Below are 135,819 nucleotides of genomic sequence, written 5' to 3' on the forward strand. Positions count from 1 at the left end.
CAGCCGGTGCTCCAAGGCAGCCGGTGAGTGCTGAGGAGGGCCTGGAGCAGGGGCCGGCAGGGGGCCAGGGCCGGGCAAGTGCCCAGCACAGTGGAGGGGCCCTGGCGCCACAGCCCAGGCTGGGCAGCCAGCCAGGCCCTTGGCCAGTGTGCTGCAGACCCAGGGGCCTGAGGAGGCCTCTGGAAAAACAGGCCCACGGACTCACGTCCAGGCCCTGAAGCCATTAAGGTGGGGCCTGGGGCCCTGCGTCGCAGGTGCAGCGCCCCCCTCCCCCATGCTGCCCCTGGCTGAAGCACCCTGGGCTCCGCAGGGCACAGCTCCGGAGCTGCCTGGACAGGAGTTCCTGGAGATTCAAGGCATCAGAAGGCTTGAAGTTGGTCAAAGGGCCCAGGGAAGCTCCGGTCCAGGCCTGGGGGGCCATAGCCTCCCTCCCCAATCCAGCGCATCTCAGACCAGGGTACAAGCAGCGGCAGGAAGACCACACACACTCCACCCGGTTGAATCACTGCATTTTACTAAGTGCACGGGTCCACTGGGCACCCACTCAGCCCCATGGCAGCAGAACTTTCCAGAACTGTCCACACATGTCCTTCTGAGAGATTCTGCACCGGAAGCCCCCGGCCCCCGCCTGACCACACCAGCCTGTTTGCGTGGCACGAACGTGTCCGTGTTGTTTGGTTCTATCCCGGCGAACCCATTAGAAGACTAGCGTCCGTTCCCTGGGCGTCCGACGGTGGTGCGCAGAGTGGAGATGTCAGCGTCCAGGGCCGCACGTTGCCGAGAAGAAAAGGCTGGTGCGGCGCCCGAGGCCACCTACGAAATGGTTAGGGTGCAGTCGTACAAAGGCAGTATGAAGTATTCTTTGGAGCATGAACGAAAGTGCAAAGACAGCCAAAGGCAACCGCAGAGATGGGGAAGCTGCACGCGGCCAGGGGCGGGCAGGACGGCAGTAGGCGGCGCGGGGCGCGCTGCTGCCTGGCGCCCTCGGGCCGGAGCGGGCGTGGCTTTGAGCCCAGGTGCCCCACCAGGGCTGCAGCCCCTGCTGGCACTTGTGTCTGGCTGGACCTGTGGACTCTCACGGCCCGGCCTGGAGGGGCCCAGGGGCACCAGGCAGCCTGGGGATCGCTGTCAACATGCGTTAAGGCAACAACTTTGTCAAACCCAATCTGAGTCGGCTGTGCGGTGCTTAGCGATGTGTGCTCCTGCCCCAGAGACCCGGGAACACGAGGCCTGGGGGGGCTGGGACCCCATCCTCCAGTGACAGTCCGATGCCAGGGGAGTCTTGGGGTGGGTCAGAGACCAGACCCAGCGTCCTCGGCCAGCTAGGGGCACCGGAGCAAGCGTACAGGACAGAGCTGGCCCGCCCCCTTGGGTGGATTGGGGGGTTTCCCTTCACTCTACTTGGCTCCCCGCAGCCCCCTCCTGAGGCCTGCTGTCAGCCCCACCAGGACGGCACAATCCAGTGATCCTGACCCGTCCTTCTCGCTCCGGGGGCGTGGCAGAGGCCTGGCGCAGGCATCCCCAGGACAGGACCAGGGTCCTACCCACGCCCTCTCTTCACAAAGCCCCCATGCTACCTCTTCTTAGCTCCTCGGGAGCCCCAAAGGGGGCTGGGACGGCAACCCTGGGGAAGTGACCAGCCGTGCGTGCGATTGCCCTGTCCTGCCCTCTGACCACACCCCGCAGCCTGTGTGCACCGGAGAGGGCCGCAAGGTTCACAGGGGGCAGGGGCAGGCCTGGCTTCCTGTGGCTGAGGGCACTGGGCAGCATGTCGGGGGCTGATCACAGCTCTGCGTGCTGGGGGCCCACAAGGGCCAGGCAGGAGCCCCTGCTCAGAACCCAGCCCTGCTGCACAGTGCAAAGCAGCCCCTCGGCCCCTCGTGGTGGCCTTGCCGTCCAACCGCCCCTACCAGGTCTGTTTCTAGGGGTTGTGATCTATGAGGTGGCTAATGTGTCCCCCGCTGACCTCACAGCCTGAGGCCGGGGCGGGCGTGGTGGCCTCCGCCACTTGCAGCCGGGCCAGGTGACACTAACATTCCCATGTCTCCAAAAAGAACCACCCCTGGCCTCTGGGCAGGCTGGGGAAGGGACTGGAAATACCTGGGGACCAAGCTTCCACAGAGAACAGGGCTGCTCTTCCCAGCCCCTCTCAGTAGAAGACATGGAGCGGCCCGGCCGTGGCTGGGCTCCGCGGAGACTCTGGGCTGACCGGGTCCACGGCGGGGCTCTCCAGAGAGCTGTCCGCAGCGCCAGGCCACTTTGCAGCCTCGGAGCGGGGATAGGAGGCAGGCACGCCCTGCGGGCCCGGCTCTGCCTCCTGCGCGGCTCAGACCACAGGTGAGGGGCTCTCCAGACGGCCAGCCTGACACACAGGGGCTGCACCTGAAGAGGACGCAAAGGGAGATGCTAGGCTAGAAAATGCCCGTGCTCAATAGGCAACGCCAGCCCGGCGCGGGGCCTGGCCCCTCCCAGGAGGGCACCGGGAGTCAGCCAGCACGAATGCCGGCCTGGCCTTCCATGGTCCTGGACCTCCCTGGCTCCAACCTCGGCTTCTCCTGTTACTTGGCAGTCCTCGGGCTCCGGGCGGGGGCCGCGGGCGGCAGCAGGCCGGGGGCCCTGCGTGGCACTGGCAGCCCCTCTCCCACTGCTCCCCGGAGCCCAGGTGGCTGGACCCCACGTAGGCTTCAGCGGCAGTCTCGACCCATCTGCCCAACGCCACGAGTTCCGCGGAGCTCCCTCTCCAGACGTCGATCGAGAAGAGCCAGAGGGAAAGAATGGCCACAGTAGGCAGCCCGTGCAGGGCGCCTGTGTGTGCGCACACGCGTGTACACGCAGCTCGGGTTGTACCTCTGTGCACACGTTTGTGTGCCATGCGTGTACACGTGCATGGAGCTGTGCGTGTGTGCATGTTTGAGCTGGCACACACTTGCCAGGGTGTGCGCGTGCACTTGTGTGTGCCTGCGTGAAACTGTATCTGACATATGGTCTGTGTGTGCATGCATCAGAGTACGCCTGTGGCCACCAGGTGTGGCCGATGTATGTGTGCACCTGTGTGAGCTGATGTGAGTGTGTGCGTGTGCAGACCTTGTGTGTGTTAGGTGTAGCCATGTAGTGTGAAAGAATGCTGTTTCCACATGTGTTTACTTGTGTGCCCACGTGACTGCGCCTGTGTGCGTGAATGGAAGTGTGGCCTTTCTGTAGGCATGCGTGTACGCGCAGTGCAGGGAGGTGCTAGCAGGTGTGTGGGAGCGTGTGCTAGCAGGTGTGCGGGAACGTGTGTGCTAGCAGGTGTGCGGGAACGTGTGTGCTAGCAGGTGTGTGGGAGCGTGTGCTAGCAGGTGTGTGGGAGTGTGTGTGCTAGCAGGTGTGCGGGAGCGTGTGTGCTAGCAGGTGTGGAGACTTCCCTGCGGGGCGGTCGCTGCCCCTCACACTCACACTTGTGTTCACACTCGGGTGGGCAGTGGGCAGCTGTGCAGCTCTGGCCAGGTCTGGGGGCCCCGGAGAGGGGTTTCCACCCCCTCATCTCCGGGACCAGGCCCCCTGCCACCCGATGGGGCCCCTCGCCCTCCAGGCCCCGCCAAAGCTTCTCTTGCTGTGGGGCAGGCAGGCCCTGGCCGGCTCCCTCTGGCTGTAACCCAGCGTCCCCTGCGGTCCGGCCGGCTGACCAGTGCTCAGCTGCAGAACTTGGGCCAGGTCAGCCCAGTGCTCTCCGGGACAAGACTGGAGGCTGCCTGTCTGAGTCAGGACACACCAACCCCCTGAGCACAGGCCAGGATCTGGGGGGGCGGGGGGCTCCTGTAGCCCCTGGGTCCAAGCAGCGCAGGCCTTGGAGGGGTGGGCGGGCTGATGATGTCAAGGCGCACACCCCCCTCCGCCCGGGAGCCCCCCTCCTGTCCCCCCATCCCAGAGGGCAGAGGGGCCTCTGAGGCCGGCCAGAGGCCTGAGGGCCCCAAGCACCCCATCCCAGACAGCGTCCACGCTTCACCACCACGGACGTGGTCTCCCACGCTGAGCCACGCGCGACAGGACTCCCGGCCCGCGGCCTGGCAGAGGCCCTGGAGGTGTCGGCAGGTGGAGCCACCCCCGAGGGGCGGGCATAGCTCCCGAGGCCTCACACACAGACACCGACAGCCAGGCCCAGCCACGTTTTCCCAGTGGGCAGCGGGGTGGGGCTGGCTCACCTCAAGGCCCTAGACCGGCTATCGTTCCGGTCCACACCAACCTCCAACAAGGGCACGAGACTTGGGCCCCTGGCCTTTCCGTGTCCCTCTTTCAGGGGTGCCCCAGCTGGCCAGCCCAGCCCCGGCACACATGGGCTGCTGCAGAGCCTGGGCCCCCCCCACTGTGCCCAGCCTACAAACACAGATGTCTCTGGCCTGGGTCCCACGGGCCCAGCCCGGGCTTCCACCCTGCTTCTAGTGCTGAGCTCACGCTCCCCAAACTGGCTGCCCAGTGGACCCTGGGCCCCCGGGGAACAGGAAGTCTCCCACGCTCCAAACACCAAGAGACGGCAGCCGTGGGACCAGCGTGTGGCAGCAAGGCTCCCGGGGTGCCCCCCCCCGCCCCAGTGGGCCCTCTGCCAGGCACCAAGCGGCTCCCGTGGGAGGAACCCTCTGCCAGGCCCCCGTTTGATATGGGGCGCAGGGGCTGCGTGGAAAGGCTTCGTAGCCCACCACCGTGCAGCCCACCCCGCTGGGGGCCGCAGGGTGTGGGAGCGTGGGGGGGCCCTGGCCCCGCCCCCAGGCTGGCGTCTCCCACTGCTAACCGTGGCCTAGAGACAGGCACTGACCTGGTGCTGAGGAGAGGAGAGAACAGGGGTCTGACCTCAGACCTCCTCAACTGGGGTGCTGGGGCTCTCGTGCACCCCAGGGCCGCTGGAGACCCCAAGGAGCAAGGCTGTGATCAGGAGGGCCCGAGGGGCTCTCTAGGGAGCCGGGTTGGTCCCTGAGGCCTCGTTCCTCCCTCTCCCCCGAGGCTTCTGCCTGGCAGCGGCTCCATGGGGAGGAGGACAGGGAGGACGCAGCCCCTGAGGTACCCAGGGGCCAGGGCACTGCCCAGCTGTGTGCACACAGACCGCTGGCCAGGCTTCCCGCAGCCTCCTGAGCGGCCAGTCCAAGGCCGGCCAGGGCCAGGTCTGCCCTTCACCGCCTCCCAGCAGGGCCCTACCACAAGCGCATGCCCCAGCCATGCCCGCCATCGCTCCAGCCCTCCGCGCGTGCAGGTGGTCTGTCCCCAAACAGAGCAGAGGGGCTCCAGGGCCCCGACCCAGCCCCCCTCCGCCGCTGGTTGGAAAGGAACTTTTGTAAAATGTCACCTTGTGAGCCCAGGAGCCCGACCTGCCCACCACCCAACGCGGGCCTGAGCGCGGACCCCACGGGGCCTCCGCCGCCCTCATGATGCGGTCACTCAATGAAAAGGCCCCGGGGCCCCAGCCCAAGCCGGGCGGGGCAGGACGTGGCAGGCGGGGCCCGTGGCCCACAGTGGCCTCACTTCCGGGGCCCGGCCCAGCCCACGTCGCCGAAGGGGCCCTCGCCCGTGGCGGAGCGCGGCGGCGGCCCGCAGGGCGTGCAGAGGTCCGAGTCCGTGTCTGACTCGCCCTCGGCGATGTAGGGCCTGACTTTGGCGCACGGCGCCACGGCCGCGTAGCAGCTGCTGAGGGCGTCCAGGTTCTCCCGGGACTGGGAGATGCTGAAGCCGCTGAAGGACCGCTCCAGCTCCTCGTGGTCCACGGACGGAATGGAGATGGACGTGTCACTGTCCCGCAGCGCCTCGTGCGGCCGGCTGGCCGGGGCGTCCTCCAGCCTCAGGAACTCGGTGCTCGCCCGGTGGCCGCCGCTGTACGCAGACAGGGACCGCTCGTGCGCGGGGGGCGGTGGGATGCGCACCAGGGAACCGTGGTCCCTGACCGGGGAGGCGCCGTGCCGCTGGTGGCCCTGCTGCTGCCACGAGGTGGACGGGGGGCACTGGGCGGGGGGCGCGGCCGGGGGCGCGGCGTAGTTCCTCTGGCCGGTGGAGCTGGTGGAGCGCACGATCTTGATGATGCAGCCGTGCTTGTCTGCGTGCTCTCGGCTGTCCTCGGGGCTGTGGTAGGGGGGCGCCGGCTCCGGCTCCTTGGCCCCAAAGTAGGCCTCCGTCTCAGCCGCGGGGATGCCCATGCGCTGAGTGTAGATGCTCACCAGGAAGTCCAGCTTCTTCTCCATGGACAAGACCTGCAAGACAGGGCTGCTGCTGGGCGGGCTGCTGGGACGGGGGCCCGAGGCGGGGGGGGGCGGGATTTGGGGTACTCCAGACCCCGAGCCACACCACACCGGATGCCGGGCAGCTCAGCTTCTCACCCCGCCATCCACATGTGGGCCTGGCGCAGGCCTGCTCCAGAGCCAGCCCCGGGGCGGCCGTGCCCACGTGTGGTGACGTCTGGGGCGGGGGTAAGGAGGGCGGAGAGGATGACTCTGGCAAGCCCCGCAGCACATGACCCCTGCCGAGGGACCCCACTGCCAGCCGTGCCCCCCAGCCCCCCAGCCCCCCAGCCCGGATGTGGGGAGAGCAGATCTTAGGCCCCAGGAGGACCTCCTCCCGGGACGAGGAGGCGCGGCTGGGGCACACATTGCCCCGGGGGGGGCGGGGGGCCAAAGGCCGGCCCCTTCCACAGCACCCCACAGCCCCTCAGTCTCGCCCACCTGCTTCTCCACCTTCCCGAGCCGTCCCATCATGCTGGGGTCCTCGGGCAGGTCCACCTCCGCCGGGCCCTTGGCACGGTCCTTGTCGGTTATCGCCGGGCCCCGCCCCACGATCTGGTCCACTCTGCCGGGAACAGAGACCCGGCCCCTGAGTGTGAGTTGAGCATCGTGGGGCCAGGCCCTGCCCCCTCCTCCTGGGACATCCCACAGCCCCCCAGATCTGGGCTCTACGACCATCTCAGAGCCGACCGGGGGGGCAGCAGGCGCCAGGACAGACGGACAGCGGTGCTCGTGTGCTGGCGCTGCCTCCTTGCGCTCCGGCCCGGTCCCTGCTCCGTCCGTTTCATGGGACATTACTGAGGAGTAAAGTGAGCCCCGCCCCGCCTGCGGCCCCACACCCATCAACCTCGTGCCCTGCCCATCGCCACCCATGTCTCCCTTCTCCTCCCTGGCTTGGGCTTGCTGGTCCTACAGCAAACCCAGGCCCCGGGATCCATGACAGCTGGTGAGCATCTAGCCGGGGCTCCGAGCACAAGGCCAGTAGGGTCCCCTCCGCTCCCCTCCCCTCCCCTGAGCTTTACTCCTGTGTAATGCACCATGGAGGCCTCCACGCTGACAGGTACGACACAGACAACGCTAACGTCTCCAGCACGGACGACAGAAGCAGGAGGTTGAGAGCTGTTGCTCCATGCTCCAGGACAAGGGAGGGGACAGGGCTGCACGGGAAACGGCAATGCACAACCAGAGGCGAGGCGAGGAGCCGCAGCCAACCAGAGCTCTGAGTGCGCGGCGTGTGCCTGTGCTGCATGTGCATGCATGTAAACTGCGCGTGTGTCTTGCAATGGGAGTGCATGTGCTTGTGTGTGCAGGACGCAGAACTCAGTCGAGCTGATCTGTCAAGGCCGAAGGTTGAGGTTGCCGGGAAGGAAGGTGGCTGTGTGCCCTTGGGGGCGGGGGGAGACTCCCATTTGTTTAACATAGCACCGGAGACCCTCAGCAGATCTGTGGGGAGCAAAGGCCTGGCCATGCTGGGGCTGCAGGAAATACCAGCCTCCCAGCACGTTCCCTCACAGAGTCCATTCAGCAAGCCGTGCTCTGCACAGGGCATGCTGAGCAGGGCCACTCCAGGCCGGCCACACAGCTGCGGCCCTGAGCACAAAGCACGTCCTGGGGCCCCTGGGCCCAGCAGCCCCGCGCAGTCCTCAGCCTGCAGGGCCCCCCATACACTTCAGGGGGTGCCGGCCGACAGGGCTGGGGGAGGGGCAGGCTCATGCTCCACTAGCTCCCTGCGGGGTGCATGCACCAGGGTCAGGGGAGGCAGGGGTCCCTCCAGCTCCAAGCAACGCCAGTGGCCACGGCGAAGCCCCATGTCCACACAGTCCAGGCAGATGCACAGCCCCTTCACCCTGCCACATGACGGGCCACCTGTCTGGGAAGTCCCAAAGGGAGCCTTGGCTCAGGGCTGGGCCTGGGGCCGCCTGCGGCCTCCTCTGGCTTCGGCCTGGGATTCGTGCTGGAGTGCTCAGCCCGTCCCGGGCTCTTCCTGGTGTGAACCTGCGTGAGGAAGGCTGGGGGACTCCCAGCCCCGGCCCAGAACCCCCAACGCCACGCCCACAGCATGCCTCGGACGGCAGCGGAGCGCCCTCTGCTGGACACACTCGGGACGCACAAACACAACCCTGTCCCACCCCTGAGAGCCTTCTCTCAGGGCAAGGCTGCGGGTTGGCGCTCAGTGAATCCTTAGCCTCCTCGCAGCCGAGGCAGTGATGGGAGGGGGTGCGGGCTGGTCTGAGCTCCCCCTGTGCCGGTCACCTGGCTGCTCCTAAGCTGCCCGACAGAGCTGCACTGCCCACTTGCCCTGCCCCTGCCCTGGCCGGTCCCACGGGCGGGAGGGAGCAGGCCCCAGGGAAGCCAGCAGGCCCCTGAATCTGAACTAACAATGCAGGGGCCTGCTCTTGCCAGCGGGCTGTGCCCTGAACTCCACCTCCCGTAGTCATGGGTACTGCCCGCGAGGCGGCCGAGGTTGAGGTGCTCAGTGCCCCCACAGCCAGCCTCGGCTGCCGTCACTCTGGGCAGTAGCTTGGGAGGCAGGTGCTGCTGCCATCTGCACCTCAAGTCCAAGGAGGGGCACGGGGAGGCAGTCCCCGCCCCCCCACTGGGACCAGGAGGCCGTGAGCCCGGGGCCAGACACACACATGGGCCTGAGTCTTGCCCAGGAGGCCACGAAGGCTGTGGCCTGAGCAAGGGCAGGACACAGCTTCCTGGCCATTAAATGCTCTCTGCTCCCATCCAGAGCAGGCCCTGCTGATGGGAGTGCTCCCTGCGGGGAGCACCGTCAAGGAGGCTCTGCGCCGCCCGCCCGGGGCTGAGGAGGGCCGACCTTCTTCCTTCCGTGCGTTTTTAGGGAGATGTGTCCCGCTGTTCCAGGGAGAGGGTGCAAGGGGCTGCAGTCATGTGGCCTGGGGCGAAGGGGCTGGCCATTCACAAAGACAGGCCAGGAAGAGGTGCTGGTCCTAACCTAGGTGAGTACTGGGGTGACTCTCTCGAAGGGGCCGTGGGTCCTTTGGTGGGGTACTTCTTATGCCGGGGAGTTGAAGGGGGTGGGGGGCCCACAATCATATCTATCCTGGCAGTGTAAACAAGAAGAGAGACACCAGCACAATGCATCATCGAGCAACTCCAGGCAGAGCTGCTGGAAATGCAAGGAAACAGCCAGGCCGCGGTGATCCTTCTGCAATGCATGCCACTCCACCCTGGCAGCACCGTGTCTGCAGACCGCCCTGGGCTCCCAGCACAGCACTACACGCAGGAGCTGGGCCTCGGGGAGCCTGGCCCCATCGCCGAGCAGAAGACGCGGGATAGACGTCCTCCGGACGCCAAGGCCCGGAGAGGGGGCTGCCCACAGGCCCCGAGAGGGGGCTGCCCACAGGCAAGGTGAGCTCCATGTGTCTGCTTTCCAGACAGAAGGGGAAGGAAGGGGAAATGTCGGATTGGAAAGCTGTAGAGAGCCATGGAGACACAGCACAGGTCAAAGGCTAGGGGTTCCCACTCACCAAAACACAGCACAAGTCCGGCCGCTGCTCTGGGGTCCCAGAGAGGCCCCAGCCTGAGCTTACTGGGGCTGTGACAGGGCCCCACCTGTAGGAGCAGCTAAAGGCCTGAAGACTGCTCCTTGTCACCTGTGACAAGTGGGTGGGCACAGGGCAAGGGGAGGCTGGTCGTGGTGGCCAGCTGTAGACCCAGGCCGCCCACCCTGTCCACCTTCAGGGGTGACAGTCCCCAGGCCGCCCACCCTCAGGGGTGACAGACCCCAGGCCGCCCACCCCGCCCACCCTCAGACGTGACAGTCCCCAGGCTGCTCACCCTGTCCACCCTCAGGGGTGACAGACCTAAGCACCACCTTCAAGTCTGAAAAAGTGCCCAGCCCTGCAGGCCTGATAGTGGGGGTCTGATGGCAGGGGTCTGTTGGCAGGGGTCTGATGGCGGGGGTCTGTTGGTGTGGGTCTGATGGAGGAGTTCTGTTGGCAGGGGTCTGATGGCGGAGGTCTGATGGCAGGGGTCTGATGGCGGAGGTCTGATGGCAGGGGTCTGATGGCAGGGGTCTGATGGCAGGGGTCTGATGGCGGAGTTCTGTTGGCAGGGGTCTGATGGCAGGGGTCTGACGCACCTCAGAAGGGCTGGCAGACCCGGGGCTCCTTGCTGTGCTCCGTGTGTGCTTATTGTGTGTCGTGTGTGGCTTAGGGTGGAGCCCTGAAGGCTACCGGCTCCTAGTGTGGGGCACAGGGGCCCTCGCCGTGCCCACAAACCGCAGCTCATGTGACTCAAGTTCTCACACCCAGATGAGCCAGCAGGTGCCCGCTACAAGCCACACACACCTGACTCACTGCTGCCCGTCACCAACACGACTACACCCGTGTGCATAGACACACACACATAGCACACGCCTGTGCCACACACATGCACAGGCACACATACACACATGTGTGCGGGCTCCCGTGTGTACATCTGCACGCACGTGTACACATCCATGCAGTGAGCATGTGCACCACACAGCTACACAGCACGGTACGGTGAGTCAGGGGGGCGGGGAAAGACAAAAGAAACACTCGGAACAGACACACCGCGTGAAGACTTGCGGAAAGCAACAAGAAGCGGACGTGGGGGCGAAGGCCCCCGTGCTGGGCACTGGCCCTGCCCTGGACACATCCCACACCAGCCCTACGTGTCTCCCACCCCATGCCTGGCTTTGGCCACAGGGCCCAGCCCTTGCCAGCCTGGACAGCGGGGCCCTTGCCTGGACTGCAGGCTCTTGATGCGGGACAGCATGTCCAGGTGTCCAGCCGAGTACTGCTCGATGACATCCATCACGTCGTATGGCCGGAGGCTCTCCTTGAACTTGCGCTTGGACACCAGGAACCGCATGACACTGCAGGGTGGGGGGAGGGGACTGTGAGCTCTGGCAGGTGCCATCTGGGCCAACCCCATAGCTGGGCCGGCCCCAGGTCCAGGCCAGCCCCAGGTCCAAGCCAGCCCCAGGTCCAGGCCAGCCCCAGGTCCAAGCCAGCCCCAGGTCCAGGCCAGCCCCAGGTCCAGGCCAGCCCCCCGGCCAGGCAGCCTCACATCCAGTCCAACCCCACGGCCAGGCCAGCCTCACATCCAGGCCGTCCCCACAGCCAGGCCAACCCCACGGCCAGGCCAGCCCCACGGCCAGGCCGGCCCCACATCCAGGCCAGCCCCACGGCCAGTCCAACCCCACGGCCAGGCCAGCCCCACGGCCAGGCCAGCCCCACGGCCAGGCCAGCCCCACGGACAGTCCAACCCCACGGCCAGGCCAGCCCCACGGACAGTCCAACCCCACGGCCAGGCCAGCCCCACATCCAGGCCAGCCCCACGGCCAGGCCAGCTCCACATCCAGGCCAGCCCCACGGCCAGTCCAACCCCACGGCCAGGCCAGCCCCACGGCCAGGCCAGCCCCACGGACAGTCCAACCCCACGGCCAGGCCAGCCCCACGGACAGTCCAACCCCACGGCCAGGCCAGCCCCACGGCCAGGCCAGCCCCACGGCCAGGCCAGCTCCACATCCAGGCCAGCCCCACGGCCAGTCCAACCCCATAGCCAGGCCAGCCCCATGGCCAGGCCAGCCCCACGGACAGTCCAACCCCACGGCCAGGCCAGCCCCACGGCCAGGCCAGCTCCACATCCAGGCCAGCCCCACGGACAGTCCAACCCCACGGCCAGGCCAGCCCCACGGCCAGGCCAGCTCCACATCCAGGCCAGCCCCACGGACAGTCCAACCCCACGGCCAGGCCAGCTCCATGGCCAGGCCAGCCCCACGGACAGTCCAACCCCACGGCCAGTCCAACCCCATAGCCAGGCCAGCCCCACGGCCAGTCCAACCCCATGGCCAGGCTAGCCTCACGGCCAGTCCAAACCCACGGCCAGGCCAGCCTCACATCCAGGCCGGCCCCACAGCCAGGCCAGCACCACGTCCATCTGCCTGTCACCCTCCCAGCCTCTCTAAGTCTACGGTCAGACACAGGCGCCAGGAGCAGGGAATTGAAAGGGGTGAGGGTGAAGCTCCCTCGGGGCAGGGCCGCAGGCCCACCCGTGGCCTCTCCTCTCTGCCTGGCCCAGGAGGGCCAGCAGCAGTTGGCACCGAGAGGGAGGCTCCTCCACCCTGCGCGCAGCCCCGGGCACCCCCCAGCAGCCGGGCCTCACCACACAGCTCTGATGCTGACTTTGAGGCCCGGGGTCAGATCCTCCGTCACAAACTCGCAGTTGCAGCTTTTGTTGTCCTCCACGATGTCCTCCCCGGGGAGACTTGCTTCTAGTTGGAAGGAATGCAGACCATCAGAGGACCCCTCGGCCTGCGCGTGGGTCCCTGGAGTGTCCCCGGGGTGCCCTGCCTTCCCACAGGCCCTCTGGGACCCTCCTGGGTGTGGCCCTCCGGGAGTGGCTAGCGTGAGGGCTCGCGTGAGTGAGTGGATGGTGGCAGATTCAAAGCACACCTAGAAAGCAGCTCCGCTACAGAGGAGATGCTGACACGCCACACGGAGGAGCCCACACTGTGCCGGGTGAGAGTCCAGCCACAGTGTCCCTGCGCCCACGCTGCGGAGTGTCCCCACGTGACACGGCCGGGAGCGGGCACTCTGGCCAGGGCCGGGGAGGGGAGCGTGACCGGTGGCAGGGGCCTCCCAGCTCAGAGCGGCTTCCGCCCTGCTCTGTGTTTGAGGGCCACCTCCCCTCTGGGCAGCCCCCGGCCCCAGGGCCCGCCGTGGGACGGCCAGGCCACACCAGACCCACCTTCCGAGTTCTGGCGGGACGCCGCACCCTTGATGCGGAAGGCCTGCCGGGCCCGGCTGCGGTCGCCGAAGCTCCAGCTCTTGGGCACCTTGCTGGGGCTGTCGTCCAGGCTCTGGTCAGCACTGGGAGAGCGCCGTACCGTCTGGGCCTGGGGAGACCCCTTCCCTTTGGCAGCCACTCCCCGGGGGCTGGAGAAGACACGATCTTTCAAACTGACCTTCTGACTGCTCCCGGGAGAAGCGATGGCAGACAGACAGACGCACACACAGACACAGAAAAACAGCAAGAGAAGTCACTCTGGAAGGGACACAGGCTGTGTCTGTGCAGCCAGTGTCGACCCACAGGACAAGGGGGGATGCAGGTTGGAAGACCGGCCAGCCATCAAGGGCTGGGCAGCGGCGGGAGCACGGGGCGGGGGGAGAGGCTCTGTGGTGCCCAGGACACTGAGGCCAACAGGTGACCCTCGGGCGCCTCCAGACGCCCTGGCGCTGGGCCTTCCCAGAGGCTCTTGTCTGCAGGGGCCTGGCCACGAACATTCTCCACCGGCCCTTCGGCTGTCACCAAGAGTGGCCTCCCTGCCCTCAGCCTCTCCCTCTGGCTCCTGAGCAGAGGAGGTCATCATAGGCTGATGCCTGTCCATCCATACTCTGGCCTTTCCAAGGAGGCCTGGAGCCTCCTGGCCTCCGCCATGGGGCCACCACGTGGCATCTGCCGGGTGTCAGCAGTCCACCGCACCTGCGCTCATCCGGGCAACTGAACACGTCTGCTTCTGGAATGGTGGCAGGAACAAAGCCCCTCTGGGGCCAGGCCCCAGCCCTGGCCCCAGCCCTGGCCCCAGCCCCAGCCCTGGCCTCGGAGGCCGGGGAGGAGGTGGTGGCTACAGCGACAGGACAGTGGTCAGGCCCCACTGTATGTGTGTGTGTGCGTATGCGTTTCATTTATGGCAGTACTGGGATCTGAACCCAAGGCCTTGTGCTTGCTGGGCAGCTATTCTATCACTTGAGCCATGCTCCTGATCTTGTTTTTGCTTTAGTTATTTCTCAGGTAGAGTGTTGAGTTTTTGAGGGCAGGTCTTGAACTTGGAATCCTCTGATCTAGGGCCCTGTGTAGCTAGGATCGTGGTCTGCACCCCGTTTGACCTCCTGCAAAGTTCTTTTCAGTCTCTCAGCTACCTAAGACCCTGGGCCCCACCCCCATCACTGCTGTCCATGAGGACCGCGGGGTCCCCCCCATCACTGCTGTCCATGAGGACCGCGGGGTCTCCCCCATCACTGCTGTCTGTGAAGACCGCGGGGTCCCCCCATCACTGCTGTCCGTGAGGACCGCGGGGTCCCCCCATCACTGCTGTCCATGAGGACCGCGGGGTCCCCCCATCACTGCTGTCCGTGAGGACCGCGGGGTCCCCCCATCACTGCTGTCCGTGAGGACCGCGGGGTCCCCCCATCACTGCTGTCCGTGAGGACCGCGGGGTCCCCCCATCACTGCTGTCCATGAGGACCGCGGGGTCCCCCCATCACTGCTGTCCGTGAGGACCGCGGGGTCTCCCCCCATCACTGCTGTCCGTGAGGACCGCGGGGTCTCCCCCCATCACTGCTGTCCGTGAGGACCGCGGGGTCTGGGTTCACCCCCTCCAGGGGTCTCAGGCAGGCACAGCCTTCACCTCTCCGTCTGGGACATCTCAGGCACTGGTCCAGGCCTGCTGCTTGCTCCCCCCCTCTGGGGGCCCCCTATCATTCCCAAGGGAAACTGGCTCTGTGTGGGCCAGCCAGACTTCCCAGGTCAGCCCCAGCCCAAGGGTCAAGAGGACCCAACACGCAGTGACACCCACGGATGCCCGGATCCCTCTCCCAGCCCCTCCTGCCACGGCCCACAGGGACCCACAGACAGACACGTACAACCGAGTGCCAGGGTGACCACCACAGTGAGGAGTCAGCACCACACCCTGCACGGCCTGGACACCCCGACCGTGGCCTGCACGGCCTGGACACCCCGACCATGGCCTGCGCGGCCTGGACACCCCGACCGTGGCCTGCACAGCCTGGACACCCCGACCGTGGCCTGCGCGGCCTGGACACCCCGACCGTGGCCTGCACAGCCTGGACACCCCGACCGTGGCCTGCGCGGCCTGGACACCCCGACCGTGGCCTGCACGGCCTGGACACCCCGACCGTGGCCTGCACGGCCTGGACACCCCGACCGTGGCCTGCACGGCCTGGACACCCCGACCATGGCCTGCACGGCCTGGACACCCCGACCGTGGCCTGCACAGCCTGGACACCCTGGCCATGGCCTGCACAGCCTGGACACCCCGACCGTGGCCTGCACGGCCTGGACACCCCAACTGTGGCTGCACAGCCTGGACACCCCGACTATGGCCTGCGCGGCCTGGACACCCTGACCATGGCCTGCACGGCCTGGACACCCCGACCATGGCCTGCGCGGCCTGGACACCCCGACCATGGCCTGCGTGGCCTGGACACCCCGACCATGGCCTGCGCGGCCTGGACACCCCGACCATGGCCTGCACGGCCTGGACACCCCGACTATGGCCTGCACGGCCTGGACACCCCGACCATGGCCTGCACGGCCTGGACACCCTGACTATGGCCTGCACGGCCTGGACATCCCGACCATGGCCTGCACGGCCTGGACACCCCGACTATGGCCTGCGCAGCCTGGACACCCCAACCGTGGCCTGCATGGCCTGGACACCCCGACCGTGGCCTGCGCAGCCTGGACACCCCGACCGTGGCCTGCGCAGCCTGGACACCCCAACTATGGCCTGCGCAGCCTGGACACCCCGACTATGGCCTGCACGGCCTGGACACCCCGACTATGGCCTGCGCGGCCTGGACACCCCGGCCAGGGCCTGCGCAGCCTGGACACCCCGACCGTGGCCTGCACAGCCTGGACACCCTGACCATGGCCTGCGCGGCCTGGACACCCTGACTATGGCCTGCGCAGCCTGGACACCCCGGCCAGGGCCTGTGCAGCCTGGACACCCCGACCGTGGCCTGCACAGCCTGGACACCCTGACCATGGCCTGCGCGGCCTGGACACCCTGACCATGGCCTGCGCAGCCTGGACACCCCGACCGTGGCCAGTGCGGCCTGGACACCCCTACTATGGCCTGCGTGGCCTGGACACCCCAGCCATGGCCTGCGCGGCCTGGACACCCCGACCGTGGCCAGTGCCCTTCCCCACCCCGTCTTTAGGCAGTGGGAAACTTGGGAGACCATCTGTGTCTGCATATCAATACAGAGGAGGAAGAACAAGGCAGAAGCCACGGGGCCAGTGCTGGCCACGGGGCCACCTGGGAAGGGTGTGGTGACCGCCAGGCATCCTGTGAGCATCAAGGACCAGAGGCTCTGCTGGCCTCACGCCTACCTCCGTGCCCTGGCCCCACGGCCCCCTGGCCCCGGGCCTGGGCCTCCGTGCCCCTGGAGGCCAACCCTCCGGAGCCTGAGCTCCTCCGAGAGTCCGCGTGGCCTCCTGGTCTTGGCCTCAACAGAGAATCTGGCTGGCACAGGGAGCATTGAATGTTGACACTACCTGAAAACAGCTGAGGACTGTGGTAGTACTGGGGCCCACCTAGACTCATCCAGCTGAGGGAGACTCTGGCTTCTAGGACATTCCTCGCTACTCTCACAGACCCCTTCTCTAGCAGAGAGGCCACTGCAAACACAGGAAGGGAGGCCCCTCCGGGCCTCCCGGGGAGGACCTGGCCCTGGGAAGACCATCTTCCGCGGTCCCTCTGACTTGCACACACAAGGAAGGGAGACGTAAGCAGCCCGAGAGCAGCCCTGGCTCAGTCCCAGCTGCGAGGATGCTGGGCGGGCGTCGGTCCACCCTCCACCACGGCCAGCGTGTGGCCGCTGCGCTCAGCTCTCCCAGAAGCCTCTGCGCTGACAGTGGGCTACCAGGGAGCCAGACACGGAACCAGGCGCGTCTCCCACCACTCAGGGCCGAGTGGTGGCGGGTGGCATGGCCCCGGGGCTGCCTGGAGAGGGGCTGGGCAGTCTGTAGGACCCTCCGGGTGAGGAACCCCAAGGCCAACCCCATCTCCCTCCTGGTGGCACTTCCTCCGGGTCTCTAAGTGCCAGTACAGAGGCCTCTCCGAGGCCTCCAGCCGCATGCGTGACCGGGCCACGGCAGGGCCCCCCTCAGTCTCAGCTCTGTGTCCCCAGCTCTTAACCCTGCTCCCACCCAGGCCCAGAGGAGGCCCAAGAGGAGGCAGGGCACAATGACGGGCCTTGGGCCCATCAGCCTTCCTCACCCTGGAGCCGGGACACCAGCAAGGATGGGGGGGGCCTCCCTCACCTCACCACACAAACCAAGAACAAAGCAAACCCAAAGAGGGGCTCTCAGGGGCTTCCTCCACTTACTCAGCAAGAGCTTGCGGCCAGACCCGACCCGTGCACAGGAGCTGTGGGTCAGGGGTCACTCAGGAACGGCCGGCAGAGCTCTAGCCTTTCCCCACTAGCAGCCTCCCCAAGGCCCTGTGGGGGACGGCCCCCGCCTGGCCAGCACGCAGGCGCCCAGCTCAGCAGTGCAGGGGCTGGCATCCACAGGAAGCTGTCCAGCCTAACTGGGGACGGAGGACGCCCAGGAGAGCAAGGGGACTTTCCATGAGAATGCACACAGCAGAGCCCCAACACTTCCACACTCTTCTGGTCCCAAGCGGCCCGACCCCATCCCCTGTCCCAAGGCCCAGCCCAGGGCCAGGAGCCGCCGGACACAGGGGTAAGCAGGTAGCTTCAGCCAGGGCTCAAGCAAGCCGCCGCCCCCACTGGAAGCTTCAAGAGCCTCCCATGCATGCCCACTTCCGGGACACACGGAGAGCCAAGAGGCCCCCGGGCAGGGGGGACGATCCTGCAAGCCCCTCATCCAGGCGGGAAGGTCTGGAGCATGCACGGGTGCAGATGCACAAGCATGCTGCTCGTGCTGACCGGCCACATGCACACAATGGGGGCTCTTGCAGGTGGGCGCTGCAGCTGCCTGCTGCATTGGGCTGCACTGGCTGGGAAGGGGTGGACAGCACAGGGAAACAGGAGGCAGAGGCCCCGGAGCAAGCAGAACAGAGGCCCTCACACACAGACAGCAGACAGGGACAGGGACAGGAAAGGTGTGGTCAAGGTGCAAGGGACGGGGTGTCTCCGCCATCCTGTTTCCGGTCTGCCCTGAACCAAGCCTGCAAGTCACAAGTGGTAGCCATGGCTTCAGGCTTTTGGAGGGGTGGGGGGTGAAGAGCCCAGACCACAGGACGCAGCCTCTACAGTGAGGTAACCAGCTCAGGATCGGTCCTCAGTGCCTACTAGAGGCGCCAGACTGACCAGCCCAGGGCGGGGCCTCTCTGATGGGCATGGTCACGTCCACATCAGCGCCCTGGCCACGGCAGGGCTCCGTGTGGAGGAGGGAGGCCAGGCGCCCGGGTCTGCCCTGTGCTCTGGGCACCAGGGGAGTCAGAGCTGGGCCGGTGCTGCCGTGGCTCGTCCCAACCTCCAATAAGCAGGGAGGGCAGGGGCGTGCAGCGAGGCCGGTCCGTGCGAGCGTTGCGTGGTACCTAGAGTGTCCCGGGCAGCATCCACACAGGCACCCTTGGCACGGTCTGCCTTTACTGGAAATGAGGAGAGCACAGTTAGTCCCGGGGAGGGCGGGACCAGAGAGCGGGTACTGAGTCACGCAGCCCCGGCGGGGGGGGGGGGGGGGGGGGAGGGGAGGGACAAGGACAGTGAGGCGGGTGCGGAAATCTTCAGCAGCCTGGAAGAGAAAACAGTCACCTATTTTTGGAGAAAAAGAATCCCCGTGGTTTTCCTCCAAAAATACCTTTTCCTTCCAAAGCCAGAGTTTGGGTCATGTCTTAAAAGATGTATTACTATTATTATTTCAATTTTTTTTGTTGTATTCATGCCAACAACAAAAAAAAACCTGCATGAGGTAAGACTTTAAAGGGCGAGGCTCGTGGATAGACATGATCCCCGAAGTGGCCGCTCTGCAGCATGCGCATTTTACAAGGGGGGGAGATGTGCGGCTCAGCTTCACAAATCCACCAGCGAGGCTTCACCATGCCGGCCTGCGGCAGCCCAGTCCAAACACAGTGTACCCCTAATTCTAGGGAGCTCAGAAGAAGGGACATCTGGGTTCAAGAGATTTGCCCCAAGTCGACTTGCCTGAGGCCGCTCGGGGCCCTGAGCCTTGGACTGTGGTGAGTGGCAGCGTAAGGGCCTGTCAAGGCCTGGAAGGTGCTGCCTTCCCCAGAGCCCCACAGACCTCAGCGGTACACCCGCACTTCAAGAATAATCCTTCCTTTCCTTGAGGCTCCTCCCCGGCCCTTTCCAGCCAGCAGATAGCATCCAAGGAGCCCAGCGTGCATGGCAACGGTGTCTCACATCAGACACCACTGGGCCGGGGAAGAAGGCGCTCACGTCTGCTCTCCTCCCACATTCGTTTAATGTCAGCCGACAGTCCCCGTTACGCCCTGTCCACATGCATCTCTCCATCTGGGCCTGAAGGGTGCCGTCACCACCTCCGGTAAATGAACCTTCGGATGGCAAGACTCCTCAGAGTTCTCTGGTCTCTTCCCAAGCAAGGCCCTGAGCCTGCAAGCCCCGGCCCGCCAGTGAGCGCCAGTCTGCATCCCCTGCTAGGCCCAGTTTGCTAAAGACAAGCAGCTTGGGGTCACCTTGGGGTGCGGAGCTGAGGCCGCACTTGTGCATGGCCAGCCCACCACGTGATGGGGCCATTAGCAAAGCTCCTAGCCTGCCGGAGTTGGCCAGGGCAGCGGCACCTCCCACTTCCCCTCAGTGGTCCCCAGGCCTACCGCCCCTGAGCCCCTTCCCACCCCTAGGGAAGGAGGGGAGTCCTGTGGCCCAACCCAGCTCTGCAGAGGGGAGATGTCCGCGGCTGCGCTGTGGTGGCAGCCACCAGCCACGCAGGGCCACCGAGACAGGGCTGAGCTGTCTATTTGAATGAGCGTGGTAGCAGCTAGTGGCCCCTGCGTGGGACAGCAGGGCTAGCCACGGCGGGCGAGGAGGGGGCTGCTGGCAGCAGCCCTCCCGGGACACTTTCCCGCTCGGGCTACCATGATGTGGTCTATTCCCTCTGAGCTCTAGGCCCAGGCAGGGGCTGCCTGTGGAGGGCAGATACCCTCACAGATGCGGGCCAAGGCCAGGCGCGGGCAGGCACCAAACTATACAGAACGCCACCACCTGTGAAAAGAGAGGAGACCCACACAGACGGGAAGGCCAAAGCCAGGGCTCGAGGGCCTCCGCGTGGAGGCGGGAGGCAGAGGAAAGGCTGGGACCACACAGGGCGGGTCACAAGAGGCAGTCAGAGTAGCACAGCCTGAAGCCCAGCTCCCCAGGTCCCCACCCCAGGCCCCGCAGGGCTCTCCAAACAGCTCCATCCCAGCCCCCCAGGGGTGCTTAGAGCCGAGCGCCCCAGCCGGCCGGGGGCTCACCTCCGTGCGCGCGCTACGCAGGGCACAGGGCCTCCTCTGAGCAGCACCTATGCACTGGGTGCCAACCGGGGGGGCGTGCCGCACCGCGGGGGCAGAGACGCCAGCCCTGCCTCCTGGCGGCAGGTACACTCCCCCGGCACCCCGATCCCCTCCAGGTGCCTCACACCTGCCAGCCAGGTGTCCATGCTGAGGCCCTGGGAGCCCTCTCGGCTGAGCACGGTGGGGTCCCAGACCTGGTCGGTGGCAGTGGCCCTCGGGGAAGGGGACGGGAGGCACAGGCAGGCAGGGACCACCAACACGCGGGAAGGAGACGGAGGAGCGGCAAGGGGCGGAGCGGGGAGCCACGGAACATACCGGAGAGCCGGGCTCCCATGGTCCTCACCTGGAGTCCCACTTTCAGGGCCAGCACCTCATCCCAAAAGACAGAGCAGACGAGAAAGGGGCCGAGAAGGGCAGTGACAGTGATTAAAAGCACTTGGGGACAGCAAGATTTTCCAGATGGGGCAGGAGAGGGAGAGAGAGAGAGAGAGAGGCTGAGACAGAACAGCGCAGGGAGACTACAGCCGGAGCGGCAGCGCACAGGCCCCCTGGGGAGACCTGCAGCCGGGCGGCAGCGCACAGGCCCCCTGGGGAGACCTGCAGCCGGGCGGCAGCGCACAGGCCCCCTGGGGAGACCTGCAGCCGGGTGGCAGTGCACAGGCCCCGCGGCGGCTGCTCCCAGAAGGGCACGGGCCAGGCAGGCTGGCACAGAGATGGGTAGAGAGGCCTCCAGAGCCATCGCGTCGGGATCCATCTCTGCCCACCCGAGTCAGGGCTGTGGGCGGCTGTGGCCAAAGGGGCTGCTCCCCTCTCCCACCACCTGTCAGCTGGAGGTCACAGCAGGGCAGCCAGTGGGGGGGGGCTGGACCAGGGTCCCCTAACAGTGGCTGAGGAAGGAGAGCGGGCTGACCTCTGGGAAGCTGGACAACTTTCTCACTTCACCTGTGTGGGCCAGAAGGGGTTCTCATCCCTGCCATCGGGACAGGGGATAGCGCTAGGTCCCACGCCAGCCGGGGACAGCGCTAGGTCCCACGCCACCTGGAGGACAGCGCTAGGTCCCACGCCAGCCGGGGACAGCACTAGGTCCCACGCCAGCCGGGGACAGCGCTAGGTCCCACGCCAGCCGGGGACAGCGCTAGGTCCCACGCCAGCCGGGGACAGCGCTAGGTCCCACGCCAGCCGGGGACAGCGCTAGGTCCCACGCCAGCCAGGGACAGCGCTAGGTCCCACGCCAGCCGGGGACAGCGCTAGGTCCCACGCCAGCCGGGGACAGCGCTACTGGCTCCCCGCTCCCCAGCTAGCTTCCCTCGTGGCCTGATCACTGCCCACTGCTCACTGCCTTTTTTCTTCTTCTTTTTTTAAATGGATATTAGGTGATGACATAAATTTCACACACTTCACAGTATCCCACTGGTCACTAGTTACTCTCCTTTCCTGGGATTAAGAGAAGGTCATATCCAGCAGATAGAGACGATGGGTTAAGGCCAGATTCCACCTCGTCCCACAGAACATGCATGCCTGTCTGTCCTGCCATCTGGTCATCCTAAGGCCCAGGCAGGCGTGAGGGGGCAGGCAGGGCACATGAGACCCGGTCTGGGGCTAGCGTCCTGCAGCCCCGAGGATGGGCGGTGTGGGGAGGGGACACACTGTGGTCAGGCTGGCTTGCAGCCAGCAGAGACGCCCATGGGCTAGAGTTTTAGGCTGGGGCTTTGTGACCAGAGCTTGGCATGCTTCTCAATGCTAGGGAGGCAGGGGCCAGCTCCTGCCCCCTGGACCCAAGCAGAGCTGGCAGTGAGCTCCGCCTTAGTGGCCAGATGAGCAGCATGTGGGTCCCATCAGAAGCTAGACAGGAGGCCTGCGAGGTCTGGATGCCCATGGAGAGGCCCCCCGAGCACAGGCTGATCCCACACTCTCCCACTTGTCCCTGGCAAGGGCCTCCTCCACGTGTGCAGTGTTTGGGCTCTGCCTGTATGTGCACGGCCCTCCTTCCTGCCCATTTGGGAGATTTTCACTCTAGCTGAAAATTGGGCTACATGCCCACCGGAAGTACTTAAACAGAAATGTCTGCCTCCAGGCCCCTAGGGGTGGGGGGATCCCAGGAAGGCCCAGCTGGCGGACAGAGCCCGAGGAGAGGCCGTGGGTGAAAAGCAGAGACAGAGCCATGGCAGCCCAGCGGGCCCTGACGCGGGCACACGGAGAAGCGGGCACACGCGCGTGCGCACACGCACACACGCACACGCACGCACGCCGGGCAGCTGGAGGCGGGAGGGACTGACCTTGGTGATGGCTCTGGAGGAGGCTCCTTCCTGCAAGAAGACAAGAGGAGGGCGGTCACCACGCAGACGGCCCTGGGGCTGGTGGCCAAGGCCGCAGACCCCAGAGCCGCGGCCCCACCCGACCCACGCTCCACAGTGGAGCTGCCTGTGCGGGGTGCAGGGAGGAGCTGCCTGTCCCGGGCAGCGCGGGCGGGGCCGGAGCCCTGCCTCGAGGAGCCCTGCCTCGAGGAGCCCTGCCTCGAGGAGCCCTGCCTCGAGGAGCCCTGGCCTCGAGGAGCCCTGCCTCGAGGAGCCCTGCCTCGAGGAGCCCTGGCCTCGAGGAGCCCTCGGGCCTCGAGGAGCCCTGGCCTCGAGGAGCCCTGGCCTCGAGGAGCCCTGGCCTCGAGGAGCCCTGGCCTCGAGGAGCCCTGCCTCGACCCCCTCCCATGCAGCTGTGCTGGACACACGTCTCCACAGAAGGCCTGCCCGTCTCACGGAAAGGCTTGCTGAAGAGCACGCCGGAATTCGTGGAGTTTCTCTCCTCTGTATCATGGAGGGTGGACCAGCCAACCCTCCACTGCTGTCTGTTCCTCCCACCTCATTCTGCTAGTGAGGTTATTTTGGCCATTGCTTGTCTTATTTAGGGTTGACTATTTCTACTGTAATCATTATGAAAGTGATAAAAGATTGGTACCGGACCATACTTGGCTAAGCCACAAAAAAACAGGGAGTGATCTTGTTCAGGCCCCGGGGACGGTGGCTCCCTGGTCAGTCTCAGACCCTGGGGACGGTGGCTCCCTGGTCAGTCTCAGACTCTGGGGACGGTGGCTCCCTGGGTCTCCTGTGATACTCTGGTGCACTTTCAAGTACTGTGTGCAACAGGACCGAGTCACTGCGTCAGTACAGCAAATGACAGCAGAGGAAAGAGATATGGGCAGACTCCCTGCTTGGCCTAGAGCTCCAAGAATGAACCTAAGCCACCGGGCTCCATTTATTGCTTCAGGAGCAATGTGTCTCAGGGGGCCAGGCACACGTGAAGGCCACGCCTGTGCTCGGCTGTCCTGGTCTGGTCCCACAGCCGTCTGGCCAGCTGGCTGGGTGTCCAGAGCAGCCAGAGCAGCAAAGATGCTCACCGTGGCCCCATCTACCCCAGTGCGGTTCTGCAATCACCACAAACTTGGAAGATTTAACCTAAGAGGAATTTACTCTTTCTCTGTTCCAGAGGCCAGAAATCCGAATGGTCAAGGCCATTCTCCAGTTCACCAGGGAAAGTCCACCTGCCTCTCCAGCTCTGGGGGCTCCAGTCCCCTGTCCCTAGGGGACTCTCCTTTGCTGCCTGTGTCCTCAGAGAGACAGCGCAGTGTAGCTGTAGCTGGGACAGCCAGGATGCCCTCACCTCCACAAAAGCCCTTTTCCAAATAGGGTTGCATTCAAGGCTCCGTGTCAAAGGCTTGCTCCATAGACAAGTTCGTGGGCCACGCCGGGAGGCGGGGCCAGGTTGAGGAAGTGGATCCCTGTGGGTGTGGCTTGGGTGGGCAGGTCTTGCCACTGGCCGCCTCCAGTCTCTCCCTGCTTCCTGGCTGCCAGTAGATAATCAGCTTTCCTCTACCATGACGCTCTGCCTCACCACAGCCTAAAAGCAACGGAGCCCAGCTGACCAGGGACTGCAGCCTCTTAAACCGGCCAGCAACTGAACTGCCGTAACAAAACCCACAGTTGGCAGCTTAAACCAAGAATGTTACTCTCTTAGAGTCCTGAAAGCGGGGGGCCACAGGCCGAACTCCTTCCCCAGAGGAGGAAGGATCCCTCTTTGCGTTTTCCCAGTCGCATGGCTCTAGGTGTCTGTCCCTGGCATCTCCACCGAGACGTCTGCAAAGTGCCCTCTCACTGGGACGCCGTCACTTGACCCAGGGCCCCACGGGAAGTCCAGTGTGAAGCAGATGTGACGATCACGCTCAGTTCCAGGGTGCAATGTCCAGACTCTGCTGAAGGCAGCCTGCTCTGGCCGCTCCCCACGCCCATCTGCATGGGAGCCCAGGGAGGACCGCTGGTCTGTGGCCACAGCGTCTGCCCCAGCTGGGGTCACTACCAGCAGGGCCTCCTCTATCCATCAGCCCTGCACTCTGGAGACAGAAGTCTCCTCCCCGTCAGCAACAATGGATAGAGAACCATGCAAAGACCAGCGGCCAGTCCCATCCCAGGGCTCCCTGCCCTCTGGGGACAGTACCAAGGCTCTGCTGCTCACCGCAGGGACGTGGGCCCCTCATAAAGCCTGAGCTCTGATCCGCCCCAAAGCTCCAACCCCATCCTGGAACCACCGTGCTGACCTGAAGGTGAGGCCAGATTTGCTCTTGAGGTTTCTCAGCAGCTCCAGCTGGTTGAGGGGTGGGATAAGTCTGGGGCAAAAGAAGGAGAGGCAGGTCAGCCTCACACTGGAGGAGGGGGGAAATGTCAGGGGCCTGGGCCCCAGCCACGCCTCCCCACGAGGCCCCCAGGGCCTGGGGCCTGGGCTCAGACTCTGGCTCTGCCAGCTCCAGGGCGGCTCAACTCTGCTGCTCCGGAGGCTGAGGCCTTGGGCAGGGCCAGCATGCACAGCAGAATCCAGGCTGTCACCAGATCCTAGACCTCCAGGCTGTGGAAGAGGGCATCCCCTCCCCTGCCCTCCCCTCCTGAACATCCCCTCCCCTCCTCCTGAACATCCCCACCCCTCCTCTCTCCTCCTGAACATCCCCTCCCCTCCCCTCCTGAACATCCCCTCCCCTCCTCCTGAACATCCCCTCCCCTCCCCTCCTCCTGAACATCCCCTCCCCTCCTCTCTCCTCCTGAACATCCCCTCCCCTCCCCTCCTCCTGAACATCCCCTCCCCTCCTCTCTCCTCCTGAACATCCCCTCCTGAACATCACCTCCCCTCCTCCTGAACATCCCCTCCCCTCTCTCCTCCTGAACATCCCCTCCCCTCTCTCCTCCTGAACATCCTCTCCCCTCCCCTCCTAAACATCCCCTCCCCTCCCCTCCTAAACATCCCCTCCCCTCCCCTCCCCCCCTCCTGAACATCCCCTCCCCTCCCCCCCTCCTGAACATCCTCTCCCCTCCCCTCCTGAACATCCCCTCCCCTCCTCTCTCCACCTCCTGAACATCCCCTCCCCTCCCTCCCTCCTGAACATCCCCTCCCCTCCCCTCCCCTCCTCCTGAACATCCCCTCCCCTCCCCTCTCCACCTCCTGAACATCCCCTTCCCTCCCCACCCCAACATGGTCTGCCCCAGGCCCCCTCACTCCCACAGCCCCCCTTGCCACTACAGCCTGCCCCCGGCCCCCCTTACCCCCACGGCCTGCCCCCGGCCCCCCCCCCGCCATTACAGCCTCCATCAACTTTCCCTTCTTGTTTGGGGGGACAGCTGGAGGGTGGTGGACACCAAGTCCTAGCTGTCCCTCTCGTGACTCAGGCCCTACCCTGCTTTGTGAAGCCTCATGCGCTCTACTTGGCCCCCACCCGGACCCCAGCTGATTCAATCCAGGGCGGGGTGCGGGCCCCAGCCAGTTCTTCTCCGTCTCCATGCTGCCCGCCCTCCGGTGCAGGGCGCCCTGGCCTTCCGGGCCTGGGGTCCTGGGGAGCAGCCGGCCCCTCCCATCACCTGCTGCTTCAGCCAGCTCCTCTGGAACCTTCACCCAGACCCCCCTCAGCCAGGTCCAGCAGGCAGACCTCCAGAGGCCTTCCCATCCCTCACTCGAAGCCATGGCCCCAGTGCCTCTAAAACAAGAGGACCCTGAGCCCCCTGCCTCACCCATCTCCAGCCTCCCCCGTCTCCAGCCTCACCCATCTCCAGCCTCCCCCGTCTCCAGCCTCACCCCTCTCCAGCCTCTCCCCATCTCCAGCCTCTCCCCATCTCCAGCCTCACCCATCTCCAGCCTCTTCCCAGCTTCAGCCTCACCTCATCCGCAGCCTCACCCCATCTCCAGCCTCACCCATCTCCAGCCTCACCCCATCTCCAGCCTCACCCCCATCTCCAGCCTCACCCCCATCTCCAGCCTCACCCATCTCCAGCCTCACCCCATCTCCAGCCTCACCCCCATCTCCAGCCTCACCCCTCTCCAGCCTCTCCCCATCTCCAGCCTCACCCATCTCCAGCCTCACCCCCCATCTCCAGCCTCACCCCCCATCTCCAGCCTCACCCCCATCTCCAGCCTCACCCATCTCCAGCCTCACCCCATCTCCAGCCTCACCCCCATCTCCAGCCTCTCCCCATCTCTAGCCTCACCCCATCCGCAGCCTCACCCATCTCCAGCCTCACCTCCCATCTCCAGCCTCACCCCATCTCCAGCCTCAACCCATCTCCAGCCTCACCCCCATCTCCAGCCTCACCCCTCTCCAGCCTCTCCCCATCTCCAGCCTCACCCATCTCCAGCCTCTTCCCAGCTCCAGCCTCACCCCATCCGCAGCCTCACCCCATCTCCAGCCTCACCCATCTCCAGCCTCTTCCCAGCTTCAGCCTCACCCCTGCTCTTCCACCTGGGAAGGCCAACACACCCTCAGGGCCACAGCCAGCGCCACCCACAGCCCTGCAGTGGGGGTCCGCCGCATGGAGCCCAGGGTGTCTGGTGTCCTCCAGAGAAGGCAGCACAGACCGCAGGCGTGGCAGCCCTGGTCCCCCACTTGTGGAAGCCCAGCGGAGCCTGGCCCCGGGAGGGCTCCGCGGATGGCAGCAGAGAGAGGGCCCGTGCACTCTGCCCGCCTCTTCCTCCTCCCTCCCTCGCGCTCCTTCCCCAGCCCCCACGGTCCCAGACCAGCACTGACAGCACAGGCGCTCCTGCTATGGTGCAACAAAGCCCGGAGGCCAGCCAAGCCCTGGCAGCTGGCCCCCAGCCCATCCCGCCACTCCCCAACCCCCTCCTCACCCGCCCTCCCCACTGCCCTCCTCAGCCCGGAGCAAGACCCTAGGAACACCTCCCGCACGGGTCCCATGCACACAGGCCCAGGCTAGACTCAGCTCTGTCCAGACAGGACACATGCCACAGACGACACTCGGGGCAGGCCGTGTGCAGCCTGCCAGCACAGCAGCCACAGTGGCGAGGGTGCAGCGTGCCAATGGGGAGGTGGCAGGGAGCACCCAGGGCGGAGCACAGCCCGGCCCGGGGACGCAGCCAGCTGCAGGGACCGCGCTGGCCATGAGGCGGGGGCCGGGGACGCAGCCAGCTGCAGGGACCGCGCTGGCCGTGAGGCGGGGGCCGGGGACGCAGCCAGCTGCAGGGACCGCGCTGGCCGTGAGGCGGGGCCCGGGGACGCAGCCAGCTGCAGGGACCGCGCTGGCCGTGAGGCGGGGCCCGGGGACGCAGCCAGCTGCAGGGACCGCGCTGGCCGTGAGGCGGGGGCCCGGGGACGCAGCCAGCTGCAGGGACCGCGCTGGCCGTGAGGCGGGGCCCGGGGACGCAGCCAGCTGCAGGGACCGCGCTGGCCGTGAGGCGGGGCCCGGGGACGCAGCCAGCTGCAGGGACCGCGCTGGCCGTGAGGCGGGGAGGGACAGCCGCACTGCCTGTGCCGGGGACCTCTGATTTCTTTCTCCAGCTTGCCTGGCGAAGATGGGCAAAAGAAGCCCCCGCGTCTAGGAGGGCCTGTGAGGGCGCAGTGCCAACCCCACCCACAGGGAGCGGAGAGCCGTGGGACCTGGGAGGAAGACACTGCAGCTTGGCCTCCACCGTGGGGGGTCCAGGGAGGCACAGAACCCCAGGCCTGACCCACAGCTGCCCTTCGCCATCCTGGAGACGGCCGGAAGGGAGCCTCCTGCACTGGCCAGGGCTGACTGGGACGGGGCCGCCACTCCCTGAGCAGCTCAGCAGCCCCACCGAGCCAAGGGCTCCGCTTCCAATCTCCACGCCCTGGCCACCTGGGTGGGCACTCTAGAACAGGGAGGAAGGGCCACGCGAGCAGGCACATTACCCAGGACGGGGCGTGAAGCTGCTCTCGCTGCCCCTGAGGCCTGGATGGCTTCTAAGGCAACAGGCTGGGGGACGCAAGCCCGGAGAGAGACTCCAGAGGCAGGCCATCCAAGCAGGGCCTTCGTGAGGGCGGCCATGCTGGTCGGGGAATTCTCACCCAGGATCTTACTCCTGCCCTGGACGCAGGTCCCCCAGGACACGGCAAGCCCCGCAGCCAACAAACTGCTCCGTCGTTTGTGTGGCCAGGGGTTGGAAAGGAGGCAGGGTGAGGAGGCTTCAGCTCTAAGACAAGGCGGAAGCAGGCCAAGGAAAGCAGACAGACTGAGGACAGGGATCCGCAACAGGAAAGCAGAGCAGAGCAAGGGAGGGGAGCTCACACTGGGTCAGGGAGAGAAAGTGGGTTCATGGGCCCAGGCAGGGGGCGCAGGGTGCCCAGCATGAGGACCACAGGGTTGGTGCTTTGGAGCTGGTAGACCATGAGACTCCCAAGGCCTAGCCCTCCCAGCCCCACGGAAACAAGAACCACGCGCGCACGCGCGCGCACGCACACGCACGCACACACACATGGCTTTAGTCCCATGCATGTCCTACCTGGAGGCCCCGTAGGTTTGAGTTTGCGAGCTTTCAAGTGTTTTCACACACACACACACACAAAGAGAGAAGAACCAAAATGGTTTAAAGAACGGGATAAGAAAAATGAAAATGAAAGAGAAAATAGTCAAGGGAAGTGGGGGAAACAAAGAACAAAGAAAATTAGCACAAGGCTCCATCCTGGGCTGCAGCCTGGCTGGGGGCACGGCGCTGGGCTCCCTGGTGTGGGAGTGGACTAAGGGACAGCCAGGCACGGCGCTGGGCACACTGGTGTGGGAGTGTCCTGAGGGCCAGCAGGGCCAGGCACGGCGCTGGGGGGCAGTCTGCCCTCTGGTGGACGGGGAGGAAGCTTGGCCGTCTCAGCCTCTCGCTCACCTAGTGCAGGGACAGCCGTCAGGAGGTAGCCACCCAGAGGGGCTCTGTGCCCAGCACTCAGGCCTCAGTACCTAGTCTAAGCATAGTCCAGCATTCGCGGCTCGGTGAGCGCTGCCTCCTTTGCCCCGCTGGCCCACAGGGCCCATGGAGGCTGCCCTCCATGCCTAAGGAGGCTTTCTTCTTGCTGGTGTCCCAGGCTCTGTCCTAGAGTCCCTGAGGATCCCCAGACAGTGGCTGATCCTCGCTGGACAGTGGAGTTCTGGCCCTGGCTGACCCTTGCTGGACAGTGGGGTCCTGGTTCTGGCTGACCCTCTCTGGACAGTGGAGTTCTGGCCCTGGCTGACCCTTGCTGGACAAGGGGGTTCCTGGCCCTGGGCTGACCCTCTCTGGACAGTGGGGTTCTGGCCCTGGCTGACCCTCTCTGGACAGTGGGGTTCTGGTCCTGGGCTGACCCTCTCTGGACAGTGGGGTTCTGGTCCTGGGCTAACCCTCTCTGGACAGTGGGGTTCTGGTCCTGGGCTGACCCTCTCTGGACAGTGGGGTTCTGGTCCTGGGCTGACCCTCTCTGGACAGTGGAGTTCTGGCCCTGGCTGACCCTCTCTGGACAGTGGGGTTCTGGCCCTGGCTGACCCTCTCTGGACAGTGGGGTTCTGGCCCTGGCTGACCCTCTCTGGACAGTGGGGTTCTGGTCCTGGGCTGACCCTCTCTGGACAGTGGAGTTCTGGCCCTGGCTGACCCTCTCTGGACAGTGGGGTTCTGGCCCTGGCTGACCCTCTCTGGACAGTGGGGTTCTGGCCCTGGCTGACCCTTGCTGGACAGAGGGGTTCCTGGCCCTGGGATGACCCTCACTGGACAGAGAGGTTCCTGGCCCTGGCTGACCCTCTCTGCACAGCGGGGTTCTGGCCCTGGCTGACTGTCTCTGGACAGTGGAGTTCTGGCCCTGGCTGATCTTCACTGTGGCTAGCCTCACCCCTGGGCAGCCCCAGCCCCTGCTGAGGACAGGGCCTTCGGCCTCACACTGTGGGATACCTGCTCCTGCAGGGCACAGTGCCAGAAGGATCTAGTGCCCAGACCTAGGGCCCTCTGGGAGAGGCCTGCCTCCTGTCCCTCACAACACACACAGCAAAGGACAAGAAATGGGGGCGAGAAGCAAAAGCCACGTACTACAAATCAAAGAACAAAACCAATACTGTGAAAGAAACCACACTGAATACTTGTTTGAAAAAGACATACATTTTAACAAAAAAAATCAATCAACATAACAAAATGGAGTTTCACATCGAATTAAACAGTTGACAAAATTAAAAAGCAAAGCATGGGTGCCGGCGCGGGAGGTGGTACCTGTACATGGGGACGGTGACCGTGCGTTCGTAGTACTGCCACGTGGAGTGCAGGTCTGTGCGAGACAGGTTGGTGGCGTAGAACCTCCAGGCAGACTGCGGGGGGAGACAGGGCGGTCAGCATGGCTCAGCTGGACAAGGACCACCCCTCTCCGAGCCCTCACCCTACCCGTCAGGCAGCGGAGGCTCTAGGAAGCCTCAGTTTACCCTTAGAAGAACAAAGTACCACCAACACTGGTGTGAAGAGAGGGTCTCAGGGCTTGGGCCCGGCTCACAGTGGAGAGCATTCCCCACCTGACATTTGAGAGGCCTGAGCCCTCTCTAATCCTAGAGGCACACGGGGCAGGGAGGGGTGGGGCAGGGCAGGCGGTCCTGACCAGACAGGCCCGGAGCCTGACACTTAGCTGGTCTGGGCTTCTGTTGTCTACACACCACCTAAAACCATCATCGCAGCCATCACTGCAACCTGCGGGCTCGCAGGACCCCTGGGGCTGCCCCATGGGTCTGTCCTTCCTTGGGAATCGGAACCAGGTCACAGGCCCTCAGAAAACAGCTGGTTCCTATAACTGAAACTTCAGCACCCAGCCTTGCAGAAAGCTCAGCTCCTATCTGCTTCTCTCCCGCAGAGACTGCACCCCTACCTGCCCATCAGAGCCAGGCTAGAGATGCCCTTGATGCTCTGGGAACAGCCCCGGTGCCCAGCCTCAGTGGCACAGCTGGTCTCTAGACCTGCAGGCCTCTGGGTCAGCTCAGAGAGGAGGTTCATGGTTGCTATGCGGGGTTTCTCATTCCCTGCTTAAACCTTTAGCCACAAGCACTTACAGTCTTTTTTTTTTTTTTCCATTCTCAATAGCAGGGTGCGATTGCAAGTAGTTCTGTTCTTCATTCTCTTTCACAACTAGCGAACAACCATTTGGTGTTTGACGGTGAAAGAGAAATGTAGGCACCCAAGGCCAAAACCACAAGCATGACAACTTTTAAAAGAAAGCTGGTCCTGGACAACCAGAGAGCCTGGAGACAACTCTCGGCTCAAGGGGCCTCTGCACCTTCCTGCCTCTGAGCTGGAGCTGGCTGTCTGCACTCCGGCAGGATGGGGCAGTGACCACAGCTCAAGCTTGGGGCCACAGCAAGATCTCAGGTGCTACTCACTACTGGAGCAAAGACACGAACCTCAAACCCCACAGCTGTACAACAGGTGTGGAAGGGATCCACCTCCCAGGGTGCTGGGAGGCAGCCTGGGTGGCTGAACACCTGCTGGGGACAGGGCCACTCAGCACCACCACCACCTGGGGCATCTGTACTTCTTCTGCACTGACCTGCCTGTCCGTGACTAGGCCTGGACAAGCTCCTGCAGGGGAACAGGGCCCCAGCCCCAGCCAGGAAGAAACCTGGGGACGCCAGCCTCAGGCCAGGGCCGCGGCAGGCCCTGCTTCTGGGCGGGGTGGTGCTGCACGGTCATTTGGGCCCTGTGGGGCCATGACTGACCTGGATGAGGCCGGCCGCTGGGTTCCGCCGCTTCTCGAAGTGCTTCTGCCGGTGCTGCTCCTGGACTTTCAGGGCAAAGCCAGACCCCAGAATGCCCTGCAAGTCGTGAGGTGAGGCCAGGTCTAGGGAGCTGCTGTGTCCCCGGCATGCTGGTCCATACAATCCGGCTGTGTAAGCACTGCCTCCCACCCCCAGTCCCTCAGCACCAGGGACCAGGCCTGGGGAACCCAAGGGAGGCTCAGGCCAGCAGGAAGCATGGCAGTACCCACAATGAACCCAAGAGGGAGCCCCCTTCCCTGCTCTGCCACACGGCACCCAGGCCAGCCGCCAGATGCTGCTGTGGCCCACGTCCGCAGGCTTCCTCTCCCTCCGAGCAGCCTTGGTCTCAGGGCCCTGACAGAACTTCATCTGCTGGAGAGGCCGCTGGACCAAGGGGCGCCGGGGAAGCAGGGCCGCCGGGCCACGTCTGGGTGGCACTCTCCACTGAGGGTCATGAACTCCGTCCCAGGCCCCCACATCAGCGGGGTGAACCACGGAGCGCGTGTGAAACCCCGTCTCCCCCCAAGGCAAGATGAGGCCCTGGGCTTACGGCAGGCAGAGCGAAGAAAGAGACGCCAATGAGGGTGAAGGTCGCCGCCAGGAGCCGCCCGTTCCAGGTCTGAGGGTACTTGTCCCCGTAGCCAATGGTCGTCAGGGTGATCTGAGGGGCAGAGGGTGCAGGTCATCGGATACCCCGAGCTCCAGCAGCACCTCTCGCGGACCCGTGGGGCCTGGGCTGCACAGCCACAGACCTGCCTGCCTCTCCTACAACACCCCGACTAGGGCGAAGCAAGCTCAGGGTCTGCGCTGGCCGCTCTGGAAGGGCAGCCCCCAAATTCTCTGCTCCCCATTTTCTCCAGGAACGAGTTTTCCCCCGGTGCAGAGCACAGAGGCATCTATGCCCTGTAGGTGGCTGGCCCGTGGCCCTGGACTGCTCTGGGGCGGGGAGGCGGGCATAGGAAGCCCTGAGCAAGCCTGGTCAGAGCAGAGGAAGTGCGTGAGGAACCTGACACAGTTACGGCCGGCTGGGGCCGGCTAGAGGCTGCAGAGGCCAGAAAAGAGAGCGGCCAGGCCCAGTCCAGTGGTGGCTGCCAGGAGGTGAGCGACTCCACGAGAAGGTGCGAGAAGGGAAGGCTGGCCTGTGTCCTGGTATTTGGGTACATAATTTCCTCAAGGAGGGGCCACCAAGCCTCCTTGGGTGATCACAGAACCCTGCCTGAGGGAAGAGAAGGCGGGGGACACGCTAGAGTCTCTGCCACCGCCTGACCATGGTCTCCTGGCTGTGAGCAGGAAGTGGGCCCGGGAGCTTCCCGTGAGACGGTCTCGGGTGGCTGGGGATGGGCGGGTGCAAGCCGGGGCTGTGCACTCCCGTGCAGGCCGGGCCCGGGCTCCCGCTGGCTTTCAGTGGTCACAGGAAGTGCCCTTGAGGTGAGCCTTTGCGCTGGCCTCACCCCTGGCAGCCCACTCCATCCTCCGTCAGACCTCACGATGATTAACGGTCACCACAAACACACGGCACGGTGGCCTCCTCCCTGGGGAAGCCACCCATCTGCTTCTCGGTGGCTCCAGCTACACAGCGCCTGGCTGGCCAACCGCCATAGCACCTGGGCCAGCACGTTCAGGGCTGGGATCGGGGACCGGAGTACCCGGCAAGGGCCACTCAGAGTGCCCAGCCCCCAAGTGGAGTCCAGAAGAGGCCACAGGAGCAGGCCGCTGGCACACAGGCGAGCGATGCACAGGGTACGGGCGGCTGTGGCACGGGGCAGCAGGGAGGCCACCGAGAAGGCTCTGCCACGACGGACCGGGTCAGCCTCAAAGGCTGAGCCCAGAGTGTGGTGCCCCTTCAAAGGCTGAGCCCAGAGTGTGGTGCCCCTTCCTTCTCTCTCTCTCCTCTCTCACTGTGGTGGGCAGGACGGGTGGGAGCCAGGAGCAGGCAAGCCGAGACCTGAGGACCAGGACTCCAGAAACCACCACAAGGCCAGGAGAGTCTGGCCCCTTGAGGCTCGACTCCCAGCTTCCTCTTCCCACTGTGCTCAGCCTCCACCTCCTGCACTTTCTCCTCCCCTACCCGGGTGAGCCAGAGGGGTCCACAGGCCTCAGTGACGGGTGAGAAGATGCCAGCGTCCACCCACAGCAGGACATGATAGTGACAGGCCAGCAGCAGGCATCTCCAGGAGACAAGAGCCCCACAGCAGAGCAGCAGGAGGCAGGGGGTGGCTCTGGGTGAGTGGAGGGCCACAGAGCAGGACTTACCAGGCCCCACCAGAGTGCGTCTGCATAGGTGTCAAAGTGGTCATTCTCCCCCTTCTCTGCCAGGTACACCAGAAACGAGGCTAGGATGAGGCAAAGGAAGCCGATGTACCAGGCAGTCACCAGCTCCTGAAAGGCAGACGGGTCACCCTCAGCCTGGCCCGAGCAGCGGACAGCCCAGGAGCCGTCCCCAGGCCCGCCTCTCCAGGACTTAGCAGGGTAGATTCTCATGCAGCCGGGGTGGACCCTCATGGGACTGGTGGGAGGGCTAAGCCAGCAGGATCGGGGGCGCCGCGAGGACTACGAGCAGCCACAGTCCTTCACCTGTGCACCTCACAGCCGGACACCAGCGGCCCGAATCTGTGCCACACGTGGCCTGTCAGACGGCACCGGGTAAGATGAGGCCCAGGGGCCTCGTTCTCAGCACCAGCGCCACAGAGGCAGAGGAGAGGGTCTGGGCCCCAGGGAGCCGCGCTAGCTGACAAGGGCCTCATGGGAAGATGACTGGGGGGCGGGGGCACCACGGGTTCCACGCACCTCACCCTAACAGAACCGGTCTCTGCCACTGGGGCGCCTGGGACCCCCTGAACTCAGGTCAGGTGGCCACAACCGCCCCACGTGTCACATGGCCCGCAGCCACTGTAAACCACAGCTTAGACAGTCACGAGGCACTCAAAACCAGGGAAGGGGACACAAGCACCCAGCAAGTGGCTCCGAGGACAGCTGCGCAAGCTAACCTTGCAAAAACACTTTCTGGGGGCAAGTGACAAAGATGGGTTGAGTTGTACAAAGAAGGAAGGGGCTCGTTTGTCTCTGATCAGCCTCCTGACTCCAGTCAACTCACTGGCTGTCTCCACGCCCCCTGGACTCCTGGAGAAAGCCCACAGTGGTGGGGAACTTGGATGGGTGGATGGTAGCCCCCAGGGCCTGGGGTGGGAGGACAGCAGCCCCCAGGGCCCGGGATGGGTGGATGGCAGCCCCCAGGGCCCGGGGTGGGTGGACGGCAGCCCCCAGGGCCCGGGGGGGGCGGATGGTAGCTCCCAGGACCTGGGATGGGTGGACGGCAGCCCCCAGGACCCGGGGTGGATCAACAGCAGCCCCCAGGACCCGGGGTGGATCAATGGCAGTCCCCAGGACCCGGATGGGTCGATGGCAGCCCCCAGGACCTGAGGTAGGTGGACGGCAGCCCCCAGGATCCGGGATGGATGGACAGCAGCCCCCAGGGCCTGGGATGGGTGGATGGCAGCCCCCAGAGCCTGGGATGGGCGGATGGCAGCCCCCAGGACCCGGGATGGGTGGATGGCAGCCCCCAGGACCCGGGATGGGTGGATGGCAGCCCCCAGGACCCGGGATGGGTGGACGACAGCCCCCAGGACCCGGGATGGGTGGACAGCAGCCCCCAGGACCCGGGATGGATGGACAGCAGCCCCCAGGGCCCGGGGTGGGCGGATGGCAGCCCCCAGGACCCGGGATGGGTGGACGGCAGCCCCCAGGACCCGGGATGGGTGGACGACAGCCCCCAGGACCCGGGATGGATGGACAGCAGCCCCCAGGGCCTGGGATGGGTGGACGGCAGCCCCCAGGACCCAGGATGGATGGACGGCAGCCCCCAGGACCCGGGATGGGTGGACGGCAGCCCCCAGGACCCGGGATGGGTGGACGGCAGCCCCCAGGACCCGGGATGGGTGGACGGCAGCCCCCAGGGCCCGGGGTGGGTGGATGGCAGCCCCCAGGACCCGGGATGGGTGGGCGGACGGCAGCCCCCAGGACCCGGGATGGGCGGATGGCAGCCCCCAGGGTTCGGATGCGTCCTCAGGGCTCTGGACCACGCACCTTACTGTGCGCATAGACCACTGAGCCCAGCAGCTTCCAGGTGCCCCCCCTCCGGTCCATGCGGATCATACGCAGGATCTGCAGGAAGCGCAGGCTCCGGAGTGCAGAGGTGGCGAAGACATTCCCCTGGGAGCCAGCAGCCAGCACAGCGATGGAGGCAATGAGCACCATGATGTCTGCAGAGAAGGGGCAGGGCTTGTGAGGGGAAGGCACCCCCCTGCCCTGCAGAAGGGGTGGGATGGCCAGAGTTCCAGCAAGAGGGACGGGCCCGCCTGGCCAGGCCCGCAGCATGCTGCCCTACTAGATGGTCGCCTGCCCATAGGGTCCAGGACCAGCTGCTCAGCACTTGGTCCCTCCAACAGCTAGGCCACATTTGCCAGGGGAGAGGTGAGGTGAAACTTCCAGAAGGAGCAGGGACTTTCCCTCTCTCCCAACCATGGTGGCCTACACAAAGGCCAGCTCCTGCCCCCGCCCAGCAGCCACCCCCCCCAGACTCACCAATCACACAGAAGGGCTTTCTGGCAAACTTGAGCCTCCCCCTCCAGCCTCGGTACCGGCAACAGCAGCCAGCCGCCCAGATCCTCACAAAGTACTCCACACCAAACACCACAATGGTCACGATTTCCTACGGGGGTAGGGGGTGGGGAGGGCACAGCTGAGGCCTAGTGGGGTTCCCGTGTGGGGTTCCCAGCCCAGGGACAGAGCCTCGGGCCACAGGGCCCCCAGCTCCAGCCAGTGGAGCAGCAGGGGCCAGGCCTTCCCTGCAGAGACAGCCCTGGAACCTGGCCAAGTCATGGCCTGAACCACCCACCTCCCTGAACCTCCCTCTCTTGTGGTTCAGCCTGGTCTGAGAGTGGGAGTCTGCTTGACCAACTGGGGGAGGACTTCTCATTTGGAGAAGTCTGTCCTTTCTAACCCTGGGCAGGGGAGGGCTGAGGGTGGGACCTCTGCAGGGGAGGGGAGGGGAGGGGAGGGGAGGGGAGGGGAGGGCTGAGGATGGGAACTCTGCAGGGGAGGGGAGGGGAGGGCTGAGGATGGGAACTCTGCAGGGGAGGGGAGGGGAGGGGAGGGCTGAGGGTGGGAACTCTGCAGGGGAGGGGAGGGGAGGGGAGGGCTGAGGGTGGGACCTCTACAGGGGAGGGGAGGGGAGGGGAGGGGAGGGCTGAGGGTGGGAACTCTGCAGGGGAGGGGAGGGGAGGGGAGGGCTGAGGGTGGGACCTCTACAGGGGAGGGGAGGGGAGGGGAGGGGAGGGCTGAGGGTGGGAACTCTGCAGGGGAGGGGAGGGGAGGGGAGGGCTGAGGGTGGGACCTCTACAGGGGAGGGGAGGGGAGGGGAGGGCTGAGGGTGGGACCTCTACAGGGGAGGGGAGGGGAGGGGAGGGGAGGGCTGAGGGTGGGAACTCTGCAGGGGAGGGGAGGGGAGGGGAGGGCTGAGGGTGGGACCTCTACAGGGGAGGGGAGGGGAGGGGAGGGCTGAGGATGGGAACTCTGCAGGGGAGGGGAGGGGAGGGCTGAGGGTGGGAACTCTGCAGGGGAGGGGAGGGAGGGCTGAGGGTGGGAACTCTACAGGGGAGGGGAGGGGAGGGGAGGGGAGGGCTGAGGGTGGGACCTCTACAGGGGAGGGGAGGGGAGGGGAGGGGAGGGCTGAGGGTGGGAACTCTGCAGGGGAGGGGAGGGGAGGGCTGAGGGTGGGACCTCTACAGGGGAGGGGAGGGAAGGGGAGGGCTGAGGGTGGGACCTCTACAGGGGAGGGGAGGGGAGGGGAGGGCTGAGGGTGGGACCTCTACAGGGGAGGGGAGGGGAGGGGAGGGGAGGGCTGAGGGTGGGAACTCTGCAGGGGAGGGGAGGGGAGGGCTGAGGGTGGGAACTCTGCAGGGGAGGGGAGGGGAGGGGAGGGGAGGGCTGAGGGTGGGAACTCTGCAGGGGAGGGGAGGGAGGGCTGAGGGTGGGAACTCTGCAGGGGAGGGGAGGGGAGGGGAGGGGAGGGCTGAGGGTGGGAACTCTACAGGGGAGGGGAGGGGAGGGCTGAGGGTGGGACCTCTACAGGGGAGGGGAGGGGAGGGGAGGGCTGAGGGTGGGACCTCTACAGGGGAGGGGAGGGGAGGGCTGAGGGTGGGACCTCTGCAGGGGAGGGGAGGGGAGGGGAGGGGAGGGCTGAGGATGGGAACTCTGCAGGGGAGGGGAGGGGAGGGCTGAGGGTGGGACCTCTACAGGGGAGGGGAGGGGAGGGGAGGGCTGAGGGTGGGAACTCTGCAGGGGAGGGGAGGGGAGGGCTGAGGGTGGGAACTCTGCAGGGGAGGGGAGGGAGGGCTGAGGGTGGGACCTCTGCAGGGGAGGGGAGGGGAGGGGAGGGCTGAGGGTGGGACCTCTACAGGGGAGGGGAGGGGAGGGGAGGGGAGGGCTGAGGGTGGGAACTCTGCAGGGGAGGGGAGGGAGGGCTGAGGGTGGGACCTCTGCAGGGGAGGGGAGGGGAGGGGAGGGCTGAGGGTGGGACCTCTACAGGGGAGGGGAGGGAAGGGGAGGGCTGAGGGTGGGACCTCTACAGGGGAGGGGAGGGGAGGGGAGGGGAGGGCTGAGGGTGGGAACTCTGCAGGGGAGGGGAGGGGAGGGCTGAGGGTGGGAACTCTGCAGGGGAGGGGAGGGGAGGGCTGAGGGTGGGAACTCTACAGGGGAGGGGAGGGAAGGGGAGGGCTGAGGGTGGGACCTCTGCAGGGGAGGGGAGGGGAGGGGAGGGCTGAGGGTGGGACCTCTGCAGGGGAGGGGAGGGGAGGGGAGGGCTGAGGGTGGGACCTCTACAGGGGAGGGGAGGGAAGGGGAGGGCTGAGGGTGGGACCTCTACAGGGGAGGGGAGGGGAGGGGAGGGGAGGGCTGAGGGTGGGAACTCTGCAGGGGAGGGGAGGGGAGGGCTGAGGGTGGGAACTCTGCAGGGGAGGGGAGGGAGGGCTGAGGGTGGGAACTCTGCAGGGGAGGGGAGGGGAGGGGAGGGGAGGGCTGAGGATGGGAACTCTGCAGGGGAGGGGAGGGGAGGGCTGAGGGTGGGACCTCTACAGGGGAGGGGAGGGGAGGGGAGGGCTGAGGGTGGGAACTCTGCAGGGGAGGGGAGGGGAGGGCTGAGGGTGGGAACTCTGCAGGGGAGGGGAGGGAGGGCTGAGGGTGGGACCTCTGCAGGGGAGGGGAGGGGAGGGGAGGGCTGAGGGTGGGACCTCTGCAGGGGAGGGGAGGGGAGGGGAGGGGAGGGCTGAGGATGGGAACTCTGCAGGGGAGGGGAGGGGAGGGCTGAGGGTGGGACCTCTACAGGGGAGGGGAGGGGAGGGGAGGGCTGAGGGTGGGAACTCTGCAGGGGAGGGGAGGGGAGGGCTGAGGGTGGGAACTCTGCAGGGGAGGGGAGGGAGGGCTGAGGGTGGGACCTCTGCAGGGGAGGGGAGGGGAGGGGAGGGCTGAGGGTGGGACCTCTGCAGGGGAGGGGAGGGAGGGCTGAGGGTGGGACCTCTGCAGGGGAGGGGAGGGGAGGGGAGGGCTGAGGGTGGGACCTCTACAGGGGAGGGGAGGGAGGGCTGAGGGTGGGACCTCTGCAGGGGAGGGGAGGGGAGGGGAGGGCTGAGGGTGGGAACTCTGCAGGGGAGGGGAGGGGAGGGCTGAGGGTGGGAACTCTGCAGGGGAGGGGAGGGGAGGGCTGAGGGTGGGACCTCTACAGGGGAGGGGAGGGGAGGGGAGGGCTGAGGGTGGGAACTCTGCAGGGGAGGGGAGGGGAGGGCTGAGGGTGGGAACTCTGCAGGGGAGGGGAGGGAGGGCTGAGGGTGGGACCTCTGCAGGGGAGGGGAGGGGAGGGGAGGGCTGAGGGTGGGACCTCTGCAGGGGAGGGGAGGGAGGGCTGAGGGTGGGACCTCTGCAGGGGAGGGGAGGGGAGGGGAGGGGAGGGCTGAGGATGGGAACTCTGCAGGGGAGGGGAGGGGAGGGGAGGGCTGAGGGTGGGAACTCTGCAGGGGAGGGGAGGGGAGGGCTGAGGGTGGGAACTCTGCAGGGGAGGGGAGGGGAGGGCTGAGGGTGGGAACTCTGCAGGGGAGGGGAGGGAGGGCTGAGGGTGGGAACTCTGCAGGGGAGGGGAGGGGAGGGCTGAGGGTGGGACCTCTACAGGGGAGGGGAGGGGAGGGGAGGGCTGAGGGTGGGACCTCTGCAGGGGAGGGGAGGGGAGGGCTGAGGGTGGGACCTCTACAGGGGAGGGGAGGGGAGGGCTGAGGGTGGGACCTCTACAGGGGAGGGGAGGGGAGGGGAGGGCTAAGGGTGGGACCTCTACAGGGGAGGGGAGGGAGGGCTGAGGGTGGGACCTCTGCAGGGGAGGGGAGGGAGGGCTGAGGATGGGAACTCTGCAGGGGAGGGGAGGAGGGGGCGGGACCTCTGCAGGGGTGGAGTGAGCAGCTGTTGGGTGATTGCAGGGACCCGGCTCCGGCTCAGCTCTCTGGTAGCCCAGGCCGGGGGCAGGTGATGGAGTGTCTGGTGGGAATCCGTCTCCTTGGAGCCCCTCCCCACCCGGTTACCAATGACAACACAGAATCAATCATGGTGCTGTCACGGTGCCTACTCCTGCCCTGTCTGGGGGCGGGGGAGGGCATGGCTGCGCCCACGTCTGCCGGGGAGCGCCCCATGGCTCCAGGGCGAGCAGAGGAACAGCACAGTGGACTGGGGTCGCGGGGCTGTCAGACCCTGTGATGTCACTGGGGGACAGACCACGAGGTCCCGGAAGCCACCCACAGCACCGGGTAGAACAGCATCACCCATGTGAGGAGACCGAGGAGACCAGTGCCAGCCAACAGGGGTCCCCTGCCCTCCCCGTCTCTCCTCCCCTCCCGGTCTCCCCTCCCCTCCCGGTCTCCCCTCCCCTCTCCTGCTTTCCCCTCCCTCCCCCGGCCCCCCTCCCCTCCTCCGTGTGGGCTCACCAGGATGTACAGGGCACCCTCTGAGCTCTTCTCATACTCCTTGATGGTGGAAAACACTGAGAGAACAAGGCAGGAGAAGACCAGGAGGAACCTGGAAGACACAGGAGACAGATGGGCCACATCAGCCATGCAGCAGCTCCAGACACAGGCCTGGTCCTGCGCTCGAGCCAGCAGGGTCCGAGGGCCAGCGTGGGCCAAGTCCACAGAACCCCACGGAGGGTCTGGGACCAACACCTCCCGTCGCTGCCCCTCTGGAGCCCCGCCAGCCCATGCTGGGGAAGTCCTCCAAACTCTCCAGGGAAACAGGCTGGTGGGAAGATGAGGAAAGCAGAGGGCGGGCACAGAACACCCTTCCTCGGGGGAGGGAGCCCTGCCCCTCCCCCGCTGTGGGCATACCCACCCCTGACATCACCTGTTTTGTGGTCCCCAACCTGTCCGCCATCCTCTCCAGCAGAGAGGCAGGGAGGCCCACGGCCAATGCCCGGCATTTGGGCCTGGTGACCGGTGGACTCCCTCTGCCTTTGTTCTCTTGAGGAAAGGCCCATGTGGAGCATGAACCCTCCACACAAGTCATGGAGGCCCTGGCTTCACTTCACCCCCAGAGCCGACTCCATGTCCTGGGAGAAGACTCAGACCTGCACAACAACGGCACATAGCACGCAGGGACCCAGGGCCAGGCCTCCTGACTGCAATGCCCGGCTTTCCTCCAGAAGGCCCATTCTCCACATTCCCAGGCTGGAAGTGGGCCCCCAGGCCGGAAGTGGGCCCCCAGGCCGGAAGTGGATCCCCAGGGATGGAAGTGGCCCCCCAGGCCGGAAGTGGGCCCCCAAGGATGGAAGTGGGCCCCCAGGCTGGAAGTGAGTCCCCAGGGATGGAAGTGGGCCCCCAGGCCGGAAGTGGGTCCCCAGGCCGGAAGTGAGTCCCCAGGCCGGAAGTGGGTCCCCAGGCTGGAAGTGAGTCCCCAGGGATGGAAGTGGGCCCCCAGGGATGGAAGTGGGCCCCCAGGCCGGAAGTGGGCCCCCAAGGATGGAAGTGGGCCCCCAGGCTGGAAGTGAGTCCCCAGGGATGGAAGTGGGTCCCCAGGGATGGAAGTGGGCCCCCAGGGATGGAAGTGGGTCCCCAGGCTGGAAGCAGCCCCCAGGTCGGAAGTGGGTCCCCAGGCTGGAAGCGGCCCCCAGACTGGAAGTGAGCCCCCAGGCTGGAAGTGAGCCCCCAGGCCGGAAGCGGGTCCCCAGGCCAGAAGTGGGTCCCCAGGCCGGAAGCGGGTTCCCAGGCCAGAAGCGGGTCCCCAGGCCAGAAATGGGTTCCCAGGCCGGAAGTGAGCCCCCAGGCCGGAAGCAGCCCCCAGGCCGGAAGTGGGTCCCCAGGCCGGAAGCGGGTTCCCAGGCCGGAAGCAGGTCCCCAGGCCAGAAGTGGGTTCCCAGGCTGGAAGTGGGCCCCCAGGCTGGAAGTGGGTCCCCAGGCCGGAAGCGGCCCCCAGGCCGGAAGCAGCCCCCAGGCCAGAAGTGGGTCCCCAGGCCGGAAGCGGGTCCCCAGGCCGGAAGTGGGTCCCCAGGCCGGAAGCAGCCCCCAGGCCGGAAGTGGGTCCCCAGGCCGGAAGCAGCCCCCAGGCCTCGCTGTGCGCTCGGGCAGAGCACCGGCGGCCCCGGCGGCACTGGGCGCGTGTCTGGCCCACACGGGCAGCGCCTCCACCAGGCCACTTGATCTCACCTCACTCACAGGCGCGCGCCAACCTCTGTCCCTCTCCCCCTCCTCCCGTCCAGAAGGGACAGCCCACTGTGGCTGGACCTCTGCCTCCATCCCCCACCCTCTGACCCCCAGAAGGCCACCTGCCTTACTCAGAGCGGCTGACTGAGGTATGCATCGAACCCAGCGGCACTGAACATGTGCTGGTTACCGGGGCACCGGTGCTGCCACAGAAACTGACGGTCCAGGCCCATCCCGGGGGGGGGGGGGGACCGAGGCCTCAGACAGGGCCACTCAAGAGGCACAGTGCCTGAGCACACTGGAAAAGACGATGGCAGGTACTCCTGGTGAGGGCCGGTGCCCACACTGGCCTCAGAAGCACCTGCCCAGCACCCTAGCCACCTGTCTGCGTCCGTGCTGGGCCGTGGGGACAGGAGACTCCACACAGTACGGGAGGGACACCAGGACCCACAGGCCACTCACCATCAGGGGACAGGCCTATGCGGAAACACAGAGCAGACGCTCACACAGTGGACAGAAGCTGGACGGGATCCTGGGCACTGAGGACAAGCTACGGTCAGAGACAGCACCCCAGCCCCACTGGCTAGAAATCAAGACCACACATCTTCCCCAAGGAAGCCTGAGCCCTGCAGGGCTGGCCGTCAGTCCAGCCTGAGTCCTGCCATCTCCGTGGCGCGCGGAGCCAACCACCAGCACAGGAACTCACAGCTCCAGCTGTGCCAAGGCCCCGGCAAGGCCGGTGCCAATACCCTGAGCCACACGGTCCCCTGAAGCCCTTCCCTGAGGTCGCCTCCAGCCAGGTAGACCAGCCAAGACCTGGTTGGCAGGGCACTGTCCCTCATTTGTGACCCCTGCTAAATCCTAAAGACATCTCCTGATGTCCAGGCCCTCCAGGCTGCTCAGCTCCTGACAGACACAAGCAGTGGCAACAGAGGCTGCCGGCACAGACAGAACACACGAGAAGCCACAGCCATATTTCAAAACAGCAATTAATTTCCTTTGCTCATTAGCCAATTTATTCAATTATTGGAGTCATAAAAAAAAGAAACAGGAAAAAAGAAAAGGAAAATCACGTGAACATTTCATGCATCTCGTGAGCCTCCTACTGGTGATTCCATCTCCCTGATGGGATCTTTTACCAGCTCAGTGGGAAGGAACAGGAGGGAGGACAGGGGATCTGGAAGGAACAGGAGGGAGGACAGGAGATCTGGAAGGAACAGGAGGGAGGACAGGGGATCTGGAAGGAGCAGGAGGGAGGACAGGGGATCTGGAAGGAGCAGGAGGGAGGACAGGAGATCTGGAAGGAACAGGAGGGAGGACAGGGGATCTGGAAGGAACAGGAGGAAGGACAGGGGGATCTGGGAACAGGAGGGAGGACAGGGGATGTGGAAGGAGCAGGAGGGAGGACAGGGGATCTAGGAACAGGAGGGAGGACGGGAGGTGTAGGCGCCAGTCAGGACTTTTGGAGTCGGGCAGCAGGGCAGAGGGAGGCTCAGGAGGGCTGTGGGCCCAGGACCAGCCCAACCCAGCAGAGCAAGGCCCCTGCAGCTGCCCCACAGAGGTGTTTCCTAGGCCAACCGTGGAGAGCAAGGAGGAGCGGTCCTGGCATCGTGAGGAGCGTGGGCAGAAGCCCCGCGGTCTGAAGAGCAGGTGTGTGTGCGATCAGAAGGCCGGGGGCAGACCTGCAGACTCGGCACACTGCAGAGCATTCTTCCAAGATAAAACTGTAGGGCCGGGGCTGGGAAGGTGGCTCAGTGGTAGAGCGCTTGACTTGCATGCGTGAGGCCCCAGGTTCGATTCCTCAGCACCACATAAGCAAAAAGAAAAAAGCCGGAAGTGGCGCTGTGGCTCAGCGCCCAGGCCCAGAGTTCAAGCCCAATGACTGGACCCAAAAAAACAAAACAAAACAAAAAAATGTAGGGCCAACGGCTGAACAAATGCAGCAGCGGCACTCATTAGACACTATGTGGAAGATGAACTTTATACCTTGTAGGCGTGGTTGGGAGGGAAAATCTGGGAGAGAGCAAAGGGGTGACACTGCCAAGACAGGAAACTTATCCCTTTGTATGTCACCTTTATAATAACAATTAAAAATAAAATCATTTTTAAAAGGCGTAAGCCCAAGGTGCCAAGTGATCTGATCCTCTTGGGTCTGTTCCTAAGGGGCTCTGGCCAGGCATCTAGAACATTCTAGAAACACAGAAGACAGGCCACCACATATGGACCTGCAGCCTGCGTGACACCAGTGATTAACACGGGGAAGCGAGCCCAGAACCTGTAATGTGAGCAGAACAGTTTGGTCAGGGACAGGGGGGTCCCCTGCACTGGGCTCCAGGGTGGACCCCGACTGTGCAGCCCAGCTATCCCAGACGGCCACTCCACATTTTGTTTTTTAAGTTTTGGGAACAGACAGCACAGATGGCCCCATGCGCAAGGAGGGAGACTGAGGGAAGCCACCCACACTGTTCCTGGAAGCCGGAGAGAGGGGGCTTGGGCTGCAGCTGAGGGCTGCCCCAGGCTCCAAGCTCCCTGGAGGGAGGGGACCCGGCCCAGAGCGGAAGAGACACCCCCGGGTGCAGCAGGTCCTCTACCCACTGCGTGGATCAGGCCGGCTGAGTGGAGGCAGCCATTCCCAGCCCTTGTCCACCTGTGAGCACCCGGGTAGTCAACCAGGACCCGGCAGCACCAGACACAAGCCCCACGCCCACCTCACAACCAGGGAAACTGAGGCTGGGGAGACAGGCAGAGCCGGGCCACTCTGACTTCTATTCCTGGGAGGAGCAAGCCCTCCAGCCTCAGCTTCGGAGAGGCCCCGCTTTGGGGGGCCCCCGTGTGGAGAACAGACCCTTATCCTCAGACCCAGCCCACACCATAAGACCAGCCACCTCAAGACCAAGCCGGGGTCACTGGTCACTGGTGGGGACCTGTGCCCCAGGCCTGGGAGAGGCCACGTCCTGCCTGGTCTTCCCCCTCCTCCCTGCAGCACTGTTCTACTCACAGAAACCACAGCAGTGGACGGGGGATCCATCTCCTCTCTTTAGGAGAGGACAGAGACCTTGGGAGTCCTGGGTCCACAATGGCCTATGGTTGTGCTCAAAGGGGCCCGGGACCTTCCACAGGACAGGGACAGCCTGTGGGGAGACATGTGGACCTGGAGGTCAGCGTTCTGCTCACTGGGTGGGGCTGGGGAAACCTGGCCAGAGGCTCTGGGAGCTGCAGGCTGGAGACCACACTCTCAGCTTTGAGGACTGGCTGCATCCCCCTTCACCACCAACAAACCAAAGCAGGGAGCCAGCTGGGAGGAGGCCCTGTCTACCCTCCCACCTGGGGCCCACCCAGCCGCAGCCTCAGACAGGACCGGAGGACTGTGGTTTTTGTGCTGCCCAGATTACAACACAAGGAGTTTCAAGGGTAATTATGATAATAGATTCGACTCAAGATGCTGTCCGGGCAGCAGTTGCCAAGGAGACAAGCATCACAAGCGGCTGTCCCCAGCCCAACTCCTGGGCCAGGATAGGGCAGGCAGGGACCCCGTGAGCCGAGGCGGTCCTCGGGCATGTGAAGCGTGTTGCCAGGAACCTCCTGTGTCCCCACGCACATCCAGGCTCCAAAACACAAGAGGGCAAGAGAGTCATATGGGGGACTCAGCGGGGACAGACTGCCTTCACCAGCAGCTGGAGGAAACTCACTGGACGAGAGCAAGAGCCCGAGCCCTGGCAGAGGGGAGGTGCTGAGATGAACAGAGGGCAGAGGTGAGGGCACAGATGCCGGGCAGCACCTGGGGACAAGCCAACAGCCAGCTCCGGTAGGTTCTGAGGTGCAGAAGGGCGTGTGCAGGTGTGTGTGTGCATCTACGTGTGTGCATGTGTGCATGTGTATATGTGCGTGTGCATGTGTGTATATATAAGTGTGCGCGCATCTACGTGTGTGCATGTGTATATGTGCGTGTGCATGTGTGTATGTGTGTGCGCATCTACATGTGTGCATGTGTATATGTGCATTGCATGTGTGTATGTGTGTGCGCATCTACATGTGTGCATGTGTGCATGTGTATATGTGTGTATATATGAGTGCGCACATCTACGTGTGCATGTGTGCATGTGTATACGTGCATGTGCATGTGTGTATATATAAGTGTGTGCGCATCTACGTGTGTACATGTGTATATGTGCATTCCATGTGTGTATGTGTGTGCACGCATCTACCTGTGTGCATGTGTGCATGTGTATGTGTGTATGAGTGTGTGTGCACGCATCTGCATGTGTGCATGTGTATATGTGCATGTGCATGTGTGTATATGTGAGTGTGCACGCATCTACATGTGTGCATGTGTATATGTTGTGTGCGCATGTATATATATGAGTGTGCGCGCATCTACGTGTGCATGTGTGTATGTGTATATGTGTGTGCATGTGCATCTGTGTGTGCCTGTGTGCATGTGCATATGTGCGTGTGCATGTGTGTATATATGAGTGTGTGCGTGCATCTACGTGTGTTCATGTGTGTATGTATGTGCATGTGTGTGTGCACATCTGTGTGCATGTGTGTGTGCATGTGTGTATGCGTGTGTGCATGTGTATATGTGCATGTGTGTATATATGTGTGTGCGCACATCTACGTGTGTGCATGTGTATATAGTGCATATGTGCATATATGCGTGTGTGTGTGCGCGTGTGCGCATCTACGTGTGTGGTGTGTGCATGTGTATATGTGCATGTGCCTATGTGTGTGCATCTACGTGTGCATGTATGAGTGTGTGCGTGTGTGCGCATCTATGTGTGTGCATGTGTGCGTGTGTATATTTGTGTGTGCGTGTGTATGTATAAGTGCGTGTGCATGTGTGTATGAGTGTGTGCATGTGTATATGTGTGTTTGTGTATGAGTGTGTGCGTGCATCTACGTGTGTACATGTGTGCATGTGTATATGTGCGTGTGTATGTATGAGTGTGTGTGTGTATGAGTGTGTGTGTGCATGTGGGGGCGTGGATGCACACACTGGAGCCCTGCTCTCCGGGGAAGCCCCCACCCCCTTGGCTCCTCTGCTCCCACCTTTCCCCTCCCACCCCACCATCCTATTGCAGGGAATCTTTTTTCCCTGCTGCCTCATCCACTTCCTGTCCAATCTCCCTTCCCACACGGGGGCTCGGCTGCTGTCTGGAGGTTGGTGGACAGCTACGATGCTGGCAAACACCAGCAGACACTGGCAGATACCCACATGGGCTCGCAGACTCCGGTCAGCTCCAGCTCCAAAGACGGACTCCAGAGAGATGGGAGGGGTCCCAGCCCACTGTGTATATTTAGTGACAAAGACCCCAACATGTGAGCAGCCGGCACAGGCTTGTCACAACTCCCCATCAGCAGACCCCCATCCTCAGAGCGCTGGGGAAGCCAAGTGGGAGGGAACTGGGACACCAGCCAAACACGGAGCGCGCCGACTTCATGCAACAAGACAGCCATGTGCGCCCGCCCGCCCCACATGCCACAGACAGGAAAATGGAGGCGCTCAAGTAACTTGCTGTGGCTCAGGAAGGAATCCAGCTGGAGCAGGCTGGCTGGAGGAGGGGTGAGGGAGGGGGGACAGGGGAGGAGACATCAACGGGGGGGGGGGGGCAGGGAGGGGAATTGGCCTCAGAATCCTGCCCTGCATTCCCATGAGTCCCCTGCAGAAGCCACGCGCCCCTCCCAGGACAGGCACTGGGGGCCCAGGCGCTCAGCGGCCCTGGAAGAGGGGACAGCCAGGGAGAGAGGCCGGAGCAAGCTCCCGTGGTCCAGCTCACACCCAGCTCCCTGGGGACGGTCTGCGCATTAGGCCTCAGCCAGCCCCGTGGCCTGAAATCTAATTGTCCCCCTAATAAACTGCTCTGCCGCCAGACCCGCTGCCTCCTCCAATGTCGGGAGGGAGGGAAGAGTGCTGACGGCAGCTCCGGGTGCAGGCCTGACAGACGGGAGGCCGCGCTGCTCCACCTGGAGCCTGACGGACGGGTGCAGGCCTGAGGCCGCGCTGCTCCACCTGGAGCCTGACGGACGGGAGGCCGCGCTGCTCCACCTGGAGCCTGACGGACGGGAGGCCGCGCTGCTCCACCTGGAGCCTGGAGGCTGAGGCCGCGCTGCTCCACCTGGAGCCTGGAGGCTGAGGCCGCGCTGCTCCACCTGGAGCCTGACGGACGGGAGGCCGCGCTGCTCCACCTGGAGCCTGACAGACGGGAGGCCGCGCTGCTCCACCTGGAGCCTGACGGACGGGTGCAGGCCTGAGGCCGCGCTGCTCCACCTGGAGCCTGACGGACGGGAGGCCACACTGCTCCACCTGGAGCCTGGAGGCTGAGGCCGCACTGCTCCACCTGGAGCCTGACGGACAGAAGGCCGCGCTGCTCCACCTGGAGCCTGGAGGCTGAGGCCGCGCTGCTCCACCTGGAGCCTGACGGACGGGAGGCCACACTGCTCCACCTGGAGCCTGACGGACGGAGGCCGCGCTGCTCCACCTGGAGCCTGACGGACGGAAGGCCGCGCTGCTCCACCTGGAGCCTGACGGACGGAAGGCCGCGCTGCTCCACCTGGAGCCTGGAGGCTGAGGCCGCGCTGCTCCACCTGGAGCCTGGAGGCTGAGGCCGCGCTGCTCCACCTGGAGCCTGGCCGCGCTGCTCCACCTGGAGCCTGGAGGCTGAGGCCCCACTTGTCCAGGGCTCCTCGGGGTGTCCTGCGCCGGGGTCTACATGGGCCAGCACACCAGAGCCACCAGCCGGGAAACCCCCTCCAGAGCCTCAGGCCAAACACACCAGGTGCTCGGGAAATGCTGGAGACCCCACCATGCACACCCCGGGAGGCCCAGCCCAGAGACCTCCAGGACCTCTCATGGCATGAAGCACTCCCAAGGGACCCGGGTGCCACACTGCCCGGTGACGGTGCAGCCAGAAGGACCCTCTCTACAACAGGGGGGTTGCGAACGTCAGCACCCCCCATTACTCCCTAGCCACCCGACTCACTAGAACCCTAAGGCTCCTGAGGACCTCCCCCCAGTACTGCCACAGCAGCTGTGGGCTCCCTGGGAGGGGCTGGGTGGGAGCGTCATGCTTCGGAGGGTTCTGGAACCTCAGCAGGGAACCGCCAGCTCAGCAGTGGGGGAGAAGGCTCCTCCCAGGAGGGCACTGCATGGCACCTCCAGCCGCAGAGTCCCTCAAGGCCGCGTTCCACAGTTAATTACCCCCGTCAGTCACCACTGGGGCTGCACAAACACCCGGGGTCCCACACAGGACTACATACACACCCGGGGGTCCCACAAAACCGGGGAGTCCACACAGGGCTGCACAAGTACCCGGGGGTCCCACAAAACTGCAGAGTCCACACAGGGCTGCACAAGTACCCGGGGGTCCCACAAAACTGCAGAGTCCACACAGGGCTGCACAAACACCCGGGGTCCCACACAGGGCTGCTCCTGCTCAGGTCCACCCGGGCAGCCTGCCCTGCACACCAGCCCCTCCTGAGAGCCACAGCCCACCAGGGCACCCTGTGCTCCTAAGAGCTCATCCGGGCCCAGCTGTGCCCACTCCAGCTGCCTTCCACCCTACTGGGGCTGTGGGAAGCCCCTCTCATGGCCCCCCGGAAGCCGCCGGACTGCTGGCATGCATAAGCCCTGGGGACCCCCATACAACCCCACACAGGTACCCTGGCCTGGTCAGCCCTGGCGACCCCCACACGACCCCCACTCGGGTACCCTGGCCTGGTCAGCCCTGGCGACCCCCATAACCCCCACACACAGATGCCCTGGCCTCGTCAGGCTGGCGACCCCCACACGACCCCCACTCGGGTGCCCTGGCCTGGTCAGCCCTGGCGACCCCCACACGACCCCCACTCGGGTGCCCTGGCCTGGTCAGCCCTGGCGACCCCCACACGACCCCCACTCGGGTGCCCTGGCCTGGTCAGCCCTGGCGACCCCCACACGACACCCCCCAGACGCCCTGGCCTGGTCAGCCCTGGCGACCCCCACACGACCCCCCCAGACGCCCTGGCCTGGTCAGCCCTGGCGACCCCCCACACGACCCCCCCCAGACGCCCTGGCCTCGTCAGGCTGGCACTTGCTCTCTGCCCTCCCCTCCTGCTCTTTCTCAGCCTCCCCAGCCTCTCCCTGCCCCAGGATCTTTGACCATCTTCTTGCTACCCATAGTTCCTTCCTACAGCCTTGACCTCCAGGCCTCTAGCCCGGGTCCTGAGCCAGCCCCTCCTGAGACTGTGTGCTTCCTGTACCTAAGAGCAGGGCCTCATCCACTCTGCCGGTTCTGCCACCCAAGACCCACACACAGGGGCCACGACCTTGACGGGACCAGCTGCTGCTGAGCCGGCCCAGCTGGAGAGCAGAGGGCCAGGCCGCGGAGCACTGTCCACCCACTGCTGCCGCCTGCCACCCGGCCAAAGGCAGGACCCCGGGCCAAAGGCAGGACCCAGCACACAAAGGCCGCGGGGGATGACTCTGTGTGGGCCTGAGACCCACAGGCACACAGCCTGAGCCAGCAATGAGACCAACAGCTCAGGACAGAAAAGGCCGGGTCCCCAGAGAAGCCGTGAGTGCGCGTGTGTGTGAGCGCCAACACTTTGGTCAGAGCCGCTCACAGAAGCCTGACAGCAGACTCCAGAGGTCCATTAACAGATGCCCAGACAGCCAGGGTCCCAGGAGCCACCAGACAGTGTGAGGCTCCAGTGCACCGGCGGGGACTGGCGGGGACCGTGCTCAGAGGAAGGCAGGAATCCTGACTCCCAAACAGGCACGCACAGAGGCAGAGAGGCCAGAGACTGCGGGGCTGGGGGAGGGGCCTGCGGAGAGTGCGGGGGGGGGGGGGGGACACAGAGGTCTCCAGAGAGCACTGGCAGCTGCCCCCACGTGCACAAGCACCATCAGAACATTTTCACCTGTGTTGACCTGGGGCTTGAACTCAGGACCTGGGCACTGTCTCAGCTTCTTTGCTCAAGGCTGGTACTCTACCACTTGAGCCACAGCTCCACTTGCACATTATTCCCTTTTAAATGGTTAAGTGCACATTAAAGTTTCACTTCAATTTCCCAAGAACTGAAGCAAGCAGGGCCATCTTGTCCAGTATGGGATGCAGGGTTCTGGCAGGGAACTGCCACATCCGTGCTGCCCCAGGCTGACCCTGGTCCTCAAGGGCATCCTGCACAGAACAGACCCTAAGGAGGGCTGAATGCATGCTCCAGCCCACAGGTGTTGGGGTCCACAGGGCCATCTTACTGGGCAGTGAGCCCATCTGCTCTCTGGACAAGAATGGCCCCACACTGGGGCGTTTTCCAATACAGAGAGGGATGGCAAGGCCAGTGGACAGGGCAACTCTTCTTCCAGGACAGCTCCTCACAGGTGACTGGTTCTGTCCGTGGTCACCTGCAGTCCCCTGCCTCCCCACCCTCAGACGCCTCGGCCCGGGTGAGCTGCTGTGGGCCACATTTGGCACAGCCCAAGCCTTCAGCAGCCTTACTGCGTAGCAACCAAGCAGGGTCCAGATCCCTCCTGTCTCCAGGGCACGGACCCCTGAAGCATCCTGAAGCACCCTCCATGGCTCAGGATGCCATCTGGCCACACACAAACCCAACCCCCCGACAGGGGTCTCTGGCAGGCCTTCCCAACGCTGAGAGAAAGATTCCTGGAGTGGCCAGGACTCTGCCTTGAACCCAGGTCAGGCTCCAGGTTGCTCCCTGATGAGTCCTCTCCTAGTCATGTGTATACCTCCAGTGGTGGGCTGATCCCCGTCACATGCACACCTCCAGTGGTGGGCTGATCTCCGTCACATGCACACCTCCAGTGGTGGGCTGATCCCCGTCACATGCACACCTCCAGTGGTGGGCTGATCCCCGTCACATGCACACCTCCAGTGGTGGGCTGATCCCCGTCACATGCACACCTCCAGTGGTGGGCTGATCCCGGTCACATGCACACCTCCAGTGGTGAACTGATCCCGGTCACATGCACACCTCCAGTGGTGAACTGATCCTGGTCACATGCACACCTCCAGTGGTGAACTGATCCTGGTCACATGCACACCTCCAGTGGTAGGCTGATCCCGGTCACATGCACACCTCCAGTGGTGGACCGATCCTAGTATGTGCATACCTCCAGTGGTGGGCTGATCCCGGTCACATGCACATCTCCAGTGGTGAAAGGCTCCATCTACAGACAGGACCCAGATCCTCTCAAGTCAGCCTTGGCTCTCAGTCAGCTCATTAGCCTTTCTATTGTACTGACAGGCAGAGCAGGGGACAAGGACATCCGGCCACCTGCTCCTGTGGTAGGAGATATGGAGTACGTGGGAATGACCCACCTGGTCCACCTAGATAGGACACACCTGAGAACAGGTGTATCCCTGGATACGTGACAGGCTGCTTGTGGCTCTATGACGGAAACTTGAGCGCCCATGTCTCCATAGACTGGCCTGTCAGAGTGACAGAAGATGAGGGAAGAAGATGCACGGAGACATTCCAAGGCATACAAAGACACAACAGGCCACAGCACCACTGGCCCATGAGAATACCCCATTACAAGCCGTGAATAAAGGAAAAGCTAGGAGCCCAGCCCCTGGTTTGTTCAAAAGCTGTGCAAGAAGAATAAAGGCATGGAACTGGTCAGAAAGATCAATCACTCTCCTCATGTGTTCCAGACTTTTCCCAGTTGCTGCCAGTGCTGTGTATTGTTTTTGTAATAATAACTTTAAAAAGAAGTGATCAGCCCGATGCCAGTGACTCACACCTGTAATCCTAGCTATTCAGGAGCCTGAGGTCAAAGACAACCTGGGCAGAAAAGTCTGTGAGATCCTCTCCCTAAAATAACCAGCAAAAAGGCTGGAGGCATGGCTCAAGCGGCAGAGTGCCAGCCAAGCAAGCAAGTATGAGGCCTGAGTTTAAACCCTAGTGCTGACAAAATAATAATACTAAGGAACAGTGCCGCCAGGTGTTCTGCAGCGGACGAAGGAGCCGGCCCGGCGCGAGTCCCATAACCATCTCTCTCAGACACAGCACGCCTCCCTACTGCTGCGTCCACAGCCCCTCCGCGTGCCCTTCGTGTGGGAACCCCGGACTCAGGAAGCACAGAGCCGCCTCGGGTCTCCACCCCGCAGACAGGGCTTCCCTCAGCAGTGCCTCCCAAACACCGGCCCTTCCTGAAAGCTGGCAGCGAGGAGCCAGCCACCACCCTGAAGAGCTCCACCAAAGGAGTCCAGCATGCGGATGTCCACCCAAGGAGGCAGCGCTGCCGGTGCGTTTCAGGACCATGGCCAGCACCCCAGAGCGAGCCTCCCTCTGGGCTGCCCCAGCCGGCCTCCTGGCATGGAACTAACTCCCAGAAGAGGTGGGAGCGTGACCCTCGGCCCCTCCCCTGTCTCTGGCTGGCCGCCTCCCACAAACAGCACACACAGAGCTACTCAGCAACACTTGCTGTCTGGTTCAAGGGAAAACGTGATCGGAGATGAGAGCATTTTCAGAGTCCTTCCTCTAGGCATCTCGCCTACAGACACGGACTCTGCACGTGTTTGTGCAGACATCCGCTTGCAGGAGCCTCCCTGCAGTGCCTGGTGGAAGGGAAACCCTAGAACGGGCCTCCGTGAATGGGGAACCTGGCATAAGTGTATCCATGCACCTGGGCCACCGTCCCGGCCCTCACGGGGCAGGCAGCGCACGCAGTCATGACCTACACGGAGGTACATGCGCTGAACCACCAGCACGTGTGCCAAGAGCGTCTTGGAAGAAGCTCTGCTCTTTATTCTGCGACAGGTACTGAACTCAGTAGCTGACATTTTTGCTCACTGCCTGGCGCTCCACCTGAGCCATGCCTCCAACCCCTCACTAGACATTTTTAAATATGTCTCAGGGTTTTCCGCCACGCTTTGTTTTCCGTGTGTGTTCTTTGTGAAACTGACTATTCTGGAAGGAGATGAGAAGGGGCAGTAGTCTCCAGTCCACCAAGAGGCCTCCCAGGCTGGCTTGGGGCTAGGGAGGTCAGCTCCAGAAGCTGCTGACCGGCACCACCCACCACGGGGCCTGCCCCAAGCAGGGCTGTCCCTTGCAGAGGCTGGCCTGTTGGCTTTGCGCCCAGGAGCATATTTCTGCGCTCTGAGAGAGGCAGTCACGGAGACCTGCCCACAGCACAGCTCAGTGTCCCACACACTCACCGTGACTCCTTATCCACAAGCCCTGACCGGGCCTTCCAAATCCCTGCCTTGCCCTCAAAGCTCCTCGCGGCTCCTCACTACTGAACCCAAGGCACTTCGCCCTTCCCCCTACTCCCCGGAAACTGTCTTCCCAAGCCTAAACAGAAGCGTAAGGAACAGGACAAGGCAGGACCAGGAGGCCAAGGCAGACCCCGGCCACAAAGAGGGCGGGCAGACCCCCGGCCCGGGCCCCCACAGAGGGGGTTGAAGACAGCAGGACTCTTCCTGCCGCCCAGGCAGCCTGAGGCTCCTGGCATCACATGACACCCCAGAGCTCTGCAGATAACTGGTTCCAGCAACTCCTGTCAGAATGTGCTGGAACAATCACTTTTCTGGACAGTCACAAAATTATCCCCAGTAATGCAAGAGGAAACTGAAGACCTAATTTTGTTTGAGGCAAGGAGCCGGCAGAGCCGTGGCGAGAGGCTCTAGAACCGACCCGGCCTCAGGTCCCGGCCCAGAGAAGCCTCTGACACCAAGGCCTCGCTTTCTGTGCAGAGAAGCTGCTGCGGGAGCGGTGGGGCACTGGCCGGCAGCCCTTCCTGTGGGCCACTCGAGCACAACAGGCAGGGACAGCCAGGGGACATGGGTCTGAGGACGAAAGGCCCTGGGGGACAGCCCTGTCTCTCCGCGTCTCACTTCGTCTAACCATCCGCCTGCCCGGCCCTGGGAATGAAGTGGTAACGGGAACACCAAGAGCCCAGAAGACTCTTGCAGCCAAGCTGTGCGCCAGGGCTGCAGCCTGGCACGCCGGCTGCCTCTGCCATTATTCTCGGCCTGCTTGCAGAATTTCCTTTCTAAGATCCCACCTGGGAAACACAGACAGGAAGCCCTGCACCGGCTCACATCCCACAAGGGGATTCCCAGGGGAGACCTGGGACCGGTCAGCAGAGAGCCTGGGCCCACAGAGAACCCCGCTGGAGTCGGCGGTGGATGGCTGGGCAGCGGGGTGGCCGTGTGAGTCAGCTCCAGGCTGCTCCTCGGGGACAACCCCAGAGCAGCTTCCCCTCTGCCCTCCACGCTGGACCCAGCTGCACTGTGCCCGCTGTGGTTAGGCAGCTGGACAGGTGCCGCGTGGCCACCTCCTCCCAGCCTCAGCCTGGCGCGTCACCACAAGCCAGCAAGGCACCGTTTTAAGACGCCCCTGCTCAAGGAGCTGTCAGCGCATTGCTGTCTGAAAGCAGAGCTCAGCTCCAGCCCCTGAAGGGAGAGGGGCAGCGTCCCACACGTGGGAGCAGCACTCATGGAGAAGTGGGCCCAGCCTGGCTGACTGACTGCACCCCAGCCTGGCTGACTGCACCCCAGCAGACACAGCCACGGCTGCGTGAAACCGATGCCTGGGGCTTTCTTGAGGCTCCTCCTCAGCCTCAAGGGCTTGCCGGAACCTCCTTCCCGCTGAGGTGTTTTGCCAACCAAACAGTTCCTCTCCTCCGTGCTGACTCCCGAGGACGCCCAAGCAGGATGTCTCTGAACTCCTGCAGCCACAGAGCAAGAACTCTGTTCTAGGGAATGACCAGCTCCTGGGTGGGCTCACAGCAAACTCCCAACATCCGGAACCCAGAGCTCACACCCAGATGTGTGCTTCTCGTTACCTTGCAGCCCCAACCAACTCTCAAGGTCAAGGCACTGACGTACAGGCATGAGAATTTTCCAAGGGACTGGACGAGGGTCAGAAGCTGAAGGACACTGTCCAGGGCAGGCAGTGTCAGTCACCCCAGCCTCCACGCCTCCTTGTGATGTGGCCACATCTGGCAAGCCTGGCAGGTTGTAGGGACGGTGGCAGGCCTGAGCACCAAACAGCAGCACCAAGTGCTGTGCCACATGACTCATGTGAGTCACGTGACACGGGGCCCCGCCATACCCCAGGCTGTCACTCCCACTTCGTGACAAGGAATCTGGGGTCCTCAGCAGGGAGGCAGCGCCGGCGAGGGCGACAATCTCCCTCGTCTTTAAGTCCCAGGCCTCCAGCGGCCCATCACGCCACCGAGCCTCACACCAGCGGGGCAGGAAGAGGACGGGCCCTCTGGGGAGGTCTGAGGCTGCGTCTGTCCACAGCATACACGCTGACCAGCAATCTCATACTTTAGTTTCGTTACGTTTATGCCTAAGGTATCTCAAATGACCCACAGCAAGGTGGGCTGCTTTACCTGGACACCGTGAGGAACACAATGTGGGACACAGGGCAAAGTCCTACAGGCACGCCACAGGCACCACCACCACCATCCAGGACCCACTGAGCCTAACCATGGGGTGGTGGCACCAGCCTGGAGCAGCGGCCTTCCTCCCTAAGCAGGGCTGTCCCCGCCCCACCCTGTCCTGTCCAACCTCAAGGACAGAGAGCACAGCACAGACGTCCTTCTGCATGACCATCCAGCCCCCTCATGTTCAAACAGTCAGGCTGCGTGAGGCGTTCCCCCAAGAGTGCTCGGCCCTGACTCTTGTACATTTCCCCAGCCTCTGCCCCATCTTATACAGGAGTTTTGCCAAACAGACGGTGAGACCCCCAGGCCAGGCCCGCCCAGCCCCCAGCCCCCAGCCCCCAGCCCCCAGCCCCCAGCCGCCAGCCCCCAGCCTCCAGCCCCCAGCCCCCAGCCCAGCCCAGCTCCCAGCCCCCAGCCCCCAGCCCCCAGCCCCCAGCCCCCAGCCCCCAGCCCAGCCCCCAGCCCCCAGCCCCCAGCCCCCAGCCCAGCCCCCAGCCCCCAGCCCCCAGCCCCCTGCCCCCAGCCCCCAGCCCCCAGCCCCCCAGCCCCCAGCCCCCAGCCCCCAGCCCAGCCCCCAGCCCCCTGCCCCCAGCCCCCAGCCCCCAGCCCCCAGCCGGCAGCCCCCAGCCCCCAGCCCCCCAGCCCCCAGCCCCCCAGCCCCCAGCCTCCAGCTCCAGCCCCCAGCCCCCAGCCCCCAGCCTCCAGCCCCCAGCCCCCAGCCCCCAGCCCCCTGCCCCCAGCCCCCAGCCCCCAGCCCCCAGCCCCCAGCCGGCAGCCCCCAGCCCCCAGCCCCCAGCCCCCAGCCCCCAGCCCAGCCCCCAGCCCCCAGCCCCCAGCCCCCAGCCCCCAGCCCCCAGCCCCCAGCCCCCAGCCGGCAGCATGCTGACAAGCGGGTGCTCACCATGCCGCCCCCAGGCATGCTGCGTAGCCCACCAGGAGAATGGGGACTGAAGTCTGCAATTCATTTAATAACGAGAAGAGCTGGGGGCAGGCCTCCTCTGGACTCTGCCCATGCGCTGGACCCTCCTGCAGGCTCTTCCAGACCATGTGTGATTCAGAACTGGAGAAGCCTCTGACGGACGTGGTCCAGCATGGTCCACATCAAAAGTCTTCAGGCCTCTGACCACAGCCTGTGTCCTCCTGAAGCTGTGTATAGGCCAATTTGAATATCTGACTCACACAGATTTTTGTAGAACTACTGTAGTCTGAGACACTGCCCAGAAAGCCCCCTACCAGCCTGCTAATTAACTATGTGTTCCATTACCATACAGAAACAAGAATGTTTAGAAATGTACCCCCCATGAGTAACCAAGACAGACTGATTTAAAACAGTCCACCATTTCAGAGTAATCACTGTGAGGGTTAGGAATGCTACAGAGATTTGGAAGATGGACAAGCCCAGTTTCCCAGCAAACCCAGGTCTCCCTGGAAACCACCCTCTGAGGCATTTTCACTTTTGGGGAAATTTCCATACGATTCTCCGACCCCTCCGTCAATAGACATCTCCTCCTCAGGCGGGCTGAGACTGTGGGGAGAAGTTGAGAGCAGGCCACCGTTCGCAGATGTGGCCTCTCTCAGGCACAGAGTACCCAGCCGCAGAGGCCTGGCCCTGTCACAGGGCACTGAGGCTGTCCCCACCCAACCAGGGCCCTCTGAGGGCTCCTTTGAGCCTTAAAAGCGACCACAGGGATGAGAAGGGGTGATGAAGGGGCCCAGGGGCGGTGTGGGCTCCACCCCACTGGGTTGTCTGGGGAAGGACCACCAAAGAGCCTGGAGGGAAGCCTGGCCTGGGGCGGGTGGGCACGAGTCAGGCAGCCACACCAGCATGGCCCGGAGTTCCCAAGGCCTCCCAGAACAGAGGCACCAACTGTGAGGGAAGCACACGGGGTGGCCAACCCCAAGACTCAGCCGCGAGTATTCACTCAGTTTCCATTTAGGTGATGTTAAACACCATCTCCTCCTAGCCACCCTCCACCAGTGTTGGGAAGGGTATGCAGTCTGCGCCCCAGCGCCCTCCTCCGAGGCAGAGGCCCACCCACAGCTGACACAGGAAAGCCAACAGGACCCCGGCTTCCCTGCCCTGCCCACCTGGCAGGAGCAGTCCCATCGCCCTCCAGGTCCCATTCCCTCTGCAGCCCGAGTCACAGGAGGGCCAGGCCAGGCTCTCACCTGCAGCAACAAAACCTGACCCCTAGGCAGCTTCCTGGAGCCGCCCCCCCTCGATCACCCATGTCTGCCCAGTCGGGGCCTCTCCTGACTCGGTACTCAGACTGTCTGTGCAGCCCCAGGCTGGGTGAGGGACTCTGCCAGTTCCACAGGCCCTTCTAGAAATGCTCACAAGCAGCACAAAATGGCTACAGCTCTGCCAGAGGTGCACGGCAGGGCCCTGTGGCTGGCGGGCCTGAGTGATCCTGCCCACCAAGCCCTGGGCCCAGGGCAGTGGCCTCCTTCCCCACTCTGGGCAGCGGTGGCCAGCCAGGATTCTGTCAGGAATGGTCAAGCGGCTGGCACCGCTGGGGCTTTCACAACGCTCAGAAACCAGGCTCAGGTAGCCAAAGGCAAAAGAAAATGGCTCAGGAGAACCCAGCACTGACTAGACCTGGGGCTCCCTTCTACTGTGAGGGTCCTCTCCCACCAGGCTGCCCAACCCAAGAAGAGAAGGGACTCTACCCCATAATTAATCACTGAGCAGGCCAAAGGCCCATGCATCACGGCCAGTTCATGTGGCCTAGCAGGGGGACACACATGCTCCAGAACCCCGGGATTCCACGCCAGGGAGCCCGGGGGATGGGCCAAGAACAACCACCGCTTTCAGGGGACACGTCACCTGTCACTCCGCAGCCAGACCCAGAGTGGACACCCAGAGCACAGGAAACGGCTATCTCCCCTTTACTGACAAGGCTTCAGAGGTTCTGAGCCAAACCTGGCTGTCTGACTCAGGAAGTCAGGGCCCAAAGACCCTGCCGGGTCTGCACTGTCCTTCCTGCCTTCCTGCTCTCCACGGAGCACTCCTATCGGGAGCCTCGCCCCAGGTCTCACACTGGCCACACAGCTCTGGAGGCTGCCACTCAGGAAGTGGGCAGCAGGGACCCAGGGGCTGGCCAAATCCGGCCAAATTCTGATCTGCCAGCCAGAAGGACCACAACCAGTCCCCTGGACCCTTGAGTTTTGTCCTGTCTGCATCTCAGATGTCACCAGTGCCAGGCTGGCCAACCACAGCCAGCCTCCACAGAAGCCTCTGGCCCCAGTCAGGCAGAGAGGGAGGCAGCAGGTGCAGGTGGAAAACCTGCTCCACCTTGCTGGAGTTGGTGGCACAGGTGACCCGGGGCGGCACAGGCCCGCACAGGGCGGCCAGGGAAGCCCCACACTGGGCAGTCTCCAGACCTCCGGCAGAAGCCACAAAGGCTGTGGATACGCCAGGACACCTGCTCTGCACACAGCCTGGCATTTCCCTCTGTGGATCTACCTCCACCACCCCCCACGTCACATTCCAGAACAGACACTGAGCACAATCACTGCACACACCCTCGGGGCGGAAGACTTCCCCAGAACCTGCTCCTCACTTCCAGTCCAAAATACCTCTTTCACACAAAATGGCTGAGTCCTGCGCTCTTCTTGTGTCCCTGGTTAGCTGGAACAAGAGATCAAGCATCTCACACAGGGAGGCTGTGCACACTTGCCCAACTTGTAAATACCACAAACATCCATGAGTGCACAAACACCAGGGCCATGCCAGGAGCAGGGCGGAGGCAGACCCCGAGCCGGAGCCCCCAAGGGACACAGCCCACTCGGGGACCAGGGCTGAGGCCCCAGGACAGACAGCAGCCTGCTGCTCTTGGCTTCGGCTGCCAAGGGGGTCCAAAGCCCCGATGTGCAGGGGGCCTTCAGCAGCGGTGCAGGGGTCGGGTTGTGCTGAGGGCGGGGGAGGGGGATTGGGGGGGGACTCAAGCCTGGCCAGGAACAGGGCCGCAGGCAGCTACCAAAGGCTAAACCTGGGGTGATGCCGGGACCCCTCCCCATCTCTGCCACCGACAGCTGGGGGCGGGCGAGACCTCTCCCTCGGCCCCCACCCGCTGGGGGGCCCTGAGAAGGCCCAGGCCGCCCGCCCGGCCGCCTCGCTGGCCCTTTGTTCCGCGCCGTGGGCCCTGGGGAGGGGCCTCGGGGCCCGGGTCTGGGGCGCCGCGCCGCGCCGTGCCGGCACCCCGGCCCCTCCGCGAGCCAGCTGCGGGATGGCTCTCCATCGCGGCGCTCCGCTCTGAGCAGGGCCCGCAGTGCCGGGAGCGGACGCCAGGGCGGGCGGGCGCGCACGCACACGGAGACCCCGCGGCGCGGCGCGGCCCGCACCGGAGGCCCCGCCGCCCGCCGCCGCCGCCCGCACTCACACGTAGGCGTGGTAGATGAACGCCCAGCCGCGGGGCCGCTCCAGCACGTTGTAGAGGAAATTCTGCAGCTTGCGGTAGAAGGCGTTGCGCTTCGGGGGCTTCCCGGCCCCGGCGCCGCCCGCGCGCGGCTTGCTCAGGATGCTGCCGCGCTTGGGGGCCTCGGAGCCGGCGATGAGCAGCGCGCCGTCGCGGGTGGAGTCGGGCGCGCCGGGGTCCAGCCCCACGAAGCCCACCTTGAGCTTCTTCTCCCCGCTCGGGCCGGGGTACACGCCGCCGTTGCGCGACTTCTGCACCATGGTGCCGGGCGGGCGGCGCCCCGGCCGGGCGCGGGCTCAGCGCGGACGGCGCGCGGGGGGCGGCGCGGGCCCCAGCCCAGGCCCCGGGCCCGGGAGCCGCATGGCCGAGGCGGCGGCGGCGGCGGCGGCGGTGGCGGGCGGTCCTGCCGGGCCCGGCCGCGCGCGGGGACGCTGCGGGCACCTCGCTCCGCGCGCGCCTGGACGCCTGGCTCGGGGCCGCGCTGACTCCGCCCCGCGCCCGCCAGGCCACGCCCCGCGCCCGCCAGGCCACGCCCCGCGCCCGCCAGGCCACGCCCCGCCCAGCCCTGTGGTCACCCCTGACCCGGGCAGGCCGGCCTCCAGGTCGCACGCTGGCCCGGGCCCCTGTGGCCGGGAGGGTGCGGGCGCTGGCCGAGCTCTAGGGCAAGGTCCGCACGCAGACCACGTGTTCAGGCCCCAAGCCCCACATTGGGGTGCAGGGAGAGTCGGGGGGCTTTCTAGGACACGGGTGGGGGTGGGCCGGTGCAGGCTCGGGCAGGGGCGGCTCCCGGGATGAAATGGCTTCCCAGAGGCTAGGAAGCAAGAGGAGAGGCAGATGGAAGCAGTCGGAGGCGAGGCCAGACCCCAGACGGACCCCTGGGCGGAGGCCAGGGCAGCACGGAGGCCCACGGAGATGCCGGTCCAGGACTCACCTAGCGAGGGGAACACGTGCCGGGATCATAGGCGTCCTGCCCGGCACCTCTCCACACCCCCACCAGGGCCCCTCCTGCACACCTGGGCAGCATCAGCTACAGGTGTATCACCTGACCATATCCAGCCTCCTCCCCTCCACTCACCTCCACCAGCACCGCATGAGCTTGCTTTTCTTTAAAAAAAAAAAAAAAATGGCCAGGCGCCGGTGGCTCACGCCTGTCATCCTAGCCACTCAGGAGGCTGAGATCTGAGGATCATGGTTCAAAGCCAGCCTGGGCAGGAAAGTCCATGAGACTCTTATGGGGCTGTGGCTCCAGTGCGCTCGCCTTGAGCTGAAGAGCTGAGGGACAGCGCCCAGGCCCAGAGTTCAAGCCCCACGACCGACCAACCAAAAAAAAAAATGTTACTTGTATGATTATTTTAAGACAGAGTTTGGAGCCAGGTGGCTCATGCGGTAATCCTAGTAGCTATGTGGGAGGCTGAAAGCTAGAGGGTTTCAGAAGAGTTTGTGAGACTCCATCTCCAATTAATTAGCAACGCTTATCCTGCTAAGGAGAAGCCGGGGCTTGCTCCCTCCTGGGAGAGCAGCTTCTCAGGTTTGAGATCAGAGCAGAGTGGAACTGGAGGTCAGAGTTGGTTTCCAGGGACTTCTAGCAGGTGCCTTACACCAAGCTGAGGGGCAGGCTCAAGGCACTATGGAGTTTCCTGGCATCAGGAGGAACAACTGTCTTCATTTTGTCTTTTAGAAGAGAAGGAGAGCCAACAGAGACTCCACCATTTCCTGGGGGTTGTTGAACATGAAGCCCCCCCCCAAGCAGGGGGTGGGGTAGAAAGGGACCCGGCTTGGTGCTCAGGGGTCTGTAAACCCTCTGATCTCTTTCTCCTCCCTATTCACAGTGCTTGCGTTAGCAGCTTTGACACATCCCAGAAGGTTCCAGAAAGTGACTTCTGCATCAAGGATTAGAACCTGCTGCTTCCTCTTTAGAATGTCCTGTCTGTGAGCCACCTCATTAATCATTTATACTCTCGACATCGTGCCTCGCACACTGGTGGACAGGGCTGTCGGCAGCCTGGTCGCCCATACACCCACACACACACACCTGGCCCACACCTGGATGAAGTAGATCATGCAAACTCAGTGGTGAATTTCACACGGGCAACAGGAACTCCCTTTTACTTCAAAGTAGACGGGAAAAGCTTTCAGACCCAAGCCATCTTTGCCAAGACTGCAGCGACAGGATTCCAGAATTGGGGAGTGGAAAAGTTGCAATGCACATGAGAGCTCCAGCTGGGAAGAGCTCTGCTCCAGCAGTGGCTAGCTTTCCTCCAAGCCAGGAGCTGTCCCTCCAGCACCCCAGAACCTGCCTGCACAGCCAGGACCTCTGGCTGCTCCCCTGGGAAAGAAACCTAATGAGCGTCTTCCCACTGCTGAGCTTGAGTTCCTGCCCCGAAGCCCAGGTCCCATGCTCTGGAACTGTGGGGGATGGCGTCCATGCCCAGGCGCCTGGCCACCCTGGCTGTGAGGGCCAGTGGCCACAGAAGACAGCATACCTGGACCCTGGAAAGCAGGGTCTGATTTCTGCACCCCCTCCTGAGAGAGAAAGGAGACTCCTCCTGGGTGTGGCCCGCAGGAGCCCAGAGGAGAGAAACTCAGCCAGCCTAAAAACAAGACTTAATTTGGGGAAATGAGAGGAGACAGGTTCTCAATCACTCTAGTTGGGTCAGAGCCGCTGCTGTTTCAGTCCTGTAATTTGGACAACAGGAAATGCCTACCCAGGCAGAAAGGCCCAGCCACCCCCCCCCAAGGAATTTTCCATTATTAGGAGGAGACAGGGCTGTGTTTACCCAGCTCATGAAGAGCAGGGAAATAGGGGAAAGATTTAAGATATGAAACATTGATTTTTTTAGACATCTTACACTAACGCCTATTGGCTAAAGTCAATAGAAATTTAATTTATAGTTTTTTAAGAAGAACCAGAGCTCTCAACAAACGCCCTTGGGCTTTGGCGAATAGCTAACTGCGCGAGGAAATAGACTTACTCTTCCCAGACACATGCCTAGATACAGGTGACAGCCAGGAGAAAGCCTGGCAGGCGTGGCGCTGGGGGTGTCCAGAGGCCGACACCTGGCCCCCGGGGCCCTCCTTTGTCCACTTGGGCCCAGTCTCACAGTGACACTCCCATATTCCTTCCCACAGCTCCAGGCAAAATAGAGTCGCTTGACAACCATCTTTTTCTGGTGTGGGGGTGAGGACTACCAAGGCCTGGTCTGTGGCCTCACCACAAACGGCTCCATGCCCTCATTCCTCTCCAAATACTTCCCAACCCCAGCCCCTGCCTGAGAGCGGCCTTGACACTGGCTCTCAGCGCCTCGCAAGCTTTGTCTGAAACTCCCACCTGGCACAGGGCAGAATACGGTTTCCTGTTCCGGCATCAGTGTCCACTCGGCCTCTCCTCAGGGAGGTCCTGCCCGTGGGCGCTGCTGCTTGTCTGCCAGACGCTCGCCCACCCTGGGCCATGCATAAAGTTGGGAGCTGACGCCTCAAGCCCAGACCATCCACAGGAGAGCCGCATCAGCACTCACTAAGGAGCGAGCGGAGTGGTCACTCTGATCTAGGCCCTGGGAAGGTGTGGTCAATTAGATCTCAGGGCCGTGGAGATAGCTCCTGAAGGCAAGCGTTCAGTACCTGCTCATCGCAGGCTGTCAGCCGCTGATCCCTGGCTCCTGCCCGTTGTTAGACTGGGTGTGCTCGAGTGCCTCAAATGACCAGACATCCAGTAGGCCTTGGACCAAGCTAGCCAACCTGGGCTGTGGGAGTTACCAGCCTCAGCCCAGACAGGGTCAGCAAACCACACAGCAGGGGAAAGACGGGTCTCTAACAGGCCAGGGCACATCAGTCTAACCAAGGGCTCCACGGGCACCCTTGTCGGCAAGGATACACCCTTGTTGTATACCCCTCCTGGTATACAACAAGGCTGCACCCCCACACCCACAAAAGCTCCATCCTGCACGGCTACAGGAGGGGGAGTGGGGGCAGGGCTGGGTCTGAGCTGCGGAGAACAGCCCCCAGGTGGCACTGGGCGCCTCTCAGCTTGGCAACCTTGAGCAGACCTTGAGTCCAAACTGGACTCGGCATTTGTGTCTCTCATGTGTTGACATCCTAACGAACGCGCAGTAATGGTGTAAGAAGCAAGACCAATGCAGCCAGTGGGCTGTGGGCGTACAGCCCCACGGAGGGGGCCAAGCCCCTTCACGGAGAGACCAGAGGCCCAGACTTCCTCTCCACTCTGCCAGGTAAAGCCCAGGAAAGGGAATTCTCACGGAAAAGGGAGAAGAGCCGTGGCACAGAGAGTGCACCCCACCCGCCAAGGGCAGGAAGGGCTGTGAGCAGCCACTGCTTCAAGCAATGGCTGGGCCCCAGGTGCTCGGGTGGACCAGCAGCTGAGGTGCCCAGAGCACCCACAGTTCCCCTGCTGTTCAGCTCCAGCCTGCTGGGAAAATGGCGCTTTCACGCATCACAGAAGGAACACGTGTGCCCGTGCTGCACCGTTAGGAGCTTGGTTTACATCTGTGACTTGGGCACACGTGCACTCCCTGTACCTTGGTTTCTTCACCTGTTAAGTGAGGGGAAGACAGTAAATCCATGGCGGCTTGTTATGACTGTGGGATGGGGTTTGTGGAGCACTTAGAATGCTCCTTGCTCATCTAAAACAGTACAAAAAGGCAAAGGCGTTATGTAAGCACTGAGGTAAAAACAAGCAGGCTGGGTCCTGGCCGGCTGGGCATAGCTCGGCAGGCTCTGCCTCCCTGGGCCCTCCAGCCGACCAAGCAGGAGCGCATTGCCACTCCAGTGCAAGCAGCCTTGGCCTTCTGGGAAGAGCTGCCTGAGCCCCGCCAGCCCACGGCTCCTCCACACCGGGGCTCCCGTCTCTGCCAGAGCAGCTGGGGGAGACCTCCCTGAAATCCTCAAAGAGAGGGCCGGAGAATGCCACCTGCTCCCCCGACCATCCCAGGCCTGCCCTTGAAGCCCTGCCTGCTGCTGTACCCCTAGCTCCATCTTGCCGGTGAGATGCAGCAGCCCTTCCTCCATCCTCAGCTCTGCAGCAGCTCCAGGCCGGGATAGGGGCCTGCTGGCTGTTCACGGCCGGCTGTACCTCCAGCGAGAGTCCTGTCCCTAAACCCACGGGGGCGTGTGAGGGACGAGCTTCACCCTTCCTGACTTTCATATGTCTGCCCTGTCTCTGTGCTTTTGGGTCACCTTGGGCCACACAGCCCAAGCCTGGACCCTGGTTTGGTGAAGCTGAGCTGCCCGCCGTGCTGGCCAGGACCCTGGCCAACCCTACCGCAGGGTCCCTGTTGGCCCCACACCATTTTATCACCCTTGCTGCTCCTCTGACCTCTTCTTCCTCTCCCAACCAGCCCCAAAATGACACACCAAGAATGACGAATGGGGCTTGGTGGGAGAGTGCTCACCTGGCATGTAGTAGGAAGCCCTGGATTCGATTCCTCCGCACCACATACACAGAAAAAAAACCAGAAGTGGCGCTGTGACTCAAGTGATAGCTGCTAGCCTTGAGAAAAGCTCGGGGACAGTGCCCAGGCCCTGAGTTCAAGTCCCAGGACTAGCAAAAAATTAATTTTTTAAAAAGAATTACGAATGAAGCCAGAAATGAGCCAGAACCTCCCAGCTCCCAGCTCCCAGGGGACTTTCCTCCTGCCGGCAGCAGCCGCCTCCAGCCTGTTCACCTGCCAGTCCACCCACACCCCCGCTCCTCCTGGCTCAGCTCCCAGACAGGGACGGCTGTCACCATGTTCCTGAGCCCGGCACCCAGCAAGCACCTTCCAGGGACTCAGTCTCGACTCCAGGCAGCCAGCCACAGAGACAGAGCCAAAACACACAGACATGCATGTGTGAGTGCTTTCTGTGCACACCCTACATATCCACACGCATTCACGCACACACCATGTATGCACGTGTGCACTGCCCTGGCTTCTCAGGCTCCAAGATTCCTACCACAAGACACAGGTGAGGGGGGCAGGGGGCGGGGGGCAGGGAGCCCTAGGGCCATGTCCACACAGGAGCCCGGTGGAGGGTGGGGAGATGCCCTCTGACCGGGTTAAGGGAGGGTGCAGGGGCCCTAGGGAGACCTGAGGAAATGAGCTCAGCGGACTCCAGAGCCCGGCTCCAACGCCTCGTGAATCTTTCAGTCTCCCAAAATACTCATCAGACTGCCACGAAGGGTCCGAGTAGAGCCTGCTTTAAATTATCCCCCAACCCCTGGCGCTGGTCTCCCACCCCATAGCTGCATGCAGGACCTGTGCCAGGCCCCAGCTGCCTTGGGATGGCACTCCAGTACCTACCAGCAGCCGGCTACCCTAGATCCAGGACACCCAAATAGCAGTCCAAGCGCCCCGGCCCTGACAGCCCCCCTGCTAGGCCCCTTGGCTCTCGGGGTGCTGTCACCTGTCCCTGCCCCCCCCACCGTCTGTCCAGCTGTCTACTGGGCTCCCTAGGCTGATGCCCGGGGCATGTCCTGGGTCTGGCCCCACTGGACTTCCAGGGGTTGCCCTCTCCCCACCCGTTTGCAATGGCAAGGGCCACCACAAGCCCAGGCCTGACAGGGCCCCCAGTGTTCCCCTTCCTCTGGGCCTGGCTCAAGTAGCACAGAGGCGTCAGGTCAGGATGCAGTCACACTCCTCCCAACAGGAGGCCCACCTCAGCTACCTTGTCCCTCAGCTCTGGTGTGTGGTCAGCCGTGCCCAGTCCCCCAAAGCCCCTTCCCTGAGAGCTTCAGGAGCAAGTCAGAGCCCTGGGGCCACCGCTGCCATGGGGCCCAGGTTTTGACCTCTCCAGAGTCTGTGTTGGGTTGGACACAGGATCTGCAGAAGGCTTAGAGCCCTCCAGGCATCCAGCACAGAAACCCGGGTCTCCCTTACCCCACCCCAGAAGAGGACCCGCCTTCTAGACCACTGCAGCCAATGGACACTCATCTTACAAGGACTCCATTGGGAACCAGGAGGGCCCCACCCTGTCCTCAGCCTCCTGGGAGCTCACAAGGCCGTGTCTTTCTTCACCCAGAATGTGCCCGCCTGATGGTAGATAGTATGGCCCAGCAGGACACGGGCCAGCAGGACAGGCGAGCCTGGCAGCAGGCTGACCTGACTGGACCGCAGCTGGGGCTAACTAGGGCCTCCAGGGGGCCAGAGCTGGCAACGGAAGAGACAGGAGGGGGAGGGGCTCCGAGGCCCCTGGGGGTCTGACACGGGGCTTCCTCCAACTCCAGGCCAAGGACTGTTTCTCACTCCAGTCCTGTCTCAGGATAAGAAATTTCTTGTTTGAGCCCAAGTAGGCTAAGTGTGTAAGGACAACTTCCTTGGACCAATAGGTTCTGTGGAGTCACACTAGGTCCTCCTGCAACAAGGGTCCTGCACAGGCTAGCGGTCCAGGGAATGGTCCAGGAAATGACTGGTGTCCTTGAGCAGGAAACCCAGTCAAGTCAGATGAACAACTAATACCTTTTAGTGTAACTATGTCCCATATACATGCATATGTGTGTGTGTGTGCGCGTGCGCATGTGTACACGCTGTGCTAGTCATATATATTGCGCTGGTCCTAGCTCTTGAGCTCATGGCCTGGGACAGTCCCTGGGCTTTTTCACTGAAGGCAAGCTCTCTACCACGTGAGCCATGCCTCTGCTTTTATTTTTGGTAACTAAATGGAGAGAAGAGTCTCACAAATTTTTCTGCCCAGGGTGGTTTTAAACTGTGATCCTCAGATCTCAGTCTCCTGAGTAGCTAGGTGTGAGCCACTGGTACCTGGCTGTCCCAAATATTTTAGGCTAACAACGTAGGTGGTATGTATCTGAAGGTCAGGTTTGACTGGGCATCTTGTATCTTTGTCTGCTAACTCGCCCCCTCCCTGGGAGGCCTCTGATGTGTGGGGTCTGTGGGCAGCCACCGCTTCCTGTCTCCCTCCCTGTGCTACCTTCTTGAGGTGTTGAGGGTTGGTGGAGACAGCAGCAGTCCTTCTGAGGGCTCCCTGGACTGTGTGTCTCTGTGGCCGGCAGACCCTCACTCAGGCTGCACCGCTTCCGTCTGCCCAGTGTAGAGCACTAAAGAACACCTGGAACTTGTGATGACAACTCTGTGCAAGAAAGGATTCTGCGGATGCAAGTGGAGATTCTCCAGGACTCCAGGAGAGGCCTGACTGCAGTCACATGGGCCTTAGGGGGGAGATGTGACACACCCTCCAAAGAGGTGCAGCCACCTGACAGGGAGACGGGGGCAGGTGGGCTAGACACCAGGGCCTGGCCCCAGCTCCAGAGCGGGGAGGAAGGAGGCGCCCTGCCTGCAGTACCTTGCCTCCATGGTGCGGACTCTGAGCTGGACGGTCACTGTGACAGGGACCCGGGGGGACTAACGCACTGGGATCTGGGGGCCCCCTGTCTGCCGCGGTCCACACCCACCGCAGACAGGATGGGGGGAGGGGGGCCGAGAAGACTGCCTTGGACCCTGTGAGCAGGACCAGGGAAATCTGCCAACAACCAGCCTCCATCTGCAGCAGTAAGAGCAGGCCTGGCCAGAGGAAGCTTCGTGGAGCAGGGGTGAGTGGACAAAGAGCAGCCATGCTGACCAAGGGCAGGGCAGGGCCGGTTGGATGACCAAAGGGCCACAAGTAGGGCCGACGCCTACTAACAAGTCCTTCTAGGCCAGGAGTTCTGCCTCCCCGGGCGGGCGCTGGCCGGACCTGGACCTGGGGCTAGCTGGCCCACACTCGGGGAGGGGCGCCCTCTACTGCCCACAGGGCAGCCCGGGGCTGGGCTGGGGTGACCTCGGGGGTCAGAGGGCGGCTGGGCTGGGGTGACCTCGGGGGTCAGAGGGCGGCTGGGCTGGGTGACCTCGGCGGTCAGAGGGCGGCTGGAGGACGGCTGGGCTGGGTGACCTCGGGGGTCAGAGGACGGCTGGGCTGGCGGTGACCTGGGGGCCAGGGGCAGCAGCGTGGGGGCGGGCAGCAGCGCACACAGCCGTGGGATCGCTCAGTTTATTGGGGGGCACGGGCACTGAGCGGGGCGGGCGCGCGCGGAAGCCGGGGCGGGGCGCTTTTCCTCTTGAAGAACTTCCACTGGACCTTGATGGCGAGCATCCAGTCGCTGACGTAGAGCCTCTTACAAGCGGAGGTGCAGACATGCGCCTGGCGGGGGGGCGGGGCGGCGCCGCGGAGGGGGCGGGGCCGCGGGCGGGGGGCGGGGCCGCGGAGGGGGCGGGGCCGCGGGCGGGGGGCGGCGCCGCGGAGGGGGCGGGGCCGCGGGCGGGGCGCGGCGCCGCGGAGGGGGCGGGGCCGCGGGCGGGGGGCGGCGCCGCGGAGGGGGCGGGGCCGCGGGCAGGGGGCGGCGCCGCGGAGGGGGCGGGGCCGCGGGCGGGGGGCGGCGCCGCGGAGGGGGCGGGGCCGCGGGCGGGGCGCGGCGCCGCCGGGGAGGGCCGCGCCGCGGGCGCCCTTGCTTCACTTGCCGGCCTTCTGCGCCTTCTGCGCCGATTTGGTGACCTTGCCCGCCCCGCCACTCTTCTTCTCCACGTTCTTGATGACGCCCACCGCCACCGTCTGCCGCATGTCGCGGACGGCGAAGCGGCCTGTGGGGAGGGATGCGTGAGCGGCGGCTGAGATGCAGCGCGCGCGTGCGCACTGGCCCAGACGGCATCCCGGCCCGGCGGCCCGCGCGACGCAGGGGTCCGGCCCGGCCTGTGGCCTGCGGGCAGGGCCATCCTGCTGGGAGGCCACTCAGCAACTCTGGGCCTTGCGCAAGTCATGTAAGGGACGCCATCGCCGGTCTGCCCAGCCACCTGCACTCAGTCACCAAAGCCAAGGGTCTCTTGAAAGCCAAGGGCCCCCACCCACGGCGCACCCCCTCCCCAGGGGTCTCCACTCTCAACTGGGATGGGTGGCCGGCTCCAGGCTGCGAAGCCCTCAGCCCCCCCAGCTCATCTAGGAGTGGGTACCACCCTCAGCCCCCCCAGCTCATCTAGGGGTGGGTACCACGTTCAGCCCCCCCCAGCTCATCTAGGGGTGGGTACCACCCTCAGCCCCCCCAGCTCATCTAGGGGTGGGTACCACCCTCAGCCCCCCCAGCTCATCTAGGGGTGGGTACCACCCTCAGCCCCCCCAGCTCATCTAGGGGTGGGTACCACCCTCAGCCCCCCCAGCTCATCTAGGGGTGGGTACCACCCTCAGCCCCCCCAGCTCATCTAGGGGTGGGTACCACCCTCAGCCCCCCGGCTCACCGAGCGGTGGGTACTGTGAGAAGCTCTCCACACACATGGGCTTCCCGGGAACCATCTCCACGATGGCTGCATCACCAGACTTCAGGGACTTGGGGTTGTCCTCCAGCTTCTTGCCAGAACGCCGGTCGATCTTCTCCTTCAGCTCTGCAAACTTGCAGGCAATGTGGGCTGTGTGGCAGTCGATGACTGGTGAGTAACCAGCGCTGATCTGCCCAGGGTGGTTCAGTATGATGACCTGAGGACAGGGTTGCATGAGACCGTGAGGCATGCTGTGCGTGGCTGCCTGAGGAGGGGAGGGTCAACACTAGGTGGAGGCTCGGGCATGGGGGTGACGCCTGGACCCCACCCCCACCCCCAGCCTGTTGACTGGGGAGGAGGCTCACACCATGGGGACCCGCCTCCAGACCCAACTCCAATGAACTTGTTGAACTCCTGAGAAGCCACTAAACAACAGCTAGCTACACTATTTGAAACCCCTGTCCATGGACCAGAGAGAAGGTAAGTGAACCTCACATTTGTTACAACCTACTGAAGTCATTTTAGAAATTTTCCTTCCACAAAGAGATGATCAAAGAGGGTACAACTTAAAAGATAGAGAATCATCAAGTGTTGCAGACCGAGCTGGGCAGAGGCGGAACACTCCTCTAATCCCATCTACTCAGGTGGCTGAGATGTACAGGTATGGTTTGAGGCCAACCCAGGCATTCCCATTCCCAAACTAACCAGCAAAAAGTAGGGCTGGAGATGTGGCTCAAATGCTAAAGCACCAGCCAAGAAAAGCAAGCAAGCTAGCAAGTGGAAGGCCCTGACTTCGAACCACAGCACTGCAAAATAAACAACCAAACATGGATCTCGCAGAGGCTGCAGTGGCGGGGGGGGGGGGGGGGGGGGACTCGGCTGTCACTCTGCCTGCCCACCGGACGCCTCGAGTCTGGGTGGCCCCGTGCAGACATGGTGATTGTCATCCCAGCACCAGGTAAAGGGCTGCAGCCACCTCACCAGCAGGCCCTGTCCCGCTCTGGGAACGAATGCCCTCCGGCCACCACCCACCCCGGATGCCCACCTGGGAGGTGAACTGGGCGGCCTCCTGCGGCGGGTCGGACTTGCTGTCCCCACACACATTGCCCCGGCGGATGTCCTTGACAGACACATTCTTCACGTTGAAGCCCACGTTGTCCCCAGGCAGGGCCTCGCTCAGCGCCTCGTGGTGCATTTCTACCGACTTCACCTCCGTGGTGATGTTCACCGGAGCGAAGGTCACCACCATGCCCGGCCGAAGGATGCCAGTCTCCACTCGGCCTACGGGGACCGTGCCAATGCCTGGGCCCAGAGGAGGAAGGTGTGAGGGGCTTCGGGTGGGGATGTGGGGCGGGTCGTTTGGGCACAGAAGCAGAGGCCTCAGGAGCAGGGTGGGAGCGTGCTGCATGTCTGGGTAGGGCGGGGGTCCTGGAAGAGGAAGACGCTGAGATTCTGAGAGGTGGCGGTCCCCTGGTTCAATCAGGGGAGGAAAGGCCGGAGTTCCCAGAACCTCGAGGGCAGGAGACAGTGCCCTGTGGGGCAGGGTCCCCTCCAATGACTGCTCACAGCAAGGGGCGGCCTAGTTCACCCGGGGCCCCTGCGGTGGGCCCAAGGCCCTGCCCACCAGGGGCTCCCTGCGGCCCAGCACAGCCTCTGTCGTGGAAGGGCATCCACACCCCGCCCTTCCCACAGGTCTGCCCACAGCAGCCTGGGCGGCTGCCAAGATGACAGCCCGTCTTCCCAGTGAAGGGTTCTCTGAGGCCTGGGTCGCACAGTGGGAGGCAGACGCAGAAGCTGTGGCTGGGTGCTGGGGTCACACCTCGGGCTGGAGCCCCTGCAGGTCTTATCTGTGAGGGCCTATTGATCCTGTGACCTGTTTTTCTCATTTGTGGATGGGGACCTTTGGGGGGTGAAGTGTGAGTCGCCTCTGCTCCCACCTTCTGCCTCCACCTCCTGGCTCAGAGCTGAGTGCCTGGAGGGAGGAGAGTGGGTAGGGTGGACAGTGGAGAACCATGGATAGGGTGGACAGGTGGAGGACAGTGGGTGAGGTGAACAGATGGAGGACAGTGGGTAAGGTGGAGAGATGGACAGTGGGTAAGGTGGAGGGTGGGCAGATGGAGGACAGTGGGTAAGGTGGACAGATGGAGGACAGTGGGTAAGGTGGAGGGTGGGCAGATGGAGGACAGTGGGTGAGGTGGAGAGATGGAGGACAGTGGGTAAGGTGGGCAGATGGAGGACAGTGGGTAAGGTGGACAGATGGAGGACAGTGGGTGAGGTGAACAGATGGAGGACAGTGGGTGAGGTGGAGAGATGGAGGACAGTGGGTAAGGTAGAGGGTGGGCAGATGGAGGACAGTGGGTAAGGTGGGCAGATGGAGGACAGTGGGTAAGGTGGAGAGATGGAGGACAGTGGGTAAGGTGGAGGGTGGGCAGATGGAGGACAGTGGGTAAGGTGGGCAGATGGAGGACAGTGGGTAAGGTGGAGAGATGGAGGACAGTGGGTAAGGTGGAGGGTGGGCAGATGGAGGACAGTGGGTGAGGTGGACAGATGGAGGACAGTGGGTAAGGTGGACAGATGGAGGACAGTGGGTGAGGTGAACAGATGGAGGACAGTGGGTAAGGTGGAGGGTGGGCAGATGGAGGACAGTGGGTGAGGTGGAGAGATGGAGGACAGTGGGTAAGGTGGAGGGTGGGCAGATGGAGGACAGTGGGTAAGGTGGACAGATGGAGGACAGTGGGTAAGGTGGGCAGATGGAGGACAGTGGGTAAGGTGGGCAGATGGAGGACAGTGGGTAAGGTGGGCAGATGGAGGACAGTGGGTAAGGTGGGCAGATGGAGGACAGTGGGTAAGGTGGACAGATGGAGGACAGTGGGTAAGGTGGGCAGATGGAGGACAGTGGGTAAGGTGGGCAGATGGAGGACAGTGGGTAAGGTGGACAGATGGAGGACAGTGGGTAAGGTGGGCAGATGGAGGACAGTGGGTGAGGTGGAGGGTGGGCAGATGGAGGACAGTGGGTGAGGTGGAGAGATGGAGGACAGTGGGTGAGGTGGAGGGTGGGCAGATGGAGGACAGTGGGTAAGGTGGGCAGATGGAGGACAGTGGGTAAGGTGGAGAGATGGAGGACAGTGGGTAAGGTGGAGGGTGGGCAGATGGAGGACAGTGGGTGAGGTGGACAGATGGAGGACAGTGGGTAAGGTGGACAGATGGAGGACAGTGGGTGAGGTGAACAGATGGAGGACAGTGGGTAAGGTGGAGGGTGGGCAGATGGAGGACAGTGGGTGAGGTGGAGAGATGGAGGACAGTGGGTAAGGTGGAGGGTGGGCAGATGGAGGACAGTGGGTAAGGTGGACAGATGGAGGACAGTGGGTAAGGTGGGCAGATGGAGGACAGTGGGTAAGGTGGGCAGATGGAGGACAGTGGGTAAGGTGGGCAGATGGAGGACAGTGGGTAAGGTGGGCAGATGGAGGACAGTGGGTAAGGTGGGCAGATGGAGGACAGTGGGTAAGGTGGACAGATGGAGGACAGTGGGTAAGGTGGGCAGATGGAGGACAGTGGGTAAGGTGGGCAGATGGAGGACAGTGGGTAAGGTGGACAGATGGAGGACAGTGGGTAAGGTGGACAGATGGAGGACAGTGGGTAAGGTGGGCAGATGGAGGACAGTGGGTGAGGTGGAGGGTGGGCAGATGGAGGACAGTGGGTGAGGTGGAGAGATGGAGGACAGTGGGTGAGGTGGAGGGTGGGCAGATGGAGGACAGTGGGTGAGGTGAACAGATGGAGGACAGTGGGTAAGGTGGGCAGATGGAGGACAGTGGGTAAGGTGGGCAGATGGAGGACAGTGGGTAAGGTGGACAGATGGAGGACAGTGGGTAAGGTGGACAGATGGAGGACAGTGGGTAAGGTGGGCAGATGGAGGACAGTGGGTGAGGTGGAGGGTGGGCAGATGGAGGACAGTGGGTGAGGTGGAGAGATGGAGGACAGTGGGTGAGGTGGAGGGTGGGCAGATGGAGGACAGTGGGTGAGGTGAACAGATGGAGGACAGTGGGTAAGGTGGGCAGATGGAGGACAGTGGGTAAGGTGGACAGATGGAGGACAGTGGGTAAGGTGGGCAGATGGAGGACAGTGGGTGAGGTGGAGGGTGGACAGATGGAGGACAGTGGGTAAGGTGGGCAGATGGAGGACAGTGGGTGAGGTGGAGGGTGGGCAGATGGAGGACAGTGGGTAAGGTGGAGAGATGGAGGACAGTGGGTAAGGTGGAGGGTGGACAGATGGAGGACAGTGGGTAAGGTGGAGAGATGGAGGACAGTGGGTGAGGTGGACAGATGGAGGACAGTGGGTGAGGTGGAGGGTGGGCAGATGGAGGACAGTGGGTAAGGTGGAGGGTGGGCAGATGGAGGACAGTGGGTGAGGTGGGCAGATGGAGGACAGTGGGTAAGGTGGGCAGATGGAGGACAGTGGGTGAGGTGGGCAGATGGAGGACAGTGGGTGAGGTGGAGGGTGGGCAGATGGAGGACAGTGGGTGAGGTGGGCAGATGGAGGACAGTGGGTAAGGTGGAGGGTGGGCAGATGGAGGACAGTGGGTGAGGTGGGCAGATGGAGGACAGTGGGTAAGGTGGGCAGATGGAGGACAGTGGGTGAGGTGGGCAGATGGAGGACAGTGGGTGAGGTGGGCAGATGGAGGACAGTGGGTGAGGTGGGCAGATGGAGGACAGTGGGTGAGGTGGAGGGTGGGCAGATGGAGGACAGTGGATGAGGTGGAGGGTGGGAGAGTGGGCAGGTGTACTGAGGGGAACGGGTCGTCCCCTCCAGAGTGGGTGGTGTGAGGAAGCCAGGCTCCGAGCTGGGCCCTGGTGCAGGGAAGGCGGTGGGGCTGGCAGCGCGTGAGCATGCGCCCTCACTCACCGCCGATCTTGTACACGTCCTGCAGCGGCAGGCGCAGGGGCTTGTCTGTGGGGCGTGTCGGGGGCAGGATCGTGTCCAGGGCCTCCAGCAGGGACACGCCGCTCGCATTCCCTTCCTTGCGTTCCACTTTCCAGCCCTTGAACCACGGCATCTAGAGGGGGGACACCGACAGAGCACAGGCCTGCCGTGGCCTCCGGCCCCGGGGCCGCCTACGGGCCTGGCCCTCAAGAACGGGCGGCATCAGGCACTTGTCTCGGGGTTGCCCGGGAAGGGGGTACGGTGGCCCCTGGTGCCTGGTGCCTGACTTCTGGCTCATTTCAGGGGAGGGGTAATGGGGGTTTGGACCACTGGGCCTTGTACCTGCCAGGCGGGTGCTCTGCCTCTTGAGCCCTGCCCTCAGCCATTCTTTCTCTGGTTATTTTTGAAAAGTGTCCCTTCTTGCTCAGACCAGCTGGACTCAGACCCTCCCGTCTAATGACATGAGAATGGCAGGCCATGTCCCACTCTCAGCTTTGTTTTCTGTTTTATTCTGTTTGGAGAGCTGGGGGGGGAGGGAGAGGGAGTGTGTCTGTGTGTGTGTGATGGGTGTGTGTGTGTGTGGTGGGTGTGTGTGTGAGATGAGTGTGTATGTGATGGGTGTGTGTGTGATGGGTGTGTGTGTGTGTGTGTGATGGGTGTGTGATGGGTGTGTGTGATGGGTGTGATGGGTGTGTGTGTGATGGGTGTGTGTGATGGGTGTGTGTGTGTGATGGGTGTGTCTGTATGTGTGTGTGTGTGTGATGGGTGTGTGTGATGGGTGTGTGTGTGTGATGGGTGTGTCTGTATGTGTGTGTGATGGGTGTGTGTGTGTGATGGGTATGTGTGATGGGTGTGTGTGTGTGATGGATGGGTGTGTGATGGGTGTGTGTGATGGGTGTGTGTGTGTGATGGGTGTGTCTGTATGTGTGTGTGTGATGGGTGTGTGTGTGATGGGTGTGTGTGATGGGTGTGTGTGTGTGATGGGTGTGTGTGTGTGATGGGTGTGTGTGTGTGATGGGTGTGTGTGATGGATGGGTGTGTGATAGGTGTGTGTGTGTGATGGGTGTGTGTGTGTGTGTGTCTGTGTGTGTGTGATGGGTGTGTGTGTGTGTCTATGTGTGTGAGATGGGTGTCTCTGTGTGTGTGATGGGTGTGTGTGTCTGTGTGTGTGTGATGGGTGTCTGTGTGTGTCTGTGTGTGTGTGATGGGTGTCTGTGTGTGTCTGTGTGTGTGTGATGGGTGTGTGTGTGTGATGGGTGTGTGTGTCTGTGTGTGTGATGGGTGTGATGGGTGTGTGTGTCTGTGTGTGTGTCTGTGTGTGTGTCTGTGTGTGTGATGGGTGTGTGTGATGGGTGTCTGTGTGTGTGATGGGTGTGTGTGATGGGTGTCTGTGTGTGTGTGATGGGTGTGTGTCTGTGTGTGTGATGGGTGTGTGTGTGATGGGTGTGTGTGTATGTGTGTGTGTCTGTGTGTGTGATGGGTGTGTGTGTGATGGGTGTCTGTGTGTGTGTCGGTGTATGTGTGATGGGTGTGTGTGTGTCTGTGTGTGTGTCGGTGTGTGTGTGATGGGTGTGTGTGTCTGTGTGTGTGTGTGATGGGTGTGTGTGTGTCTGTGTGTATGATGGGTGTGTGTGTGATGGGTATCTGTGTGTGTGATGGGTGTGTGTGTGATGGGTGGGTGTGTGATGGGTGTGTGTGTGATGGGTGTGTGTGTGATGGGTGTGTGTGTGTCTGTGTGTGTGATCCTTGTCAGTACTCAGGGCTTACAGCTCTTGCTCAGCTTCCTCACTCATGGCTGGTGTTCTACCACTTGAACTCTGCCTCTGGTTTTGTTTTTTCTGTTTAATTGGAAATAAGTTTCTCAGATTTGTCTTCCCTGAGCTGGCTCTGTACCTTGATCCTCAGACCTCCACCTCCTAAGCAGCTAGGATTATAGCTGTGAACCAGAGGCCCCGAGCACTCTCCCAACGTTTTACTGGTTGAGATGAGGTCTTGAAAACTCTCTGCCAGGCGAGCCTAGAGCCACAGCCCTGCTAACCTGCATCCTCTGACTGCAGGCGTCAGCCGCCTTGCTCAGCCCTGGCTCAATGATTTTGTGCCTCTCCTGGCACCGGACAACTCACAACTCGCCTTTCTGCTCACGTCTTCAACCACAGGGACCCTGGGCCAACTCATCTTAAGGAAGAGCAAAGAGAAAAGGCCTTTGCCTCAGCCCAGACTTCTCTAGAGTGCATCTGACCCGTGAAGAATCCCAGCCCTGTCTGACTCCCGCAGCTCCCAAGCCTGTGGCCAGCAGGCTCCTGAACCAGACAAGAGCTGGGCAGAAACGGACAGAGTCCGGTGAGTGGCCTTGCCATGGACAGTGGCTAGCGATGCTCCAGTCCCAGAAGCTCTTCTGGATTCCACGGTGTCTCCAGGCTGGGCACTCCACCCTGGGCAGACAGTGAGTCCTCCCTGCATGGAGCTCCCCGGGGCCCTCCCATGGACAGGGACAGACAGGGGCCTTGTGCCTCCTGCCCTTGTCTTCACAGCAGATACCAACACCCCGGGTCCACCGTGGGCAGTCAGGCCCTGGCACTGGTCACAACAAACTCACAGCAAGTGCCAACAAGGGGTCCCTGCTGGTTAGGGGCTTCCTTGGGACGGTAGAGAGCCTGCCTGTCTGCTGCGACCTGTGTGAGGGTTGGTATGACCCGCGGGCAAGCAACACCTAGCAGAGCAACACGGAGGTGGGCTAGAGCACCCCTCACCCCGTGAGCAGTCTCTAGACTCTAAGCTGTGGGCTCTGTGCAGCTGGTCCAAAGCTCCTGACCGCCTCTAGCACTCCAATTCCATGCCACCTCCCTTGGTGGTTGCCTGACTTGGACCAGGGTCTCCTCTGAATGGACAGTTAGGAGCACCATCCCCGTCCCCATAAAAACGCCCCCCACCTCTGACCAGCCCTGGACTGCAGGCTGCTCAGCCTCAGGCCTCCCAGATTCCCCGCCAGAGCCAACCCTCCACCATCCTGTCCTTTTCAGAGTCCAGCCCACCCTCCACACTCTGGGGCAGGCAGCCCACGAGCCCCGGGGCCTGGCTGACCCTGCACAAAGTCCAGGGTCAAGACAATGCCTGCGAAAAGCCATCTTCCTTATCGTACGATTCTGGGGCCAAGACCCTCAATCCTGTGCCTGGCCACTGCTGCCCCTGGAGCCAACTCGGGGACCACACCTAGCAAGAGAAGAGCCCTTGGCTGCCCCCTCCCCGGCCGTGAAGGCCACACGGATGGACCTCCAGGACAGCCCCCCTACCAGACAGACACCCCCAGGCCAGTGTCTGACACAGCAAGGCTGTGGGTCAGCTGCGCCGACCCTGCTCAGCCCCGGGCCTCGCCCTGACTCGGCCTGGCCGGCGCTGGCCCCCGGCCGCCCCCGGCCGCCCCGGTACTCACGTTGGGTGAGGGCTCCAGCATGTTGTCGCCGTGCCAGCCCGAGATGGGCACAAAGGGCACGGTGGCGGGGTTGTAGCCGATCTTCTTGATGTAGGCGCTGACCTCCTTCACGATCTCATCGTAGCGCTTCTCGCTGTAGGCAGGCTCTGTGGAGTCCATCTTGTTGACGCCCACGATGAGCTGCTTCACACCCAGCGTGTAGGCCAGCAGAGCGTGCTCGCGGGTCTGCCCGTTCTTGGAGATGCCAGCCTCAAACTCGCCGACGCCTGCAGCCACGATCAGCACCGCGCAGTCCGCCTGCGCAGTGGGGGCCCAGTGAGCCTCCTCTGCCCTGCCCCCGCAGGCCCCCCCACAGGCTGTGCTGGCGTGGAGGACGGGGAAGCTCCCACCAAGGTTTGCATCGAGGGACCCAGATTTGGGAACCACTCTACCACCTGGGTGCTGCTGGATGAGTCTCTGTCCCTCTGTCCGTCTGTCCGTCCGTCCATGGGTGCCCCCAGGAACATCTGGTTGTGTAGTCTGACTGTCTGAGTTTCTCTATCCTGGCTTTGTATCTGTCTATGACGGGCACAGGGCATCCATATCTGCCCCCCCCCATGGTCCCAGCACATAGTGCTGGATGCAGGCTGAGGTCTGGCCCCTGACTCAGTTCTCAGGGACTCTGTGACAAATGCCCTGGTGGGAAGCACAGGAGACCCCAATGCTCTGGAGGAAGTACAGGGGTCCCCAGGTGCACCCCTCACGCTGCCCACCTGGGACGTGCCAGTGATCATGTTCTTGATGAAGTCCCGATGCCCCGGGGCGTCGATGATGGTGATGTAGTATTTGGTGGTCTCGAACTTCCAGAGGGAGATGTCGATAGTGATGCCACGCTCCCGCTCGGCCTTCAACTTGTCCAGCACCCAGGCATACTTGAAGGAGCCTTTCCCCATCTGGAGAGATAGGGGAGCCTCAGGGCAGGTTCTCAGGGCCCTGGCCTCCTGCTGGGCCGGCCCCAGGCCCCTGGACGCAGCGCATGAAAGGCGGCGGGGCCCTGAGACGCGGTCCCTGGCCTGCCTCGGTGCAGCCTCAGCCCACGGGATGCTGACAGGTCGTTGCCACCCAAGCCCACCAGCAGGTGGCGTGAGGGCCTAGAAGCTGACAGGCCCGGCTGACCCCCGCCGGGTGGAGAGCTCCCCTTTATCTGAAACGGGGTGCTCCTCACCCCTTCATCAACAAGAGGCAGTCACAGCATGGATTTGTGGCTGTCCAACAAAAGGCCATCTGTGTCATTTTTAATAACAAGAAGGAAAGGAAAAACTGGATGGGGTTTTGATGAGGCCTTGCTCTCCGCAGCGGGTAAAGATTCCCAACAGCTCAAAGGTACCCCTCCTCCCTCCACCCCCAGGATCAAAGCTGGCAGCCTTTCACAAACACTGGGTGCCTGGGAACTGTGGGACCCCACCCCTACCCCCACCCCCGGGCTGGGCAAGAACTGTGCTTCAGAACCTCCATGGACAGACACCTGCCCTTGGGGAGACTTCCAGAACCTCTGCCCTTGGGGAAGCTTCCAGAACCTCCATGGATAGACGTCTGCCCTTGGGGAAGCTGCTGGTCCCTGAGCACCCACTCAGACAGGCGCAGCCGCTTGCCCTACCCCCATGCCAAGGGTGGGGACGTGGCTCTCGGGCCAGATGCACAGGGTGGTGGACAGAGCACCCTGTCCATCACCATGGCAGGGCCTCAGGCCAAGGTGCTAGACAAAGTCCTCTCAAAGCCCAGGGATGGGGGCAGAGGATAGACCCTGATCTTGGCTCCTTCCCACTCACCAGCCTCAGCCAGGAGGGAGAGACAGAGACAGAGAAAGACAGACAGAGACAGAGAGACAGAGACAGACAGAGAGACAGAGAGAGACAGAGAGACAGAGAGAGACAGAGAGACAGAGACAGAAAAAGACAGAAAGAGACAGAGAGACAGACAGAGACAGGGACAGACAGAGAGACAGAGACAGAGAAAGACAGAGAAACAGAGACACAGAGACAGAGACAGAAAGACAGACAGAGAAAGACAGAAAGAGACAGAGAGACAGACAGACAGAGATAGAGAGACGGAGACAGAGACAGAGAAAGACAGAAAGAGAGACAGAGAGAGACAGAGAGACAGAGACAGACAGAGACAGACAGAGAGACACAGAGAGACAGAGAGAGAGGGATAGAGGGAGAGGGATGAAGGAGATGGAGGGAGGGAGGGAGGGAGGGAGGGGGGAGGGGGGAGGGAGGGGGAGGGAGCGCGCCAGCCCCCTCATCCTCAGAAGGCGCTGGAGCCCTGCTCTGGGCAGGCACGGGGATAAGCAGCCCTCCCCCAGCCTGAGGAGATGGATGTGCAGGCCAGCTGCCCGTCAATCGGCTATTAATAGCAGCCCTGAGCCCCAGCCTGGTCCTGGGATGAGAAAGGGCAGCACCAGGCCCAGCCCCAGCTTCAGGCCTCAGGGGCCTGCGAAGCTCTAGCCCTCCAAGGCCCGGCGGTGGGCCTGTGCAGAGCAGGGGCCTCACCTCTCTGGTCCAACCCCTCCCCCCCATCGTCCCCCCCTGCCATCTTCTCTGGTCTGGACCGGGGCACACAGGCCCCGTGCCCAGGAGGAGAGCCGTGTTCCAGGGGCCAGGGCTGGAGCCGGGGACCCCCCCTCACCTCAGCCGCCTCCTTCTCGAACTTCTCAATGGTCCTCTTGTCGATGCCCCCGCATTTGTAGATGAGGTGGCCGGTTGTGGTGGACTTGCCTGAGTCCACGTGACCAATGACCACAATGTTGATGTGCGTCTTCTCCTTGCCCATTGTGCCGGCCTGGGGAGAGGCTGGGGAGGCTAGCACACCAGGGGCTGCTGAGTGGGGGCCTCACCCTCACCCACCCGAGGCCGGGCCGGCTCTCCGCCCCTCTCCCTCCAGGCCTGGTCCCAGGCGAGCCAGGCGGGGGTGTCAATGCCCGGGGAGCCTCCTCCCCAGGGCACGGCGCGCGGCGCAGCAGCAGGACAGCGGCTCCCGGTGATGAGTCACCGCCGCTCCCGGGTGCCCTGTCCTGCGTGTCCTCGGGCTGCCACCAACCCCAGCCCCCACCCTCGGCAGCCGGCAGCCCGGGCAGACACCGCGCCCCACCCCCACCTGCTGCCACCCGGGAGAGGCGGCCAGCGCTCCAGCGCCCCTCCCCGGCGGACGGCGCCATCTTCCTCCCCTCCCGGCCTGCGGGCTGGCGTCGGGAGGCGGGCGGGCGGTGCCGGCCTCGAGCCCCTCAGGGCCGGGCAGAGGGCAGAGGGCAGAGCTGGGAGCTGAGGGTCCCCGTGCGGCCGAGGCCAGGCTGGGGTGCTAGCCGCCCAGTCGCTGCTGGGGGCCTCGGCCGCACCTTCCCCCTTAGCCCGGTGTGGCCGGCTCGCCCGGCTCGGCCCGCGCCCGGAGAGCCCAGGAGGGGCCGCGGCCTGGGGCGGCGTTCCCGGACGCCCAGCCCTCAGCCCCCTCCGCACCGCGGGCCCCAGGGCCTGCCCGCACCCCGCGCCCCGCAGCCCCGCGCCCCGCAGCCCCGTGCCCCGCAGCCCCGCGCCCCGCAGCCCCTCAGCCCCGCGCCCCGCGCCCCTCAGCCCCGCGCCCCGCGCCCCGCGGCCCCGCGCCCCGCGCCCCGCAGCCCCGCAGCCCCGCAGCCCCGCAGCCCCGCGCCCCGCAGCCCCGCGCCCCGCAGCCCCGCGCCCCGCGCCCCGCAGCCCCTCAGCCCCGCGCCCCGCGCCCCTCAGCCCCGCGCCCCGCGCCCCGCGGCCCCGCGCCCCGCGCCCCGCAGCCCCGCAGCCCCGCAGCCCCGCGCCCCGCAGCCCCGCGCCCCGCGCCCCGCGGGGCAGAGCCGCCAAGGTCACGGCGGGCGCCAGGCCCGGGAGGATGCGCGCGGGCTCCGGACCGCGGCGGCAGAGCGGCCGTCCTTACCGAGCGAGCGGGCGGGCGGCGGGCGGAGCGGGCGAGGTCCCGGCGGGCGGCGGCAGTGTCGGCGCGGCGGTTTTATCCCTGCAGGAGGGGTCCTCCTCCGTGCGGCGGGCGGTGCGGTGCGCGCGCCCTGCGCTAGGGCACTGCGGTACCGGGGAGGCGGGGCGGGCGGGGCGGGGGGAGGACGCGGCGGGGGGCGGGGGGGGACGATCTGCTAAGACGCTCCAATGAGCGGCGCGCGCAGACGGGAGGCGCGGGGCCGGGGCGCGGACACAGGCGGGGCCAGGCCGGGGTGCGGGGCCGGCGTGCGGGGCCGGGGCGCTGGCGGGGCTGGGGCATGGGGCTCAGGGCCGGGGCAAAAGCGGGGCCGGGGCGCAGGCGGGGCCAGGCCGAGGCGCAGGGCGCGGGGCCGGGGCGCGGGGCGGAGGCTGGGCCGGGGCCGGGCCGGGGCGCGGGGCGGAGGCTGGGCCGGGGCCGGGCTGGGGCGCGGGGCTGGGCCGGGGCCGGGCTGGGGCCGGGCTGGGGCGAGGGGCGCGGGGCGCGGGGCCGGGGCCGGGCTGGGGCCGGGGCTGTGCCGGGGCTGGGGCTGGGGCCGGGGCTGTGCCGGGGCGCTGGGCGCGGGGCGGAGGCGGGGCGCGGGGCTGGGGCCGGGGCCGGGGCCGGGGCTGGGCTGAGGCGCGGGGCGGAGGCGGGGCCGGGGCCGGGCTGGGGCGCGGGGCGCAGGCGGCGCCGGACTGCGCTCCGAGCCCCAGGACGCACCGAGCCTACGCCTCCCACATGAACAGGGTGCCCAGAAACCGCTCCGGCCGGGTTGGGGCGAGGAGGGGCCGTGTGTCCCACCGTGCCGAGACCGTGCCGGGGCGCACGCGGCCCGGGCCCGGGGCTCCCCGGGCTGCCCGCAGACCCAGCCCGCCGCCCCGCCCCAGCCCTCTCCTCCAGGCCCGCCATTGCCTCCTGGGCAGGTGGGTAGAGGTATCGGCCGGTGTCACGAAGCAGGTCGCCCACAGCCTCCCCACTGGGCCCCAGCTGGGTCCCTCCCGGGACCCTCCTGGTCACCCCACGCAGACGCCGGCCTTCTCCTGGCCCTACTCCACAGGGTCCTCACCCCTGCGGGGTCTGCAGGCAGGGTGGACAGCAGGGGCACAGGGGACACAAGAGAGGCGCCCGCCCCCCCCCCCAGCCTCCTGGCTGTGTGAGGAGGGGCACGGGCGAGGGTCTGGGCCCGCCTGGGGGCCCGGGCCTGCGCCCCAGCCAGGGCAGTGGGGCCTCTCAGATGGCCTGACACTTCCGAGGGCTGCTGACCATGTCCGTTGGGAGCCAGGAATTAAAAATAAACCCTCCAGCCCTGCCCCGCTGGCCGCTGCCCGCCACATTCGGTGCCTCCTTTTCTTGCCAGGTTGGGCCAGGATCGGGATTGGAGGCTGGCTGGCTGTAGGTGCCGTGATTGGCCAAGGCTGGGCAGGCAATGGTCAGATCCTGGGGACTTCCACCGGTAGGCAGGGCCCGGGCACCCCTAGCTCCAGGGTCTGCATCAGACACACTGCTTCCTGCACAGTCTGGCCACCGTCTCACCCCCGGACAGCAGTGAGCGGGCAAGGTCGGGACCAGGGCCTCGCACCTGGCCGGGGACTGTGCCACCCATACCACTGGCCACAGAGAGCCAGTGCTGTCCTCCCTGCGGGACTCTGCCCTGACCTGGGGCTCCCTGGCCGCCCTCCTGTGCCTACGTAAGGTAGCGATGCAGTGTGGTAAAAAGCTAGCCCTGCAGGGTAGCTCTCATGCTGTCAGTGCCAGGCGACAACCAACAACCCAAAGTACCGAATGATCGGGACAGTGCCGGGTGACAGCCCCATGCACCAAGTAACTGCAACTGTGCTAAGTGACAACAGTCCAACAGTCCAAGAATCCCTATCTACAAATTCTCCACCTGCTGGGTAGCTACTGTTGCCATCTGAATGAGCCCCTCGAGTCCTGTCAAAGGCTTAATCCCAGAGCTGGAGACCAGTGCCTGTCATCCTAGCTACTCAGGAAGCTGAACTCTGAGAATCCCCGTTCAAAGCCAGCCCAGGCAGAAAACTCTGTAAGACTCTTATCTTCAATTAACTACCAAAAAAGCCAGAAATGGAGGTGAGGCTCAAGTAGTAGAGTGCTAGCCTTGAACAGAAAGCTCAGGGACAGTACCCAGGACCAACACCAAAACTAAAAACGAAACAGAAAGAAACTTAATCCCAGGACAATAGTGCTGGTAGTTGGGGTCTTGGTGGGGGTGTCTGGGGGCCCACCTCAGCCGTGGGTTCGTGACCCCTTTCCCTCTGTGGGGGTGTCTGGGGGCCCACCTCAGCCGCGGGTTCATGACCCTGGAAAGGCTGTAGGAAGGGTCTCTCCTACTCTGCACCCCACCATGTCACACCTCAGCCAGCAGCCCTGACCACGAGTCCAGTGTTGATCTTGGACTTCTAGCCACCAAAACCACGAGGAGTAAAACTCTGTTCTTCATAACTTCCCCAGCTAATGGTCTCCTGTCAGGCCAAGTGGACTAGGATGGCCGAGAACCATACAAAACAATACTGAGTAACTACATCAAACACAAGATAGTGACCAGAATTTCCATGCCCTGTGTGGGGAGGAACTGAGCACAGAGAGGTTAAGCATGCTGCCTGAGGTGACACAGCGAGGAGGCTCAGGCCTTGGCCAGGCCAGTGCAACGTCCAGTCAGACTCGGGTCCCACCCGCGGCCACGACCTGTGCTGACTGTCCCCTCTCCGAGTCGGTCATCACCACCGGCGGGGCCAGCTAGGCAGGGAGGAGCGGCAGGAAGGAAATGGGCTCTCCTCCTCAGCCCCCTCCTGGAGCCCTGGGGCCCATCCCTGAGCTGTTGGGAGACTCAGCAGCCTCCCCTTTGGCTGGCTGGGGTTTCACGAGCTTGGGAATGAAGGTCCAGCTAAAATTAACTATTATCAAGCTGTCAGCCCTGGAAATAAACTTGCTTCCCATTGGGTGCCGGTGACGTCACTTCGGGTTAATAATAGCTCAAGTGCACAGAAGCCACCTGTGCCTTGCCTCCTGGGCCTCTCCTGACGGTCACCTGTGAGCCACGGCCCCGGGGCACTGCAGATGGCTAGTGCTGGGCCCGACGTGGCTGGACAGGGGCTTGGGGTCAGAACGAGAACCAGGGTGGACTGTCTGTGGATGGCCCAAGCCCAGCCTCGACCCCAGACTGCGTGCACGTACATCTTACCCGCCCTCCTCCCTGGCATGCAGGGTCCTGAATGGCCACCGGGCCAGGTCCTCCCCGTGGCCACTCTCACAGCACCAGGAGCCTCGCAGGCCAGGAGCTCTTAGCTCAGCTCCTCTTGGAAAAGCCATGACTTGCCTTCCCAGGGGCTGGGTGGTGGCTGGTGCTGGGCAGACCAGCCAGCCAGACCAGGGCCAGCGTGGCGGGGCCCAAGCCACCCTCAAAGCTCAGGCACGTAGTCAGGGAGCCCCAAGCCCCAGGGAGCCGTTGCCGCGGGGACGGGCGGCACCGCCGGCGGGAGGCTCCTCCCTCCTCTCCAGGGATCTCAGCACCGGCTAAGGAGCCCAGAGCGAGCCCAGGGCTGGGCTTCGGGCACACTTCTGCTCACCAACAGCCCATGGCGGAGGGAGCAGCGGGGCCTCTGCAGTGCTCATCGAGGACCCAAGAAAGAGGGTGAAGGAGGAGGCCAAGCTAGCCCAACAGCGCCGGGGTCAGGATGTGGGCAGGGCCAAGAGGACTGGAGGGGGTTCTTCAGGAGACGGGGAGACGGCTCTTCTCCCTCTGGCGGCCCCCGACCCCTGGCTGGACCCCTTAGCACTCGCTGGAGTCCGCTCCCTCAGGTGAGCTAGCCCTGGAAGAGGGGCGGTCACACGGTGCTGCCCGACGCCGCCTGGGGACCTGACACCAGGTTCAGGGGGGCCTGGGAATCCCGGGGCGAGGGGAATGAGGAGCAGGGGAGGGGGCGGGGCGGCACCCCGGGCTGGGCAGGACGGCACCCCGGGCAGGGAGGGGCAGGACGGTACCCCGGGCGGGGCGGGGCCGGGCTCACCAGCACACACAAGGAGGCCAGAGCCTCCCCACAGCCCACGGCCACACCAGGGGACAGGAGGACCCCACGGCCACACCAGGGGACAGGAGGACCCCACGGCCACACCAGGGGACAGGAGGAAGACACCACGGCCACACCAGGGGACAGGAGGAGGACACCACGGCCACACCAGGGGACAGGAGGAGGACACCACAGCCACACCAGGGGACAGGAGGACCCCACAGCCACACCAGGGGACAGGAGGAGGACACCACAGCCACACCAGGGGGCAGGGCAGGGGGGGCCATCACGGCCAGGAGAGAGACCTTGAGTGAGCACACACACATTGTGCAGGTGGCCCTGATCTCGGAGCACAAGCCTGCCAGTAGGCAGGACACTCAGCTACCCAGCCACAGCCTCGACAGACACCAGTGTCCTGACCCTCCCCGAGTCCACGGCCAGCTGCTGAGCTGTACGCCATACCTGCTTCCTCCACAGTGTTACGCTGAGCTGTACACCGTACCTGCTCCCTTCACAGTGTTACACTGAGCTGTACACCATACCTGCTCCCTTCACAGTGTTACACTGAGCTGTACACCATACCTGCTCCCTCCACAGTGTTACGCTGAGCTGTACACCGTACCTGCTCCCTTCACACCGTTACGCTGAGCTGTACGCCATACCTGCTCCCTCCACAGTGTTACACTGAGCTGTACACCGTACCTGCTCCCTTCACAGTGTTATGCTGAGCTGTACACCATACCTGCTCCCTTCACAGTGTTACACTGAGCTGTACACCGTACCTGCTCCCTTCACACCGTTACGCTGAGCTGTACACCATACCTGCTCCCTTCACAGTGTTACACTGAGCTGTACACCATACCTGCTCCCTTCACACCATTACACTGAGCTGTACACCATACCTGCTCCCTTCACACCATTACACTGAGCTGTACACCGTACCTGCTCCCTTCACAGTGTTACACTGAGCTGTACACCGTACCTGCTCCCTTCACAGTGTTACACTGAGCTGTACACCGTACCTGCTCCATTGACAGTGTTACACTGAGCTGTACACCGTACCTGCTCCCTTCACAGTGTTACGCTGAGCTGTACGCCGTACCTGCTCCCTTCACAGTGTTACACTGAGCTGTACACCGTACCTGCTCCATTGACAGTGTTACACTGAGCTGTACACCGTACCTGCTCCCTTCACAGTGTTATGCTGAGCTGTACACCGTACCTGCTCCATTGACAGTGTTACGCTGAGCTGTACGCCGTACCTGCTCCCTCCACACCATTATGCTGTGTTGTACGCCATATTTGCTCCCTTCACAGCGTTTTGCTCAGCCGCAAGCCATACCTGCTCCATTCACACACTGTCAGTTTGCTGCCATCATTGTAAACACCTGGGAGAACCTACTTAGGGGAGAAGAGGTCCGTTTGGCTGTACTTCTGGAGGCTCCAGGCCAGGCTGAGCCGGCCCTGGGCTGAGGCGGCGCATCACCGCAGAACAGTCTCTTATGTCCTGTTAGGAGGCAAAGCCGAGAGAAGAGGGTGGGCTCTACAAAGCAAAGGTAGCCCCCACATACCAAACACTGCCCCTCAAACCCTCTCCCCTCCCACCAGCCCTACTCTGAGGACCACCGGGAACCGCCAAGCCCAGCACACACCCTCAGGGCTGGGAGACTCCGCAGGCAAGCAGGGCGTCCCAAGCCCTTCTGTGTTTGGGTGACATCAGCGTTGCCTCCTCCTCCTTGCAAATTCCCAGAGGGCTGTGTGGCTGAATCTAGGTAGGCATTGCTGCAAAGTGCAGTCCTTCCTGAACCAGGGGCTCACGCCTGACATCCTCGCTCCTCAGGAGGCTGAGATCTGAGGCTCCATCAAACCAGCAGAAGTCCAGGTAGGAAAGTCCATGAGACTCGTATCTCCAGTTAACCATCAAAAGCCAGAAGCAGAGCTGTGGTTCCAGTGGCAGAGCGCTAGCCTTGAGCAAAAAAGCTTAGGGACAGCATCTAGGCCCTGAGTTCAAGCCCCAGGACTGGCATTAAAAAAGACAGGGCTGAGAGTTCAGAAGTGTGGTTTCAAATCATAGAGTGCCTGCTAAGCACACGAAAAGCCCAGAGTTCAAACCCCTTCTCCCCTCTGAGAAGGAAAGGAGGCCGGCCAGGCTGGCGGGGTCCACTAGTCCTGGCCGTTGTCTATGATGTTTTCCTGCTCACTGCTCTCTGGCGGCCGCAGCCTGGGGATTTGGCTACTCAGCCACGCCATGACTGACCCCACGCCCGGCCCGCGTCTGGCTCAGCAGCGGAAGGGCGTGCTGAGGCAAGGCTGAGTTAGAGTTCTTGAGGCTGCCCGGCAGCTCCTCCTCCAGCTCAAGGCCAAGGTGGCCATTGCCTAGGGAACCACAAAGGCCTCTCAAGGCCAGGAGTCTCAGTCACCCAACTAGAAACAGGGACCTCAGTTCTACAAACCAAAGGACCTGGAAATACTTGCAAACGGTACATGTTAAGAGACATACATCGCTCTAATAAACAAAGAACTCTTACAACGCAATAATCAAAAGACAAGCTATCCAATTAAAAAACACAAGCTCTGTAGCTGGAGGTATGGTTTCAGTGGTAGAATGCTTGCCTAACAAATACAAGGCCCTGAATTCAAACTTCAATATCACAAAAATAATAATAAATCTAAATAAATATGAGACACCAATAAACACATTTACAACCTGCTTAGCATCACGGTCATCAGGGAAATCAAAATCAAAATCACCACACACCCACGAAGGGGGCTGTCATCAGAAATAAAGAAAACAGGTGTTGGCAGGTGTGGTGCAGGTCTATGGGAATGGCGTGGCATGCTCTCAGTGAGCAGAGGACAGAAGATGGCCTCTCCTCTAATAGAACCATGAATGACGGAGAAATTCCACTCCCCGAGCAACATGAACATCAATGTAGGCAGAAGTCCAATCCGCAAGCCAGAAGGTGGACGAACACACCTATCCATCGGCAGGTGCATGGACCAAGTATGGTGCATAACAGAGAATCATTCAGCCATCAAAAGAAATGAATGTCTGACACATGCCACTCGTGGGTGAATCCTGGAAACATTGAACTGAGCGAAAGAAACTACGCAAGAGTCACAATGGGCTTAAGTCCGCTTGCATGAAGTTCCCTCCCTTCAGGGACGTTACACTCTGTTACGTATCTGCAGGTGTTTATTAGATCTAGAAGTCCTTTGATGGAGTCTAAGTACAGGATGATCATGTGCAAATAGAGAGGATCCTACTTCTTCACCCTTTTCTTTCTCCTGCCTTCTTGATCTGGGCAGGAATTCCAGGACCTCTGAGTGGCAGTGGAGAGTGGACACGCTTGACTTGTTCCTGACCTTAGGGGAGATTATTTCCCGTATCCCCCATTTCATATGAAACCAGCTATAGAGTGCTCATACATCGCTTAGTTAGGTTCACCTCCTCCTCAGAGTTTCTTACCATAAAATGATGTTGGATTTTGTCAGTTTCTCTACATCAGTTGAGATAGTCATGTGATTTTTGTTTGGTCCTGTTTATACGTTGTACTGCATTTATTGATTTACATACATAAATCCTAGGATGAAACCAATTTGTTCATGGTGTCTACTGTTTAATGTGCTGTTAAATTCAGTTTACAAGGATTTTACTGACACTTTTTGTATCCATGTTCAATTATTTTCTTTGTAGTTGTTTGTCTCTGGTTTGGGAATGAATGTAATCTTCACGTCACAGGCAGTTTGGGAATGTTTCTTCCCTTTCTAATTCATGGAAGACGCTGGGGAGTACTGGTGTTGATTTTTCCTTTAAGGTCTAATAGAATTTCACAGTGAATCCACCTGGTATTTGACTCTTCTTTGCTAGAAGACTCTGTTTTCCTTTAATCCCATTGTTTGTAACCGCTCTGTTTAAATGGTTAATATCCTGTTGGTTCTATTGGGTAGATCACCTGTATTTAGAAATCTATCCATTTCTAGAATTTCAAGTTTATCTACAAATAAGTTTTCAAAGAATTCCCTCATGATCCTTAGATTCTTTGGCATTTATTGTGATGTCTCCCTTTCATCTCTAGTTTTTATTCATCTGAGTCTTTCCCCTCCTTTTGGTCAAATTGGTTAGGGATCTATCAATCTTATTATTCTTCTTGGGGGGGGGGCAGTCCTGGGGCTTAAACTCAGGGCCTGGGCACTGCCCCTGAGCTTCTTTGTTTGCTCAAGGCTAGAACTCTACCACTTGAGCCAGCACTAATTCTGGCCTTTTGTGTTTATATGGTAATGAGGAATTAAACCCAGGGCTTCATGCTTGCTAGGCAAGCACTCTACCACTAAGCCATATTTCCAGCCTTTATTCATCTTTTCAAAGAACTTTTTAATTGATTCGTTGTACGGTTTTTTTAAGCTTCTATTTCATTTATTTCTGCTCTATCTCTCTATTCCCTACTATTTCTTTCCATCTGTTAATTTGGGGTTTGTCTTTTTCTAGAAATTTGAGGTGTATCATTAGGCTGAGAGCTCTCTGTTCTTTTGATATGGGCACTCATGGCTATAAATTTTCCTCTTAGCACTGCCTTAGCTGATCTCAAAGGTTCTGTATCCCAAAGTACCAGTAGGTCATTTTCATTTTCATTGGTTTCCAGGAACTTTTTGATTCTTCTCTTTATTTCTCCAGCGACCCCATTCATCATTCAGTGATGTGTTTTTCAGTTTCCGTGATTTGAATGTTTTCAGTAGTATCTTTTGCTTGTGAGTTCTACTTTGATTCCACTATGGACTGTCATCTGCCTTTATCATCTACTGCTTTTCCTTGTATCTGTAATTAGGGCCGGTGCATTTCTTCATTCCCAATTTGCATGCCACCTGATTGTCCTCCTTGCCTGGGCATTGGTGATATGGTGAGGCAAACAGTCCCATCCTCCTCCCAGCCGAGAGGAAGAACCTAGCTGAAAACACTTGGCCCATGCCCCTTAGTTGATTAAAGCCGTTATTTTCTGTTTCTTCTTTGATGGTAGTATCTACCAGGAATGCATGTTGACTTTCATTCATTGCTGACTCTCTCTTATTTGATCAAAAAGTACTTACAGGTGCTTGTCGGTACTTTACTTTTTCCTGAAGTCTTTGTTGGACAATTCCAACATCTGCATTATCTCATCACTGATGCTGGTTGGTTGTCACACTCTGTATGAATTGAGATTTTTCCTGGAATTTTTATGCTGAGTAATTTTGGTATTTTTCCTAAGGCTTGGCATTTTTTGATGAATAAACACTGATTTGCTTGCTGAATGTCTTTGGTTGAAATCCAGAGTACTAAGATGGCGGTTGTAGACAGCACCGCCCAGGATTCCGGCGCACGGGGGCTGATACTGTTTGCTCTTCACCCCTTCTGGCTGCAAGACTTTGGTATCTTTTATTACACCGTTTGCTCGTTCATCACATGTCTTGAAGTCTACTATGGAGCCGATACTGCTTCATTGAGGACCCCATGGTAAACACAGATCTCGCTTTACCAGCCAGCAAGTATGTTAGACTACTTCCAACAGCGACAGGCACAGTAAGTCGCAATAATGTCCAGAGATGTGTGTGTGCTGTGTGTGAGCTTAGGGCTCAGACATGCTAGGGAAGCACTCCACCATGGAGTGATAGTCCACCAAGCTCAGGTCTGAGCATGTACAGAAAGCTTCATCAGTTCAAGACAGTAGCCCCATGAGCTAGATACTTCTCTGCTTGACAGACAAGGAAACTGAGGCACAGAGAGTTTTCTAGCTGCTGTTGTCCCAGGACTTCACCGGTCCACCTCCAGAGCCACCTCCATCATAATCACTCGTCACTAACAGCGGTCTTGTCCTCTTCGGCAGGTGATGCCAGCTTTGGAGACCAGCTCATTCGAGCCAGGAAGCACTGCAGCGGAGGCCAGCGAGCCTTCTCACCCCAAGGCCCAGGGGCAGGGCCCGGGCGGGTGCAAGGACCCCCCCGGGCAGACAGAGGAGTGGCATGGGCGCCGGCCCTGGCCAGGGGCTGGCACAGCTCAAGCCCCTGATACCTGTGGCTGGAGAGCAGCACAGGTCCAGAGTGAGTTGGCAAGGCCTCTGCAGGCAGGAGCTTCTGCCACCATCACGCGCCTGTGGCAGGGGCCCGGCCCGGAGGGGGGGGGGGAGTTACCCTTGGGACTCAAAGCCTGCAGCCGCCAGCTGGTATGGACGGTCAGCAACCTGCTCTCCATTAGCACAGCGTGCGCGACAGATTCCCACCCACATCCGATTCCTGCGCTCGGAGGCCAAGCTAACCCAGCCCTGCAGACCTGATTCCCCAGCTGTACTCCAAACACACCATGCAGAGGAAAGGGACTGAGGTCCCCGAGCTCACGCTTCCAGAGCGCAGCCCCTCTGCCGGCCGACACTGTGTGGGAGGGGCTGAGCCATCCCCAGCCGGAGACGAGCAGGCTGGACCACAGGCCTCATGGCTCAACTGCTGTACTCACCCACGCCTCTCTGCCCAACAACGAGAGGACCAGCCTCCACTGAGCACCTCAGAGGAGACAGCGTGGTCAGCATTCACCACCGTTTTCACAGAGGCTGGGGCTGGGTATGTGGAGACTGAGGCGCCTCCGGCCTTCTCTCCTCCCTAACCAGCCTGCGCCAGGGCCGCGATGCAGCCTCCAAGAGCTACAGTCTCCTACCATGCTGCAGTCCCACCGCCTGGGAGGCTGAAATGGGAGAATAACTAAGCCCAGCCACCCAGGGTCAAGCAAGGCAGCGTAGCAAGAACTGCCTGTCTCTGTAGAGAAAGAGGGATGGGGCCTCCAGCAACGCTCCTTGCACACGCTAAGTTGAACAGCTATTTCCACAGAGCTGAGGCGATCGATGACGAACTCACAGACAGAAAGAGACTTCCTCGGGTTTCTGAGTGGTACAGCTTGAACCAGAACCCGCCTTCTGATTCCCAGCCAGAACTCTTTCTCCATATCAGAATCTGTGGCATGTGTGAGGATGCCTAACACACACTGATCTTTCCACAAGTGAGAAGTCTCTATTGAAGAACCCAGTTCTACCCATTGAGAGTTCTCTGCATTCTTGCTTCTGCCTAATCAAAGCTTTTGGCACCCAGAACTCTCTTTTCAACAATATGTGCTTTGCATTTCTCAAACCTATAGCATCAAGGGGTGAAGAAATAATGTAAACATTGACCCAAGAATAAATGAAGTTCAAATGTTTAAAGCACGTGGGAAATGCAGCTCAATGTCTTTTTTAAAAATACATGATGAGGGGGCTGGGAAAGTGGCTCAGTGGTAGAGCGCTTGCCTTGCATGCCTGAGGCCCTGAGTTCGATTCCTCAGCACCACATAAGCAAAAAGAAAAAAGCCGGAAGTGGTGCTGTGGCTCAAGTGGTAGAGCGCTAGCCTTGAGCTGAAGAGCTGAGGGACAGCGCCCAGGCCCAGAGTTCAGGCCCCATGACCAACAACAAAACACATGATGAAAAAGAAATAACCAGCCCTTTTGGCATGGCAATGTCGCTCAGCTGGTAGGATGCTAGCCAAGGAGTGAAAGCATCAGGTATCCAGTTTGAGTCCGGGTCTCAGACCTAAAAGAAGAAAAGAAAGAGATGTGCTGGTCATAGTGCATCAGGGTCATCTCACCAAGAGCAGGAGAGACCTGCTGTATGAAACAGATAAGTACTAAGGTTTCGATTTCTTAGAAAAGAATTGTCAAGGGCTGGGAAGGGGGCTCAGCAGAAGAGTGCTTGCCTAGCATGTATGAAGCCCTGGGTTGGGTTCGATTCCTCAGTACTGCCAGAAGCAGAACTGTGGTTCAAGTGGTAGAGCGCTAGCCTTGAGTAAAAGAAGCTCAGGGACAGTGCCCAGGCTCTGAGTTCAAGCCCCAAGACTGGCAAGGAAAAAAAAAAAAAAAAGAATTGTCAAGTTAGGTCTGCAAACAGCACAAAGGGCGAATAAGACTACATAGCAACAATATAATGTAAAAACTAAAATACAGCATAGAACAGGAGGTTGAGATCTGAGGACCGTGATTCAAAGTCAGCTTGTGCAGGAAAGTCTAAGACTCTTGCCTCCAATTAACCACCAAAAAGCCAGAAGTGAGCTTTGGCCCAAGTGGCAGAGCACTAGCCTTGAGCACAAAAAGCTCAGAGACAGCACCCAGGCCCTTCGTTCAAGCCCCAGGACCAGCACATACACACACACACAACCTAAAACACATCCCTAAAGTACAAGTGTGCTCATTTAGATATTACTACCTGGCTAAGCATAACTACTGTTATTGCTAATCCTACCTGTGTCACTACCACAGCTGTTGCTATCCATTTTTGGAGAACCTAATACCTGCCAGGAGCTACTTAATACTTCATATCCGTGATTTGTTCGATTACCAGATCAACTCCACTTGATGAAACAAGGTCAGCTGTGAGTGATGGAACTGTAGCTGCAAATAGATCTGACTCATGATCTGCACTCTTAAAGAGAAGGGGTGGCACATGCCTATAAGACACTCACCAAAGAGGCAGGAGGGTCTCCAGTTGGAGGCCAACTTGGACTCATAGCCAGAACCTGTCAAAACAGAAACCAGCTGGGCGCTGGTGGCTCACACCTGTCTTCCTAGCTATTCAGAGGCTGAGATCTGAGGATCACAGTTCAAAGCCAGCCCAGGCAGAAACACGTGTGACGCTCTTATCTCCAATTAACCACCAAAAAGCTACAGGTGGAGCTGTGGCTCGGGTGATAAAGTGTTAGCCTTGAGCAAAAACAAACACTCAGGGATAGGCACCCAGGCCCTTAGTTCAAGCCCCAGGATGAGAGAGACAGAGAGAGGGAGAGAGGGGGAGATGGAGAAAGAAGGGGAGAGGGAGAAAGGAGGGAAAGAGAGAGGGGGGAAGAAGGGACGAGAGAGAAAGGGAGGAGGGAGAGAGGGAGGAGAGAGAAAGAGGGGAGAGAGGAGGGGGAGAGAGAAAAAGGAAGGGATAAAGAAGAAAAGGTTCAACTATAAACACAGTGGACTGTGATTCCGTTGGTGGATGAGGTGGGGATTGAACTTGGGCCCTTGTGCTTGGGAGTACAGGAGCTGGGTGACCCAGACCCACGACACGCAAGCCGGGTGCGGCCTGCAGCCCTCCCTCCCACTGCCCCACGCTCCATCCGAGGCCCGGGCGGGCGGGCTGTCGGTCGGGCCAGCCTCCGTCCGAGGCCCGGGCGGGCTGTCTGTCTGTCGGTCCGGCCAGGCCTCCGTCCGAGGCCCGGGCGGGCTGTCTGTCGGTCGGGCCAGCCTCCGTCCGAGGCCCGGGCGGGCTGTCTGTCGGTCCGGCCAGGCCTCCGTCCGAGGCCCGGGCGGGCTGTCTGTCGGTCGGGCCAGCCTCCGTCCGAGGCCCGGGCGGGCTGTCTGTCGGTCGGGCCAGCCTCCGTCCGAGGCCCGGGCTGGCTGTCTGTCGGTCCGGCCAGGCCTCCGTCCGAGGCCCGGGCGGGCTGGCTGTCGGTCCGGCCAGGCTCCCCCCGGCCCGGGGCGGGGAGGGGCAGCCCAGGCTGTCGGTCCAGGCCCGCAGCAGGCGCGGGGAGGCCGGCTCTTCGCCTCGGGGGCCCAGCCTGCGTCTCTGCCCCCACAGGCCCCGCGGGGCTGGGCACATGCAGAAGGCCCCGCCCTGCCTGCACGGGCCGGGCCACCACGGGCCCGGGCGGCGCGGGCCAGCTGGCCCGCGCATGCGCCGGGCTCCGGGAGCTGCTCCGACGCCGGGCCCCGGCGGCCGGAGGGCGGCAGGGCGGGGCCTCGTGGGGCCAGGGGGCGGGGCCTAGCTGGGGCACCGCCCCCTCGGTGCGGCTGCGCACTGGGAGCGCGCTCTTCGCGTCCAGCCCCCTGGGCCTCGAGCGTGCGCCGCGGCCCGGGAGCGGACGGCGGGGCGGGGCGGGGCGGGGCGGGGCGGGGCGGGGCGGGGCGGCGGGGCGGGAGCGGACGGCGGGGCGGGGCGGGGCGGGGCGGGGCGGCGGGGCGGCGGCCCGGGAGCGGACGGCGGCCCGGGAGCGGACGGCGGCCCGGGAGCGGACGGCGGGGCGGGGCGGGGCGGGGCGGGGCGGCGGGGCGGGGCGGGGCGGCGGGGCGGGGCGGGGCGGCGGGGCGGGGCGGGGCGGCGGGGCGGGGCGGGGCGGCGGGGCGGGGCGGCGGGGCGGCGGGGCGGGGCGGCGGGGCGGGAGCGGACGGCGGGGCGGGGCGGCGGGGCGGCGGGGCGGGAGCGGACGGCGGGGCGGGGCGGGAGCGGACGGCGGCCCGGGAGCGGACGGCGGCGGGGCGGGGCGGGGCGGGAGCGGACGGCGGGGCGGCGGGGCGGCGGGGCGGGGCGGCGAGGCGGCGGGGCGGCGGGGCGGGAGCGGACGGCGGGGCGGGGCGGCGGGGCGGCGGGGCGGGGCGGGGCGGGGCGGCGGGGCGGGGCGGGGCGGCGGGGCGGGGCGGGGCGGCGGGGCGGGGCGGGGCGGGAGCGGACGGCGGGGCGGCGGGGCGGCGGGGCGGCGGGGCGGCGGGGCGGGAGCGGACGGCGGCGGGGCGGGGCGGGGCGGGGCGGGGCGGGGCGGGAGCGGACGGCGGGGCGGCGGGGCGGCGGGGCGGCGGGGCGGGGCGGGGCGGGAGCGGACGGCGGGGCGGGGCGGGGCGGGGCGGGAGCGGACGGCGGGGCGGCGGGGCGGGAGCGGACGGCGGCGGGGCGGGGCGGGGCGGGGCGGCGGGGCGGGGCGGGAGCGGACGGCGGCCCGGGAGCGGACGGCGGCGGGGCGGGGCGGGGCGGGGCGGGGCGGGGCTGCCTTTGTGCGGCCGCGCGTCCGGCCCGAGCTGGTTGGAGCCGCCCGATCGCCAGCGGCGGGCGGGACGGCGCCGTCCCCGCGCCCACGGCGAGGCCTGGCCGCCATCCCCTCCGGCGGCTCGCTCGTGGCCACGCACGGCTACTACCGGCGTAAGTAGCCCCGGCGGCCGCGCTGGCTCCTGCCCCGCCGTGCCCCTGTATGACCCCGCCGTGCCCCTGTATGACCCCGCCGTGCCCCCGCCGTGCCCCCCCCCCCGGTCTCCCCAGGCCGACCCCGGAGCAGCGAGCCCGGGCAGCGGCTTCTCCACATCCCCGCTCCGCTCCCCGCTGGTCGCCCCCAGCCCCGGCCCCCAGAGCCAGGCGGAGGCAGCCGCTCAGCCCGCCCGGCCGGGCCCACGCTGGGCGCCCACCCTGCGCCGGAGCAGCCGCCAGCGGACACCGGCGGAGGCCCAGAGCCCCCCGCCGCCGGCACCGAGCAAAGAATAAACCCACGCACGCAGCTGTCCATCCCTGCCGTCCACCGAAACGTGATCCGGTCCCCAGCCCAGGGCCTGCTCCCGGCGAGGCCCCCCGCCCAGCGAAGCCCCCTGCGCCCCAAGACGCTGGTGCATGGCTGGGAGCCTTCCGCTGGAGAGACCCGCTTCCCCTGGAAGAACCTTTCCCGTGGAAGACACCGCCAGGGAGGCTGGCGGAAGGGACAGGCCAGCTGCAGAGCCGCTGCTCCTGCGCAGGGACAGGCCGGCAGGGTGTGGGTTGGGAGGGTGGGTCCTGCCGTGAGTAGCCTGGCTCTCAGGTCAGAGAACGCAGGAGCTGGGCAGGGGTAACTGCATAGAGGGAGCTGTGGCTTGGGGTTTCCTGCCCCCTCCCACCCTCTGTCTGGGGACACACACACACCCCTACCCTACCCTCCGTCTGTGGGGAGACACGCTCCCCCTGCCCTCTGTCTTGGGGAGCGGTTGGGCTTGTACTCCTGAGAGCTGAACCTCCTTGAGGCCCAGGGTAGCAAGGGCAGGTGCTCCCTGGCAGGCAGGGGGGAGGGTGTGGAGGGGGTGTGGGTCTAGGCCAGGCCCAGGTTGCCCAGTGGCAGCTGCCAGTCGTACACGAGGCCAGGGCCAGCCATCAGGGCTGGTGAGCAGCACACAGACCTCCTCCCCTCTTGTGGGCAGATGGGTCTTCTCACCAGGCTGCCCAGCTGCAGTCTGCAGTTTCAAGGAAGGAACTCTCTGAATGCTTACTGATTACAAGCCAGAAGGCTGGGGAAAGTTGGGTGTTAATAGTTTTGAGAGTGGTAGTCAGATATTGGAGGAAATAGTTCAGGAGCCAGTGGGTCCCAAGACCTCAGATGCAATGGGCAGGTCTGCAGTGGTGCGCCCAGACGCAATGGGCAGGTCTGCAGTGGTGCGCTCAGATGCAGTGGACAGGTCTGCAGTGGTGCACCCAGACACAATGGGCAGGTCTGCAGTGGTGCACCCAGACGCCTCCGCAGAATTCGTGTAGCCTCATAGGCTGTGGTGGCTTTTTTTTTGGGGGGGGGTCCAGTCATGGGGCCTGAACTCTGGGTCTGGGCACTGTCCCTCAGCTCTTCAGCTCAAGGCTAGCACTCTACCACTTGAGCCACAGCGCCACTTCCAGATTTTTCTGCTTATGTGATGCTGAGGAATTGAACCCAGGGCCTCATGCATGAAAGGCAGGCATTCTACCACTGAGCCACCTTCCCAGCCCTTTTTTTTTTTTTTTTTTTGCCAGTCCTGGAGCTTGAACTCAGGGACTGGGCACTGTCCCTGAGCCTCTCTGTGCTCAAGGTTAGAACTGTACTGCTTGAACCACAGTGCCACTTCTGACCTTTTCTGTTTATGTGATACTGAGAAATCACACCCAGGGCTTCATGCATCTTAGTCTACCACTAAGCCACATTCCCAGCCCCTGTGGTGGCTTCTTAACAACCACAGAGGAAACTAGGAAGTTAGCAATCGAAGTGAGTCCACTGTCGCTCCTTTGAGGGACACTGATTTTTAGACGCGTGTCCTACCTCACTGCCCAACTTTCTGTACTTACAGCCACAAGCTCTATATACTGCATAAGTATAGATATTATGTTTAGTAATTACTCTTTCAATGTCTTTCTTAGAAATGACCCAGATATTCAATGACTATTACTTAAGTTAACTTCAATATTGGAAACTTTGTAAGTAGGCCTCTTACAAAAGAAAACTGCTGAAGAGTTCATTTATAAAGTTTTATCACTAAAATTCATCTTACTTGCTCATTCTTGGCGGTTACTGCTGAACTCATGCGTGTAAGAAGTCTCATAGACTTAGCCAGCCAGCACCCTAGGTAATTCTTGTTACAAGTGAAGCAAATATCAGAAATAGCATAGAAGAAAGGAACTACAAAGAGGGTCCAGGCATAACAGTGCACACCTGTAATTCCAGCACTTAGGAGGCATGAGGACCGAAGTTTGAGGTTAGCCTGAGTTATATAGCAAGACACGGGTACTGGGCTTGGAATCAGGGACTCATGCTTATTGGATGGCTTGCTCATGGCTGCTGTTCTACCACTTGGACCATGCCTCCAGTCTGGCATTTTGACACCTTTCTGCCAGGATTGGCGTTGAGCAAGCCCTCTGGGTGTCAACCTCCTGAGTAGCTTAGATTATAGGCTGAGCCGCAGGTGCCCAACTTCTCTCCTTTCTTCCCTCCTCTCCATCTCTCTTCCTGTCCATTCTGCTTTTGGATTGGATTTCTAGTTTTATCATCCAGTAAAATTAACTTAAGCCTGTTTGACTAAGCCAAGTTGGAAGAAGTTATATCTGCATCACTTTCAATGTGTTCTGTTCTGTTCTGCCCGCACCTAGAACTAGTTTTGCTTACCAAAAATGGTTCTAAATTGTGAACTTTAAATAAAAAATGCTCTATATACATAAAACAAACCTCCATGACACAGAGACAACATAGAATGTGCTAGTCCGAAGTAACACAGGCTTATATCCACTCGCATTTTTGCCCAAATTGTATTTCTGGCAAGAAAAAAAAAAGTTTCCGTTTATTCAGGTGGTTAAAAGCTTGGTACTAATGTTTGTACACAAGACCTTTTGCCTGTTCAGTTTTCGAATAGTTATTTCTGGTGGTACTGGGTTTTCTAACTTAGGGCTTTTCCTCCACAGGCAAGTGCTCTACCCCGTGAGCCCGCTCCCGTCCACAAACAGGAGTTTGCCCTTCTTTCCTTTTTTTTTTTTTTTGCCAGTCCTAGGGCTTGAACCCAGGGCCTGGGCACTGTTCCTGAACTTTTTTTTAGGGGGGGGGGGTCCAGTCATGGGGCCTGAACTCTGGGCCTGGGCGCTGTCCCTCAGCTCTTCAGCTCAAGGCTAGCACTCCACCACTTTGAGCCACAGCGCCACTTTTGTTTTTCTGGTGGTTAATTGGAGATAAGGCTTTGAGCTGCCATCCACAGATCTCAGCCTCCTACGTTGCTAGGACTACAGGCGTGAGCCACCAGTGCCCGGCTGGATCCCTGGAATTTCTATTTCAAAAGATGACTCTGTTGCAGGAGAGCACAGGACACTTATTTCTGGCACAGAGTGCACGCTCGGTGGGCTTGGAGGCATCTGCCTCTCGTCAGGGGTGTCCTGAGAATGCATCAGCTCATTCCAGTAAGCCATCAAGAAGTTGCCCCTCCAGAGCGCGAAGGCCCCGTGTGGGTGGGGGTGGGGCCCTGCTGGGCCGCAGCTGTGGAATGGCAGGCAGGGGCAGGAGCCACCCGGGGCCAGACCCCAAGGGGCAGGGGAGACGGGCAGAGCGTGTGACCCGCAGGCTTTCAGAAGGGGTGAAGGGGTGGGGGCTGCTGGCTGAAGTCCATGCCGGGGTTGGGGGAGGGTGCTTAGAACACATCTTCCATTTGAACATGAGCTTCTAGTAAGTCCGCTTTTGACCAGCAAGCTCTAAAAAATCCTCAAGTGCCCCATTATCAACAGGACAGGGGTGAGCCCACAGCATGAGCTCCTTTAAACCTAAAGATGACTGTCCAGTGGCAGAACCAAAGCCAAGAGCCCTTCATAACTCCACCGTGGGCCAAATGCCCTGAGAAGGAAGGGCAGGAAGTGCAGGCTGATGAAGCCTTAGGCCAGTGAGAGGAAGAAGGGCCTGTTTGGGGGGGAAGCAGGCTGGGCCCCTCTCCTGCTCTGTGCCCATGCCCACACCCCATCAGCATGGCCAGCCTGTCAGAACCCACAGCCGCCCCTGGAAGGAACGGCAGCCCACCCCGACCAGACAGAGGCCTCCGAACCCTCATCGGACTTTGGCAAAGAGAACAAGAGGCTTCTCCCTTGCTCTTCCACGCAGGCACCACAGGCAGAGACCTGGGAGGGCCGAGGTCGGAAGCTTACCCCTCACCCCTCTGCCGCCCCTGGCTGGACACCAGAAAGGGATCTTCTCAGGTGAGGCAGGCTGGCAGAAGGAAAGGTCCAGTTTATCCGGCCTGGGTTCTGTGAAGGTGCAGGAAGGGCTGTGGTGCAGGGCCTGGCCGGGCAGGTGTCTAGTTGCTCAGACTCCTGGCAACTGGCCTCTCCTCAGGGACAGGCAGGACACCTGTGCCACGAGATCAGGGAGCAGGGAGGACAGAGACAGTGGCCTCCTGGGGACTGTGTCCTGAAGGAAGGGGTGGAGAGGGGCCGCTGCGCTGCTCTGCTGCTTCCACTGAGCCAGATTTGCTGTGTTGGCCGTATGTCTTCTGCGCCCACTTTGTAGCCAGAGGATGTCCGGGACGGCGGCAGGCCCCTCGTCCGCCCGGCCTGGCTTCCTCCGGGCTGTTCAGAGCGGGTTCTCGTACCTGGTGAGGCTGGACAGCCGCTCACGCAGGTCTCTGAAGCAAGGCCTCCGCTCGGGATCCTGGCTCCAGCAGGAGCACATCAGCTGATGCACGCTGGGCGGGCACCCTGCGGGGCAGGGCATTCGGTAGCCTGCGTTCACCCTCAGGAAGGCCTCGTGGTTGGACATGCCTGCGGCCAGGAGGGAAGGCGGAGCTGGAGAGGGGGAGGCTGGTGCTGGTGCACCTGGCACACAGCTGGCTGCCAGTCCCTCCGGAAGCTTCCCCGGCAGAGGGCCCGGTGGCCTGCCACGCAGGGTGCCTCAGCACATGCCCTCCGGACAGAGACGCCAGGAGGTCACGCCAGGACAGGGCCGAGGAGCAGCTGCCCCTGGAGGGCCAGCAAACACTTCAGAGGCGAGGCCACCGCGCAGCGCTTCTGCCGGACACCAGGGCCCTGCCCCACCGCCTCTTCAGGCAGGTGCACCGGGAGATTACCTGGGTAGGGGGTCTGACCCCTGCTGAAGATCTCGTGGAGGAGAACTCCGAAGGACCAGACGTCAGACTTGATGGAGTAATGTCCTCGGGAGAGCGCCTCGGGAGCCGTCCACTTGTAGGGGATGCTGTGCTCGTGAGAAAGGTAGATGTCCTCCTGCAACCACAGGGGCCAGTGACCCCCTGCAGCGTGGACAGTGGGGCCGAGGTCCTGGGGGCAAGTCAAGTCTGCAGCACGCGGTACTGCCTAGTCTGATGGCAAGTCTGCAGCACGCGGTACTGCCTAGTCTGATGGCAAGTCTGCAGCACGCGGTACTGCCTAGTCTGATGGCAAGTCTGCAGCACGCGGTACTGCCTAGTCTGATGGCAAGTCTGCAGCATGCGGTACTGCCTAGTCTGATGGCTGACTGCTGCCCGCAGCGCTGGAGGGGTCCAGGACAGCTCCACAGGACTGCCTGGGCCCGGGCGCGGACAGAGGCAGCAGGGAGCAAGGCTGTGAAGAACACGGGCGGCAAATGCAGGAGGCTCCAGCTTAGGTCTGGGTGCCGAGGGCTGGGCCAGCGCACCTGGGACTGAGGCCACATCTGTGTGGACGGAGCCACCCCTTGTCCGCAAGGAATCCCCCCCCCCCCCCGCTGCGGCTGCGATTGCAGCCAGGAGCCCAGAGGAGAGGAGGCCCCACCACCCGGGCCATCTCCCGGAGCCCACCTTGATGAGCCGGGCCAACCCGAAGTCGCCCACTTTGCAGATGTTGTTCTCCCCCACGAGGATGTTCCTGGCAGCCAGGTCTCGGTGGATATAGTTCTGTGATTCTAGATAGCACATGCCCGCAGCCACCTGTGCCGCCATGTCCGCCAGCTCCGACCCGGGCAGGACCTTCTCATCAGACTCTGCAGCACAACCAGAGGTCAGAGTCAGCTGGCCAACCAGAAGAGGGCAGGGGAGGGCAGGAGGCCAGGGGAGGCCAGGAGGCCTGGCTTAAGATCCGCACAGAAGCACAGGCCAGACCAGTCCTTCCACAGTGTGCATCTGGTCCAAGAGCAGTGCACACACCACCTCGGCCCCGCAGCTTCGCTCTGGGGGCTGAGAGAGTCAACTCAGCTCCAAGATTTGTGTATCCGGGCATCGGCCACAGCTCGGTCACCTAGCCTGGGCACCCTCCCGAGGCGGGGCGGCAGGCATGGCTGGGGGCTGTAGCTTATCTGGCTGCGTTGGACAATGGAGCTTGTTATGTGAAAAACAGGTTACAAACTTTCTGCCGTGAGAATTGTAAATGTGACACTCAAACACGTATCCCAGGCACACACAAACACACTCGATGTCATTCTTCCTAAGTGCAGTGTTTTGTGCTAGTATTTGGAAATAGAGCGTCTCAGTGGCTTGGGAAAGACCGTCGTGGTTTTGGCATTGAAGATGAGGCTCTTGGAGCGTGTGAGGGGTTCACACATCAGAGGGAGGGGCAGCAGGTCCTGGGCCGGAGAAGCTGCAGGGCGACAGACCACTCTGAGCCCACGGGTAAAGTGGACTGCACTGGCTACGGGTGTAATTGCAACTATTTTGTTGGGTCTGAGACTGAGACTCAAACTCTACCGATGTTTTCTCTCAGTGGCTCAGGCTCTACCAACTGAGCATCGCCCCACCCCCAAGAGTGGCTCTTCTCGTCTGTACTGAGCTGTGTTTCCTCAAGTCATTAATCACATTTTAAGTCATTTCTTTTGGCAGTACTGGGGTTTGCGCTCAGGGGTGTGAGTGTGAGTGTGTGTGCGCACACACACACCAGTGTTGGGACTTGAATTCAGAGCCTCACACTCTCACTTGGCTTTTTGTTCAAGGCTGGCACTCTACCATTTGAGCCACACCTCTACTTTCCACTTTTTTGCTAGTTAATTAGAGATAAGAGTCGGTGAGACTCTTCAAATTACAAAGATTTGCTTCAAATTACAGATCTCAGATCTCAGTTCTCAGCTTCTTGAGCTGAGCCACCAGTACCCAGCTAAACCCAGTATCTGAGCCACCAGTACCCAGCTAAACTCAGTAGCTGAGCTACCAGTACCCTAAATTCAGTGCTTGTGTTTGCTAGGCAAGCACTCTACTTCTTAAAAAAATGTTTTATTGAGCCGGGCACCGGTGGCTCACGCCTATAATCCAAGCTACACAGGAGGCTGAGATCTGAGGATCTCAGTTCAAAGCCAGCCCAGGCAGGAAAGTCCATGAGACTCTTATCTCCAATAAACCAGTCAGGAAACCAGAAGTGGCGCTGTGGCTCAAGTGGTAGAGCACTCGCCTTGAGCTGAAGAGCTGAGGGACAGCACCCAGGCCCAGAGTTCAAGCCCTATGATTGACAAAAAAAAAAAAAAGTGCTCCCTCTGTATATCACCTTATAATAACAATATTAGTGTATGTGTATGTGTATGTGTATGTGTGTGTGTGTGTGGTGTGGTCGTGGGGCCTGAACTCTGGGCCTGGGCACTGTCCCTCAGCTCTTCAGCTCAAGGTGAGCACTTGAGCCACAGCGCCACTTCCAGCATTCTAGTGGTTCATTGGAGATAAGAGTCTTATGGACTTTCCTGCTGGGCTGGCTTTGACCTGTGATCCTCAGATCTCAGCCTCCAGAGTAGCTGGGATGACAAGCGTGAGTCACTAGACCCAGTTTAAGTCATTTCTTGATCAAACAAGTGATCAGCTGTTGGAAGTGAGGCTGGGATCTTGAGCACCAGCCAGAGGAGGGGGGCAGGGGAGAGAGGGGGAGACAAGCTTGTTCGAGAATTTGCTGGCTATCCTACAAGAAATGGACAGTCTACATCTTCACGTTCTTCTCTGTGTTTCCCATCTTCGGCCAGAGGCTCTGGGAGCTCTGGGCAGGGCAGGCTGCTCACTCACCCCGCAGCAGCTCCAGCAGGCTGCCCTTGGCCATGAGCTCCGTGATGATGTAGACAGGGTCCCCCAGGGATGCCACCGCGTACAGCGCCAGGATGTGCTTGTGCCGCAGCTTCTTCATGGCCTGGATCTCCGACTGGAAGGTGTGCTGGTGCTGGAGGTTGTCTGCGAGGAGGGGCCGGTGGGAATGATCGGCCCTGCAGGGGCTCTGAGAACATGGATGTTCTGGGCCTGACACTCCAGGCCACGCAAGCCCGCCCCGCCCCAGCAGAAGCTTCCGGGCTGCTCTGCTGGCCCCCGTGGTTTGGGGACAAACCCTGGAGGCTCTGGGGTTCAGGGGAGCCTGTCAGACTTCTAGTGATTACGGTAAGTTTCCTGTTTCGTTAAGGATTTAAATCTCTTTAGCTAGTAAGTGCATTTAGGGAAAACAAGGTGCCTCCAGGTGTGGCGGCTCCCGCCTGTCATCCTAGCTACCGAGGAGGCTGAGATCCGAGGATCGCAGTTCAAAGCCAGCCCGGGCAGGAAAGTCCATGAGACTCTTATCTCCACCACTCAGAAAAAGCTGGAGGTGGAGCTGTGGCTCAAGTGGTAGAGGGCTAGCCTTGAGCACAAAGAGGCTCAGGGGCAGGGCTCAGGCCCTGAGTTCACATCCCAGGACTGGCAAAACGAAAACCTGGGCATCATGGGAAGAAAGCAGCCCTCCAGGGTGCTGTGCAGGCCGGTGTCTGTGTCAGGCACAGCCCTGGTGAAGGACCAGGCTGGCGGGAAGGGCCCCTGACCAAGCTGACCGTGACCCTACTCACCTCGAGAGATCACCTTGACGGCCACTCGGAATTGGTCTTTCCAGAGCCCCTCAAAGACCTCCCCAAAATAACCAGCCCCCAGCTTCCTGCACAGCGTGAACTCCTCCCGCGGCCGCTCCCAGTCCGCCCACTGCGGCAGAGGCTCCGACTCGTGCTGGAGAGAAAGGCGGGCGGAGAAGACAGGGCAGAGAAGACGGGGCCCGGCAGGGTGCCAGCCAGTGCTGGTGCTCAAGAAGGGCCTTCTCCAAGCCTGCCCAGGGAGCTCAGACTCCGCCCCACACTGAGGGCCCCACCCAGCATGGCAAAGGCTGAGCACCCCTACCCTGGGGCACGGCCAGGGTCCTCTCTAGCTTTTGGCCCTCTTCGGGAATTCCCCGTGTGGGGCTTCACGGAGCTCCTGCAGCACAGCTGAGTGACGGCCGGGCACGTCCCTGCACATCTGCGCTCCCCCCCAGGGACGCTGCACGGGGCGGGGCCTACCTTCCAGCAGGGCGTGGTCAGCCGCAGGCCGGGAGCCAGGCTCCGGGCCCTGTGATAGCTCACCAGCTCCGGCAGGCTGGGGAAGGACACCGAGTCGTTCAGGTGCAGCCGGCCGCCCGAGAGCCGCCGAATCCGGTAGTGCCGAACGGCCTGGGCATCCCGCACTGGGGAGGGTGGTGGGCCGAACGGTGAGGGGCCGCGCGGCCTGGGGCCCCAGCCCCCTCCCAGGCAGGGCCGCTTCCTGTGTCCAGCTCCTGCTCCCAGCTCTCAAGTGCAGGGCCACGCGTGGGACAGGACCCCTGTGGGTTGGCTGGAGAGGAGCTCAGAGAAGCCCCACCCCAGAGGGGCCCCTTGCTTCCTGCCCCGTGGAGGCCTCCGTGTGACCAGGCGGCTCCGGGACCCCCCCGGGCCGAGGTACCTGAGAGCACGTAGTCAGCACCTGGCTTCTCGCTGACCCTGACCAAAAACGAGCCGGTGGAGCTGCCCTCTGCCTGCAGCCGGTGCGTGGCTTCCGAGCGGGAGATGCGGCCGAAGAACCACCTGCAGGGAGGCAGAGTCTGACCCCGCAGGACCCCGGCCAGCCCTCAGCCCACCCCACAGGGCCCCTCAGGCCAGCTCAGAGCTGCCTCAGACACCAGGTCGTCAGTGCCGCCACCTGTGCCAGCTGCCCCTGGACCCAACGGGCTCTGGAGGCCCCCCACGTAGAGGACGGGTGGGGGTAGCATGGACTGGACCAGGGGCAGCAGCAGGGAGGGGAGGGGAGGGGAGGGGAGGTGGCATGGACTGGACCAGGGGCAGCAGCAGGAAGGGGAGGGGAGGGGAGGGGCATGGACTGGACCCGGGTGCCAGGCAGAGGGGAGGGGAGGGGAGGGGAGGGGAGGGGAGGGGCATGGACTGGACCCGGGTGCCAGGCAGAGGGGAGGGGAGGGAAGGGGAGGTGGCATGGACTGGACCAGGGGCAGCAGCAGGGAGGGGAGGGGAGGGGAGGGGAGGTGGCATGGACTGGACCAGGGGCAGCAGCAGGAAGGGGAGGGGAGGGGAGGGAAGGGGAGGTGGCATGGACTGGACCAGGGGCAGCAGCAGGAAGGGGAGGGGAGGGGAGGGAAGGGGAGGTGGCATGGACTGGACCAGGGGCAGCAGCAGGGAGGGGAGGGGAGGGGAGGGGCATGGACTGGACCAGGGGCAGCAGCAGGGAGGGGAGGGGAGGGGCATGGACTGGACCAGGGGCAGCAGCAGGGAGGGGAGGGGAGGGGCATGGACTGGACCAGGGGCAGCAGCAGGGAGGGGAGGGGAGGGGAGGGGCATGGACTGGACCCGGGTGCCAGGCAGAGGGGAGGGGAGGGGCATGGACTGGACCAGGGGCAGCAGCAGGGAGGGGAGGGGAGGGGCATGGACTGGACCAGGGGCAGCAGCAGGGAGGGGAGGGGAGGGGAGGGGAGGGGCACGGGTCCCGGGTGCCAGGCAGAGGGACATGGACTGGACCATTTCTTCCCACACACGCTGTGGGTGACAGGCATGTCCCAGTACCGTCCTGCCTACTAAGTAGGTCGCAGACCTGGTTCTGGCTGTTTGGAAAGTGAGTAAATGTCACACCCAAAGGCCCTACGCTGGCACACACTTCGCGACCAGTGTCCTGGCCGCCCACCCGGGACCTCGGCCCTGAGAGTCACAGAGCCGCACTCCTGACTGGAGGTGGTCGTGGATGGAAAGGAGAGCGAGGCCCTGTCCCCGAGGCCACACGTTCACATGGCCAGCCCTGCCAGGTACCAGAGTGGCACGCCAGGCTAGGACCGGCCAGACGTGCGGCCTCCGTGTTACCGCGTGGCCTCCCCCCGGGGCCCTGCCCTCCCCGGTGCCCGCCGCCCGGCGCCACTCACGGCTCAGACTCCACCGTCTCCTCCTCAGCCAGGTAGTTGTGGGGCACGTAGCCCTCGGCCAGGGTCCCGCCCGCTGCGTCCAGCCGCCTGGCCCACCACCACTGCTCTTCCTTCCAGACCACGCGGAGCGGGTCCCCCGCCCGGAAGCTCAGCTCCTCGTCTGTTCTGGCATCGAAGTCCCAGAGGCCCACGTACTTGGGGCCCACGGGGTCCTGGCCACGGGACACCATGGCAGGCAGGGAAGCAGGGCCAGCTGTGGGCTGGGCCTGGCACCGCAGCTGGGAGGAGGAGGTAGGGCCAACTCAGCAGACCGCTCCGCCCGTTCCTCAGGTTAGCAAAGGCCAGCCACTCCCAGGGCCCCGGCGGGTCCTGGTTCCGCTCAGAGAGCCTGGTGGCCTGCTCCCCGCCTGCTCCCCCCCACCCCCATCCTCGGCCTGCCAGGGCCTTCATGCTGGGCACTCACACTGTCTGTGGCCAGGTGGGAGGCAGGTGGGGTCAGCTGAAGCCATGGCCACGTGGGTGGCTCTTGGAAGTGTGGGGTGAAATATAGGAGGGGGATGAGGGTCGTGGGTGGGTTTCTGAGCACACGCTGCAGCCTACTTCCACCAGGAGGCTCCCTGCCCTTGCTGGACAGCTCCCCTCCAAGGGCTGCCTCCCACTACCAGAGACGAGAGCTGATGGGCACGGCAGGCTGAGGGCTACCCCCCCAAGGTCTGGGGTGGACGGGCCCCCAGTCTAGGGCCCGGTCTGGGGTGGACGGGCCCCCGGTTTGATTCGAAGAAGGAGACAGGGCAGTGCCAGGATTTGGGTGATAGCGAGGATCAAGGGCACACCTGGGCCGGGGCTTCTGACTCAGCCCGGGAAGGGTGCTACAACACTGTCCACCTGAGTGTGCAGACACTCCCAGGCCTGCTAGGCCAGAGGAGCAGCCTGCAGACAGCCTGCTGGGCCAGGACCCCGGGGCGTAAAGGGGCACAGCGGGGCACGGCGGGGCACGGCGGGGCAGAGCGGGGCACAGCGGGGCAGAGTGGGGCAGAGCGGGGCACAGCGGGGCACGGCGGGACAGAGTGGGGCAGGGCGGGGCGCAGCGGGGCACGGCGGGGCGCAGCGGGGCACGGCGGGGCAGAGTGGGGCACGGCGGGGCACGGCGGGGCACGGCGGGGCAGAGTGGGGCAGGGCGGGGCACGGCGGGGCACGGCGGGGCAGAGTGGGGCAGGGCGGGGCACAGCGGGGCAGAGTGGGGCAGAGCGGGGCACAGCGGGGCACGGCGGGACAGAGTGGGGCAGAGCGGGGCACAGCGGGGCAGAGTGGGGCAGAGCGGGGCACAGCGGGGCACGGCGGGACAGAGTGGGGCAGGGCGGGGCGCAGCGGGGCACGGCGGGGCGCAGCGGGGCACGGCGGGGCAGAGTGGGGCACGGCGGGGCACGGCGGGGCACGGCGGGGCAGAGTGGGGCAGGGCGGGGCGCAGCGGGGCACGGCGGGGCGCAGCGGGGCACGGCGGGGCAGAGTGGGGCACGGCGGGGCGCAGCGGGGCGCAGCGGGGCGCAGCGGGGCACGGCGGGGCACGGCGGGGCAGAGTGGGGCAGGGCGGGGCGCAGCGGGGCACGGCGGGGCGCAGCGGGGCACGGCGGGGCGCAGCGGGGCACGGCGGGGCACGGCGGGGCACGGCGGGGCACGGCGGGGCACAGCGGGGCACGGCGGGGCAGAGTGGGGCAGGGCGGGGCGCAGCGGGGCACGGCGGGGCACGGCGGGGCACGGCGGGGCACGGCGGGGCACAGCGGGGCACGGCGGGGCAGAGTGGGGCAGGGCGGGGCGCAGCGGGGCACGGCGGGGCACAGCGGGGCACGGCGGGGCACGGCGGGGCAGAGTGGGGCAGGGCGGGGCGCAGCGGGGCACGGCGGGGCGCAGCGGGGCACGGCGGGGCGCAGCGGGGCACGGCGGGGCGCAGCGGGGCGCAGCGGGGCCTCTGGGTGAGCCTGCTGGAGGAGGAGCTGCCCGAGCACGCCCGCAGTGCACACAGGATAGCAAGGGCCCGGGAGGCCTGGGTCCCCCCCTTCCTACCCTGCCCTCCTCCCTCCCTCCAGCTCACCCCCTCCCACTCCTATCAGCCATTGTGCCCCCACCCCAGCCAGTGGACCTGAGGCTGATTCTCCCCAGGGTAACGCTGTCCCCCCCCCCCGCCCTGTAATGAGCCCCCCACCTCACGGGTTCCTACCTAGAGGCCTGCTGGAAGCTGCACTGGGTGGGGGGTGGGGATTGCCAAAGCTGTAACAAAGAATCACCTGGAACTTGAACAGACAGTAACTACTCCTTTGAGTCCCACTCATCCTGCCCAGGCCTCCTATCTACTAACCCAAGGCCGCCTATATACTAAAACACTACCCCAGCTGCAACCCCTAAAGTTTGTCTTTCTTAAAAGGAAGACAGTGGAGGCAAGACCATTCTTCATTTTGAGGTTAAGAATAGGCATGTGAAGCTGGGTGCCAGTGGCTCACACCTGTCATCCTAGCTACTCAGGGGGCTGAGATCTGAGGATCACAGTTTAAAGCCAGACGGGGCAGGAAAGTCTGTGAGACTCCTTTTTTATTTTTGGTCAGTCGTGGGGCTTGAACTCTGGGCCTGGGCGCTGTCCCTGCGCTCTTCAGCTCAAGGCGAGCACTCTACTGCATGAGCCACAGAGCCACTTCTGGTTTTCTGGTGGTTTATTGGAGATAAGAGTCTCATGGACGTTCCTGCCCAGGCTGGCTTTGAACCTCGATCCTCAGATCTCAGCCTCCTGAGTAGCTAGGATTGACAGGCGTGAGCCACCAGCACCCAGCTTCTGTGAGACTCATCTCCAATAAACCACTAGAAAAGTGGTGCTGTGGCTCAAGTGGTTGAGTGCTCTCCTTGAGCTAAAGAGCTGAGGAATAGCGTTCAGGCCCAGAGTTCAGGCCCCACGACCCACAGCAACAACAACAGAACAGGCATGTGGATTATTTAGCAGGTTCACAAGCGTGCTGGCCTGCCCGGTTCTGTGTCCTACCAAGCTGCAAGGAGGGGCAGGGGAGGGCTCAGACGAGGACTAGCCAGGAAGAAGACAGTGCTGGCCTCCATGTGAGGAGCCAGCCTTGGGTGGCTGGGGCCGAGCTGAGTCCGGGGCAGTGGCCTGGCTCACGGGTTCCAAGCCAGGAGCAGGGAAATCTCAGGAGAGCCCGAGCTGCCGTGCAGCGGCTGAGGTGCCCAGACAAACCCACGGAGGGTGCTGCAGCCTCAACCCCGGCCGTCCTCTCCCCCTCCTGTGCCCATCCCCCTCCCCCCCCCCACTCTGTGCCCTCCCATCAAGGCCCTGGGCCCCACTGCCGCTGAGCTGGGGGGAAACCCCAGCCTGAGCCACCAGGCTGGCTCTGGTGGGGGTTGGAGCCACTGGCTGAAGAGGAGGCGGTCCCGCTGGCCACCCTGCTTCTTACCCCCCACCCATCTGCAGTCAGGGCCCAGCCCCACCCTCTCCAGGCTGTCCTCCCCCACCCACCCCACCTCTCTCCAGGAAGTCTCCAGCGTCCCGCAGCCCCGCCCCAGTCCAGATGTGGCTTCCTCCTGCCACCTGGTGGGTGAGCCTCCCAGTGCAGAGCGGACTCAGCCCCAGCTCCCTCCACCCCACAGGCTTCTGGGTACAGCAGCTGCGAGGCTGAGGTGGGCCTTGGGGACCCTCTGGTGACTCAGATTCCTGCCCTTCCTGGGGAGCGAGAGGCTCCCCCAAATGCAAATGTGGCCTACTGGAACGACCCAGCCTGCCCGGCTCGATCCAGCCCGGCCCAGGGAGGCCTGAGGCTTTGACGAGGCCCCGGCATGCTGCACAGATGCCATCCGGGTACCGCGTGCCTCGCTGTACTAGTCCAGGTCTCTGTCCCTTTGCAGGCTGGGTGGACCAGCGTCAGGCTCTGGGATGCAACAACCTGAGCAGACCTCTGTCATTGGGAGCATGTTTATTGTACCCAAGCCTGCCCTGCCTGTGGGTGGGACAGGGCAGTGTTGGTGCAGGGCCATTGGTGCCAGTATGCAGCTGAGGTCTTCCTGGGAACCACAGCTCAGGCTGTGTGTGGGGGTGGGGTCTGTGTGTGTGTGCACTCATGTGCGTGTGCACATATGCAACACCAGCAGGGCGAGAACGCGGGGCCTGGCGCTCCCGCTTGCCCTTTCCCCCAAGGCTGGCTTTCTGCCACTTAAAACGCATGCACATTTCTGGTGTTTTGCTGGTTGATTGCAGATGAGGGTCTCACAGACTTTTCTGCCAAGCCTGGCTTGGGACCTCAGAGTCTCAGCCTCATGAGCAGCGAGAATGACAGATGTGAGCCAGCAGCAGCCAAGTATGGCCACTTCCACAAAACCCCAGTAGGAAATGGGCCTGGCATTCTTGACCCTGGGGGGAGTGAAGAGGCTCGGGCAAGAAGGGAGCCGCTGGCTCCACGTGGACATCTCTGCCCAGTGCCCTCAGGGACCCGGGCACACCCGGCACAGCACCTTGGTGGCATTGGTGGCCTTGCGCCATCAGCAGACATCTACCTGGTGAGCACAGGCCAGTGTCACCAGCCCAGCAGAGGGGCCGCAGCCAGACGCGTGTCCGGTGCCGGTGCGGGCGGTGTGGCGTCTCTGGTGTGCGTTGGTGGCAGGCACCGTCCGGGGTGGCCCTGCTGGCTGTGGACTGCAGGGACCTGGAGCCCTGGGTCACAGGAGGCCCAGGTGAGCCGCCTGTGGATGGCACCCGCTTCTCCCACAGAGCAGCCGAAGCGCAGACCTCGGCGGCAGCTGCCGGGCGTGGCAGCCGGCACCCTCTGCTGATCTGTTGTAGTCTCTCGTGGTCGGTCATTCCTGGGGGTGAGGTCACAAGAGGGGCCACCAGGGGTCCCTATGAAGACCTTGGGATCTCAGCCTCCCCGAACTCCCTCCCAGCCCTCTGGCCTCCCGCCTGAGCCCTGCCCCCCAGGGGTCCACAGCGCCCGAGCAGCTATGCTCCTCCAGGCTGCCCCTCAGACCAAACTTCCAGACAGGCCCTGTCCCCGCCAGGTGGCCCACCTTCATAGGGACACTGGCCATAGGCAAAGACCATACAGCAGGATGCCAAAAGACCAGACATCTGAATCTGACTTCTCGGTAGCTGGCTGCTCGGGTGCAGTCCACTTGACTGGGATCTTGGAGCCGCTGCTGGGGGGAGGGGGGGTTAGACGTCGTCCTGGGAGGAGGGCAAGGGTGGGGGGAGGGGGGACAGTGCCCTCCCCTGGGGGGGCGGAGCCCCGAGCCCCGCCCTTCTTGAGGAGCCCAGCCAAACCAAAGCAGCCACCTTACAGGTGAGGTCATGGCTCACAAGCACGTTCCTGGTGGCCAGGTCCCAAGGACCACTTGCCACTCACGCCCTCAGCCACCTGGCAGGTGAAGCCCAGCAGCAGCAGCAGCAGGCTCAGGGCCTGGCCCTCGGGGCCTGCAGGGAGGAAGCCCACAGCCAGGGCCAGGGGGCCGGGGGCAGGCCTGCGGGGGCCGGAGACCTCCAGAGCGCTGCCTCGGCTCCACATCCACCAGGGACTGAGTCGGTGGAAGAGGTGGTCCTGGGCTGCCCAGGGACCCCCTGGATGGACTGCCCTGTGGCTACCAGCCTGGACCCAAGGGAAGAGGCTCAGAGGGGCGCGCACCCAGGGCCCACCATCACAGCTCACAGGCTGGACACAAACCTGGACTCCCTTCCTGCCTGTCTCAGAACCACCAGCCGCTGTCTGAAGCTCTGCTGGCCAGAGGCCAGCCAGGTCAGACATCTGCAGTCCTGGCCAAACCCACTCCATGGGAAGGCCCCTGCGTGAGCCCCAGCCCTGGCGGTGAGCCCCATCCCGTGGCCGGGGGAGATGCTGCAGGCGCAGTCCTCTTGAAGGAGAGCCAGGACAGCCGCTGCACAGGAGGAAGACCCGGCTGGGAACGTTTCCTGTGAAGGGAGGAGCCCAGGGTCCAGCCAGAGGGAGGAGGTACAGCCTGCCCAGAGGTGGTGGCCCTAAGGGGTACAGGTCTCAGGGCTGCCCGTGGCGCCGCTGCCCAGGCAGGCAGGCCTGCGGTGGCCCTTGCCCCTGAGCGCGGTGACGATGTACACGGGCTCCCCCCCACAGAGCACACGGGGTGCAGCCGATCAGCCGCTCGCGCCTCAGGCTCGACAGAGCCTCGATCTCCTTGGTGAGGTCGGCCAGCTTCATGTCGTCTGGGGAAGAAGATGCTGCTCCAGGACGGCCCAGGCCCCAGCTGAGCCCGGGGTCAGAGGTCAGAGCCTGCCTGAAGCCGGGCAGGCCTCACCTGACTTGATGCCGGGAGCCCAGCAGGCCTTCCCAAGTGGCCTTCGCCCAGCTGCCTCCGAAGGACAAACTCCCAGTGGGTTGCTCCCACTCGTCCTGCACCAGGGCCTTCTGTGGAGACAGTGCTTCCGTGGCAGGGGCGGCAGGGGGCGGCAGGGAGGCTGGGCGGGTGGTGCGGCAGGGAGGCGGGGGGCGGCGCCTGGCCCGCAGCACGGCCCCAGCAGAGCCCAGCGCCAGGCCGCCACCCTCCACCCAGCACCCTAGGTCTGCCCTGCGCTGTGACGCCTGCTTTGAGGACCTAAGTGACCCTCGGTCAGCAGGAGTGAGTGGACACTGTCCTCCTCAGACTCAGTACCACCCTGGCCAGCTTTCACTGGGCACAGAGAAACCTGATTGCCACCCTGCCCACCACCACCGCAGGAAAGCTGTGTCTCCGGGACAGCCTGCCACAGCCCAGACAGCGCTTCAAAGATCACAGAGCCTCCCACAGCGTCTCCCCTCAGGCTGGGGCAGCTGTGGCATCTCCCACAAAACAGGTCCCTCCTGCTCCTCCAGAACACAGCACAGCTGACACCCCCCCAGCACTTTCCCCCACCAGAGCAGTGAGAACTCAACGGGGCAGGGCTCAGAGGCGGGGGAGGAAGGGGCCTCAGGCCGCCGGCCACACAGGGCTGCAGCAAGGGGGGTTGTAGCCAACTGGCAAGCAGGGCCTCCAGGGTGGGGAAGGGCCGGCCTTCCTGCAGGTAGAGGCTGCGGCTGGGTGCCATGCAGATGCAGTAGTGGCAGGCGGTAGCCTGGGCCCAGACTGTGGGACAGAGGTGAACACCAGTGCCTTGGCTGCGCCTGCCCCAGCCTCCCAAGGGGCCCTGCTCAGACTGGACAGGAGGCAACCGAGGCAACCAGCATGATGTTGGGGGGGGCTGCAGGGCAGGAGGCAGTGAGGGGACCCAGGGGACACAAGAAGTGCTTAATGAGGGGCGTGTGTGTGCGCGTGCGTGCGCCTGTGTGTGTGCGCACGTGTGCGTGCGTGCCCCCGTGTGTGTGTCCTAGGGCTGGAACTCAGGGCTTGGGCGCTGTCCCTAAGCTTTTTTTGCTTAAGGCCAGTGCTCTACCACTTGAGTCACAGCTCCTTCTGGCTGTGTTCACTGGAGATAAGAGTTTCATGGGCTTTTCTACCCAGGCTGGCTTTGAACTGAGATCCTCAAATCTCAGCCTTCTGAGTAGCCAGGATTACAGGTGTGAGCCACCAGTGCCTGGCAAGCTTCATAGCTTCTTGTTCTAGTTCATGAGTAAGTGAATAGAATAAGGAGGAAGGGAATAAAAAAGAGAAAGAGAGAGAGGAAGGAAGGAAGGAAGAAGGGAGAAAGGGAGGAAGGGAGGAAGGAAGGAAGGAAGGGAGGAAGGGAGGGAGAAAGGGAGGGAGGGAGTGAGGGAGGGAGGGAGGAAGGAAGGAAGGAAGAAGGGAGGGAGGAAGGAAGGGAGGGAGGAAGGAAGGAAGGGAGGAAGGGAGGGAGGGAGGAAGAAGGAAGGAAGGAAGGAAGGAAGGAAGGAAGGAAGGAAGGAAGGAAGGAAGGAAGGAAGGAAGGGAGGGAGGGAGGAAGGAAGGGGGAGGGCAGGCAAGCATACTGGCTGACTAGCATGAGTAAGGAGCTGGCAATCTTGGCCAAGAGTAGCAGGCCTGGGGGTGGGCACGATGCCCTGGGAGGGGGGCATCTGTGTATGAACCTGACAGGGAGAACTCTCCAAGGCTGCTCTCGCTGGGCCTAATGAGCAAGGTGCCCGGCGCGTTGGCGGACAAGAGCAGCTGCTGGGCTTCAGTTCTGCTGATCCCCCCCAATACCAGCTGAAAGGGGAGGGGCGGGGTCACCTTGGCCCTGTGTAACCCAGCCGCGCGTCCGGCCATGCCAGGCCCTCCGCGGGGGTCCGGCCCAGGCTCTGTACTAGTCCTGGCTGCAGAGTGAGGGCTGGTCGGTGACCATCATGTGACTCAAACACTGCTGCCCATGGGAGAAACTACCCACGAACTGGGGCCTAGGCTCTGGCAGCCCTGCTGCAAATGACCCCTCACTCAGAAAGTGACCACCAGCCCACAACCTACCAAACTTGAACCTCTGCTGGGCCCTGTGGGGGGTTCATAGGGACCCCAGGAACCTTTTGGGGGCTGGTGAGGCTGGCAAGGGCTGGGGTCGCCTGGCTGTGTACAGCTCACCTGTCTCAGGAGGGTGGTGGGGATGGGAGCCCCGGAAGGGGCTGGGGAAGGGGCTGGGGAAGGGGCTGGGGAAGGGGCTGGGGAAGGGGCTGGGGAAGGGGCTGGCCGAGGGGTGGGGACAGGGAGGGTGTGCGTGGAGAGGACTCAGCTCTTCCTGGTCCCTGAAGAGCCAAGCTCAGGGCTCAGCCTTGAGCCCTGGTGCTGTCTGAGCTGCTCCTTTCCCAGCTCTGTTGGGCCGGCACCTGCCTGAATGCAGCCCCGGGCGGCTGGCGCTCGCTCCACCTGGTGGGCCGCTGGCGCTCGCTCCACCCGGTGGGCCGCTGGGCAGGACACACGGAGAGTGGCTCCTGGGAACCGGCCACGCTCTGGGGAGGAAGGGCTGCTCCCCGCCCCACTCCACTGCTGCGTCTCTGCTCCTCAAGGCCCAGGTGGGGCTGTACAGCTGGCTCAGCTTCTTATCCAAGCCTCCCCCTTCCAGAACCTTCCAGGGACCCAGCAGGCTAGGCCTTGCAGAAGAGCCCTGGGAACACATCCACTCCTCCACCAGCCAGGAATGGGGAGTGGGGGGCTCTGCACCTATGGGGGGAGCAGGGTCATGAGGGGCCTCAAAAGATGCCAGCATGACGCAAACTGGGGCGGCCGGGGCCTGGGGCCAGCCCAGAGCCAGAGGGGCAAAGGGCGGCGGGCAGTGGCCTGGGCCCCAGACACAGGGTTAGCACTGGAAGGCAGGCTGGATGAGTAGTTGTGCCAAAGACAGGGCTGCAACCTGGCTGGGTCACCTGGTGGTCTGTTTCCCTGGGCGGCGATCTCAGGGGCCTACAACTCATTCAAGGGCAGGAGGGGCAGCCTGTGAGGTACCTGGCTCTCCACAAGTACTTCCTGCGGCTAGAGACCCTGGGTCCTGCCCCGGGGGCGGGGGGAGAGGGAGGTTGGAGATGAGCCCCTCATGCTGGTGAAGGGTCTCATGTCCCCTTCCAGGACAGCAGGCCTTGGGAGCCAGGAGCAGTGTGGCTTCTCCCACACCCTGCCCTGAACCCCATGTCAAGGTCCTGCAGGTTGCAGAGCTGAGCACTGCCAGGGAGGTCCCGCCTCAGGATCTCTCTCTGGGGCACAGGGCTGAGCACCTGGGGCTAATGACACCGTGAGTGTGCTCTCCAGGCCGGGACAGGAGCATGGGGGCTGCTCCCCCAGTCTCCTGCCCCCTGCCAGGGAGCACAGGGCTCTAACTTCACTTGCCATGTGAAAAACGACCCTGGATACAGTGCCCGCTGGGGGACCCCAGGAGGCGGGAGGTGGACTTGAGCAACGCTGGGACTTGAGACTGATCCAAAGAGGACAGGGCCAGGGCTCAGGGCAGTGCACGGGCTCAGGGCAGGGATGGGGCTCAGAGCAGGGCCGGGGCTCAGGGCTCAGGGCAGGGATGGGGCTCAGGGCAGGGCCCGGGTTCAGGGCAGAGATGGGGCTGGGACAGGGATGGGGCTCAGGGCAGGGATGGGGCTGGGACAGGGCCAGGGCTCAGGGCAGGGATGGGCCAGGGCCAGGGCTCGGGGAGGGCCAGCAGGGTGCAAGGCCGGAATCCCGTGGGCCATTGCAGCTGGCTCCACTAGCCCTGCTCCTGCCCTGCTTCCAGACCGGTCCTGGCCGGGCACACCCCTAGCTACATGAATTCCCAGCGCAGCAGCAGCCGCAGCAGGTGCCGAGCCCCGACGTGGGCAGGACAGACACTGACGGTGGAGATGCAGCGGGCACCGAGCCTGGACTCCCCAGGGGAGGGGGGCGGAGCCTGGACTCCCCAGGGAAAGGGGGGGTGAGCCTGGACTCCCCAGGGGAGGGGGGCAGAGCCTGGACTCCCCAGGGGAGGGTGTCGAGCCTGGACTCCCCAGGGGAGGGGGGGCCGAGCCTGGACTCCCCAGGGGAAGGGGGGCGGAGCCTGGACTCCCCAGGGGAGTGGGCGGAGCCTGGACTCCCCAGGGGAGGGTGTCGAGCCTGGACTCCCCAGGGGAAGGGGGGCAAGCCTGGACTCCCCAGGGGAGGGGGGCGGAGCCTGGACTCCCCAGGGGAGGGGGGCGGAGCCTGGACTCCCCAGGGGAAGGGAGGCGGAACCTGGACTCCCCAGGGGAAGGGGGCGGAGCCTGGACTCCCTAGGGGAAGGGGGCGGAGCCTGGACTCCCCAGGGGAAGGGAGGCGGAACCTGGACTCCCCAGGGGAAGGGGGCGGAGCCTGGACTCCCCAGGGGAAGGGGGCGGAGCCTGGACTCCCCAGGGGAAGGGGGCGGAGCCTGGACTCCCCAGGGGAAGGGAGGCGGAGCCTGGACTCCCCAGGGGAGGGGGGGCGGAACCTGGACTCCCCAGGGGAAGGGGGTGGAGCCTGGGGAAGGGGGCGGAGCCTGAGGAAGGGGGCGGAGCCTGAGGAAGGGGGCGGAGCCTGGACTCCCCAGGGGAGGGGGGCGGAACCTGGACTCCCCAGGGGAAGGGGGGCAAGCCTGGACTCCCCAGGGGAGGGGGGCGGAGCCTGGACTCCCCAGGGGAAGGGAGGCAGAACCTGGACTCCCCAGGGGAAGGGGGCGGAGCCTGGACTCCCCAGGGGAAGGGAGGCGGAACCTGGACTCCCCAGGGGAAGGGGGCGGAGCCTGGACTCCCCAGGGGAAGGGGGCGGAGCCTGGACTCCCCAGGGGAAGGGAGGCGGAGCCTGGACTCCCCAGGGGAGGGGGGGGCGGAACCTCGACTCCCCAGGGGAAGGGGGCGGAGCCTGGGGAAGGGGGCGGAGCCTGAGGAAGGGGGCGGAGCCTGGACTCCCCAGGGGAGGGGGGCGGAACCTGGACTCCCCAGGGGAAGGGGGCGGAGCCTGGACTCCCCAGGGGAGGGGGGGCGGAACCTGGACTCCCCAGGGGAAGGGGGCGGAGCCTGGGGAAGGGGGCGGAGCCTGGGGAAGGGGGGCGGAGCCTGAGGGAGGGGGCGGAGCCTGGACTCCCCAGGGGAGGGGGGCGGAACCTGGACTCCCCTGGGGAGGGGGGGTCCGCCCGCCCCAGAACTCGGTCATCTGCGTGGGAGCACGGCAGCGACCGCACAGCAGGGCCTGGGGCTGGCGCGTTGGGACACACGGGACGCCGGGCCTCAGCCACGGCCCGGGGCCACCCTCGGCTCCCCCAGGACCTGCTCCGGGTCCCCCAGGACCCGGCAGGGCGCCCCGCCCCGCCCCGCCCGCCGGCCTCACCTCCCGGCCCCGGCGCCCCGCCGGCCTCACCTCCCGGCCCCGGCGCCCCGGCGCCCCGCCGGCCCCTCCCTCCCGCGCCGGCGCGACCCCGCGTCCCGGGACCTCGCGCCGGGACGCACAGCCGGTCCCCGCGGCTCCTCCAGTCGCGGAGCGCGCGGCCGGCCCCGGGGCCGCCGTCCTCCGTCTCCCGTCGGGCCAGATCTGATCCCAGACAGAGGACGGTAAGGCGAGCCGCTTCCGCAGGGAGCTCCATGCCGGGCGCGCCGGGGCCAGCGCCGCCCCCCGCCGCCCAGGAGGCTCCGGAAGGCCGCGGGACGGCCGGACGCTGCCACCCACCGGGGCGCTTCGGCTCCCCCGCTCCCCCGCGCGAGGGAGGCCGCCTCCGAGCGGCCCACACCGGCAGCCCCGCCTCTGCCCGACCGCTACGGAGTCCCGGAGCCGCCGGAGCCGCCGGCCTTCCGGGGAAGCCGGGCTGGAGCAGCTTCCGCTGCCAGAGCACTAGGGCGGGGCCGGGGGCGGCGGGGGCGGAGCCGGAGAGGGCGGAGCCGGGGGCTGGGGCGGGACCAGGGGCGGGGCCGGGGCGGCGAGGGCGGGGCCGGGGCGGCGAGGGCGGGGCCGGGGGCTGGGGCGGGACCAGGGGCGGCGGGGGCGGAGCCGGAGAGGGCGGAGCCGGGGGCTGGGGCGGGACCAGGGGCGGGGGCGGCGGGGGCGGAGCCGGAGAGGGCGGAGCCGGGGGCTGGGGCGGGACCAGGGGCGGCGGCGGGGGCGGAGCCGGAGAGGGCGGAGCCGGGGGCTGGGGCGGGACCAGGGGCGGGGGCGGCGGGGGCGGAGCCGGGGGCGGGGGCGGCGGGGGCGGAGCCGGAGAGGGCGGAGCCGGGGGCTGGGGCGGGGCCGGGGCGGCGGGGGAGGAGCCGGAGAGGGCGGAGCGGGGGGCTGGGGCGGGACCAGGGGCGGGGCCGGGGCGGCGAGGGCGGGGCCGGGGCAGCGGGCGGGGCCGGAGAGGGCGGAGCCTGGGCTGGGGCGGGACCGGGGGCAGGGCCGGCGGGGGCGGGGCCGGGACGGCGGGGGCGGGGCCGGGACGGCGAGGGCGGGGCCGGGACGGCGAGGGCGGGGCCGGGACGGCGGAGCTGGGCGGGGCCGGGACGGCGGGGGCGGGGCCGGGGCGGCGGGGGCGGGGGCGGGGCGGCGGGGGCGGGGCCGGGACGGCGGAGCTGGGCGGGGCCGGGACGGCGGGGGCGGGGCCGGGACGGCGGAGCTGGGCGGGGCCGGGACGGCGGAGCTGGGCGGGGCCGGGGCGGCGGGGGCGGGGCCGGGGCGGCGGGGGCGGGGCCGGGACGGCGGAGCTGGGCGGGGCCGGGGCCGGGGCGGGGCCGGGGCGGAGGGGCCGGGGCAGGCCCAGGGCTGGCGGGTGCACAGTTGACCCCGGAGCGCAGGGTCCCTCGGCACCAGGTAGTCGGATCCGTCCGAAATCCGGTTGTAGGTGTTTTCCGTCTTTCAAGCTGCTCGGGGCAGCCTTGGGCCCAGCATGGACGCCGCCCCGTCGCTCCAGGACGCGGACCCAGTTGGAAGAGTGGACCCTGGGCGGGCAGCCCCGTGGGGGTCAGTGGAGGCGCAGGCGCACACGGAGCTCGGCGCTCTCGGACGCGGCGGGTTGGGACTTCCGGGCCACTCCACCGGCCTCTGGGGCCTCTGCCGGGAAGAGGCCGCCCAGGACGGCCGAGCCCCGGGCTGGGCTCTCTGCCGGGATCAGCACGCAGGGAGCGGCCTCGCGGCCCAGTCCTGCATCTGAGGAAACCTCAGTCACCAGGGAGGCCTGGGATGTGCGTGAGCCGGGAGCCAGCCCAGCCCCCTGCCAGCCCAGCCCCGGCCAGCCCAGCCCCGGCCAGCCCAGCCCCCGGCCAGCCCAGCCCCCCCGCCAGCCCAGGCCCCTGCCAGCCCAGCCCCCTGCCAGCCCAGCCCCCTGCCAGCCCATCCCCCTGCCAGCCCAGCCCCCGGCCAGCCCAGCCCCCCCGCCAGCCCAGGCCCCTGCCAGCCCAGCCCCCCCGCCAGCCCAGCCCCCTGCCAGCCCATCCCCCTGCCAGCCCAGCCCCGGCCAGCCCAGCCCCCTGCCAGCCCAGCCCCCTGCCAGCCCAGCCCCGGCCAGCCCAGCCCCCTGCCAGCCCAGCCCCCTGCCAGCCCAGCCCCGGCCAGCCCAGCCCCCTGCCAGCCCAGCCCCGGCCAGCCCAGCCCCCGGCCAGCCCAGCCCCCGGCCAGCCCAGCGCGGATCCAGCCCAGCCCGGCCAGCCCAGCCCCCTGCCAGCCCAGCCCCCTGCCAGCCCAGGCCCCTGCCAGCCCAGCCCTGGCCAGCCCAGCCCCCTGCCAGCCCAGCCCCCTGCCAGCCCAGCCCCGGCCAGCCCAGGCCCCTGCCAGCCCAGCCCCAGCCAGCCCAGCCCCCGGCCAGCCCAGCCCCCGGCCAGCCCAGCGCGGATCCAGCCCAGCCCCGGCCAGCCCAGCCCCCTGCCAGCCCAGCCCCCGGCCAGCCCAGCCCCCGGCCAGCCCAGCCCCCGGCCAGCCCAGCCCCAGCCAGCCCAGCCCCCTGCCAGCCCAGCCCCCTGCCAGCCCAGCCCCGGCCAGCCCAGCCCCCGGCCAGCCCAGCCCCCGGCCAGCCCAGCCCCCGGCCAGCCCAGCCCCCTGCCAGCCCAGCCCCCTGCCAGCCCAGCCCCCTGCCAGCCCAGCCCCCGGCCAGCCCAGCCCCCGGCCAGCCCAGCCCCCGGCCAGCCCAGCCCCCTGCCAGCCCAGCCCCGGCCAGCCCAGCCCCTGGCCAGCCCAGCCCCGGCCAGCCCAGCCCCCGGCCAGCCCAGCCCCCGGCCAGCCCAGCCCCGGCCAGCCCAGCACCCCCCCCCGCCCCCTAGCCCCCCTCCGGCAGCCCAGCGCGGATCCAGCCCAGCCCCCTGGCTAGCCCAGCTCTTGACAGGGCCTGGAACAAGCCTGGGCCGGGGCCTCTCCTAGTCCAGCACCTCCAGCCTCTGAGTGTTTCTTGAGTTGCTCCTCCCCAACAATCTACACCTAATCAAGGCTCGAACTTCATTCAGGTGGTATGGCTGACTGTCAAACCGTGAAACAGGTGTGACAGCTGTCAAGATGAGGGGTCCTTCGTCCCTCCCCCACAGCCCTCAGCCCCCAGCATGGAAGGCCTCTGATCCTCCCCCCAGCCCCCAGTCCCCAGCCCTCAGCGTGGAAGGCCTGTCCCCAGCCCCCAGCATGGAAGGCCTCCGATCCTCCCCCAGCCCCCAGTCCCCAGCCCCCAGCGTGGAAGGCCTCCGATCCTCCCCTAGCTCCCAGCCCCCAGCGTGGAAGGCCTCCGACCCTCCCCCCTCCCCCAGAGCAGCAGCTGGATTTGGCTCTGACAGGGTATGGGCTCCATCCTTCTGGGATCTGCAGCTGAGCCCGGCGCTGAGGTTTAAGCACCTGACTGGCCTGGAGCCCTGTGGGTTTAGGCTTCCTGCTGTGGAGACCTGTCATGTGGGGGGAGGGAGGTCTGGAAAAAATAATTACATCAGCAGATTTGGGGATGGCCCTTACCGTCACACCATCCTCCTTAAGGAGAATTTGCCCTGCCGTATGCAAGTTGGGGTTTTGTACAACCGTCTCCTCAATCCTTCATACCCAAGGGAAACCTCTTCCGGAAGGAAATCTAGCTTCCAGCCCTGGAAGCCTCTTAGGCTTCCTGCGGTACTGACCACTTGGGCTGAGGCATTCTGGACTCTGGAGACATTCCTCCCTCCTCCCAGGCACTCCCTTTCTCTCTGGCCTGGGGATCAGCATGTCCCGCATGCAGCTGGAGCCCAGAAGCAGACCTGGAGATCAGGGCAGAAGAGGAGGGCCCTGGCTGCCTCTGGCCTGGCCCCCACCTTGGTCTTCGGGCCTCATCCACTCGAGGAAATGCTCACAGAGTGATACTTCATCTCCCTGCCACTGTCAGCAAGAACCCCAAGGTAGAAAAAGTTTCCTTTCTCCTACAGGTGAGGAAAAGGTTCTGCCCATACTTTGAGGTCAGAGCAGAGGAACTTGTGCAGGACAGTAGGATCCAGCATGCAAAGAATGTCCACTGTCTGAAAACAGGTCCCCCCCACCCCACCCCAAGGGATCCTCCAGACAGACAGAAGCCTAGAGAGTCCTGGGACCTGGCCAAAGAGTTCCTGGCAAGTTCCTCTTTCCTCAACTACACGTCCCAGCAATTCTGCAGGAAGTACCCCCCACCCCACCTTCAACTCTGCACACACTGTGCCCCTATATGTGGTACCCCATCCTGACTATACCTCTGCACTAATCCTTCACCCCACACCCTGCACAAGCTTGACCCTGGCCTGGGCCCCTTCCCAGCTCCAGTGCAGGACACCTCAGATCCATGCTCCCCACTAGGTCTCTGCCCAGTAGATCCCTTGTCCTGAGCTGCTCCCCTCTTCCCTGTCCGCCTCCCTCCACCCTGCCTCCACCAAGCACGCTGCCCCTTGCCAGCCTGAGACTCACAGGTGCACCGCCCTATTTGCCCACTTCTTTGTCTATCTGGTACGACAGGACCTGCCAGCAAACCTTGATGCTAACCCCCCGACTCTGTCTCCCCTATCAGCTCCCCTGCCCACTGGCCCTAACCACAGAGGCGATTCAGAGTGAGGGGCGAGGCCTTGCAGGAACTGCTTTGGGTGAGATCAGATCAGATGAATTTGTGCCGAGCGGTGTACCTTGATTTCCCTGTCTGTGAGAGCACTAAGCTTGTTGTCACTGTGAAGACAGAAGCCGGGGGACCTGGGCCTCCAGGGAGACAGGCTGAGGCTGGGTGCATGTGTCAGGAGGGAGCAGCTATAGTTTGTGTGGCTGGACTTCTGTCCACCAGGGTGAGCCCAAGAACTCACTGCCCACGGGGGACCTGGTGAGACTGAAAACAAACTCAGCCCTGCCAGGGAGCACGGCCTGCAATGTGGGCATGGCTGGAAGACTCAGGGCAGCGAGCAGAGCCCACACTGCGTGGCTGTGGTCACACAGTGGTTCTGAGCTGGGCTGCCGTGCCAGGTATCCCGAAAAGGCCCCCAAGGCGGGGATCTGCCCACTGCTGTCAGCACCCTGACGTGACCTTGGATGAGGCCTTGGACATGACCTCAGATGACTGGGGTTACAGCTCTGAAAGATGCTCAGTGGGGCACATGGGTAAGGGCACACGATCATTACTCCTTACATGTTTCCGAATCTGGATCTGAAAGCAAAATGTTTAATGGCAAAGTAGATGGGAAATTAGGAACAGAAAGAAGGGGCAGCAGCGGTACTCAGTAGACACTAGGTGGAAAATCAACGGTCCCACTCGTGGGGGGGACGTGGGGGGAACGGGAGGAACTGGGGTCCAACAAGAAAGGCACCCACGACCTGGCTTGGAGCTGTAACCCCTCTGCGCATGATAGACAATTTGCTCCAGGAAAGTTAGAATGAACTTGTGACTTTAAACGAGCATCATTATTCCACAATACTGTGAATTACCGGAAATTAAGTAATCACTTAATCACAATCAAAAAAAAAAAAAAGAACCTTGGGGGAGGGAGGGAGGGAGGGGATGGTAGGGGGAAAACAATGGCGGAGGTAACAATGCTCAAGAGGAAGTGTACTCATTACCTCACTCATGTAACTGTAGCCCTCTGTATAGTAGCTTTACAATAAAAAAAAAGTGGGTGGGGCCGGGCAAGGCTTCCTCCCCGCCCCTGGTGCCCGGGCGCTGGCTCTGCCAGGACCCCACGGTGCCCCCTTCTCAGGCCGGCTCCTGACCTCAGCAGCTGCTGCTGCCAGCTTCACCCAGGCGGAGACCAGGGCGGCGCCCGGCCCTCCACGGAGCCCCTTGGGGCTCTGCCGAGGGGCCCGGAGGGCGCGCGCCGTGCGGGAGGGGGGGAGAAGGGGGGAGGGGGACGGGGGGAGGGCCCCGCGGGGAGACCCGGCTGAGCCTGGAACCCCGCCTCCACCCCCCACCGCCGCCGCCAAGCCAGGGCCCCGATCGCGGCGGGTCCGCGGAGTCCGGCCGGGACCCGCCCCGCCCCTGCGCGCAGCGTCACAATGGCGCGCGGCGCCCCCGGCAACCACTGCCGCGGGGAGGAGGCGAGCGAGGCGGAGGCCAGACAGTGCCGAGGCTCCACTCGGCGGGGGAGGCCGGGCGGCGCAGCCGGCACTTGGAGACGAGGGGTAGGTCGGGGGCTGGCCGGGCCCTGGGGCAAGGGCAAGATGGGGGCCGAGGTGGCCTGTGGGGCAGGGGGCTGGGCACGGGCGCCAGACCCCACGCGGCTCTCCAGCCGTGGGCACGGGGCCCACGCGGCTCTCCAGCCGTGGGCACGGGCGCCAGACCCCACGCGGCTCTCCAGCCGTGGACACGGGCGTCAGACCCCACGCGGCTCTCCAGCCGTGGACACGGGCGTCAGACCCCACGCGGCTCTCCAGCCGTGGGCACGGGGCCCACGCGGCTCTCCAGCCGTGGGCACGGGGCCCACGCGGCTCTCCAGCCGTGGGCACGGGTGTCAGACCCCACGCAGCTCTCCAGCCGTGGACACGGGTGTCAGACCCCACGCGGCTCTCCAGCCGTGGGCACGGGGCCCACGCGGCTCTCCAGCCGTGGGCACAGCCCGCACAGCCAAGGGTCTGTGAAATGCCTCAGGTCATGGTCCCAACTTGCACTCATCCCAGAGCCCCAGAGCCTGTTCTTGGGGAAGCGGGGAGAGGCTGCTCTAGGAAGGTAAAGGTTAACCTCTGAGGACTCAGGCTTACCAGGAGACCCTTACCAGTCTCTCAGCTCTGTTCATCATACATCCAACCTCAGAGTGACAACCACAGCTTCCAAGGGAAGCCACTGGCCTAGCAAAGGGCACTCGAGCCCGGGCAGCAGCCAGTGGCGTGAGGGATCCAGGCCCTTCCCGGGAGCTCCATCTCCAGGGTGCTGACTGACTTCCCCGGAGCTCTGACTCCAGGGTGCTGACTGACTTCCCAGGAGCTCTGACTCTGGGGTGCTGACTGACTTCCCAGGAGCTCCATCTCCAGGGTACTGACTGACTTCCTGGGAGCTCCATCTCCAGGGTACTGACTGACTTCCTGGGAGCTCCATCTCCAGGGTACTGACTTCCTGGGAGCTCCATCTCCAGGGTACTGACTTCCTGGGAGCTCCATCTCCAGGGTACTGACTGACTTCCTGGGAGCTCCATCTCCAGGGTGCTGACTTCCTGGGAGCTCCATCTCCAGGGTACTGACTTCCTGGGAGCTCCATCTCCAGGGTGCTGACTTCCTGGGAGCTCCATCTCCAGGGTGCTGACTTCCTGGGAGCTCCATCTCCAGGGTACTGACTGACTTCCTGGGAGCTCCATCTCCAGGGTACTGACTGACTTCCCAGGAGCTCTGACTCCAGGGTGCTGACTTCTCAGGAGCTCCATCTCCAGGGTGCTGACTGACTTCCCGGGAGCTCCATCTCCAGGGTGCTGACTTCCTGGGAGCTCCATCTCCAGGGTACTGACTGACTTCCCGGGAGCTCCATCTCCAGGGTGCTGACTTCCCGGGAGCTCCATCTCCAGGGTACTGACTGACTTCTCAGGAGCTCCATCTCCAGGGTGCTGACTGACTTCTCAGGAGCTCCATCTCCAGGGTACTGACTGACTTCTCAGGAGCTCCATCTCCAGGATGCTGACTGACTTCCCGGGAGCTCCGACTCCAAGGTCAGCCTTGTGGCACATCAACTCCACAGAGTTCAAACTCTGGAACCTCAGATAGAGAGGCACCATCTAGGAGGCTGAGACAGGAAGACCCCTTGAACCCAAGGCTAGAGGCCAGCCTGGGAAACAAAGTGAGACCCCATCTAAAAAATAAATAACTGGGCATGAATGGCTCACACCTATAATCCTGGCTACCTGAGAGGCTGAGATCTGAGGGTCACTGGCGCCAGCCTGGGCAGGATAGTTTGTGAGACTCGTATCTCTAGTTAACCACCAAAAAACCAGAAGTAGAAGTGTGGCTCAAGTGGCAGAGTGCTAGTCTTTAGCAAAAAAAAGCTCAGGGACAGTGCCTAGGCTCTGAGTTCAAGCCCCAGAACTGGCACACACACACACAACCAACAAATACCTCCAGAGATGGAGCACCTGTCTAGCAAGCATGAATCCCTGAGTTGAAAAAGGGATCATATCGGTCAATTCCACTAACACGTGGAATTACAATCCTTTTGTACAGCTACTTGAAGCTAATAAAAATATAATTTTAAAACAAAAGCAAAACACCCACCACTAACCTTGGAAGCAGACAGAGCTGGCAAACGTCTCTGTGGGGAGCGAGGTGAGGTAGATCTTCCTTCTGCAAGGACTCTTCCTGGAGTCAGCGCAGCCAGGGAGGAGGCCCTGCACACCCCGGGGGCTGCTGTGATGGGGGTTCCTCTGCCTTTGACTAGCCTTTGTCTTCTGCTCTGCCAGTGCCGTGAGGTATGGAGGGTGTTCTGGGAGACGCAGTAGGTGCCTGTGCTGTCCAGGTCACCCTGAGCCCTCTTCGAAGCCCTAAGGACGCTTTCCTCCACCCGGTGTCAGGCCAGGCTCACACCAGGCCTTAGAGCTCCTCAGTGGCCGGAGTTTCTGCTCATACCACTCTGGCCCCAAGCCCTCCTCCTCTACCTCACCCTGTTTATCACTGGAGAGGACAGCTTCACCTCCCCTCTGCGTTCGCTTTGTCCAGCCGTTGAACCCGTCTGTTCTGGCCCCTGAGAAGCTGCTTCCCAGGGGGAGGGCAGAAGAGGGTGAGTGTTGGGGGTCAGCCTAACAATCCAAGCTTATGCTCAGCCCTCCGCCCCCCCAGCTCCTAGACAATGAGCTTCCAGGTGACAGGCCTGGGCCTGGACAAGATGAAGCTGGACTGTCCGCAGTCCTTCCTGGACATGGAGGAGGCAGAGGAGGTGGAGGAGCAGCAGCTACTGGAGCCAGAAGCATGGAGGACCTACATGGCACGGCGCAATGTGCTGCGCGAGTTCCTGACCACAGACCTGAGCCCCCACCTGCTCAAGCGCCACCATGCCCGCATGCAGCTGCTCAAGAAGTGTTCCTACTACATTGAGATCCTCCCCAAGCACCTGGCCCTGGGCGACCAGAACCCGCTGCTGCTGCCCAGCGCCATGGTCCAGCTCATCGACCCCTGGAAGTTTCAGCGCATGAAGAAGGTGGGCACGGCACAGACCAAGATCCAGCTCCTCCTGCTGGGGCACCTGCTGGAGCAGCTGGACCGGGGTCATGCGGAGCTGGATGCGCTGCTCGAGTCGCCTGACCCACGGCCCTTCCTGGCCGGCTGGGGGCTGGTGGAACAGCAGTTGGCAGACTTGTCTGCGGTCATGGACAACTTCCTGGCCATGATGGTGCCCGGACGCCTGCATATCAAGCACCGCCTGGTGTCCGACATCGGGGCCACCAAGATCCCGCACATCCGGCTCATGCTGAGCACCAAGATGCCCGTCATGTTTGACCGGAAGGAGTCAGTGGCCCATCAGGATTGGGTCAGCCTGCGCTGGTTTGTCACCGTCCAGCCAGCAGCACCGGAGCAGTTTGAGCTGCGCTTCAAGCTGCTGGAGCCACGGACACAGCAGGAGTGCGCGCAGTGTGGCCTGGTCCCCATCGCCGCCTGCACCTTCGACGTCCACAACCTGCTGCCCAACCGCACCTATAAGTTCACCATCAAGAGGGCGGAGAGCTACACGCTGGTGTACGAGCCCTGGAGAGACAGCCTCACTCTGCAGACCTTGCCCGGGCCTCGCAGGGCCCCGCCCAGTCATGGCCTCGCCCTGCAGACCTCTCCGGAGTCCCGAGGGGCCACGCCCAGTCACAGTCTCGCCCTGCCATCCTCGCCGGGCCCCCCCGGGGCTGGGCACACCCAGCCGCCCCTGACTGCACCCTCCGAGAGATGAGTTCTAGTATTTATCCACTAATAAAGAGGAGTATACACACAGAGTCACACACCCCGATTTAGGTTTTAAGGCAGCAGCATGTGTGTTTTCCTGACAGCCCAGCATCTCACAGACCCCAGACCCCAGCTCCTGACACCCTTCCACAGGGCCCTGCTGGGCCTTCCAGACCGCAGGCCACGGGAGGAGGAAGTGGCCGCCCCTGGCAGCAGTGATGAGCTGCCCCCAGGGGACCCAGCCCCTCCCCCCCACCACAACAGGCTCTGCTCCCTCACTGCCTCCCTCCCCCCCCCCCCCCCCCCGCAGCTGGGGCTCCCTGACTCCACACTGCTCGGCGATCAAGGCCCGCCGTGCTGCCATGCCTGGCGTCCTTAGAGCCAGAGTGCCTGAGGCCTAAGTGACATTTGATTTTAAAATAAAAAAAAAAGTGTTATTTTCTCCCCCAAGAAAAGCTGAAGTTCATCGGCACCCTAGGTGGGTGAGGGTCTTGGTAAGGGGGCCCGTGCCATAGCTTGGGAGGTGTGCTGGCCCCCTCCACTGGCCCTCCATCAGCTGCTGTGTGTCCCCACACCAGTGCCCTGGTCCCTTGTGCTGCCTGCAGAGCCCTCAGTGTGGCCCGTGACCCCAGCCCCGCCCGCAGCGCGCCATGCACAGTCTTGTGATCCGGGAGGTGGGGACGTGTATGCCGTGCTGTGGGTGTGGCACAGGAGGGCCGGTGCAGGAAGTGCAGAGGGCACCCTGGCTTTGCAGGCCCAGCGTGTTCCCATGAGCCCACCGTGGTCTGCGATGACCACGTCTGGGAGGGACAGGAGTCGCCGCCCCCTGGCGGAGGGGTGGTGTGACAGACCCAGGAGCCCTGGGCATGGGTTTGGTGGAGGCAGGGCTCCCTTCTAGGGTCCTCCGGCCCCCAGAGCAGGGTGCTTCCTGCAGGGCACCCAGGATGTCACGCTTTGGCTGTGTGTGTGTGTGTGTGTGTGTGTGTGTGTGGCTTGTCTCTGAACGCGCCACAAGACAGCGCTGTCCCACGCGTTCAAGGTGGAGGCGCGTGGTCTGGAGGGGGAAGGCAGGGGTGCACGGGATGAAAGCTGGGAACCGGCGTGCCCGGCAGGCCCAGCTTGTGCCCAACCTGCCGGCCCAGGAAGGCCACCTCCCAGGGGCAGAGCCATTCCTAGGCGACCCTTGGTCCTGGAGCGAGGGTCGCACCCAGCACCCAGCACCCAGCCTGCCAGCACCAACCCTCACCCACCACCATGCACCATGCTTCCCAACAGAATCTCTCAAGCTCCAACCCTGCCTGGCACCCGTCCACCTCTGCTTCCCGTTTCAAGGCCCCATGCTGCGGGAGCCCTCTCACCCAGGCTGAGTACCTGCTATCTCAGAACTCGCCCTGGGGCCTCTTCTCACTGCGGTGTCTCTGCAACCTCTTCCCCCTGGCCTGGGACAGAGGGAGTGTGGCTGGCCATCCTGTCCCTGTCAGCTGGTGCTCACCCAGGCCAGGAGATGCCCCACGCATTAGCCACAGGCTCCAGCCTAAGTTGACCGAGGAGGGGCTGTAGAGCCCAGAGGTCTGGGGAGAGATGGGACTTGGCAGGATGCCGGCACGAAGAGTGAAGAGGTTGGACCTACTCCCCAGGATGCCCCAGGGCCATGCGGCCCGAGGCTGCGGGCTGGTCCTCCGTCCTCCAGCCGGGTGCAGGGCTACCTGGTGTGGCTTGTCCTTGCCTGCTTCCTGCGATGTGGCACAGACACTACTGGGCTGCACAGTCCACGCCTTTGCTCATCAGACGGGATGCCCTGGTCCTCCCAGGTCTAGGGCTCGCCAGCCTCCTGGCTTCAAGCAAGATGAAAGCCAGCCTTTCTGCCCTTAGCCTAATAAAATCAGTGTTCAGTCATATAATGCTGAGTCTGAGAAGATGTACAAAAATCGGAAAGTAGATTCTGATTGTAAAAAGCCCAGCCAGACATCTTCACAAAGTGGACCTGGTAGGGCAACTGAGGGCCATCTCTGCTTCCTCCCCTCACCCCTTCCTCCTCTTCCCCTGGCAGAGACAGAAGCCGTCCCAGACCTCAGGGCTCGCTGCGCCCACTCAACCCTTCAGAGAAGGTTCTGCACCCCGGACCCGGCAAGCACAGCTGTAGTGAAAGGAGATGCCTGGGCAGTCCCCTGCCCTCAAAGCTGCTCAGGCCCTGGGCAGTGGAGGCTGGCCAGGCTGGTGTGGACATCTGGTGTACCTGCCCCTCCCCCAGCGGGTGACCCTGAAGGGCACATGGACTGGAGGAGAGGGCTTTCTTCTCCAGGGAAGCCATCTACTGGCATCTCGGTAAATGACTGCTGGCTTTTAATTTAGAAAGTAAGGCACATGTGTGGCTCCCAGGGCAATTACACGTGGATCTGAAGGTCAGAGGCCACGGGCCCCCCCTTGCTGCCTGGGATACCCAGTAATGGCAGAAGTGTCCTCTGCTGATCTGGACTCTGTGTGGCCAGTCTTCCCTGTGCCAGCAGGAAGCAGTTGTCCCAGTTCCTCCAAGGTAAGCACGGCAGGTTGGATGGGGCCAGCCCGCACAAGGCTGTCACTGACCATGACCATGGCTGGGGACTGGGCCTCACCCAGGCAGCTAGAGGGCCAGCCGACAGCATGCCGAGTGCCCAGCCCACAGTGGAGGGCCCCCACGAGCCGGAGCTCTTCAAGAACACACAGCTGACCTTCTCCGGACCCGAACCTGCTTGGCAGGCACGAGGCTATTCTGGGCCTTGTAGAATTCCAGGAGCCGGCACCAGAGCGGGCAGCAGCGCAGCAAGATGTGGTCTCCTGTGGGGAGAGTTGGGCAGTTGCCAGCTCTACCCTGAGTCTGCCCTTGGTTTACCCTCCAGAGCCCTAGCCCTTACCAATCAGGCACAGCCCCTCTTGAGCCCGAGTGAGGGCTACATTCACTTGATTGGGGTCCACGACAAAGCCCAGAAACTTCCTGAGCCAGCTCTTGGTCGGCCGCCCGTCCACGTCACTCCGGGGACAGGTGCGGACGGTGCTCACCAACACGTAGCGCCACTCGCTCCCTGGGGGATTGAGCAGTGCGGTTTGCCGGGCCCACTGCGCCCACCTCCCCAGCCCACTGGGGAGGGGCCCCCGGTGCCAGACTCACCCTGGCTCTTGGTGATGGAAGACACGGTCACTCCACTGACCCCCTCTTTCTTGAGGGCCTGGCCGATCATCGCAGCCTGTGCGTTGTAGGGAGTAAGGATGGCGATGTCCTTGGGGTCCACTGTCCGGTCCAAGGTTAGCTGCTTGGTGATGCGGACCTGAGGGGGAGGGACCCTAGTGCGTCTTCTGCCCTGGGCAAAAGAGCCACACTTGATCCCTGAAACCAGCTCCCTCCAGGAAGTTCTCCTTCCTTCCTGCTCTGGAAGCCGCCCACCTCCCACCAGGAAACACTCACCACCTCTG

The 135,819-nt window shown here is 63.5% G+C and overlaps 5 protein-coding genes across 15 annotated transcripts in view; 1 reads left to right on the forward strand and 4 right to left on the reverse strand.

The window, feature by feature from the left end:
• Positions 1–497: 497 nt before the first annotated feature.
• Positions 498–62,366, reverse strand: LOC138841566 (potassium voltage-gated channel subfamily KQT member 2-like). Of its 8 annotated transcripts, none has more exons than XM_070042305.1 (17): positions 62,000–62,366; positions 41,513–41,603; positions 37,077–37,203; positions 36,579–36,754; positions 34,749–34,874; positions 33,046–33,156; positions 32,457–32,552; positions 30,973–31,067; positions 29,257–29,286; positions 25,061–25,129; positions 22,755–22,784; positions 18,544–18,597; positions 12,981–13,204; positions 12,396–12,501; positions 10,972–11,103; positions 6,678–6,801; positions 498–6,209 (listed from the first exon to the last, which is right to left on the reverse strand). In XM_070042305.1, exons 1-17 carry the CDS (start codon positions 62,293–62,295, stop codon positions 5,487–5,489), a joined length of 2,610 nt encoding a protein of 869 aa, XP_069898406.1. In that variant the 5' UTR covers positions 62,296–62,366; the 3' UTR covers positions 498–5,486. The 8 variants fall into 8 exon arrangements, with proteins under 8 accessions (XP_069898406.1, XP_069898405.1, XP_069898413.1 ...); XM_070042304.1 differs by having other exon boundaries at positions 12,396–12,504; XM_070042312.1 differs by lacking the exons at positions 18,544–18,597; positions 29,257–29,286 and adding an exon at positions 9,196–9,303 and having other exon boundaries at positions 12,396–12,504.
• A 9,015-nt stretch (positions 62,367–71,381) lies between these two features.
• Positions 71,382–84,668, reverse strand: LOC138841570 (elongation factor 1-alpha 2). Of its 2 annotated transcripts, none has more exons than XM_070042324.1 (8): positions 84,548–84,668; positions 83,276–83,448; positions 81,361–81,540; positions 80,609–80,905; positions 77,161–77,311; positions 73,307–73,563; positions 72,244–72,478; positions 71,382–71,595 (listed from the first exon to the last, which is right to left on the reverse strand). In XM_070042324.1, the coding sequence occupies exons 2-8, from the start codon at positions 83,417–83,419 to the stop codon at positions 71,468–71,470; spliced, it is 1,392 nt and encodes a 463-aa protein (XP_069898425.1). In that variant the 5' UTR covers positions 83,420–83,448; positions 84,548–84,668; the 3' UTR covers positions 71,382–71,467. The 2 variants fall into 2 exon arrangements, with proteins under 2 accessions (XP_069898425.1, XP_069898424.1); XM_070042323.1 differs by having other exon boundaries at positions 83,276–83,428; positions 84,548–84,667.
• A 17,565-nt stretch (positions 84,669–102,233) lies between these two features.
• On the reverse strand, positions 102,234–110,957 carry LOC138841571 (protein-tyrosine kinase 6-like). The gene is made up of 8 exons (XM_070042325.1): positions 110,728–110,957; positions 109,269–109,390; positions 108,851–109,014; positions 108,371–108,524; positions 107,571–107,732; positions 105,399–105,580; positions 104,694–104,847; positions 102,234–104,388 (listed from the first exon to the last, which is right to left on the reverse strand). Exons 1-8 carry the CDS (start codon positions 110,955–110,957, stop codon positions 104,201–104,203), a joined length of 1,356 nt encoding a protein of 451 aa, XP_069898426.1. The 3' UTR covers positions 102,234–104,200.
• Positions 110,958–128,545: 17,588 nt separating this feature from the next.
• Positions 128,546–132,420, forward strand: LOC138841572 (fibronectin type III domain-containing protein 11). Of its 2 annotated transcripts, none has more exons than XM_070042328.1 (2): positions 128,546–128,652; positions 130,908–132,420. In XM_070042328.1, the coding sequence occupies exon 2, from the start codon at positions 131,294–131,296 to the stop codon at positions 132,377–132,379; it is 1,086 nt and encodes a 361-aa protein (XP_069898429.1). In that variant the 5' UTR covers positions 128,546–128,652; positions 130,908–131,293; the 3' UTR covers positions 132,380–132,420. The 2 variants fall into 2 exon arrangements, with proteins under 2 accessions (XP_069898429.1, XP_069898428.1); XM_070042327.1 differs by having other exon boundaries at positions 131,284–132,420.
• A 2,272-nt stretch (positions 132,421–134,692) lies between these two features.
• The window catches only part of LOC138841564 (3'-5' exoribonuclease HELZ2-like), a 14,118-nt gene continuing 12,991 nt past the window's right edge, over positions 134,693–135,819 (reverse strand). For both annotated transcript variants that reach the window (XM_070042298.1, XM_070042296.1), the window contains exons 16-19: positions 135,812–135,819; positions 135,518–135,674; positions 135,264–135,431; positions 134,693–135,186 (exon numbers count right to left, since the gene is read on the reverse strand). The exon at positions 135,812–135,819 is cut by the window's right edge and continues 346 nt beyond it. In XM_070042298.1, the coding sequence (XP_069898399.1) occupies positions 135,062–135,186; positions 135,264–135,431; positions 135,518–135,674; positions 135,812–135,819 (458 nt within the window). In that variant the 3' untranslated portion in view covers positions 134,693–135,061. The remainder of the gene's footprint in view (positions 135,187–135,263; positions 135,432–135,517; positions 135,675–135,811) is intronic.

The sequence above is a fragment of the Dipodomys merriami genome, unplaced genomic scaffold, assembly GCF_024711535.1.
Source record: "Dipodomys merriami isolate MVZ:Mamm:240054 unplaced genomic scaffold, mDipMer1.0.p SCAF_322, whole genome shotgun sequence".
NCBI classification, from domain to species: Eukaryota; Metazoa; Chordata; class Mammalia; order Rodentia; family Heteromyidae; genus Dipodomys; species Dipodomys merriami.

What these genes read in the sequence shown, in the direction of transcription:
- LOC138841571 (XM_070042325.1), bottom strand. Translation starts at nt 110,957, where the DNA reads ATGGTGTCCCGTGGCCAGGACCCCGTGGGCCCCAAGTACGTGGGCCTC. An exon ending in TGACCACGCCCTGCTGGAAG is followed by an intron (nt 108,525 to 108,850) that starts GTAGGCCCCGCC and finishes CTTTCTCTCCAG; the next exon opens with CACGAGTCGGAGCCTCTGCC. An exon ending in GGTTGGCCCGGCTCATCAAG is followed by an intron (nt 104,848 to 105,398) that starts GTGGGCTCCGGG and finishes CTGTGGTTGCAG; the next exon opens with GAGGACATCTACCTTTCTCA.
- LOC138841572 (XM_070042328.1), top strand. Translation starts at nt 131,294, where the DNA reads ATGAGCTTCCAGGTGACAGGCCTGGGCCTGGACAAGATGAAGCTGGAC.
- LOC138841570 (XM_070042324.1), bottom strand. Translation starts at nt 83,419, where the DNA reads ATGGGCAAGGAGAAGACGCACATCAACATTGTGGTCATTGGTCACGTG. An exon ending in TCGAGAAGGAGGCGGCTGAG is followed by an intron (nt 81,541 to 83,275) that starts GTGAGGGGGGGT and finishes CTATCTCTCCAG; the next exon opens with ATGGGGAAAGGCTCCTTCAA. An exon ending in GGACGTGTACAAGATCGGCG is followed by an intron (nt 73,564 to 77,160) that starts GTGAGTGAGGGC and finishes CTCTGGGCCCAG; the next exon opens with GCATTGGCACGGTCCCCGTA.
- LOC138841566 (XM_070042312.1), bottom strand. Translation starts at nt 62,295, where the DNA reads ATGGTGCAGAAGTCGCGCAACGGCGGCGTGTACCCCGGCCCGAGCGGG. An exon ending in ACGCACTCTGGTGGGGCCTG is followed by an intron (nt 33,157 to 34,748) that starts GTAAGTCCTGCT and finishes TCTGCCCCTCAG; the next exon opens with ATCACCCTGACGACCATTGG. An exon ending in AAATCTGGCCTCACCTTCAG is followed by an intron (nt 22,785 to 25,060) that starts GTCAGCACGGTG and finishes GTCTTCTTGCAG; the next exon opens with GAAGGAGCCTCCTCCAGAGC.